The sequence below is a fragment of the Carettochelys insculpta genome, chromosome 3 (genome assembly GCF_033958435.1).
Source record: "Carettochelys insculpta isolate YL-2023 chromosome 3, ASM3395843v1, whole genome shotgun sequence".
In the NCBI taxonomy this organism is placed as follows: Eukaryota; Metazoa; Chordata; order Testudines; family Carettochelyidae; genus Carettochelys; species Carettochelys insculpta.
This window is the reverse complement of record NC_134139.1, coordinates 100,630,442-100,747,574: the sequence shown is the minus strand read 5'-3', so window position 1 is coordinate 100,747,574 and position 117,133 is coordinate 100,630,442. Positions and strand designations below refer to the sequence as shown.

The 117,133-nt window shown below is 43.4% G+C and overlaps 2 protein-coding genes across 3 annotated transcripts; both read left to right on the top strand.

Annotated features, from left to right (window-relative positions):
• The first annotated feature begins 9,889 nt into the window (after positions 1-9,889).
• On the top strand, positions 9,890-13,133 carry GJE1 (gap junction protein epsilon 1). Its single transcript, XM_074988728.1, has 3 exons — positions 9,890-9,928; positions 11,543-11,725; positions 12,738-13,133. The coding sequence occupies exons 1-3, from the start codon at positions 9,890-9,892 to the stop codon at positions 13,131-13,133; spliced, it is 618 nt and encodes a 205-aa protein (XP_074844829.1).
• Positions 13,134-29,267: 16,134 nt separating this feature from the next.
• VTA1 (vesicle trafficking 1) lies at positions 29,268-114,221 on the top strand. 2 transcript variants are annotated; one of them, XM_074990459.1, is made up of 8 exons: positions 29,268-29,446; positions 60,767-60,861; positions 74,239-74,366; positions 75,569-75,644; positions 80,220-80,331; positions 98,711-98,878; positions 105,602-105,682; positions 112,901-114,221. In XM_074990459.1, exons 1-8 carry the CDS (start codon positions 29,338-29,340, stop codon positions 113,044-113,046), a joined length of 915 nt encoding a protein of 304 aa, XP_074846560.1. In that variant the 5' UTR covers positions 29,268-29,337; the 3' UTR covers positions 113,047-114,221. The 2 variants fall into 2 exon arrangements, with proteins under 2 accessions (XP_074846560.1, XP_074846561.1); XM_074990460.1 differs by lacking the exon at positions 98,711-98,878.
• Positions 114,222-117,133: the final 2,912 nt, after the last annotated feature.

The following is a 117,133-nucleotide window of genomic DNA, read 5'->3' as shown; positions in this document are numbered from 1 at the left end:
CTTGTGAGTCGCCCAAAAATTGCTAGACTACAGGGAGGTAATGGACTCGCGTTTGGCTGGTTTTGCCCTAAAAGAACGCACCTTTGGTTTCCCCATTGTTACTGTACATTTTCAGCAGGCTCCGAGAGTTTGAGGCTATACACCTATATAAACATCGTGCAATGGAGAAACTGCTCCGGCTCTTATGTTTCCAATGTAAAGAGCCGGGTTATGGCAGCGAAATAGCGCTCGTTACCCTGAGTACCGTCTGCGAATTGTCCTCTCGCTTTATTTACTCTGAACTACAAAAAGACATTGAACAAGCTTGCACTGTTCATGTTATTAACGCAGAAGTCAGCGTATATTTGGCTTAGAGCCTTAAAAGATTATGGGATATAAAAAGAACGAAGGTAATAAACCCAAGAAGAAATTGGAGAAGTGACAATAGGAAACTAATATGGTAACAAAGTCTATCTCTTGTATGAAATGAAACGTATGCTGTCAATTGTGCGTTATCCAGCGAAGGAACTGGAATTATAAAGCAAACTGGTTTATCTTTAGTAATCTTTATAGATACAAAAATAGCAATGCGTGTCTTTAGTACACTATCTCTGGGCAAAATTAACACCATCAACAGACTAATTCCGGGGTTGTATTCCTGTCTTTGTTGTTGATTGGCCTGTTGGGTGACCTTAGGCATATCATTTCACCTCTATGTGTCTCAGCTTCCCCATCTTTATGAATGGGGAAATGACACCTGTCCCCTTGTAAAATGCTTTGATGTTTACTGATGAAAAGTTCTGCAAGAACTGGATTGTTTTAGTTGTTTAGTTGTTTTGTTACTTTACACAAAATTTTCTAATCTCCTGGAATCTGTAATGTATTACAGTGCTGTAGGTTACCTCTTCGTGGACTGCAGACTGCTGTATTACAGACCTGAGTAAATCCTACAGAAAAAAATTGCACTACTATTCAGAAAGAAGTTTACCAGTGTTGGCTAGATAATCTGATAGACATCAACTTGTTTACTGATTGTATTTATAATCACACTTAAGTAATTCAAATTGAAGTTCCTTTGAGGTAGCCTTGAACATATATTTTTGCTTTGAGTAGTTCTCTAAATTGTGCCTTAATACTGATGGAATACACTTAAATTAATATATTTTAACACCCTAAAAGGTCATTATTCAGAATCCTGGTATTAAATTGCTTTGAACACTTTAAACTACTGTTCACTCTTCCTTCTGTTGCAAAGGGTCCACTGATTGAGAAAGATAGAATGCATTAGTAAATGCTAATCCTAGCCCCCAAAACCGAAATGAGGTCCCTAGTGGCTTTTTTGAGAATGCATTTTTCTTGTGAACAATAAAGACGCTCGATTTGGGAGACTTTACGCATTTCACAACCAATTTATATGGGTAATCACGTATGACAATGAGAGAAGAGTTGGTCTTGGTTAGTAATCCCCTCATCGTAGCAGGGAAAGGGGAAACTGGAAAATCTCAGTCGTCTTGAGCCATTCAAATCTGAAATGCCTGCTGATCATCCTAAGAGACACGTTGGAAACAGCTTTTGCTTGGTATTTTATCCTGCAGTCGTGGTTTGGGTGTTGATTCCTGACTCTAGCTAGCTCAGATAGAGCGAGTCCACGGGAAACTGCGATTCTTACCTTGAGATATTAAAGAATTCTTATCCTGCATTGTAACATGTTCTTCGAAGTGAAGGGCGAATTGTCAAAAGCGCTAATGTGATTTAAAAGCACGGGTCATTGCTCCTCAATCTCACAGGTGCTTTTGAATCACACGAGTGCCTCTGCAAATCCCACTCCAAAAGTCCTGCTTCAAGTCCTTTAAGTTCTACCTGCATCACTTTTCCAAAACTCGGCACATAAATGAATATGGGCTGACGTGTGAGATAGCTTTGCACTGGAAACAGGATAATAGCTTCTGCCTCCAGTGCCTTTCAACGGATAAACACATCGACCACAACTAGCAAGAATCTGGTCTCCCTGCGGGGGAAGCAATCAAGGAACTCGGATCTTGATGTTCAAATTACCTAACGTTACTGCCGAAATAAAGGAGTTAATCGCTCTCTTCTCTCTCAGTTGTGTATTTCAAATTACATCTTAGGGGTACCCAAAGACAAATGGTATGTTAGCTTCAGAGCAACGAGAGCAAAGGAGAGGAGAGGGAGATTGAATGGCAGCAAGTTAGTAACTGCGGTCGGACAGACAGACAGACAAAGAAAGAAAGAGAAGACGGAAGGGGGAGAGGAAGGAAGGGAGGAGATGGCAGCCTGAAATCACTTTCCATGCACAGCTGTGCATATTGGGGTTTTTAAATCTCGGTCCAGCTGAGTGGTTTGATGTTACTGTGCTGCACCGCTGCCCAAAGAGGTGGGCAGGCAAATCCCGGCCCATTCATTAAGGCAAAAAAGCCCGCTAATAGGCTGTCTCCATACGTGTCTCAAGCGCCACCTACTGAGCGCCAGTCAAAACAGAGAATAAATTCAGCTCCTCGCTGTTTTACTGGGTATTCCTGCAGCAGGTACTCGGGCATATCAGCGGGTACTCAGAGGGGCAGGGAGGGGGCATGTGCACCGCATTTAGCAATTCATTTTGGGGCGGCGTAAGCGGACGGTGCCCCTTCCCGGTGCTGCAGGAGCCACCTATGGAGCTGTGGTATCTTCTGCTCAGTCCCTCACCCACCCTCTCCCCATCCACCCAGGAACACAACCAGCAAGCCCGCCCTTGCAATGTACGTGTGATGTGTTTGACTCGAAGTTGGACCAGGCTTCTGCAGCAACGTTCGGGTCTTTGTTCCAGAGCTCTGGAGAGAGCAGGTAAAGACCTCAGGGGAAATATTAATGACGGGAAACTGCAAAATAAATACACAATCCTTGGCTGGTTTTAGAAAATGTGCATGTCTCTGTACCCGGGAAGCCTGAATTAATGGTCAAACGTGATGGAAATCGGTTAATATAAGAACCTTAGAAAGCTTTAGCTGCGCGGCTTTACGTTGTTTACATCTGTGATACCCAAGATTTCTCATCATCGAGCCCAAAGTCACCAGGGCAGGAGTATCTGCTCAGAGGACTCCTGCTTTCCCTAGTTCAAATGTTATCATCTTCGAAAGAATCCTTCTTCCCTTTATTTAATGGGGAGGATTCTTTCGAAGATGGGGTTTACTTTGGAAAAAGCAGCGTGGACACTGGCTTTCTTGTTTCAAAAGAAGCTCTTTCGAAATAAGAACATGCAAATAAGATGCCAAATATGCAAATGTATGTCTCATTTGCATTTTATTTACCTCATTTGCGTGTCTCTTTTGAAAGAGGAATGCAAATTAGGTCAATCAAAATGCAACAGAAGTGTAGATTTGCATATCTGACACCTCATTTGCATATTCTTATTTTGAAAGAGCTCTGCCAAGTGGTGGCCTCTTCATTCCCTGGTGCCCTCTTGCTGGGAGGTTGTGGCACCCCATCTCCACTCCCCCTCATCAGGTGACTGCGGAGCCTCCATCTCAGGTGCCTAACTGTGGGGCAGCTTTCCCATCAGTGAGGAGCCCTGACATGGAACAGCAGCCCCCATCCTTGGAGGCCAGTATCCCATATTCGCCATAAGGCAATGTGACCGCTCTAAAACATGGTCCCATGACCATGCTTCTCCACTGACAGCTAGCTAAAGCACACTGCCATGAGCTAGCCCAGTGTCTGAGCAGTCTGAGGTGCTGTAGTCAGACCACTGTCTCCCCCAGTGTGGTGGGTTTGCATCCCCTGCCCCAGCCCTCTCTTTCTACCCTATGAGGGAGAGACCACTAGTGTCCTTTTTTAAACCCTGCTGCTGCACTCTTTTCTTTGACTCCCCTTTACAGGCCTTACTGCTGCTTTGGTTGGGATGGCTGAGTGGCCTAAGATACTGTGCTTAGGCTACAGTTTGCTGGAGAAGTGTGTGTTCAAATCACACTCCTGATAGCAAGAAAGGGATCTTTTGGTGGTCAAGGTGCTTCCTGCTGGCTTGTATCAGTTCTTTTGGGAGGTTGCTGTTGATTTCATCAGCAGAGGAGTTGCCCTGTCCTCACCAGAGCCTCAGTCAAAAAAGCAGGTCTGCAGTGGCCTGAGCTCCGTTCCCCCGGAGTTAGGGAAAAAAGGGGAAGTTTTAAGGGCAATTTAAGCAATGTTTGTGTTGTTTGTTGACAGCATTGGAGAGCTCTAAAGAGAGATTTTTAGCACTGCTGCTCTTGGAGTGAAGCACTGAAACATCCAAAGTTGGACCCATCCCACCTAAGCTAGGGGGAGGTAGATACGCTGGAGGGCAGGGATAGGGTCCAGAGTGACTTAGACAAATTGGAAGACTAGGCTGCAAGAAATCTGATGAGGTTCAATAAGGACAAGTGCAGAGTCCTGCACTTGGGCCAGAAGAATCCCAAGCATTGTTACAGGCTGGGGTCCAACTGGCTCAGTAGTAGTTCTGCAGAAAAGGACCTGGGAGTTGTAGTGGACGAGAAGCTGGACATGAGTCAACAGTGTGGCATTGTAGCCAAGAAGGCTAATGGCATATTAGGTTCCATCAAGAGGAGCATTGCCAGTAGATCCAGAGAAGCGATTGTTCCCCTTTATTTGGCTTTGCTGAGGTCGCATCTGGAGTACTGTGTCCAGTTCTGGGCTCCCAATTATAGGAAGGATGTGGATACACTGGAGAGGGTCCAGCGGAGGGTAACCAAAATAATTAGGGGGCTGAAGCATATGACTTATGAAGAAAGGTTGAGGGAACTGGGACTGTTTAGTCTGCAGAAGAGAAGACTGAGGGGGGACTTGATCACAGCCTTCTACTTACTGAAGGGAGGTTGCAAAGAGGCAGGATAGAGGCTGCTCACAGTGGTCACGGATGGCAAAACATGGAACAAAGGTCTCAAGCTGTGGTTGGGAAGGTCCAGATTGAACATTAGGAAAAACTTTTTCAGTAGGAGGGTGGTGAAGCACTGGAATGGTCTCCCCAGGAAAGTAGTGGAGTCTCTATCCCTGGAGGTGTTCAAGTCTCGCCTCGAGAAAGCCCTGGCTGGGCTGATCTGATGGGTTTGGTCCTGCTTAGGGCAGGGGGCTGGACTCGATGGCTTTTTTAGGTCTCTTCCAGCTCTATTGTTCTATGATTCTATGAATGTGCATAGCGCTCATTACTCTTAAATCTTTAAGTGGAATTTCTGATAGAGAAACTAGATACCTAGTGTCGCTAATACTAAAGCAGAGTGTATTCAGAGATGCAAACATACAGAGAAAAAGCAAAACTTATGACCTTGAATTGGAACAAAGTCAAGAGCTGATTTTGCGAGGTTGTCAGATAGACCTGATCTGAAGTTAATGGAAGAAGTCCATTCATTACAATGGGTATTGGATTAGGTGCTTAATAAGAACTTCCAATTTCTTAGTGGTTTCTGAAAACCTGTGGTTTAGAGGCTAATGTGCTTAGTAATCCATGAGCAGTTCTTTGCATTATGCAGAATTTCAATTTTTCTCTTTTCTGGATTAATGTAGTCATTAATTAAAAATGAATTAGGGGGCTGCACCCCCTGCTCGCTACACTCACCAACCCCCCTGTCTTCCTGGGGGTCAAGGAACCACACAGCCAGCCTTGGCCTTCTTCAGCTGTCAGAGAGCTATGTAGCCAGCCCCAGCCTTCCTGTGGCCTCCCCTGCTCCTGCCCTGGCCCCTCTCCCCACTCCACCCCCTGGGTGGCAGACAGACAAATTTGCATTACAACATTATTCTGTCACCTGGGAGATAAAAAAAGAATTTTATCTGTAGAGAGAGGGAAAATGAGGAAATAATGGCCCTGGTTTGAGCCAGACATCAAGTCAGATATTGTGGATAGTGTCTGCTAAGGCAACTCCAGCTTCACTGCCAGTTCTTCAGGTCTTTCTTGAATGTATGATGAACAGGCTTAAACCGCTCTGCAAAAATGGGACCTACTGTGATACCACCACATTCATTTTCACTTAAGTCCTATGCTAGGATTTGAATGTAGGGCTCCAGTTCAGTAACACACCTAAGCCTGAGTACCTCAGAGATGGACAACCAAAAATAGTGTGTGAGCCACATGAGCGGCCCTCTTTCACCTCAGTGGGCTGCAGCAGCCCACAACCTGCAGGCCTATGGCTCCCAACCCTGCCCCATCTCCTCACTGGTTCTTCTTGCTCACTGCGGCACCAGAGTCCTGCACTTATCTGCTCCTGTGGTATGTTTCTGCATGCATCATTGTAACAGCTAGGGAATCACATTATACCCAGAATAATATGACTTGCTACTTCCACCTCTTGAGCTAAGGGTGGGATTCCCTGCTCCTGCAGGCATACTCTGGCTTGCTCTGAGTTATCATGCTAAACATTGTGGTGTAGCCCATGACACTGGGAGTTGGGGCAAGGGCTTGCTGGATCACTTGGGATGTACTGGATATAACTTATCTTGGCTACCACAGCTACACTACTATAGAGCTATCAGGGTGAGAGCTGGCACTAGTATTTCTATGCCAGCTAGGAATCACTCCCTGAGCTCCTGTATAAATATAGCTAATACCATCCCATGGCATTGGCGTTAATAACCCACAATGGAAAAAATGTGTTATTTGTGGTGAAACTAGTCTTCTGAGAATAAAAGCAAGGACAACATCCAAGTCTCTAGGACTTGTCCTGATGGCCTTTGAGGAGCCTTAAACATATTTTTTTTCAATTTTAATTTCTCTAGTAGACATTAGACATGGTGTTTTCATAAAAGGAAATGCCTTAAGCTGGGGTGTACAAAGCAGAGGGAGCATCCCTTTGGGTGGGCATGAAATTTCTTAAGTGGGGCTCAATATGATTGGCCTCCTCCCCACCTGCAGCTTCCACACCTTCCCACATGTCTTCTACTCCCTCCCATCCGTAACCCCAGGGCTTCCGCATTGTTTTACTGCCCTCTGAAAACACAGGGCCTCCACCACTGCTGATGCCAAGGGAATGTCAGTTTGGATGACATTGGACAGGTTGGGGAGGAGGTGACTGCTAATTGAAGGGATGAAAAGTGGGGCCTGTTGTAAAATGTTAGCTCACTCCCATCTTAGACCAAACTGGGACATGAAAATGGTGTTTTGTAAAAGGAAACTCTAAGGCCTGTCATGCTTGCATTTGTTTGGGAACTGAGACAACAAAAAATCTTCCCCAGAGCTCTTTCCATGTTTACCAAAACTAAAGTGTAAATCAAGGTCAATCAAATAATACATGATCCAGTCACTAACTCTTAGTGAGCAGATGAATATATTTCATGGAAGGAGGTGGACCTAAAAGGAAAAAGCTGAAGAAGGATAAACTAAAGGATTTGCCAGAGAGGGAGGAGAAAGTAAAGGGACTGAGAGATATGAAGAAAAACAGGAGGCTTGGTTCTCCCCTCCCCTGCACTTTGCATCATTTGCACCAATCCAGAGTGAGTAACATATGCATGATAACAGGTTTACAACAGCTCAGCACACAAGTGTTCATTGTTCTGGATGTCGAAAATGGAAGACAATAAACATCCCATGGTCATTTAAGTGACACAATTTCTAGTTAAAAACTAGAAGTCTGTGATCACCTTCTTCCAACTTTCATTGTGCTAATTATCTCCTTCCTTCCTCCAGCTTCTGATTTCTCTTTTCATCTCTAAAATGCCAACTCCCTAATTTCCTGCTCTTCAAACTTCACTTATTAGGCTATGTAAAAATGTCTGATCAGGCTTTATAGCTTACACTTATATCTGTGAACTGTCAGGTCCACGTCCTTCTGATGTGTTTTCAACTATGTAGAACACTATAAGCGTTATGCAAATAATAAATAATGCTAATTATTCAAGGGCTCATAGTTTGCGTGTAATTGAACTTTGAGCTGAATTTTTTGACATCTATCATTTTGATTACGGTTTTGTTTACTAGTTCCTGCTATACTTCACTAGCCTAATTAAAATAACTATTAAGCTATAAATGTTGTAGTTTAAATCAAATTACTAAGCCATCACACCTGCTCAATGTGACTTGAAGTAATGCAGAAATATATTTAATATATGAAAATAGTCAAAGCAGTGTAATGTTTCTTTTTTATATTAAAACTCTTCTCTGCAACCTCCTAGTATTATCTGAATACCATCCAAACATAATTTCTGTTCAGCACAGGACTTCATTCAATTTCCTGCCTGACAAGAAAATTATGACCTGATCTCGTGAATAGTTTTCTGAAAATATCCACTCAATGTGTGGCAGCAGTCAATAAAAGCAAATAGAATGTTAGGAATCATTTAAAAAGGGATAGCAAACAAGACAGAGAATATCATATTGCCTCTATTTAAGTCCATGATACACCCACATCTTGAATACTATGTACAGATGTGGTCACCTCATCTCATAAAAGATATTTTGGCATAGGAAAAAGTTCAGAAAAGGGCACCAAAAATGATTAGGGGGTTGGAACAGCTGCCATATGAGAAGAGATTAAAAAGACTGATGTTTTTCAGTTTAGAAAAGAGGACACTAAGGAGAAATATGATAGAGATCTATAAAATCATACCTGGTGTGGAGAAAGTAAACAAATAACTACAGGTTCACCCAATGAAATTAATAGGTTGCAGATTTAAAACAAACATTCTTCTGGAAATGAACAGTCAACCTGTGGAACTCCTTGCCAGAGGATATTGTGAAGACTGGGACTTTAAGAGGGTTCAAAAAAGATAGAGATGAATTTGTGGGGATGGTTCCATCAATACCTGTTAGCCAGGATGGGTAGGAATGATGTCCCTAGCCTCTGTCCAAAGGTGAAAATGGATGATGGGACAGTTCTGTTCATTCCCCTGGGATACTTGACATGGGTCACTGTCAAAAGACAGGATGCTGGGCTAGATGGATTTTTGGTCTGACCCAGTATGGTTGCTCTTATCTTGAATCACAAAAAGGAGCTGCACATTTTACAGGTATCTGAAAGTGCTAAGCAGACCAGTGAAACAGCAACAATGTCACCACATTTACATCAGGGTGCACAAAGTTGGGGCTTGGTGAGCAGAGCCTGCTGTGCAAGGGGGCTCAGCACAATGGGCTGCTGGGTCTCAGGCTCATCCAATCCCATTAAAAATGTTGAACTATGCTACCCTTTTTACGGATGTGTATGCACGTTTATACACCCATTAATGAAGTATTTACGTTCTACCGGCTTATTTTCTTACCCCTGCAGAAAAGGGGTTTGTTTCTCATGTGAACATAACAAAAATCCCCATCGGTTTGGATTACACGCGGGGGAGGGCTCTGCTGACAGCAAGGACGAAAAGTCACCCCCTACATAAAAACTTTGTTCAGCCCTGGTCCACGTGGCACTAGCAAAGGGCTAGCAAGTATCAGAGAGGTAGCCCTGTTAGTCTGTATCTGCGAGAACAAGAAGTCCTGCGGCACCTTATAGACTAACATATTTTGAAGCATCAACTTTCGTGGGCAAACACCCGTTTGCTCAGTTATTGGATCCCAGCTGTTTCATAAAGGGCCGGCCCGGCAAGAGGCAGAGGCTGCATCCGGTTGGACAAGGACTTGCCCGGTTGCAAGACCTTTGCTGCGGCGCGGTCTCTAGCGCAGCCCTGGGGACTGGAGGCAGAAATCCAGAGCGTCCGGGGAGACGCAGCGTTCCCCCTAGGAGAGGGATTTGCGCTGGGGGGCGCAATAGCCCCAGAGGACTCAGGTGGGAGCGAGGCAGGGAGGAGCGACGCGGCGGGCTGCGGGCGCTGACAACAGAGGTCTCCCTCTCCCTGCCTCGGCGAGCGTGGGGGCGAGGCACTGAGGGCAGGACAGCGGCTCGCCCCGGGGATGCTCCCGGGCCGCATCCAGCTGGCTGCAGCGGAGAAGCAGGACCGTACCGCAGACTCGAACGCCGAGAGAATGGGGCTCCCCAACAACGCGGCGCCGGGGCTGCGGCTGGTGGGTACCAACCACCCAGTCCCATCGCCTCGGCCTCCGCGGAGGCTCGGGTGTGCGGGGAAGGCGATGGGACAGCTGCTCCTGCTGGAGAAGGAGGGGGAAGCCCCCTTGGGTGGGGGGTCTCCTTTATCTCTTGACAGCTCCCGGAGACTTCATCTCAGGCAGATCTCTCCTGCCCCAGCTGGGCATCTCCGGCCGCGGCAGGCTGCAGGGGGCTAACGAGAGGGGAAGACTAAAGATGAGCTGTGGGGAATGGGGGTGCAAGGAGGAGGCTGGTGGTAGCCGATGGGGGCGATCTTGCCCTCAGGAGGAGCAGGGGAACCGGCCGTGAAAGCAGCAAGGTGCAGGGAGAGCAGAGATGTGCAAGGACGCCTCGCCAGCCGCAGGCTTTCGCTGCTTCCATTGGGGAGACTGAGGCGAAGGCGTGGGGAGCCCCGTTCCCCTGGACTGAAACCGCAGGGATGCTTTTCTTGACTTCAGGTCTCCAGTAGCACAGCGGTGCTGGGGGTTCGCTGCCACTCGCACGCCCCCCTTGCTATTGTGTGTGGCTGTGGCGTGGTGGTGGATGTTTCTGCTGCTGACTGCGTTGGTTTGGGATTAGGCGGCTGGCCACGTGTACCCCGCTTTTGTCCGGGCTCTTTTTTTTCCCCAGTCCTGAAAGAGTAAGGTTGATTGGGGCCCCAGAGATAAAAAGTGAAATGTGCAGCGACAAGTGTTTTGTGCAGCAAGGGTCATGAGAGAGCAATAGCATCCGACTGAGTCTGGTGACAGCAAATTGGCAATGAAGGTCAGGAATTACTCCACAATTGTACTAGAATAACACCTTCCAAGATATGTCTTTAAATTACATCAAGAACTTCTATGAAGGATGTGTGAGTATGAAGTGAATAATGAAAGGAGAGGTACTGGGGAAATAACGAATATGCTTTCTTTATGGTGACAAATACCCCTGGGTGGAGATGAAAGTTTTGCAAGGCAAATATGGAGGAACGGAGAAGTATTCTCTGCAAAGACAGGACTTTTAAAACTACATGCTCCATGCCCTCTAAACAGAAAATAAATATGTAGCACTATGACTCAAAGTAATGATGCAAAGAGGTAACATCTCCTAGCTTAGTTCCTAGCAAGGCCACTTTTAAGAAGTCGAACTGATTAATTCCCATAGCAAAACGTGAAATGATCTTAGCATAATGGGATAATAATTGATTGTCTCTTCATTGAAAAATTCCCTTTCAGTCTGCCTTGCATGTCAGTATTTGCAGAATACTGAGTTTTAGCTGCGTATGTAGCTGATATGTAAAACCATTACTGAAATCAGAAAAGTGTAGCTGTTAAGCAGAGTAATTGACAGGCACAATATAAATAAGAATGTACTAGAAACAGAAAGTACAATAAATTCCTAACAATTATAGGAACTTTGATTATATTTCAAAGCACAATTTGGTTTAATGTAAACAACACCCTCCATATAATAGTTATTTTAAAAGGAAGAAAAAAGAGTGAGAAGGGTGTTTTTGAACCTGAAATAAATATTCTATGTAACCTGAAACAGGAAGAATAACTGTTCGTCTTTGCCTTTGTCTTTCTTGCTGCAAAATCCTGCAACTGTTACAGCTCAGGCCTCCAACAGTGATTGGTCAGTTCCATACCCTCTTCTTTGGCTCAGTTCGAATGTTTTTCCTTGGCGTTTTGGGCTTTGCAGTTTATGGAAATGAGGCCTTGCACTTCAGCTGTGACCCAGACAAGAGGGAAGTTAATCTCTTCTGTTACAACCAGTTCAGGCCCATAACTCCTCAGGTAAATTTTCTTTTAATTGAGACAACCAATTACTTAGAAAACACATCAAAGATTCAGAAAGCAAATTCATTTGCCCATTTCCCTTAAGGAGTGCTGATGAAACAGAATGTGGTGGCAGTTTAAACCAGTGTTTCTCAACAACCAGCCTGGTTCCCTGAGATCTCCTTGACACAGTTTAGGGAAGCAGCAAGCTGATCTCTGGTATCAAAAGGTTGAGTAACAGTGGTTTAGACATCAGTGCAAGACAGCCCTTGGTAATAAATTTCCATTTGGGACAAAGTACGGGGCTGATCTATGTTTATTCACATGATCCATCCTTACCCTTGCAAATAGTCAGACTGATTTCAGTCATGTGAACGAAGGTTGCTGGCTCAGCACACAGATGTATTATAATTAATGTCCCTAACCTGGAAATATTTGTAGACAATAAAGGCTGGATTTGGAAACCCTTTACTCATGCAAGTCATCCTTATTCACCTAGATCATTCCACTGACTGTATAATAAACAGGAAGGTTGGTCTAATAAATAAGGGCATTGGTTTGACACTTTGAAGACCTCTGTTTGACTCCTGGTTCAGCTACAGACTTTTAGTGACCTTTAGCAAGTCCCCTAATCCACCTTATTGTCCCCACCTGTAAAAGAAAACAGAGATAACATTTAACTTACTCACAAAATACTGTGGGCCCCATACTTTGGTGCTAAGGGCCATGTAAGCATCTATACCTAGACAAATAAGGACTGCTCATGTGAATAAGGGTAATAGAGGACCAGGACTTACTGACAGCAATCTACTGTATTCATACCGTTCTTCAGTTGAAAGAATGTTTACATGTAAATGAGCTGTAAAACTGGAATAATATGTAATGATGATTGTTCTTATGTTAACTTTTGATTGTTTTAGTGAATAGCATACACATAAAATCCTCTCTCAAGAAATTTGGAAGTGTGCCTCTTTTGGTTGGCACAATGCAGTTTTATGTGATCTGAACCAAAGTTTCTGCTACACTTTAGGTATTCTGGGCATTACAGCTAGTGACGGTTTTGGTACCTGGAGCAATGTTTCACCTTTATGCTGCATGTAGAAACATCAATCAGGAAGATATCCTCCAAAAGCCCACCTATACTGTTTTTTATATTCTCTCTGTTCTGTTAAGGATTGTCCTTGAAGTCGTGGCTTTTTGGCTTCAGAGTCAGCTCTTTGGCTTCCAAGTGAACCAACTCTACAGGTGTGATGCAGGAGCTCTTGACAAAAAGTTTAATATTACCAGATGCATGGTGCCGGAACATTTTGAAAAGACAATTTTCCTCATTGCTATGTACACTTTCACTGTGATTACTGTGGTTTTGTGTGTTGCTGAGATTTTTGAGATCTTATGTAGGAGGCTGGGTTTTTTAAATAATCAGTGACCCTGTTGCCATATTGAACCACTCCTACTAATGGGTCATTTGTTCTCACTGGGGTGTATGGTGGCTTTTTTATGTATGGAGATCTCAAGCATAGGTGATGTGTGGAGTGCAGGGGCAACCACAGGTACCACCAACTCTCCCCACCACACCCACGTTCATTGAGAGCACTGTGCTGCTTCCAGTGAGTATGGGGGCAGTCCTGCCCCTCCATACAAAAATGCTATTCCTAGGCCATGCCACTCGAGGTGGGGGAATTGCCCCCACGCCCACCGGAAGCAACCATGTGAAGAGGTGGGACAGGGGTGAGGAGCGGGTGAGGCATGGGCAGAACAGGGGTGGAGGGCAGGATCAGTTGGCTGGTGCACGCCCTGGAATTCCCACACCAGTCGCTTCTGATCTCAAATCTGAAACTAAGGCCACTTCTTGTTCACCTCTGTAATTTTGTTCCGTGAGATTTTTGAATATTACTGTTGTCAAATACATAACTACAGGCCAGATCCAAAGACACTTACTCATGTGTATAATCCTTATTTACATGTATAGACTGAAGCCAGTGAGATCACACATGTGAGTGGATGCTTTTTCAGTGCCATTTAAAACAGTTTGGTGGCTGGGGCGGAGGGAGAATGAAGTTTTTTCTTTTTTGTTTTTTAACTTTTTCCTTGTTGGAACTTCCTACTTAACTGCACACATGCATTTGGAACAAGTGTATTTGTAAACTGAGTGATTATTAATCTGCAGGGTACAGCCATTCCAAATTACTTAAATGCTCTCATAATTAACCTTGGTTCAATGAATTTTAATGCTCACAAAGTGAGCTTTAATGCTTTCATACCTGACATGATACAAGAAAGTACTCTAAAATATTCCCAGAAAGTTCCCTGTTGCAATTTGATTCCTGAACAACCAAATGCCTGGCCTTAACCAAGACTCCCCTGTGTGCCGTGCTTTTATTATGAACCAATGTCTAAACCTAGTTTGCAACAGCCAACCTTATTTTAATTTTTTAACGTACATTGCATCTGACAAAGTGGCTCTTTGCCCATGAAAACTTATGCTCCAAAATATCTGTTAGTCTATAAGGTGCCACAAGACTCCTTGTTGGTTTTACAGATACAGACTAACACATCTATTCTTCTCATACTATTTTATCTGCTTCCAATTCCCTTTTTAAAACAAATTCTAGCTTGTGATTCCTTGAATCTCCAGCCTGCTCATCTTTATAGGTAAAATATAACTTAATCCCTCTTCCTTTTCTTCGTACTGTATCAGAGCTTATATTTTGGCTCATAATTACTTATGAAGTAAAAGTGTACAGATCCCAAACTTGCGTAAGATATGTAACATCTAACATTCATTACATAGTGAGGCAAAAAACAGGCCCTGGGAGTTAACTTTCAAATAAGAAAATCAAAAGAGCTGTCAAGATGATACTGCTGCTTTTGGACCCCATCATGCGCTGATTTCCATCAGAGTTTTGACACGAAAATAAAATAATTGAGTTAAACTAAAAGTTAACAAACAGTAGCAGACAAAAAGTTGCTGTAAAACATACAGGTTTAAGGACCTTTCAAAATGAATTTATCTTTGAAAACTGTGGAGAATCATAATACAATTTTTACAGAAAGATGAGGCCAAATCCTGTTCACTTTATCCATGTTAGTTGTCCCAACAGTCCTGTTCTGCAAATCTTGTAATTGTGACCCATACAGGCAGTCCCATTAACTTCAGGTAAGTAAGGTATATAGGATTTGATTGCTGTTGGCTCATATCAATCCAAACTGTGTACAGGTTACTTAGTTCTATAATTGTTATAAACTGGATAATAATGAGATCCTAAACTCTGTTTTTTTATATCATAGGTAAATCTTTTGACTCTTCTCATGGAAACAAATGATGTATTCCTTGTCTTAATATTATAAATGAACATGATACATTTGGTCAAACATATTTAACTTATTATTTGTTTGATATTTTGAAACATTGTAAGGGTGGAGGGAGGGGACTGTCTTCGTATTTTGCTTGCCTACTATAATATGTACTTTGGTTGGTATATAAACACTTATTTTTTGTGTATATTAAATATCCACACAGATGTTTTTAACATATATACACAGAATATATTATTTTCAAATTTAATTTGTCATCCCAGGTACAATAAATCTTTTTATGAATAAAAATACCAAATGTGTGTGACTGTACTGACAACCCAGTTCATCTCTATACACAAGATATAAATCGCTCATTACAATTGTGTCAGTGTTTTTCTCGACTGTTTCATATTTCTGTCAAAATCCATGACATGTTAATTACAAATAATAATAATTCCTAGATTTTATATAACACTTTTCATCAATGTCTCAAATTCTTTCCAAAGGAGAGCTGGTCAGTATGAGTATCCCCCTTTGACCATGGTGAAACTGAGGCAAAGAAAAGCACTCAGCTTCAAGCAAAGAAGGTACTTAAATACTCCGTAGACCAGGGTGGCCAAAATCATGTCAGGGGCTGGATTCGGCCTGCCAAGCCTTTCACTCTGGCCCACCCAGCTGATTAGCAGAGCATACATCCTTACAACTAGCAGCATGTGTTCAACCGCCTCTCCCACTACCTTGTTCTTTCCACAGCCAAGCTGCTCCTGGGATTCTCCTGCTAGTTGTGCAGAGGGGATTGGGCTGGAGGGAGAGGATAGTGCTGAAGTCAGGGTGTTCCCCTGCTCCTGTACCCCATCTCTGCAGAGCAGGGATCAGGAAGAGGGAGACACACAGCGGAGCTGCTCCAGACTGAAGCGTGTGACATTCAGGAGCGCATAGAAGAGGAATGGAAAGGCAACAGAGCAGGACAAATTTCCCTTAAAGAGACAGAAGGTGGCTTCTTTCAGAAGCTTACTGAGCAGCAGCCAGCACACTCATTCTGTGTCACTGTCACACATACCCAGTCTGTGCCACACACACAGTCACTGTCACATATACACTGCAGCACACACTCAATTTGTGTCACAAAGTCTGAGTCTCACACACAGAGGCTGCAGCTATTCCTCTTTCAGAAGTGTAAGGCAAATGAGCAAGACCGCAAGTGCAAATGAAATGTGGATTTACATATCTCATGCCTCATTTGCATATTCTTGCATGATCACGGTTTCAGAAGAGGCTTTTTCAGAAGCAAATACGGCTATGTAGCTGGAGTGCCTTCAAAAACAACCCGTTTTCCTGAAACAAAATAGGAAGAAGGGTTCTTTCAAAAAAGGGATTTGTTTTTGAAGGAACCCTGTCTACACGGCTATTTTTGCTTCCAAAAATACCTCTTCTGGAAGTACAATTGTGCAGTAATATACAAATGAGGCACAAGATATGTAAATCTGTACTTTATTTGCATTTTCAATCTCGCTCATTTGCAATCTGCTTCCAAAGGCAGAATGCAGTGCAGATATATGTGGGGACCCAACCACAGTCCCCAAACAGTCAATGGATACCTTCCAAGAGATTACTCAGGCAACCTCAGGCAACAGCAGCAAAGACATGGTGGATGAGAAAAGGGAGGAGGAGAACAATGTTCACCAGGCGAATGCAGACTCCGATCTCACCAACAGCCAGGAACTTTTTTAAATTTTGGACCTCGTCCTCTCTTCCCACAATGTTTTGCAGCCAGACCCTGGTGGCGGGGAGGTCACCTCTGGTGAGTTCTCATTTTTAATCATGCTACAAGTGAGTTAAGGCAATTGGGTGTGATTTGTGATGGTCACTGTATCTACACAGCCTGTGGCCCCAGAACAACATGTTACTTGCACATCTCAATAAAGCTCTGAGCCCAGTGCTTTCATGAGGTTACTAAGGAAGCCTGCCTTATTCTGACCTCCATGATAGGACACCTTTCCATGCCAAGCCAGCAGTTAGTAACCTGGCATCATTGCACCACAAAGCAGTGCATGCATCATATTGACCAGACTTCTTCCCACATTCAGTCAGCATTTGTTCCTTATCAATGTGTGTTACTCTAAGCAGGCTAGTATCTCACATTGCAACCTAAAGGAAGCATGGGAAAGAGCATTAAGCTATGATAGCATAAGTTGCTCCACTTTGCCTGGACCTTCCTGGAGAAAGGGAAACTTTCACAGTCCCAGCAAAGTGGGGAGGGCCAATATGCAGCAACTGTGAGAGCCACACAGCACTGATAGCACAAGCCACATCACCATGCCTGCTACAACCCCCTTCCCTGCCTGGGACTGCTGGGGCAAGGGAAACTCTCAATGCCACAGCAAAGAGGGGAGGGGAAGCATGTAGTGACAGTGACTAACACCGCCCCCAAAGCCACCATGTCCTCCCTTTGTATGCAGTGGGCACAGCTGCAAAATCAAGGCTTTTGGACTCAAAGCCTTGAAAGCATGCCACAGTCTATGCCTTACCATAACTGGAAGTAAACCAAGTCAAGCAGGTCCCTTAAGATCTCTGCATAGTATCTACTGCACAGAGGACACTTAAGAGCCAAAATTTGTCCTTGTACATAACACATCTCTATTGTTTATCACAGAGGCTCTCCCATGTGTGTGGTAAAACATAGCCCATCTACAGTAAATGTAGCTCCCTAATGTTTGTCCTTCACTTATCTTTTGTTGCAGTGCCATCAACAGTGGACTCTTTGACCACCTCTCCCCGCTTCCCTCCAGCGCTTAGACTGGCACAGACCCGAAGGAGAAAATGAACACAGAAAGAAATGTTCCTGAAGCACATGTAAGCCACCCACCAGACAGGGCACAATTCAATGCATGGAGGAGAACCACACTGACAGAGGGGAGGGTGAATCAGGAGGACAGGAGTGCACTCAGAGAGCACGAAGTCTAAGCCCAGGAGGAGAGGTTGAAGCTGATGCTTCAGCAAACAGAGCTCCTGTAGTGCCTGGTAGAGAAGCACAAAGCCCCACTGCAGCCCATGATGGACCACGTGCCCTCCTTACCATATTCCCTACCCCGCCTCCATCAGCACCGCAGAATGTGGGGAGTGGGGGAGGAATCAAGGGCAGCCTTGCATTCCACTACCAGGGACACATCTCAGAGCAGAAGCCTGACACTCCCTCACCTATAATGGCAAAACACCACTTGATTTTGCCTTCTCACCTCCAAAGCCCCAGCCAAGACCTCTTCCTGTGTGCTACATTTTGTCCCATAAATAAAAATGATTAAGCTCTCAAAAGCAGTGTCTTTATTGCTTGTGTTGCATGGGAGGGAGGGGGTTGTTACAGGGTTTACAGGCCAGCACATATCATTCAGGAGGCAACTTCTTAAGGGAAATGTCGTTATCTAGTCACTCATAAAGCTGTTTGTCAAAGCCTTCCTGTTTGGCAGTGCTTCTCCCTGTGCTCTGCTTATTGTTCTGGTGGCTGGCTGCTCATAATTAGTGGCCAGGTGATCTGTCTTGGCACTACAGCCTGGAGTGCAATTTTCCCCCTTATTTGCATGTAAGATAACATAAGATAACATAAGAACGGCCATACTGGGTCAGACCAAAGGTCCAGCTAGCCCAGTATCCTGTCTGCCGACAGTAGCCAATGCCTGGTCTCCCAGAGGAGGTGAACTGAAGACAATGATCAAGCGATTTGTCTCCTGCCATCCATCTCCCGCCTTCGACAAAAGGCTAGACACCATACCTTACCCCTTGCTAATAGCCATCTATGGACCTAACCTCCAAATATTTATCGAGCTCTTTTTTAAACTCTGTTAGAGTCCTGGCCTTCACAGCGTCCGCTGGTAAGGAGTTCCACAGGTGCACGTAAGTTATGGAGCACGTACCATGAGGGGAATGTTGCTTTCATTGAGGTATAACTGAGACGGGAGGCTTCAGAACCTGGCTTTTAAATGGACAAATGCACATTCCTCTACCATTCGGCACTTGCTCAGCCTGTAGTTGAACTGCTCCTTATTGCGATGCAGGCTGCCTGTATATTGGTTCATAAGCCAAGGGCACAAGGGGTAGGCAGGATCTCCCAAGATGTCTACTGGCATCTCCGCATGTCCAATGGTGATTTTTTGCTTTGGGAAGAAGGTTCCATTCTGCTGCTTTTGGAACAGACCAGAGGTCCTAAAGATGTGGTGTCATGCACCTTCCCCATCATCCCACACTGATGTTGGTGAAATGGCCCTTGTGATCCACCAACACCTGCAACGCCATGGAGAAGTGTCCCTTGTGGTTTATGTACTCTGTGGCAAGTGCCAAGTGGCTTATGTACTCTGTGATTTGGTGCCAAGATAGGAATGTGCATACCATCTGTCACACCACTGCTGTTAGAATACCCCATCATGGCAAAACTATCCACTATGTCCTGCATATTTACCAGTGTCACTATCTTTTGTACTAAAAGTGCGTTGATTTCCTGGGCTGCTAGTTTACAGCATCCTCCAATGTAGATTGGTTGATTCCAAATTGATGGTCCACTGACTGGAAGCTCTTACTGCAAGCTTCCACAGAACTATTGCCACTCACTTCTGAACTGTCAGAGCAGGTTTCATTTTGGTATTGCTATGCTTCAAGGTGGAGGAAAACAAGTCACAAATTTCCATGAAAGTGGCTTTACCCTTGAGCATGTTTTGTAGCCGCAGCTGATCATCCCATACCTGCAGAACAATTCGGTCCCACCAGTCTCAGCTTGTTTCATGGCACCAGAACAATTGTGTACAAAGCATTTGAACAAATCCACTGTGTACAAAGCATTGAGTGAGCCAGCATCTCCCTGTTCCTCTTCTCCAGTGTTTCACATTCATATATGTCCATGTCCTCTTCAGAGTCTTCATCACTCTGAAGGCTGATGTGCAGGACCACTACGAGCAAGCACCTGAGACAGAGCAGTGCTGGACAGCCTAAGAGGAACTAGGGAGAGGCTCCAGCCTGATAGCTGCCAGGCTGCTGGCCCCAACAGGTGCAAGGGGTCACAGGGGAAGCAGCCCAAGGACTGATACAGTAAAGGGAGAGAGGAGGATGGTAGGACAAGACTGCCACCAGAGCATCCCTGGGCCAGGACTCAGAGAAATGTGTGGCCCTGAGTCTCTCCCCTGCTGCCTTGTACCACACCTTGACACACAAGGGAGTGGCCATAATGGACCGTGGCTTACCCCTGAGGTGAGGAGCTAGACAGAGGTTGCAACTGGCTACAGTGATCAGTGCCCTATGACAGGATTGCTGCGTCCCCTGGAAGGGGGCGAGGGAGTGTAGTGGAGACACTTTGATGGAGAAAATAAGATTTTCTGCCAGCTCTCATTCTAAATATTTTGTATACTTTGTTCAACTGGATAATTAAGTTGTATATAGTGCCCTCAGTGTTAATAATCCTCCTTTTATAGGATGCAAACCTGCACTTCATAATCTATAAAACCTCTCATTGATCTAAATCGTAGTTTGGGGCCCATAATGCATTCTCAAACCACTTTCAAACGGTTTTACATAGGCTCACTTTTCTGTGAAGGAGATGTATGTGACCTCAGTGTTAAACATAATTATGATTAATATTGTATCAGAGGCAACAAGCATCTCCTCAGTGTAAATGGAAAGTGCAAATGGTTATCTGGAGTGCTCTCTTCCCATGCATCAAAATGTAAATACATTTCCATGTATGAAATGTATTACAGCACAAAAATGAAAAATATGAACTTCGATCAAAAATCCAGTCCCTATGAAAGTCATGCTGTACGCCAGATTCATTTGCACTGGGATAGGAAAGGTGTAAACTGCAAAAGGCTGCTGCAGCCATGGGAGCATTCATCCAGAGGAACCATACATGGTGTACACACTGCTTTCCATCTGCAGGCGTTCTACTGAAGGAAGACAAGCTTCATAGGAGATCGGATTTTGGATAGTCTTGGCTAGGCTTGAGTCTTTTAATGGGATGCAGTCTGTGGGCAACCCCTTCCAAGTGAACCTTACATTGCTAAGTGCTCTCATTTATGTACTTATAGCTGCGTCTACACGTGCACGCTACTTCGAAGTAGCGGCACCAACTTCGAAATAGCGCCCGTTGCGTCTACACACGTCGGGCGCTATTTCGAAGTTAACTTCGACGTTAGGCGGCGAGACGTCGAAGTCGCTAACCTCATGAGGAGATAGGAATAGCGCCCTACTTCGACGTTCAACGTCGAAGTAGAGACCGTGTAGACGATCCGCGTCCCGCAACATCAAAATTGCTGGGTCCTCCATGGCGGCCATCAGCTGGGGGCGTTGAGAGATGCTCTCTCTCCAGCCCCTGCGGGGCTCTATGGTCACCGTGGGCAGCAGACCTTAGCCCAGGGCTTCTGGCTGCTTCTGCGGCAGCTGGGGATCTATGCTGCAGGCACAGGGTCTGCAACCAGTTGTCAGCTCTATGTATCTTGTGTTGTTTAGTGCAACTGTGTCTGGGAGGGGCCCTTTAAGGGAGCGGCTTGCTGTTGAGTCCGCCCTGTGACCCTGTCTGCAGCTGTGCCTGGCATCCCTATTTCGATGTGTGCTACTTTGACGTGTAGACGTTCCCTCGCTGCGCCTATTTCGATGTTGGGCTGAGCAACGTCGAAGTTGAACATCGACGTTGCCGGCCCTGGAGGACGTGTAGACGTTATTCATCGAAATAGACTATTTCGATGTTGGCTGCACGTGTAGACGTAGCCTATAAGACCTCCTTTGCCCGCCTTCTTCTGGAATTAGGAAATGTTCTCAGGAGCTAACAAAGCAACACTGAGAACAAAAGTGAGATTTGTTGGCACTGCAGTGAAATAAACCTGAAATATGGCGCTGAACTGCACTTCCTATCAAGATAACTGCAAACCATTAAGGAAATCATTAGTGAAGATAACATTAACATCCACACCAAACACAGCTCATGTGCAACCTAATTACTATGTCAAACTGAACTCTGGACAATCTCTACCACAATTGTTTTCTATTCTAATGTAAACCACCTGCAACATACACATCCTATTACCCCAAAATCCTATTCACCAGTACAACCTTTGTTCTGGCCTCAAAATACTTCAGATAGAAACAGAATAGTAGAGGCTCTTGCTGAGGTTAGAGTTACGGTTATGAGCTTGATGGCAATTTTGGATATGTGCTCTTGAAAAACCCACTCCAGTTTCTATTCAGACTGTATAAATGTTTACTGAAAAAACTTAATTTCAAATTAACAAAATTTGGGAATTTGGTGGGCATGGGGGAAGGCAGATAAGGGAATTTCCTTGTTTTCTAAAATGAGCGGGAAAAGTGTATGTGGAATTAGTGTGCAGGATTGCAAGAGGCTGGCCTATTCTAACAGATGTTATGAGGTTTAACAAGTGCAGTTATCCTTCTGCAGTTCTTTGCACAGAGATAGAGAGAGAAAGAGAGTAATTACAGCTGTAGCCAAACCAGTAGACCTTCCCTTCTCTGATACCTTTTATATTTCCTTTATATACATGCCCTTACCTGTCCTTCATACCCATCTACAGCTTTATTCCAGACCTCCATTTTCTGCACTAGGTCTTTGACCCCTTTTTACTTCTTTCAAGCCTTACTCATTAGTCAATTTTCAGGGTCTTGCAGGTTGTTTCCACTAGAAGGAGAAACTGATGATGCTTGGAGTCATGTATTTTGTTGATGAAGTCTTGCTTATCTCCAAAGCAGATACACAAAGCTGTGCTTCTGGAACACAGTAGGAATCATGCAAGTGGAAGTTTCCTTGTTCACCATTCCACGCCTCTTTCCAGACAAATGCAGCCCAAAAAGCCCTCTTGGCTTTCTCTCATGATCATGCTACAAATTCTTCTCTTGCTGTGCCTTTCTAGGTCTCTAGGTGTTTCTGACACACAGGCTACGTCTACACGTGAACGCTACATCGAAATAGGCTATTTCGATGAATAACGTCTACACGTCCTCCAGGGCTGGTGCCGTCAACGTTCAACGTCGATGTTGGGCAGCACCACATCAAAATAGGCACTGCGAAGGAACGTCTACACGCCAAAGTAGCACACATAGAAATAAGGGCGCCAGGAACAGCTGCAGACAGGGTCACAGGGCGGACTAGCGCTTCCGGGGCAACAGCTAGCCGCTCCTTTAAAGGGCCCCTCCCAGACACACTCAGCCTGCACAGCACGCAGTCTGCAGAGCCATAGGCACACACACCTCGAGCGACGCAGTCATGGACCCCCAGCAGCAGCAGCAGCAGCAGCAGCAGCAGCAGCAGCAGCCAGAGTTCCACACAGCCGCCCCTGTAGGAGCAATGCTCGCCCTGCTCCATGCCATGCAGGAAGCAGCTGAGCACATCCTTGCCACAGAGGAGGAGCTGCCCGCAGGAGAGGAAGATGCAACCCCTAACCCTGCAGCAACCCGCCCCCCCCCCGCCTCATACGCCGCCGGCTGTGGAGCTACCCCACGAGCACCGACTGGTGGGAGTGGCTGGTGCTCAGAGAGTGGGACGACGACCACTGGCTCCAGAACTTTCGGATGAGCCAGCAGACATTTCTGGAGCTATGCCAGTGGCTCACCCCCACACTGAGGCACCAGGACACCTTCATGCGGCGTGCCCTCACTGTGGAGAAACGGGTTGGCATCGCTGTCTGGAAGCTGGCCACTCCAGACAGCTACCGATCCGTGGGCCAGCAGTTTGGCGTCGGCAAGGCCACCGTCGGGGCTGTCCTCATGGAGGTAAGAGGATGCACAGGGGGAGGGGGAGGCAGCCCTGGCAGGGAAGGGCCACACACACCCTGCACACCCCTCATTGGTGCTCTCCCATGTGCTTCCCCTGCAGGTCGTCCGCACCATCAACACCCTGCTCCTCCACAGGCTCGTGAGGCTTGGGGACCCAGATGCCACCATCACGGGCTATGCCACCCTGGGCTTCCCCAGTTGCTTCGGGGCTCTGGATGGGACCCACATCCCCATCCGCGCCCCGGAGCACAGTGGAGGACGCTACCTAAACAGGAAGGGCTACCATTCTGTGGTCCTCCAGGCCTTGGTGGACAGCCGGGGCCGTTTCCTGGACATTTATGTGGGCTGGCCTGGCAGCACCCATGACGCCCAGGTATTCCGGAACTCGGGCCTGTGCCGCCTGCTGGAGGCGGGGACCTACATCCCCCAGCGGGAGATCCCTGTGGGGGACACCACTATGCCCCTCTGCGTGATCGCAGATGCGGCATACCCCCTCCGGCCCTGGCTCATGCACCCTTTCATGGGCCATCTGTCAGCCAGCCAGGAGCGCTTCAACATGCACCTGAACCACGCGCGCCAGGTGGTGGAGCGCACATTTGGGCGCCTCAAAGGGTGCTGGAGGTGTCTCCTCACCCACCTTGATGCGGGCCCTACCAACATCCCCCAGATTGTGGGTGCGTGCAGTGCCATCCACAACCTCCTCGAGAGCAAGGGGGAGGCCTTCTTTCAGGGCTGGGCTGTGAAGACTGGCAGGGCCGATGTGCAGCCACCCGCTGCCCCCAGTCGCCAGGTGGACCCTGAAGGTACCCGGGTCTGGGAGGCCCTGCGAGCCCATTTCGATGAGGCCGCGGGGTGAATGCTGGCAGGCCCCCCACTGCACCCCCCATCCTCCACAACACTCCCGGCCCCTACGCCCACACCACAGAGCACCCAAGAGCACACCCCCCGCCACTTTTCTTGTAAATAAAAGCAGACATTTGTTCATCAAACCAGATATATGTTGAACTCTCATTACTATTATCCTAACTAACAATATACAGGCCAAATAAATATTACATATATATACATACATATATATATATATATATATATATATATATATATGTTATAAGTTAGATAAGATGAAAGAAAAAAGGGGAAGACAAGGAAGGGGAGAACTGTGTACATGGGGGGGCAGGTATCAGCATAACAACATCATAACAACAGGGATCTAATAGAAACTATTTACAAAAGAAGATAAAACTGAAGGAGATATATACAAAGGGGGGGGCACGTCCTGGGCCCCACACCCCCTAATGTCCAGTGCTGGGGGTGGGCGGCCGCGACCCATGCCTCGGCCTCAGCCCTGGCCGAGGCTGGCTGGGGGCCGGGTGGACCGGGAGATAAGGCCGGCGGGTGTCAGCTGGCCCCAGGTTCCCCTCGGCGGAAGGGCCCTCAGTGGCGGGTGGTGGTGTGACGGCAGATGGAGCAGTAGGTGGAGCAGCGGGTGGAGCGGCGGGTGGAGCAGGCAGGGCGGGCGCAGCGGCGGCCGGCGTGGCATGGGGGGCCAGGTAGTCCGCGACACACTCGAACGTGCGCATAAAGGCCCCCCATGCCTCCTGGCGCCAGGCCAGCGCCCGCTCCTGGAGTTGGAGGTGCTGCTCCTCCACCCGCAGGCACTGCTCGGTGACCTCCAGCTGCCGACGGTGGATCGCCAGCAGCTGGGGGTCCGTCGCCGTCCAGGAGTGGGGCTGGCTCCGCCGTCGTCCCCGCCGTGGGCCTGGTCAGTGTTCCGCCAAGGGGCTGGCCTGGAGTGATGGCCCTGGTGTGCTCTCCGGGACCACTGACACCTCGGCTGCGCTCTCCGGTCCTTCCGATGGTGCAGCTGTGGAACACGGGGGGGGAAGAAGAGTGGAGACAGCTGTTAGTGTGGGCCCCGAGCCGTGGCCCTTCTGGCCCCACCCCTCTGCTGCAGGTTCCCCATCCCCGTCCCCGGGAGATGCTGCTGCTGATGATGAAGGGTGTCCCACCCCCTCCCCCCGGGGGACCCCTAGGTTCGGCTCCCCCCATCCCCAGGGATGGGGCATGGCACTGTCCTGCTGCGGGGGCAGGGGCTGATGCACTCCTGTGAGGGACATGCCACTGCTGTCCTTGGGGCCATGGTCATCGGGGCACGTGGACGGCCCTGGTCATGTCTGTTACCCCCTCCCCTCAACCCCGTGGGTGCACACTGGGGGGGTACATACCTGATGGTCCGCTCCCATGGTCGGGGGACACCTGGTGGGTGGACGCCCTGCTGGAGCTCCCTGATGGCAGGATTATTTGGAGCCCCCCGTCGCTGGAGGAGGACTCCCCCTCCTCCTCCTCCTCCTCCGGCGTCCCAGGGGTGGGCTCCTGGGGGGGCCTCCGGGGTGCGGGGCTTACCTCCGGGGTGGACTCCACCTCCGGGGCCTGCTGGGGCTCCTCGGCCGAGGTATCAAGAGTGGCCGGAGGGGAGGAGGTGTGCCGGGGGCCCAGGATGGCCCTGAACTCCCTGTGAAAGGGGCAAGTGATGGGAGTGGCCCCAGATCGGCCAGCCGTATCCCGTGCCCAGGCGTAACCCTGCCGCAGCTCCTTCACTTTACTGCGGACATGATCCGGAGTGCGGGCAGGGTGACCCAGGGTGGCCAGGCCCTCGGCCAGCCGAGCGAATGCATCCGCGTTTTGCCTCTTGCTCCCCATTACCTGGAGCACCTCCTCCTCGCTCCAGAGCCCCAGCAGGTCCCGAAGCTCAGCCTCCGTCCAGGAGGGGCCCCGCTGCCGCTTCCCTGCCTGGCTGCCGGTCTGGGAGCCCTGGCTCCCCTTGGTGGGGGTGCCCTGGGGGCGCTTAGGGGGCTGGCGGGCGGCCATCACAGCGCTGGGGGGTTGATGTGGCTGCTCAGAGACATGCAGGCTGGCCGCGTGGCTGGGCTGCCGCCTACACACTCTCTCAGCTTCCTGCACAGGAAGGCAGGGGGCGGGGAGCTTTAAGGGGCCGCTGCATGCGGCAACCATCGAGCTCAGGGGCTGGAAAGAGCATCTCTCAACCCCTCAGCTGATGGCCGCCATGGCGGACCCCGCTATTTCGATGTTGCGAGACACGCAACGACTACACGTTCCCTACTTCGACGTTGAACATCGAAGTAGGGTGCTATTCCCATCTCCTGATGGGGATAGCGACTTCGACATCTCGCCGCCTTACGTTGATGTCAACTTCGAAATAGCACCTGCCACGTGTAGCCGTGACGGGCGCTATTTCGAAGTTGGCGCCACTACTTTGAAGTACCCAGCACGTGTAGACGCGGCCACACAGAGCACACAAAATTAATCCCCAGCCCTTGCTTCCGCATTCAGTCTAGGTTTTGAGCAATGACTTCCATTGTTCAATTATTACTGAACAAATGGACATTTAACAGTTCCTTCATTTATCCTGAATGTAGGACAGCAGAGTGAGGCATGGAGAACAGGCAAAGGGGATGTGTGTTTAATACACCCAGCAGCTACAATGAGGTGGTGATAGTATGTAACTGTGCATATTTCAAATACATGCTTGCTGGGGTCCATCCAACCTCCAACATAAAAACACAGTGTCCCACTCTACTCTGACAAGTTGCTGGATATTCAAATATTTTGAACAATAGAGAGGTATACCTATAATGTGTAAGACTAAAGAAAAACAAGATTAGATATTAATACACAAACAAAAATGTGTGCAGAGTACTTTATTTACCAACAACAGTAATATTGTACACTGTAAACTTACACTCTATTAGTATTTACTTTCACTACACTGTATTTATAGAAAACATAACTAAAATTTACTTCTGGTTAAAATACTGGTTACTTGAGAGTTCTGGGTGATAGAATGCTGGGTATGAAATAGTTTACTGTACACCTTTGTAACCCATCCAGTCCCCTTCCACTCTACCATATGCCGTCCCTGCCACCTCTCTATGTTCAAGCTCAAGACACTGAAACACATATTTTGTTACATTTTACCCATGTAAAAATAAATGAAAAAATATATTTACTTTTGAAATAGAGATGACTGAAGTGAGCAGTAGAGTTCAGAGGCCTTCCCGAAAAAGTGACTACTGTACTGTAAAATGGATTACAAATTCTATTTCTTATGGAGTTTTACAGCCAAGTTTTCCTTTGCCCTGTTCTCTCTGATCATACTCAAATAAGAGAGGGTGCATAGGAGATAAGAAAGCTTGAAAGTAAATCTTCCTAAGAAGTGTGTCTTGCAGATCCACTAGGAATGCACGCTGTCCCTGGCTGGTCAGTCTGCTATGCTTTGCCAAGGAACAGCCACACCTAGGCTATGTCTGCACTTAGGAAAAACTTTGAGACGGCCATGCTAACGGCCACATCGAAGAATACTAATGAGGCACTGAAATGAATATTCAGCACCTCATTAGCATGCTGCCCGCCACAGCACTTCAAAAGTTATTATTAGAGCTGTGCCCAAAGATGGGTGTGTGCTCTCTTCAGGGAGTGTGAAATTTCCTAAAGGGGGAGCAGCATGATCAGCTGCTGGGTCTCAGGTTCATCCATCTCATTAAAAATGTTGACATATGTTACTATTTTTATGTATGCATATTCACATTTATATACTGACCAATAAAATTTTTACATTTTACAGGTTGAACCCCTCTAATCTGGAGCTCTCTCCTCCAGCAAACTCCATAATCCAGCATGATTTTAGTTAGCCAGACGACCACTTATCATGGGTGTGGCCAAGTTTCCTGTGCTCCCATAAAGTTTAGTTACAGCCTCCAGTCCTGGCTCTCAGTCTCCTGTGCTGTTATTTAACTGTATTTTATCCCTAATCATCTGCTAAGAGCCCAGTAAGCAGTGAAAGTGTTGGTAACGTACTGCACAATGTTGACCGCCTGTTGTCAGGCGAATTCTCTAGCCCAGCACCGGTCAGGTTCCGAGGGTACTGGATGAGAGGGGTTCAACCTGCACATACTTCTTTCCCTGCACATCCTGAAAGGCTTTTTGCTTGTTTGTTTTTGCATATGCACATAACCGGCATTGGATTGCATTACACAGGTGTAGGGGGGAGCGGCTGCCAACTGCAAGGACGAAAACTGCCTGACATAAGAAGTTTACTCACCCCTGGACTAAGCAGTCCTAGTCCCACATCTAATGGGGAATTAACCCAGGGGAGAAGGCAGCCCCATTTTTACCCGCTCCTAGGGCTGAGGACCTACAGAGACTGCTCAGCCAGCTGCCCCCTAGGGCTGAGCCAAGAGCAACAGGCAGCGCTCCGAGCCACGCCAACTTCTAACCCAAGAAACGTTCACGTCTCGGACCCGAACTCGGCTCTCCCAGGCGCCCCTTCGTAGCCACAGGGCCTGCCCCGCCGCTGCCTTTCCCTCGGTCGCTCACTAGGGGTCGCTGCTGCGGACGCGAACCACCGCGCCGTTTACCCCCCGCCCCTCTTGTCAGCACGCGCGCCTCGGTCGGCCGGCTGCCGTCAGTACACCGGAAGCGGAAGTGCGCCGTGAGGGTCGGGCAGGGTAGTTGTTGCTATTAGTACAGCCGCCGCGGGTCCGTTGTTGGGTGTCATGGCGGCGGCGGCCCTTCCTCCGCTGCCTGCGCAGTTCAAGAGTCTCCAGCATCACCTGCGGACCGCGCAGGAGCTGGACAAGCGCGAACCGGTGGTGGCCTATTACTGTGAGTGAAGCGGCAACTGCCACGTGAGCCCCTCCCCTCCACCCCACCGAGCGTTCCCCATCAGTCCCGCCGCCAGTGGTACTTGTCACTACGGCCGGTCGCGGCTTCTGCGCCCTCCTCCCTCCACACAGCTGCAGTCCGGGCCGGCCGCTCCCGCAGACACTGACCACTTACCTATGGGCGGGGGAGTGGCCTGTAATAGTGTCAGAGCTGTCTCGTGATGCACCGTTTTGTGCCTGGCTCACATTCGCCCCCGACATCTCTCCAAAACTTGCTATTAAGTTTAACAAGTGCAACGTCTGTTCTGAGTTCCGCCCAAACCCTCTGTTGTTTGCGGCAGAACTTTGCCCGGGGGCACTACGGTCACCTAAATGTAATACCTGGGGCACCTTGCACGTTGAAATAATCAGGGTTAGCATATTTGAACTATTAAAAAGGACGATAGCCCGAGAGGGAGTGTGTCTGTATCAGTCTCTACCGATTCACTTCGTATGAAGGTGCTTTTGTATACGTTGTGCATTACCAACTCATGTTGTCCAAGAAACTGATACAGGTGACATACCTGAGAGAGAGGGTTTCTTTTTTGAAACTTCAGATATGGTGACCTTAGAATAATTTTTTAAAGAGATTTAATAAAATGAGTGTTGGAGGCTTTCAGATGACTTTTTCTGACATAGAGGTATGTGAAAGTTGATTCATAAAATAAAGAAACAAACTAGGATTCAGCAGATGTTGGTTTTGTTCCCAGCCCTGCTGCTGATTTGTCTGGCCTTCAGCAGTTCAGTTTCCCATCTTTTGAGACTGTATGCTTCTAGATGCTAAAAATCTTCATTTGTTTTTGTGTGAAATATTTTCTTTCTTAAGACAGGTGTGCACTATAGTTCAAGTTGATCTAATTTGCATCTCTCCAATTTCATCTATGCAAATTTTGTATGATGCACAACACTGCTGTGTTGGTGGAAGATAATCTGATTTAAAAAAAGAGTTGAAATGACTTATGTTTCTCACTGAGGAGTATACAGATGAGAGTGCTCTTCTTCCAGCATAGTGTCCTCACCAGATGCACAACAGCAGTACAACCACATTGGTGTAGATGTGCTGATGAAGTGCTGCAGTGTAGAATGGCCCTCAGGTATTTACAGCATGGTGAGGATTATTTTTTCTTAAAGGGCTTGTCTACACTGCAGCAGCATAGCTACAGCAATGCATCTTGTGCTGCTGTAGTGCAGACTGTTGCTACAATGATGGAAGGGTGTTTTCCATAGCTGTAGTTAATTTACCCCTTTAAAAGACAGTAGCAGGATGACCAGAATTTTTCCATTGATTTAGTAGTGTCTGTATTGGGGCTTAGGCTGGCCTAACTATGAGCTTGTCTACAAAAGCCTCCTCCTTCAAAGGGGGCAAGTAAACAAGCCCATGTGGAGAACAGCAATGAGGTGCTGCGCTGCATATGCAGCACCTCATCAGCCTAATTCTCACCACGGGAACTTCAAATTGCAAACTTTAAAGCACTGGCAAGCTGTGTAGCTGTGGGCACTTCAAAGTACCCATGCAACTTCGAAGTGTCCTTACTCCCAAGGGCACTTCAAAGTTGCCCTGGTACTTTGAAGTGCCCGCAGCTACATGGCTTGCTGACTCTTCGAAGTTTGCAACTTTGAAGTTCGCGTGGCAAGAATTAGGCTGATGAGGCACTGTATATGTTATTCTCCGCTCATGCTTGTTTACATGCCCCTTTCATGTTTTGTGTGTGTATGTGATTTAGAGACATAGTTGAGCAACATAGCTAGGTCAACCTAAATTTTAGGTGTAGGCACTGTAGAGCGTGCCTTGTTCTGGCCCTTGATTGATTTATTCTTCCCCTTTGAGATAATTTTGAGGTGATAAAGTCTTGGAGGCTAACTTGCAAAAGTACATTTTCAGAAAGGAGTAAATGGAAAAAGGAGCTTTAAAACCAATTTAATACTTTTTTACATACAGAGTTGAACTGAAAATCCAGGCTCACAATGTTTTGAAAAACATAGGCACCTCAGAGGCACAAAAATGATTCTAGTCTTAATATCCTACACATTAATAATATGCTGATACTAGATTATTAACAATTTGAATAAGGCATTTGTAAAATAAAAGGAAAACTGGGTTTTTTAATAGTAATTGCTGGATGGTTCTCGTAAAACACAACACAAAGGCATCTTGTGTGACAGGAAGCACTAGCTACCTCCTAAAGTGCTTTCTTTGTTACCAGATATAACAAAATATCTAATTACTTAATACATATAATAGATTTTCATGTAAGTGCAAATAAGTGCAATTTTTTTCTAACAACACTAAATGAAGAAATGTTCAATAACTACACAATGCTAATTTCTCATGTTTTCTTGAATTTCGTATTTGTTTTCAGATTTAAGTCCTCACGTATGTGTTGGAAAAAAAACCAAACTTTTAATCACACCTTAATATGGTATGTTGTGATAGTTGAGTGTATTTTGAGGATATTTGAACTTCAGTAAATAAATACTTAAGGGAGAGGATATAAAGTGCCAATTAATTTTATATCATTTATGGTACGTTTCTGCTTATGCTTTAAATTAGTATAGGTCCTTGACTTTCCCATTTATCCACTTGTTTGCTTACTGTGTTATTGAACATAGTTGAAAAATATATTCCTGTGATGTAACACTTCTCACTGCATTACATTTTAAAATAAAAAAGTGATGACATCTTGTTTTCAAAGCCAAATGCTGTTTAGGTTCTGAATTATTTTAAACATCACACCACAAAAGAATCAGATATTACTTAAATAATTGTGAAACTTTAAGTAGTGTTTCAGATAAATAGACATACTCTAGCAATACAGCTGTTCCTATTATATAGTAAGGCCCCAGTCTTGCAACTTCAGGTGTGTTGGTGTGCTGGAGAGACCCTTTGAACCCCTTATCAGTGGGATTCCATGCAGCAACAAGGATTTGCAAGATTGAGATAGGTGTGTGTGTAATTTTACTATGATGAATACTCCTGAAGACTTCTTGTGACTTTAAGGTAGTAAAATTAAGCATGTTCATGGGTGTTGGCAGTACCATGGCTTAAGGCATTTCTACACATTGTTCTGCAGTAGCATTGTCAGCAGTGACCACTCTATTATATTACTGCTATATGTAACTACCTGCATGCTTCCCCCACACGCACCCCGCTCCCACCATTTCAGCAATGGGTATTAAATCTGCTTGGTGAACAGAGCTTTGTACTTGAATTTGTGGTCATATTTTCTGCCACTAAATGCTAGTTATTCATATCTTCTAGATTTTCAATTATTTCTTGATGTCCTAACCATGGAATTCTCCCTACATAAAATGTTTGATGGTCATGTGGATACTATTATGCAACACATCCCATCCCATCCACATTTTCATTATATATTTTGAAAATAATGCAAGAATACCAATCTGACAGTCATTCTGGCAATTCTGGGTTATACCTGGCAATGTATGGAAGTTCTTGACTCTAACTGACATATAGCTTTGCCTTTAATTGTATTTAAATCAGCATATCATCAAAAGCCCCATATACCAATCGAAAACATTACTATTTTATGGACTAAAGAAAAAATGTGTCCTGTAGGTATAACTGATAAAAAAATAAGAACAATGTGTTTAATTCTTGGTGTTCTACAGTTGAGATTTATGTAGCCCTAGAGCAGGGGTGGGCAAACATTTGGCCCAGGGACCACACAGGTACAGAAATTGTATGGTGGGTGGGTAGTGAAAGCTTGGGGAGCCGGTGCCTCTTCAAACAGCCAAGTATATTACAGCCCCTGCTCTCTCTCCAGTCCCTCAGCTTCACTAGACCCCCACCTCCTATCCAATCCCTCTGCTCCCCAGCCTCTGATAACATTGCCTGGCCAGAGCTGCAGTTGGGCCATGCAGGCTCCATGGGCACAGGGACAAAGATGGAAGGGGGGCAAAAGGCTGGGGGCTAGCCATCTCTCCTCAACGCGCTGCTTGAGATTTGGGCTGGCACCTCCCATCAATGCTATTCCAACCCCACTCCGCAGGGGGACCTCAGAGGCTAGACTGAACGGCCCGACAGATGTGTCCCCCTCTGTGTTAGAGACTTCGCTGGCTTTCATTTTATAAAGAAATCAAAGCAGTAACTAAAAATCAAGAAGCAAAGTTTATTGGTGAAGTAGCACCAAATGTAATATATTTGTTTCACTATAATGGCAAACAGAGCATTTTGAAGAGAGAGTTATGTGTTTAGAAGTGTTTATTGTTAGATAATTATTTTAAAGATTACACATTGATTTAAACTACTTTTACTTTAACCTGTGTATTGAAATGTAATTTTTGATCATTTCCTTTTGTTTGCTATGTTAAATACTTTGTGTTAATCATATCAGAAGATTTCCACACCCAATTGATGATCAGATTTAGTAACTAGTAATGAGTGCAAGAAGAGTTACACAGCTCCACTGTCGAGAAGGGCACAGATGATTAATGGCGAACAAGGTGAAATCCTTCCTAGATTAAGTAATATGGGTGGAGGTTAGATTGTTTAATAGAGTTGCGTGACTTGTTTAAGGGATGTCCTTTTCTAAACACAAGGAGGCAGACTCTGATAATAAATCTCTGTCCTGTTTATTACCTAAAGAAAAATTTGTCTTGAAGTAATACCAATGGAAGTCTGGCTCAAAGCTAAACTTGTAAAATAATGTTTGAGAGATTAATTACTTGTTTCTGTAAGTGTTTACTTTTGTTGTAGAGGTTTGGAGGTGGAAATGTCAACACAGATTTTTTTTCAGCCTTTCACTGTTTGCTCTCTTCAATTTAGCCTGTAAAGCTTCAAGAGTATATTTAATAACTAAATGATGTTCTTGTTACTTACTGCCACTATAAAGGTATTGAGGGCTGTGCAAGTGTACCAAAAGCAATACTATTGTCCCTGAACCCTTTCAACACTCCATTGTACATACATAAATGGTATTTCCATAGCTAGCAGATGCAGTATAACTACAAAATAAAACAGGTTGAACCTCTCTAGTCTGTCACTCTCTCGTCCAGCAACATCCATAATCCAGCATGATAAATTAGCCCACCCATGATAAATCAGACACCCGCTTATCCTGGGTGTGGCCGAGTTTCCTGTGGTCCCATATAGTTTGCTTATACCCACGAGTCCTGGCTATCAGTATTCTGTGCTGCTGTTTAGCTGTGATTTACCCCAGTGATCTTCTTAGAACCCAGTAAGCAGTGAAAGTATTGGTAATGCTGCTAGACAATATGATATTGTGTGGCCCAGCAAATTCATCTGGCACTGGTTAAGTCCTGAGGGTACCAGACTAGAGAGGTTCAGCCTGTATAAGTGATATAATCAGTGTGTCCTAGCAACTTCTAAGAAGCAGGGGTATATGTACAGGTTGAACAGCAGCCTCAGGACCTGACTGTGACATGCGGTCACACCCATGGTAATTGGCTGTCTGGCTAACTAAAATCATGCTGGATTATGGATGTTGCTGGACGAGAGAGTTCTGAATTAGACAGGTTCCACCTGTACCACAGTGATATAAATCTGAAATACCAATGTTGAATCAGGGCACTTAAAGTGGCATAAAACAGGCGTGCAAAGAATTAGATCCCAAGATTTTTTTTTGGTACATCTCTTTTGTCCCTCTCCCACTGTCTTCAAATTAATGTTTGGAGTAGAAACAGTCAAAAAAGCCCTTGCACAGCATGTGCTTTAGTGATTTTGCTCAAATGCAGTTGAAGAAATACATATAAGATTTCAAGTTGCCTACTTCTACCAGGGTGCTTGCTGACCATGTTTTGATTGACAGGCTGAATGAAGCAGAGTGAAAAGCTCCTGACCCACATTTTTCAGCAGTTAAATGGAGTTATTCCACTTTGGAGAATAGTGAAATGTTGGCAGAAGTGATCTTTTCAGTTGTAAACAGAATTAATTTGTAGCTCTGTATGTTGTAAGTGGCCAAATAGTAAATAAGTGTTTGCAGCACTTCTGAGTTTCCAAAGGCAACATTACTGTATAATCACATAATTGGGTATTCAGAATAATTAACTATTCTGGACAATGCAGCTTTGTAATATGCAGTTTTAAAATGCAGTAGATCCAATCTCATTTTTTATTGTAAGAGACGAAAAACAAGGAAGCGTTATTTGGCCTTGGTTTTATTGAGGCTGAGGTCTACGTAGTATATAGACTTATACACTCACCCCTCATTAAACAAGTACTTTACTTACGAGTACTCACTTAAGCGAGGAACACATATACCTCCCTTAGCTCACTCAATGAGTAGACTGCCCCTGTTATTACAAGCTTTACCCCACGCCTCCAACCTGCTGTACTCTGATGCCCCCTCGCCCACCCTGCGGCCCCAATCCATGGCAGCCTGACCCCCTGCAAGCCCCACAGACCGGCCCCAGCAGCCTTAACCGGCCTCGTCGCCCCAGTCTGCAGCAGCCTGACCCACCGCTGGCCCACAGACCAGCCCCATGGCAGCCTTAACCTCCCCCAGCCCCACAAACAGGCCCTGGCAGCCTGACCCCCCACAGCCCCAGCAGCCTTAACCCCCTACAGGCCCCACAGTCCGGTCCCACGGCCCCAGCAGCCTTAACCACCCACCGGCCCTGCAGACCTGTCCCAGCAGCCTGACCTTCCCCCTCCGCAGCTTGCAGACTGGCCAGCAGCAGCCTGACACCACCCCCTGCCCCCCCCCCCCCCCCCCCGCAGACCTAACCCATCGCAACCTGACCACTACCACCCCCCCAGCCGCACACCCAACCTTTAGCAGCCTTAACCGCCTCACGGACCCTACCTACCACCAAGTTTTAACCCTCCCTCCCACTCATGGCCCCAAACTGCTCCCAACCTTTAAACTCCCTCCCCAAACCCAAGGTTCTCTTACCTTTCAAAAGCAGCACCACATGCTGCCACTCCTTCACCAGTCAGAGACTTTTACGTGTATTTTAATGGGAATTTAGTGTCCCTGTTAAGTTTTCCCCTATGAGTAGAAAGGTGGGAACCGGTTTTGCTCGTAGAGAGAAGGAGGGATGAGTGTATTGTTCATGCTGTGCAGCATTTCCAAACTATTTTTGTCTGTTTTATACAGCATAGATTCTCTCCCCTTCGCCTGTATTTGATGTAATATTTTGCATAATGGAAACATAGCTATATTTTTCAACATTAGCATTAGCTAAAGTCTGAAGTTACTCACTGAAGTGTTAGCATAAGTGGAAAATTTTAAAATCTTGGATACTGTTTTGGTGCAGAACTAATTATAGACAGCAATAAATATTTTGTCCATTTCACTTGGTTATATTTATAGAAATAACTTGCTACTTTAACCTGATAGATTTTGAGAAATCATTTAATCTTATTTGAAACACTCTATAACTTTCTTACTTTTCCTTATCTAATACCATATAAAGATACTACTTCCTTTGCATTTTTTCCATTGAAATAAATCCTTGTCAACTATGTAGTTTATACATTTAAGTAGGATTTATTAGAATTCAAAAGTTTTAATGTATTATGCTGAAAGACAACATATATTTATTATATGTCTGCAGCAATGTTTCTTCACAGGCTGGTGGGTACTAAGACTTCTGTGTTCAAAGTGATTCACATGTTCAGTGGTTGAATAATGTTTTCTGTAACATTAACCCTGATGGGGGAGAAAACAGTTTTTTATGGGATTTTTAAAAGTATTCTATAAACATCCTATATTTGAAGTTACACATTAAGGAATGAATTTTAATCTTTTTCTGTTTTCTGGACTATTTAAGGAACAAGACGTCTATTTTATGTAGTTCTGTGACCCATGTTATGAATATGTGGAATAAATTATAAGTTGCCCTGAATTTCCATTTCTTTAAGATGGGTTTCCTTCATCTCAAGTATTTTCCGTCCTCTGTTTTATTTTGTGGATACTTATTCCTTTAAGGAGATTGGAGGGGAGAAACTGTTTTCTCATGCTTTTATCATTATTATTATAGCAGAAGAACAAGTAGATGTGTGTTTAGGAGCAAACAATTATGAGAAAAGACAATAATTGCCGAGTACTTTGATGGGAATGATTAGAACAATGAAATAAAGTGGATAATGTTGTTTATAGAATAATGCAAAATACTATAAGATAGACAGAAATGGAAATATAGAATAGATACGAATCAGAAATTAAAACTTGTTTTCTGAATCAAGCCTCCATTTTAACCTCTGAATGTTCCTTACACCAAATCATTTTCCTTTGGTTACTTTGTAAATATCATCTTTTAAAAATAGCAACACCAAAACATTTTATTTAAATAAAATATTTTACGTAACTGGAAATGAATTTCAATCTGTTTGGAATTTTTCAAGTTAGATTTGGGCGGTACTTTTTTTAATGGCCAGCAAAGTGAAAAAAGCAGTGAGCTGCCCAGCTCTAACTGTAATCCACATTGGTATCTTCCTGAAACTTGTCATTTTGAGCAAAATTCCCTGAAGAGAATCTCAGGTTAATATTGGCATCGCCACAATTTGTTTCTAGCAGCTTGTCGACACGGGCATGCAGAGTAAGCATCAATGTGAATTTAAAGCACACTAGTGCTTTCTTGCTGATTTCCCCATGCAGATACTCTTAGGTCGGGACTACTCAAAAGTCAGTTTAAGATATGCAGTTCTAGTTACCACAGTTGCGTAGCTGGAATCAACCTCAAGATATGCGCATTCAAAATATGCGTATTTTGCATTTATGCAAGAGGGGGTGGGGAGACCCTGTAGCCCTGAAGCTGGATGGCCAATGCCTGGCCAGCAGAGGTAGCCGTGGGGCCTCCGGCCAGGGGGCAGGGGAACCCCCCACCCCATGGCTGGGAAACACCTGGAATCTGAGCCCAAGCCCCCAGCGGCAGCCCCAGGTGAGTCTGCTGCTTGTGGGACTCAGGAAACTGACCAGCCATGACCTGGTCAGTTTCCTGGGTCCTGCAAGCAGCGGGGAGATGGGAACCAAACAGCAGCCTGGTTCCTTTCTCCCTGGGCTTCCGGGACCTGGGAAACTGACCAGCTTGTGGCTGGTCAGCTTCCCAGTTCCTGCAAGGGGCGGGGAACTGGGAATCAAGCCACATCCTGGTTTCCTGGCTCCCCAGCACTGGCAGGATATGGGAAACTGACCAGTCGTGAACTGATCAGTTTCCCAGTCCCTCAAGCATCAGGGAGACTGGAACCAGGCCACTCCTTGCCACTCTGGGAGCCAAGAAACTGGCCAACCTTGGTGGAGTGGTTAGTTCCTGGCTTCTTCAAGCCCAGGGGATCCAGGAACCAGGCCCATCTCCCCTTGATTTGTGTGAAAACTTGAGTTACGCGGTGGTTACTGGAACACATTCCCCACATAATTCAAGGGTTTGCTGTATCATAGATAGATTTTTTTTCTGGCCATTCCCACAGTGGGAGGTTGGTGGGAGAATTTCTCCCATCGACCTTCCTTACTCCTCATGACAGGGAAGAGTACCGGGGTTGATGGTAGAGCCACAGTTGTTTGATTTGGTGTATCCCCATTAGATGTGCTAAATTAAACCCTGGAGGATCGACTGCAATTGAGTTGATCTTCTGGTAAGTATATATGTACTTTTAGAAATGCCTTTGCACTTTGCACCCTAAATGACTCTGCATTGAGTTTCCTGTATAGACTAGCACTTAGTGTTCTAATTAAAAGTGATTGAAGAACAGCAGTCCTATAGGTAAAATGAGAGGTAACCCCAGCAAAAAGCAATCTAAATCTCTGGATCTCCAGTAAACTCTTTGGCCCTATCTCATATATCCCTGTTTCCTTTGGATAAAAAGGATACAAATATAAGGTGAAGGCTTAAAATCACAGTAAAAGTTATTTTTAAAAAAAATGTGTTGAATGTGTTTTTAAGTCATAAAATGTTCACATACCTTTACCAAACATATTTCAAATTGTAAAACACAAATTTCATTTTTAAGTAATGAAATTACAAAATAAACAACGATTAAAAATGCGGTGATTTCACACTTCCCCTCTCTTCCCCTTCCCAACACACTGACAGCTCAAAAGAATTCTACAGGATTAGTCTTTGATGGATGTTTTATAGTAATATGGATTGTTGTATCATGCTAGTGCAATATATACTTCTAAAATAGGCCTGTTATAAATCCGAAGACCTACTGTGGAATTCATGAACACTTTTTGAAGTTAACATTGATTTAAATAAATTTAATTTTGGTCATTAATATGCAAGGTTTAATTAGAAAGCGTATACTACTTTCTCTCTTCTGCCTCCCTTCCTGTCACCCTAGTCTTCAAATAAAAAAGGTTTTTTTTTCCACAGCCACCCTTTTTTCCACATTGCAGAGCTTTTTCTTGGCTTGAGGAGAGCTGCATGACTTTGTTTTTAAAGTTAACAGTGCTGCTTCTACAGTAGCTCAACTACTGGGATTGCTATAGAATGACATACTTTTCCTTCCCACTAGAGGCCAGTAGGTGTTGGGATGATAAATATTAGGTAATGCATGTGGCTCAGATGTCGCAATGTAGATTGCTTTAGGGTCAAAATAACACACCCTCTTCTGTAGCTTTCACAGATTGTAGTTGCTCAAAAGTTTGTGTGTGTGTGTATCTTAGCTGTGGTAACATATGACTGAGGTTAATTTAGCTTGTCTACTACTTTTAAAGCAATTTCTCAAGTATATAACAAATATCTCATGCCTCTTTATTAAACTCCTACTAATATCTAATACCAAGTTTAACATCTTTTCACATTAATACATTGGACCATAGTAATGCTCTCACATTAATAAACAGCAATATTGTGATTGCTACGAAGTTGGATTTAATCAGGCATGTGGTAAATTGTCTTGACACCACCACAAATTAGAATTATAATATTTACATTGCATACAGAATACCATTGTTCTTGTTTTTCATGTGACTTAGGTGCTCATAATAAATTACAGTCTTGGAGACTCATCAGTTGAACAAATACAGCATAGACAGTTACAAAACAGAGTTATCAAGTGGCCCTGAAAATGGCTATTTCGAAGATTTGTGCCCATGTAGACAGAGCCACTAGTAAATAGAAGAAGGATGGTCTGGTGTTAGTGCAGTAGTTGAAGATTTGGGATCAAGTCCCTGCTCTACCACAACGTTTTTTCTGTAACCTCAAACAAATCCCATAGCCTTTTTGTGCCTCAGTTCAGCATCAGAAAAGTGGGGTTACAGTATTCCCTTGCCTCAGAGGAGAGATGTGACAATAAACACATTTAAAGTTGTGAAGCAAATAGATATTATGGTAATGCTGGCATTATGTTTTCAATCCTCCTCCCACAAAACCTGGGCAACGTCCTCGTTTAGTCTTTCAGCTAATATTTTAAAAACACGTGGATTTTCATTTCCCTTGGTTATGTCATGAAGAGAAACTGAGCAAATAGAAAATCTATCTTTGTAAACAATTTTCTTAAGTTTTGTGGTGTTTCCTTAATAGTATATATGTATCACATGTTACGTACAGGTTAAAACTTTCTAATCTGGCACCCTTGCGACCTGACTGGTGCCAAGCAAGAAAATTTGCCAGACCATGGGAGGTCATTGTTGGCTAGCATTGTTGTCAACACTTCAACTGTTTACTGTTTTTTTAGAAGACATTTAGGTATGAGACACTTCCGAACTAGAGCAGTTCAATGTGTACTAAACAAACAGATAGTAATGATATAAAGAAGACTTTTAAAAATGTTTTTGCCTGACAAACATAACCTTTTTATGAATAATGTATTTTATTATGAGGCTAAGTTCAGAATCTGTTAGATTATTATGATGTTATCTTATTAAAATATGACCTCCTAGATCAGAGGTGTCCAAAAGAAATTTAACTGATCGCCATATGACAGCCCCAACCAGGCACCACCCTCCCCAAGTCAGACACAGTGCGCACACATACCCCAAGTCAGGAAAACTTATTCCCAGCCCTCCCCCCGCTGGGGCCGGAGGAGCTGCCTCCGCCGCTGCCACCATGCGCTATTTCCACCATGTGGTGGACCACATGTGCAGAGGGGTGCCCCATATGTGTGGCTCTCCTGAACCCCCTTTCATAACACTCCATTGCTGCGTATTGAATACCATGGTTATAGATCATCATTGCAACCACTGTTATATAGTTGCAATAAATCTTGTATAAAATGTTGCATTTGGGGGTTTATGAAAAAGTTCTCATTTGCTGGTTATGATAATGCTGTTTGTATTCATGTATTATTTTTGCACTTGAAGTTATGAGTATTGGTTTTATACCTGATTTCAAGTGTTTTCTCCTGGAGTAATGCCCATAAAGTCTTTAGCCAGCACAAGGAACTGGTGAAGTTGAATAGTCCATCAAGGAGTGCTTGACTCACAATCCATGTCTGATGAGCCTTCTTGGGAACGTTCAAACTAGGACATGGGAAGCAGCTTCTACCTGCAGAGAGCTGAGTTATGTGCAGGCGGAGGCTACAACTGTGACACTATCATGTTACTGTACTTTTTCACAGTAAGAGCAATGAGATTCCTTCTACGTGACAGAAGCTATAAAAAGACCTGGAGAAATCTCCATCTTTTCTCTTTCTTGCTTCAGTCTTTGGACTACTGATTTATACCAGTGGGAGCATTCTCTGAAGAGACCAAGGTCCTTCCACTGATTGGAAAGTAACCAGGGATTTGACTTAAGCTATCAGTTTAATTCATTGCTGCTACAGACCTGAACCAAGAATTTTGTAATTGTACGTATTTGATTCCTTTAACCAGTTTCAGTTCTTATCCTGTCTTTCCTTTTTGTAAATGAACCTTTAGAGTTTGGATATTAAAGCATTGGCAGTAGTGTGATTTGGGGCGAGATCTAAGTTGTGTATTGACGTGGGTATGTAGCTGGTCCTTTGGGATTGGAAGAATCTTTTATTTGATGAGCCTGATTTCAATAACAGTTCATCCCTATAAGCAGTTCCTCAAATGTGCTTTTGTGGAATGTAAATAAACATCTCTTAGAGCTGGAAGGGACCTTGGGAGGTCATCTAGTCCAGTCCTCTAGGCAGGACCAAGCACCATCCCTTTATTTATTTTTAATTTAAATCTATTTTACCCCAGATCCCTAAATGGTTCCCTCAAGGACTGAGCTCACAACCGTGGATTAAGCAGCCCAACGTTCAAACCACTGAGCTATCCCTCCCCCTTTAAGGCTACTGAGAGAATCCAGTTTGTCCAAAGGGACAGGCACAGGCCAAAACTGCTGGTACTCCACTTCTAAACCAGCCAAAAAGAGAACTTCTGTCTCACCATGCTTGCTAATAAGAAGTCAGAAAAAGAGTTCCCTCTGATAACTCCAGTTGCTGTGTATCACCAAGGGCTCATCTACGCTAGCTCCCTCCTTTGAAGGGGGCATGTAAACAAGCCCAATCAGAGAATAGCAATGAGGTGCCACGCTGCATATGCAGCCCAAAGGGAGTAAGGGAACTACGAAGTAGTGCAGCTACACTTCTTGCTGCTGCATCCAAGTTAGCAACTTTGAAGTACGTGTGGCGAGAATTATGCTAATGAGGTTGTGCATATGCAGAGCGGCACCTCATTGCTATTCTCCAATCACTCCTTTTTCTGACTTCTTGTTAACCAGCATGGTGAAACAGAAGTTCTGTTTTTGGCCGGTTCAGAAGTGGAGTACCAGCAGTCTTGGCCTGTGCCTGTCCCTTTGGACAAATTGGATTTTCTCAGTAGCATTCCAGAAAAGCAGATTTTTTACAATAGTATGAAGCTTTTTAACTTGAAAAGCCAGTGATTTACTATCTATTAGCTCTGTTTAAAGTATTCAGGATGTTTAGAATATGTGATTGTTGAAGCGGAAGTAAGAATTTAGGAAATGAATGGATTGACACTCTTTCTGGGAGATAATGTGTTTTAGTTGTTTTGTGAAGTGCAATAATCTGACTGTTAAATATCAACCATATAAAGATTAAAAACTGATATTTTTAGGTGGTGTTTGCAGGTCTACAGGTCAAATAATTGCTTATTGTTTTCTTGCTCATAATATTTTAAGGTTTCCTTGTGTTTACTCCTGTTCATAGCCAGCATCATTAAAATACTTTTTGGGGCAATCCCCTGATTTCTTTCCTTTGAGGGCCGAGATCTGTCCTATTTCTGTCTCTTCAGAGTAAAGTAACAGGTCATTCATCATGATAACCAGGAGTGTTCTCTAGTGAAAGTCCGCAATTTTAAATTAACTTATTTTTTAAAAAATCCTGTTTTTAGACAGTAATAAAATTTTAATCAGTCTTAGTATATTGATAGGCATATTGGTGCACAGTATTTATTCTACCTAGATCAGACTTTTAGTTTTATTCAAACTTTAAGTAGGAGGCTCTGAATTTGGTCTGTTAAGATCGTAGCTTAGAGGCATGAATTTTGCTAGGGCTCTTAATGGAGACTAGAGGATCCATTGCAGCTCTGCTTGCAAGTGGAAGTTGGGCTCGAAGAAGGTTGGAGACAGAAACTTGTTGTAATACACATTGAAAGTTTATTTATCATAATGATACAAGAAACCGATGCTTGGAGTAGTTAGAAAACAGTGCTCACAAAATTTAATGATAGACAATGTTCTGAGTCTTGTTGTCTACGCTGTGAGGCAGCGCAAAGTGGACGTTGTCTGGGTTGCAGCATGGGAGGCAGCAACATTCAGTTGTCCACACATGGAGACAGCTTCCTGTAGGTAGACACCGACTCTTTGTAGTGTCTGCCCTTGAGCTTTGTTGATGGTTGTGGCAAATGTGGGCTGGACTGGGAGCTGATATCTTTGCCACCCAAGTGGAAATGTATTGTCTGTAGGTTGAGTATGATGCATGGAATGAGACCAGTACTGTTTGTTCCTGCCATAGTTGCCTCCCTGAGCTGTCCAGTCACCATCCAGTTCACCAAGAGAGGGGTGCCATTGCAAAGACCATCATATGGTGCTAAATTCCGTAACAGCATGATCATCATCCCTGGTTTGACACACAGGATGTTCTACAACACTGAAGAATTTGGTGGAATCCTGTGGTGTTTTGTAGAGTATCACAGAATTTTTCAGAATCTGGTGGGGGAGAACATGGTAGAACCTTGCCCAGACAGACAGATGGCCAAACATAGCAAAAATAATATATAATGATGACTTGTATGCCTATTTACATTATCATCTGAACTTAAGATTTTTAACATGTTTATAATTGCAAACATAACTGATTTTTCCAGTTAATTCATTTGATTTAACAAGCTGCTATTCTTTAGAGGACAGCATGTTTTGAAACGGATTATAATTTTCAAGAAGGTGCCCATGTAAATTGTTTTGCACACATGTTTTTGAAACAATACCAAGTATGTAGTATTAATAGTACAGTATGTATCACTTACATGGTGTTTTGAAAAATGAGACCACACAGCGCACATATTGTATTGTGGTAAGTTTGAAATATGGTGCTGTAACAATCCCCCTCAATTCCAGGATTTGGAATTCTATTAAACATTAACTGAAAATAGATTTATTTCTCTTTGATGGGCTCTTTTTTTACTTTTAAAAATGTAATCTGGCTATTTGTTTTTCCAAAAGGGAAAAAGATTTTCTTCTATTTATATTTAAGGAAAAATACACAGAATTTCAAGTTTAATCATCTTTGTGGTGGTCTTATTGTTTGACTCAAAAATATGATTAAAACACTTTTTCAGTCAAAATCTTACTGAGGTCGTCTCCCCAACCCCCTGTGTGCATACCAGTGTTAGGTAATGAAGGGAGAAGCACATGGCTCTCCAAAGTCTTTTATAGATCTGTAAGTACATCCTGCAAAATGGGTAGCATGTTCTGAATTACTTAATGCAAGTGACAGAGAGGTGGCCACGTTAGTTTGTACTCCAACAAAACAAAGCAGCAGAAGTGTCTATCCCACGAAAGCTCATCACCGAATAAATCGTTTTTTAGTATTTTAAGTGCTACATTTCTGCTGCTTTGTTTTGTTAATACGAGTCAGCTGGACTTGGCCCTACTGAAAAAGAACAGCATGAATGTTACTTCCATAGTGAAATAAGCATTGTTTCTTTCTATGGGTGACCATTCTTTTTATATTGATGCATTTGCAAAAGCTTGAGTTCACATACATAGAATACTAGAACTGGAAGGGACCTCAAGAGTTCATAAATTCCAGTCCCCTAAAGTCACAGCAGGACCAATAGATCAGGCATGTCCAATATGTTCACCACTCACCACATGTGGCAAATAGGACACCATGTTGTGGCGAATCCGGCTCTTAACTGCATTTGGCTCATAGAACCTTTAAATGTGCCTTCTCCAGAGAGCTGCATGTGGTGAGTGCTGTCCACCCACTCCATGCACGCGGATTGGTGGGAGAAGTGTGTGGTAGCAGTGGCCCTGGTGGCTCTAGTGAGTCACTGGCATTTAATTAGAATGGAGGTTGGGGGCTGGGGGTGCCTGGCTCTGGGGGAGGGCATTCAGTTAGAAGTTGGGTGGGGGGGACTCAGAGTGCCTGCTCAGGGGTTGGGGAGGGCATTTATTCATAGGAGGATTTGTGGCAAATATGGGAAAATGACAAGCACAAGTGTGGTGATGTTTGAATTCCTATTGGACACCACTGCAGTAGATCATCCCTCACAGATGTTTGTCTAACCTGCTTCTAAAAATCACCAGTGATGGAGATGCTGCAACCTCCCTGCACAATTTATTTCCGTGCTTATGCCCCCTGACACTTAGCAAGTTTTTCTTGCTGTCCAACCTGACCCTCCCATACTGAAATGTAAGCCCATTGCTTCTTGCCTTGTCATCAGAAGTTAGGGAGAATTTTTTTTTCTCCTTCCTTGTAACAGCTTTTAGGTACATGGAAGCTGTTATCACATCCTTTCAGTCTTGTCTTTTCCAGTCTAAACTAACCCATGTCTTTCTAGCTTACCTCATAGGTCATGTTTTCTAGATCTTTAATCGCTTTTGTTGCTTTTCTCTGGATCTTTTCCAGTTTCTCCACGTTTCCTGAAATGTGGTGCCCGGAACTCAACACAATACTGTAGTTGACGCCTAATCAGCAAAGAGTGGAGTGGAAGTATTACTCCTTGTGTCTTGTTTGCAACATTCCTGTTAATACCTCCCAGAATGATGTTTACTTTTTTTGCAACACTCATATTTAGCTTGTGGTCTACTATGACCCCGAATCTCTTTCTGCAGTACTCCGTCCTGGACAGTTACTTCCTCTTGTGTGTGTGAAACTGTTTGTTCTTTCTTATGTGGAGTACTTCGCATTTGTTCTTATTCAGTTTCATACTATTTAACTCAGACCATTTTCCCAGTTTTTGTAGATGATTTTGAATTACAATCCTATCCTTCAAAGCACTTGCAACCTCTCCCACCTTGGAATCATCCACAGACTTTATTAGCATATTCTCTATGCCAGGGGTTTTCAATCAGTGTGCCATGAGAACTGTCCAAGGATACCATGAAACTTTTTCAGTTTCCCCTTGCTGTGGTTGTTTACAGGGCCATTAAGAGGGGAAATGCTGATCCCACAGGAGCCTCTTCCTATGGGGAGGCAGTTGAAATGTGGCTTCCCAGCCCAAATGAGCTGTCAGGAGCCTGCTCCCACTGCTGTGGCAAAGGGGAGGGAGAGCATGACCCTTTTGGAGCCGCGACATGGTTTAAATGCTGCGTTCTGGTGCCAACAGGCTGACAGAGAGGGGATCCTGCTTTCAGTGCTTTCTCATTTACTCAACAGCCTTAGCATGATATTGAGCAGATTTTGAAAATGTCACCGTACTCACTAAGACAGTGTATTCTGTGATGGATTTGAAACTTTAATGCATTTGATTCTTATTTAGCTTGTTGTAAGCACTACTGTGTTGCAAGCCTCTCTAGTAAGACTGTGTCCATAGTAAATGTAAATACAGTAAGCTCTCAATTTAGTGGACTAATGGGGTGGGGGGGTCTGTTATTCCCAAAACTCCTTTAAATGCGAGGGTTTACCATATGGTTGTGCACTGATCTTCCTGGCTCCTCCCTGCATTCAGGGCATAGCATGGTGGCTCTTCCAGGATCCAAGTCACCTGCACAGTGTCCTGAGCACGGTGGCTCCTCTGGGATCTGATCAACTTTTCCACTTGTAGTTTAGTTATTTTCTGAATGAGATTGCATTCTCATGTTCACTTACAATGAAATAAAACCTTTGCTCTAGATTTGGTACATCTTTTTGCTATCCAAGAAACTATATTCTAACTGTATACATTAAAGTAACTATACAGCTTAACATTTTCAGATTCTTCTTAACTGTATATTTTAATATATTAAGAGTGAACAGTATTGCTTACTTATAATAAACAATTAACTTTTTGCTGATAATTTGTGTCAAGATGGATTAGAATGGTAACTGTAATTGAATTAAATGCACAAGACAGCATCTACAATTTATTTTTCTTAAAACAATCTTAAATGTTTTGGAGACACAAACTTCTCTGATTGCAGTGATTCTCAAACAGCAATCCTTGGACCTCTAGTAATACATGACCTCCTTGCAGGTGGGACATGGATATGGGGCTCACCCCCTACCCCCAATTATGCCTCCCTGTGAGGTTGGAGTGCTAGTGCTAACTTACTGCTGCAGAGGTGAGGAGCCTCACACCTCACAAGCTGGATACATCTCATAAGGGGAAGAAGCAGCTCTACATGCTGCCAAAACCCCTCCTCCCCTGGCTGGGTGGAACAACAGCATAGGAAACTGCTCATGGGAGGCTTTCCCTGCTGCTCCATTGTCTGGAATCATGACCAATGGGAGCAGTGGGAATTGATGCCTGGGAGTGGCAAGGAAAATGGAGCTGGGGAAGTGCCCCATTGTCCATGCACAGACCCCATAGCCCCATCCCCTTCACAACCCTTGTCACCCAGACCCTGCACCCCCATCCCCCTCCTGGACCCCCTCCCAGCCAGACATCCCCACCCTCAGCTTGGTCCTGCACCCTCCCTCCCTCCCACACAGGTTCCCACCCCGAACCCACTCTTGCACCCTCTTCTCTTACCTAGATCCCTACCCCCAGCCTGCTCCTACACCCCACCTCCTGCCCCACCTACTGCATACTGAACCCTCTCATTTTTGCCCTCGCACTAGAGCCTGGGGGGGCCCACAAAATCTACTAGCCCTAGGAGCAGTGTTCCCAAAAGCTGAGCTCCTGGCCAACCACCCAAAAGAGATTGAGGTGTTGCCAGATGATTATAAGAGTGCCCACAGCACCCCCAGCTTGTACTGTATGCCTTGGTGCATGGAACACAACTTATTCCATGCGTGGATGGAAAAAAAAAAAAGAGGGAACGCTGCCTGAGACCCCCCAGAAGAGTTAATATGGCCTGTAGGAGAAAGCTCTGAACCTTGGGGCTGCAGCACAAAGGAAGTGAGGTGTTTCAGTAACAGACCACATCAATAACAGGTTTTATTTGTTTGCTTGTTTTTTGCTTCTCACTTTTGTGTGCCCCATATCTGATTTTTCTGTGGGTCAGTGATCCAAAAAATGGTTCCTCACTCCTGCCATAAATGTTGAAATAAATGTTGAAACCTTTATTTTGAACATAAATTAATATTTTACTTTAAAATGAAGTTTGATAAACTAACATGATACATGCAGTAAGATCTGAATATGTAACACCCTTATGTTCTATCTGCATATTTACATATGTATGCACCAGTAGCCTAATGTGAATAATATAAGGTATTAAAGGGTGACAAATGCGTTTTGTTGTCATGGGTGGTTGGATGTGGAAAAGTCAGAGTTGAGTGGGGTCTTACTGGAAAATGTTTCATATTTACAACTAAATGATTTAATAAAGAAGTAAAGGTATTAACTGTCGTCAGTGAATAAAATTGTTTATTTCAGGTGAGTATGGGAAAATTTTCTAATGGGCCTAAATGAAAGTGACTGCAGTTTAAGTTCCTACTTGCCTAAGTCTCTTGAAAGTGAGACATTCTCCTAAGTTACTTAAGCTATTTTGCAGAATTTTAAAATTAGTAAATATTTCTCCTTGGTTTTATGCATAGACTGAAAAAGAGGGAGACATTTGCCTGTCTTTTCAACTCCCAAGTGATTTCTCAATTCTGAATGAATTAGTTCACATGAAGAGAATTTGTTTTCTGTGCCTACAAAAGAGATTACAGCTTTCAGAAACCAGTTTAACACTTCGTCATGATATGCTTGGTTAGTGACTTCCACCAGTTCAATGGTGAGACTTTTTTTAAAATGTTATCGGGAAACATATGTTGTTTGACTCGCTTGCAACTGTGAAACTTAGTATGGTTGATATGACTTGAATGATGTCCATTCCCATAGCCTTGGACATTAGTAGCAGATGGATAAAGCACTTATTCCACTGCATTTCTTGCAAATAAACTACCAGAGTAGATGCCTGACTGCCAAAGATGATGTGCCTGCATCTACTCTGGTAGTTTGTTTATTTGCAAGAAAATGCGGTGGAATAAGTACTTTACCCATCTGCTACCTTATTGCCTCCAGTTTGACTCTGAGTACTTCTTTCTTCAGTGTTCTTTCCAAATCTCCACAGTAGCAGCAGTGCAGCAGCAATGTTCAAGGCTGTGGGAATAGGTTTCAGTATATTCAGCTTGTCTTCATATTTTGTCTTTAGTTCAATGTTGACTGCTTTGTCTATGATAGTTCCATCTATCTTATCTTGATTTTATTCATGAAGTGTCATCAGAATAGGCCAGTTCATAATAATATCGCAAAACATTCGGCCAATGAATTCATTGTACATCTTGGGGGAGAAATGGTTTGGACCCTAGTGTTCTCCATTGAAGCTGAAATAAAGTAGACATTTCAGAAATAGTTTTCAGATTCAACAGTATTTTCCTTTATTCTTGGACTTTTGCTTAAGTCTTTGGCTAAAATATGCACCAGTTGAGCTCGGCACCAATGTGTTGTACATTTCGGATTCTCTTCCTTATTTTCTAGATTTCTTCTCATCCTGCTACATTTGCAGCATAGTCCCTGACAAAGCTACACACTTGATACTTCAATTTTTTTATATTTTTTTACTGCTGCTACTTTGTAGTATTCTGCTGTATGTTAATTTCCTGATGAATTAGTTGTTTCTGTAAGATAAAACTTATGTAAGATAGAATGTCTTCTGTTGTCAGACAAGTCCCAAAGGATCATTGTGTACATTGCTTCACCCATCAAGATTCAGATTAATAAATTTCCCATCAATGCTGTTCAATTTCTTTCTCATACACTGTATCCAGCAAACTTCCAGCAGTGTCTGCTCTGCTGGGCGGAGTGTAGCTTGGTCATAATGACTGAACCATGTCAATGAAATGTTTGTTCTGAACAAGATGAAAGGGGGGAATTCGTTGCTAAATGAACCAAGCAATCTTTTCATCTATACAGTCGTGCTGGAATTTGCTGATCATGGTTACAACTCATCCATGGTTTTATTGAATGATGAAAACAGTTCTTTTGTTGTTGGATCCAGGTAATTTACTGTCTGGTGTGTGTTTAGTTGCTGCACTGCTGGTGGTAGACATTGCAGATGGTGGATGTTCATAACCTCTTGTGTTTAAAGTGGACCCTGAAATAAAAAAAAAAAAAACTCACTGAACGTTATTTAGTTCAGTGCGTAAAGAATGCAATTGTAAATGCAAGATTCCTCCTAGTGCACCTTAAGTTATATAGTTTATTCTAAACCTGGTTTTATAGGGAAGATGATAATACATGGATTATCTAAATATATTTAAAATTTTATCTTTAACAACATACCAATCAAGTACATAAATTATTTTAAAAGTAAAATACATAAAAATTTATTTTTAAACAGGAAATCTTCACCTAGGACATTTGATTATATCAAGCGATAAAAAATAATTTCCTTAGTCCAGCAGTAACAGTACTAATATATTTGATAAATATGCCTGCAACAAGTGAATATGCAAATTATATTTACATGCAAACATTTTGAAATTTGTTGTTAATCCACCCAAAATACAATTTTACTACAATAATCTATGACAAGTTAACATTTAATAGCATACTAGGACATGGTAGGCAGTCCATAAGAATAATACAAAAAAGTTTATTTAACCATAAATACCACACCACACCATTAACCATGTCCACACCATCATCTTTAGGTCATTTATTTCTCTGGATCTTTTTTCATGATGATGTTTCAGTCTGTCAGCTAGGACTTGCATCTGTGTTGCACTGTTTACATTTGGAATGTGTTCCTGTTTTACCCAATGATACAGGGATTTTTTTTAAAAATATTCCCAAGTATGGTCTTTCATGACCTGCGGCAAAGGCAGCATTTTTTCGCCAGTTCCCAGGTGTTGAAATCAGCACTAGAGGATGCACTATGAAGAATACTGTTCCTTTGGATCATGCTTGAACACTAATAATGTTCTTTTCTTTTTCCACACTTTGTTCCTTCTCCTGTATTGGACAGACTGGAACTATTCTTCTCCAATTCTTCCGTCACCCCTTGGGTGGAAGAAAACAATCAACAAAGACTTGTGTTTGTGTAACCTGCATGCTTTTTGCACTGCAGTATTTTATTTATTTGAAGACCAGAGAGACAAAGATGAGAAATTAACAGATTTCAGTTTGTATCTCGTTCTTTGTACACATGTAAGGATACAGGGCAAAACCATTTACTTGCGGTGCCTAGAACAGGAGTTGGCAACCTGTCGCTCTTTAAGGAGTCATTTGTGGCTCCCGATGCTGACTCCTCTGCAGCTCCAGGCACTGTAATGACCCTGCAATGCCGCTGCTGAAACAATAGCAGCTATCTCCAGACTGGCCAGCACTCTACTCTCCTTCCTCCCCCTCTCCCTTCTGGCCAAGTCAGGAGTCAGCAGGAGGTGGGGCTCGCTAACATTGGTCTGAGCAGGTTGAGAGGGGAAGGGGCAGTGTGGGGATCTGGCCCTGTTGCTGTGCTGTCATTGCTCAAGTGGAGTGTGGTGCAGCAGGGTGCAGTGAGCCTGCTCCAGACAGATAAGGAGCCATTTGGGTGTTCTCCCCACTGCCTGCCCCCAGTTTCTATTCCTGACCCCGAAGCTGGTCTCCCCCCTAAATACCCATACCTTTGGCTGTGCTGCTCTGTGTGCAGTGGCTGTGTGCTGATCCCTCATGCCTCCGTGTGAGCCAGGCTAGCAGTGTCTCTGTTGCTCTGTTTTAGCCCCAAGCTCTCTGGGCATTGAGAAGCACAGTGAGTGCTGGAACCTCCCACTCTGGGCATATAGTGTGCTGGTTCAACAAAGCAATGATTGCCCGCTGGGAATGCTGCTGCTATTTAGCCAGGGAAGGGTGTGGAGCGGAGACCTTGGAGTACCTACAGGATAGGCACGCAGAGCATCACTGTCAGTACATATGGCAATGCACTCTCAGTTTTCTTGTTTTATAGGACACTGTATTTCAATGACCAGTCAGTGAACTAGTATTAATCACTGAAATCTCCCTGACACAATTTCAGAAGGCAGCAAGCCTGTCCTTGCTATCAAAAAGGCTTAGATAGGAGAACTGTGTGTATGGTTATGCAGCCATAAGCTTGCCACCGAACGGCTCTTAATGTTAAACTAGCTCCAAAAATATAAGTTCTGTTAGCTAAATGAATCTTGTACTGTTTGGGAAACACTGTTTGCTACCACTTATTACATGAATAGTAAGTGTGGGTTTAGACACAATTATGTTTAGCGCCCTAATTCTACAAATGTCTTTAAAAGCATGTACAGTAGATGGGGCCTAGATCCTCTAGGCAAAATATCTTATTCTGACATCGTGGGGACAGACTTCATCCTAAAATGAGTTTAAAACATTTACGTTATTTATTAAGGACTGTCTCATATTCACATGCATTGCTGCTCTTGAAGGATTGATTTTTGTAACCGAATTTGAAAAAACAAGTCTCTTCTCACTGTTTGGGTTGCAGATCCCCTGGCCTATACCGATCCAAAGCAAGAGTTTGTAGTTACTGGGCCGTGTAGGTTTCTTCAAAGAGCTGGAGAGTAAGCTTCCAGAGGGAGCAGACTCACAACTATTCATAATTTGAGAACTGAGCCAACTAGAGGTGGGTAGGGATAAGTTATGAAATAGGAAAAGAAGATTGTCCAGGTGAACCCAGTGGATGAGATGCATGATGGGGTCTCCTGGAGTCGGAGGCCATGTCCCAATGTCTGTGATGTCTTTGCCAGTCTTTTGCACCCAGTAGTACAGTTCCTGGGTTCCTCAGGCTCAAGCCATTACTACATTTTGGCTGTGTCTACACTACCCCCTTTCTTTAAAGGGGGCATAGTAGTCACCCGAGCAGGGAATAACAATGATGTGCTGTGATGCACATGCAGCACCTCATGAGGATGATTCTCCCCGCAGCAACTTTGAAGTTAGCAACTTTGATACGCTGGCAAGCTGTGTAGCTGTGGGCACTTTGAAGTACCCACACAACTTCGAAGTGCTCTTAATCCCAAAAAGTTTGGGGAATAAGGACACTTCAAAGTTGTGTGGGTACTTCGAAGTGCCTGCGCTACATGGCTTGCCAGCGCTTCGAAATGATCAACTTCAAAGTTCATGTGGCGAAAATTAGCCTAATGAGGTGCTGCATATGCATCACAGCACCACATTGGTATTCCCCACTTGGGCTGATTACCATGCCCCCTTCAAAGAAAGGGGCTAGTGTAGACAAGCCCATGGTGAAATTGTGCTGTGCGTTAGTAAAAGAGGAATCAACAAGCATTGCATGACAGAAATAAAAGCAGAATAGTTTGTGTCAAACTCATTGTATAATTGCTTCCAGCACACTCACACTTCGTATTTACTGAGCAAAAATTAAGGGCAACAAACTGAAACATAAATGTTCCATTGCTTGGAAAAAACATTTTTCTGTGAATAATTACTTGCCAAATCTTTATGACTTTGATAATAAATTTAAATAAAAAAAAACCCAGGAAACAGAAAAACTGTTAATGATTATTAAAACATATTTGTTTTTGTGTATGAAAAGATTTAAAGCCTTTTTAATAATATATTTCTAGCAAGTACTCCAGCTGGCATTGGTAAATAATGGTGGTAGTGGCTTACTTCAAAAAAAATCGTTTCTTTACCTCTCCATAACACCATTCGTTGCATGTTTGTTTAGTTTTGTTTGAGTAGACAGAATTTGAAATGCTAAATATTTTGCTAATTTTAAGTACAATGGGGGAAGAGGTAATATATTTGTGTATTTATATAATAAACTAATTGCTCGAAACGGAAGTGAGATCAAAATTAATAATCAGCATTCTTTCGTTCATCTTCATATGTCCCCATATCTCTGTCACAAGTAGAGGTGAAGATTTATAGGTCTTTTTTTCCTAACAAAGAGAACCTAAACTCTTCTGATAGGTTCAGATATGATTTTAGAAACTTTTGCATTCTTGCAACTAGAATATGTGACTTTAACTAGGCTTTTATTTCAGAAGTTACAGCTGCTTGGCTTTCTACTGAGGATATTTTTCATGAGAAGGCTAATATTATCACGTGGCTGCCTTTTATTATAAGCCTAGCTGTTCAGTTATGGAGTATTATTGTTTGCCTTTAGGGACAAGCACTAAATACATTACTTTAATTTCAGAGGAAGAGAAGTATTTGGAAAATGAGCTTCATAATTCTCTTGATGTGAAATAACATCTTGAGTCATAAGCACTTGTGTAAAATGCTCTCGTTGTTTTAAAAGACGACACCTTTTAAAACAACCTATTACAGATCATAAAGAAGATCTCATTCTGGGCTGTGTGTGGTATTAAGCAACTTAGCCTCCCTGTGAGGCTATTGGGAATCAGGCATTGTCCGACAAAAGAGAATTTGTGTGACCTTAACAGATATATCATAGCTGTATGTTTTATTGTTTTTGTAATATCTTGGAAACTAAAATTTCTGGATTTAAGAGAATGTAAACAATTCATCTTCTATCAGCAAACTGGTAGGAAGAGGTAGGGATTTAGTTTCTCACTTCAGAGTTGCTCCTGAATATTGAGAACTCCCAGTTTACTTAGCTTTGCTTATAACCGAGTAAATATTGTCTTCTATTAGATGCCAGCTAACGGTTTCAGTAGAGGAGCAATATGGAATCAAAAAAAAAAAAAAGTGGGGGCAGTTCTGCGGGGGGATTTAGGGAAGGGTCACAAAAATGATTAGGGCACTTTCATGTGAAAGGAAATTGAAAAGATCAGGTTTGTTTACCATAGAAAGGAGGCATCAAAAATGTATCAAATGTTTAAGGGAATAGCGACGTTTGCTGGACATTTCTGTTTTCTCCATCTTGAGAGAGAGGACAGTCAAATAAAATGAAAGGCAACAAAATCAGAAGTGAAAAACAAAAAAAAATTTTTGCATAAAACTTAATTAGGCCATCACTAATGTTGAATGAAAAATTGAAAATGAAAAAATTAATAATTCAATTTTAGATGTTTTATAATGTGTTCTATATTTAACATATTTTGGAAGAGATATTTAACCTAATGCTTACTGATTCTGTGCCAAACTCTTTCCTGTTAGAAATGAGGAGGTATCTCCTGTGGAAGATAGGTTATTCTGCATCTGCCTAATGCAGTGTTTCTTGAAAGCGCCTCTGGTGCTGGCCATTGCAGATTTGTAATGAATAATTGCAGCACCCTGGAAGATAAATTTAAGAGTATGAATGAATAATTTTTATTAACTGTATCTTAATGCTTGGTGGGTTTTTTTTTCTTGGCCTTTGTGGGGAGAGGGCTAGGGTATGCATATGATGAATTCCATCTGCTTTCAAACAACTGAGTTTGTTTTGGTTTCCAAACCCTTATTTTTCAGGTCCTCAGAGCTTTTACTTAAAATACATCTTCTGACTGACGGTCCTATTTAATCTCAAAATTAGAACTTCTGTTTGTTTTATTGTTATTGCATTGTTGGTTATACATCTGTTAAGCTATTTTTCAAATTATCCAAATGCGTACAAGGAGGAGTCAGAAGGCAAAAGTATTTTATTTTTCATGTGCTAAGAAGTGCTTTTCTTTTTTGTGGTTAAATAACTCAAATTTATTTTAACATTTTGAAGTTTTAACATTTGCCAGTGCATGATCCTGTGTAAGGAGCGCATACTTCATTTGGTTTCAAGAAATTTGGTTTTGAAATAATCAAGTATTTGGCTCATGTGAATTACATTTCCTAAACTCTATAAGGATTTAACAAATTGTGAGACTCACTGCTTAAGCCTAATCTCTGGTGGCAAAGGTGATTCCTGTCTACTTCAGAATCATTGGAGGATGTGTGTAGCTCTTTTTTCGTTTCTGATTTACCTGTACAGTAAACCCTCAGTATAACATTCTGGGCTTCTATTTGGCTCAATTAGAGTCCTTTTGGTAGCAATATCAGCATATTATTTGCGATTCAGTTATTCTCTCTCACTCGCTTGCTCGCTCTCTTTCCATTTTATAGCATCTAAATTCTCAAGCACCTAATTCAGGCTTACCCACCAGTCAGAGAATTTACTGCAGAAGAAGACCTTAGCATCATCTTTCACAGGCTAGTGGACTCTCCTTTAGAGTCTGCTTTGGTGTGTACTATCCTTCATCCTGTTCTCAGAATAATCTTTTTGGTGGCCAAGCACATCAGCCAGAATAGTGAGTTTCAGATACTTACGTTAGAACCCCTGTACACCTCATTCCATACAGACAAAAGAGGTTCTGAGTCCCCAGGAAAAATTAATTCCAGAGTTGGTTTATAAGTTCAACTTAAATCAATCAGCCTAAAGGAACCTATACCCTTTCACTCAATCAGAGCTCAAACATCATCCTTGGCCGCCTTCATCAATGTGATATTATCTGATCTCTGCAAGAAACCTACTGGGAATGAGCTGCTTACATTTGCCAAACATTATGTTTCTATATAACATGCCAGATTTGGGAGGGGAATACTGAAGACTTGATTTGATTGGTACAGTTATTATTTGTCATTCCCTCCATTCCAATAGAATACCTACAGTGGTCTCTTAACTTATGCATATTTGAAGGATGAACAATTATTTGCTACAAAGTAAACATGTTTCTTCAAGATGTTGAAGTCTGAGTATCCCACAAACCACCTACTACAATAAACTCTTTTCTATCCAGCATTCTGTCATCCAGATCTCTGAAATTACCAGCATTTTAACCAGAAGTAAATTTGTTACATTTTCCATAAGTACAGTATAGTGAAGTAAATACAAATGAACATCGTAAATACAGTAAAAGTATACAGTGTACAATACTACTGTTGTTGGTATAGTAAGTACTCTGCATATATTTTTGTTTGTTTCTTAATATCTAATCTTGTTTTCTTTAGTTTATGCATTGTTAGATATACCTTATCCAGAATATTTAATATCTGGCAACCTCCTGGTCCCGGGGCTGCCAGATATGAAAAAGTTTACTGTAGATCTGTTTTTGGCATTCTGCAGTCCTGTGTCCTTCAGACTGAAAAGGAACTGAGGGAGAATTGTGACTGCTTTATCCTTTAAATCAGGGATGAGGAACCCCTGGCCCATGGTTCAGGTCCAGACTGGCTGGTCTGGATCCAGACCCCAAGGCCAGGGACTCTCCTCCCTGGCATCTGGACTGCGGCAAGGTGGAAAGTATGGAACCCCAGGCCTCATGGGCTGAATCAGGCAAGCCGTGGTCCAGATGCAGACAGTGGACAGCGTTCAGGGTGCTGTGGGGCAGGAAGTGGCTCCAGGCTCCATTGCTGGTTGCTGCTGTTTCTCCAGCTGGGTGAAGGGAGTGGGCAGTAGCAGTGGCTTCAGCAGCCTTTCTGGAGGCTTCCTACCACTGCTCTGTTTGGCTGGAATTCTGGCCAATCAGAGCAGCAGAGGGCAGTGCTTGGGAGCAGGGGGAGGGAGCACAGAGCCATGTGCATCTGGATGTGCTGCAAAAGTAAGCTGCACCTTATCGCATCTCCTTCCTGCACCCTGCTCCTGCCCCCTCCCTTCCAGACCCCCCACCCCCACCCTGAATCCTCCATCCCTGGTCCCATGCACAAACCCCTCACCCTCTCCTGCCAGACCCCCACTGCTCTCCTACATCCCTCTCCAACCCAGATCTCCCACCCACAGCCCGTTCCTTCACCCCACTTTGGCCAAGATCACCCAGCCAATCCTGCACCCTCCCTTCTGTCCAGACCCCATAGTTGGGGACTGCATCAGTGAGTAGGGTGGGTGGTGGGTTTTTTGTTTGTTTTTTTTTTGCTTCTCACCCCAACTCATTTGTTTATAGATCAGTGGTCCCCAGCCTAAAAATGGTTCCCCACCCTAGCCCCTCATAGTGGCAAAATAATTCCCTGCTTTTTTATACTAGAATTAATAACCATTTATATAGTACCATAAATTTACAGTCTCCTTAAAACATAGTACAACATGATTAGCTGTTGTAGTTTAAAACATTAGACAAACTGAAAAGACACAAGACACCAATTCAAGAAAGTGAAAGAGTTGTAATGGGTATTGGGGAAGGAAAATAGATAGCTCTGGTGGAAAAAGTTTGACATGCAGGAAACTAGGTGAGTTAAAACATCAGGAGAGAAGTATTTGGACAGATGGGAGGTGTTAGAAAGAATGGCATATTTGGGACTTAAAGTTTCTTGTTGTGTCTTTTAGTTCTCTTCTGTGTCTTAGGCTACATCCACACTATCATGGTAAATCAGCTTAAGCTATGCAGCTGCAGCTATGTGAATAATGTAGTTGAAGTCAACATATCTTAGGTTGCTTTACCGTCAAGTCAACACTGTAGAGGGTTGACTGGAGAAACTCAAGTTGAATTCCTTTACTCCTCTTTTCCGGGGTAAAGTAGAGGGTTCGACCACAGACCACCCAATTCGGCCAGTCTTAACTCGACCCACTAAATAGACTGCCAGTGGGTCAGTCTGCTGCTGGATCCATTCAGAACATAGATCTTGGCTGTAGTGAAGACATAACTTTAAGATCTCCCTGTAGTTCACTTGACTGTAGTCCGGACTTTCTCTGGATGGGGATTCTTCATTATGAGGATGGAAAAGTCTTATGCTTACCTTCCAAAAATATTAAAATTAGAGAGGCTGGTTACACTCGTTAAACTTTAAATTTAATCTTGTTAAATTAGGATTTTAAAACCCCACTTTTATTAGAACAGAAATTTAAACTAACTAGTTTATAGTCAGCTCCTGACATATGCTATTCTTAATGAGGGCAGTGAGTCTGTAATTCCTAATTTTCACTGTAATTCAAATAAATGCTTATAACTAAGAGAGGTGAAATAAGACTGGGGTTCATTTACAAATGCTTCATTACAGAAATAGTGTAGACCTCAATCCTGCAGAAAACTTACTGGTAGAAATCAAGTGATTACTTGATGCAAAAAAGGGTAAAGCACGTGCATAAATACATCCAGCACCCTTTGGACCTGACTGGTCCTGAGTGAAGGAATTTACCTGATGAAGGGAGGTTCCCTATTCTGACCACCCAGTCTGCTGCCCCACTCCCTGCAGCCAGCACTGATTTTGCCCTTCCCCTGCCTCCAGTGCAAGGCCCCCTTACCTTGTGCCAGGACCTCAGCCCCTGCTGTGGCTCCAGCCCCACAGGCACCATCAGTGCAGCCTCAGCCCCGCAGAGGCCAGCTCCAGCCTTGACTGGGATGCTGGGTGCTTCCCCAGCCCCATGTATGCTAGCTCCAGCTCCTGGGTTGGTGGCATGCACCATCTCTGGCACCAGCTGGGCTGACAGCTTGGCCCCAGCCACTGATCACCTCCAGCTAGGGGTACAAGACCTGCTGGGCTACCCAGCCCCAGGTGACTAGGCTCCCCCTACTAGCATGGGGTCTTGAGTCCAGTAACATCCATGGTTCTGCTGGCCCATGACTGTTGCTGGACCAGACAATGCCGGTTTTGGGAGGTTCAATCCATATTTGTGGGATCCAGTTTGCCCTAAGTCTTCAGTAATTAATGTATTTGAACACTCAATGAAATTAGAATTATGATTTGATTAAATTGTTCTTCAGAATATCTTTTACTGTGGTGACATCCATATAGAGACAGATACACCAGTGTTTTCTGTAAACTGAGTTCTTGGCTGGCCAACCAGGAGAGAGTCAGATACTACCTAGCTGATTAGCAGAGTGCCCACAGCTAGCAGCTTTATGTTTCCACTGGTGTTGCACATTTCCATATGCCTTAGTGCTCATAATAAAATTTATTCCACCAAGAATGGAAAAAAATAGAGAGAACCCTGATATACGTGCCTTGAGTTCATATAATTTAATATTTTCTCTCCTTTAAAGGCCGCCTCTATGCTATGCAGACTGGGATGAAGCTCGACAGTAAAACTCCAGAGTGCCGTAAATTTTTATCCAAGCTGATGGATCACTTGGAAGCTGTAAGTAGGTTTTGGTTTTGATTTTTTTTTCCTATACTATTAGAGGTACTACCTTGTGTTTTTTTTTTAAAGTCATCTTTAAACAATTGGAATTCCTTTAAATTTTCATTAATTAATTAAACAAATCTTTATGTGTGAGCATACTATTTAATTGTTTTAATGTACTGGTTTTTAAATTAGCCAGCAGGATTAAAAGGGGCGAAGGGTCTACATATATTTATGCAAGCCTAAGTGAAATCTAATACAACAAAATGTTTACTGTAAAATTCCATGTGAACTACACTGGTGACCTCTCGAGGTCTCTTCTAGTTGTAGGAGATATGTGTATCTCCATGAATGTATGTATGCGATGTTACTTTATTTAAAATCTACTGAGAAATTAGATGTGCTAAGGACAGGATTTTCAAACATCCTCATTGATGACCTATCTTTTCTCCCATTGAAATCAATAAGAATGTTACCATTAACGTTGATGTGGTTAATCCAATGCTGAGTGCTTTGAAAAATCTTAGGCCTGGTCTGCACTAGGAGGAAATATCAATATTTATATCAGTTATGGGAATTACATAGCTGGAGTTAAGTTACCAGAAATTTATTTTTTTTTACCACTGTCCATGCAATTGGCGGTCAACAGAAGAAACTCTCCCATTGACTTCCCTTATTCCTTGCAACTGCCAGGAGTACCGTGGGTCAATGGCAGTTCCATGACAGTTTGATTTAGCATGCCCCACTAGACACACTAAATTGAACCTGAGAAGATAGACCGCCAGCGCTCCAGTCTTCTCGTAAGTGTAGAAGTACTCTTACCCTAAATGTCTTGCTGGGAGAAGTAAATCTCTTCCCATACTGGTCAAAGTAACTAACAAAACCAACGTTCATGCTAAATGTTAAAATCTATCATAATTTCTCAACTCGGTCGGTCAAAAATTCATAATGTGTCAATCTTAATCTTACTTGTTTATTATGTAAATAATCATCGGAACCTGTGAGAAGCAAGGATCAGTACTATGTAAAAGAAAAAAGCATTTTAAAGTGAAGAGGAGTACTTTAAAAAAGGAAATGTATGGCTGAATACCTTAGTGAAATTATAGAAACTGAATGCTACCTACTGAATTCTAATGTAAAATTCCTTTTGCTTTTCATGGAGTTGTCTGTTTTTCTCTCCAAGGAAGGCTGTGCTTGGAAAATAATTTATCATTATCATGCCAGTTATGAAGGATCTTGTGGTGTGTCCTCAAAATGGTCGTCATCTTAGTTAGTCTGATCTCTCATGCTGAAGCTTTGAACAGGAAATGAAAATGGACTAGTATGCCATAGAGGGAACACAGAAGTGAAGTGTTGATGGGATCTGTCACACTGAGCAAAGAGGCAGCCCAAGATGGAGTATCTGCACTGTGTTAATGTTCTATCCTAGAATAGAGTGAATTGTAATAATCCAGGCTTGAAATGATTCATGCATAGATGAGTATAGTCAGACCCTCATCTGAGGCTTGTGTACATTGGCAATTGAGTAACAAAGCTTCACGGGTGCTTAAAAACAAGTCCCTTGAAAGACAAAAGTTTTGCTGTGGCAAGTCATAGTATAAACTCAGCTTTGTCTGGAGGAGTGCTCTCCCAAAACTGATGGTTATTATAATTCTTAAATTTGCCAAGCCAGCACAAAACATTTTCTGTAATACCTTACTGATTACCCAGAAGCCAAGAACAAAGTTCCCTTAAAGCAACCCAGCCTTACTCTTCCTCCCAGACATCTAACTCAATTATAATGATGATCACTGACGATCTTATTCATCATATAATAAAGTTCTACCAATCATGAAGAATCTCATACACATTACCTTCCAGGTTAATAAATATTTCAAGTATAACCCCAATACATGCTTATAGCCAATTCTTATTAACTATACTAAAAATTATTTTAAAAAAGAGAGTATTGGTTAAAATGTCAGTGTATATATAGAAATGGGTACAGTTCTGTGATCCAGTTCATAGAAGAGATGTTGTTCTTTGTAGCTGCAAAGAATTCTTTCATATCTAGGCCATAGGATATAGTCCAATGTCTGTATTCATATTCAGGGTGATCCAGCTTAGGACTGGAATCTCGTTATGGCTTAGAACAAGGGTGAGCAAACTTTTTACATCAGGCCCCACTTTTCATCCCTGCAATTAGGAACACCCGCCCCACCTGTCTAATGTAATCCAAACCAATGGAAATTTTGGTTATGTTCATTTAATAAAAATAAAAAAAATTTTAAAAATTAAACTCTCAGCATGTGTAAGAAAATAAGTATGTGGAAAGTTAAAACTGTATTAATCAGTATATAAATGTTAAAACAGTAACAAAGAGGGAGCCGTGTTAGTCTATATACTATCAAAACAAAAAGCAGTCAAGTAGCACTTTAAAGACTAGCAAAATTCACCTAATAAATGCTTTAAAGTGCTACTTGACTGCTTTTTGTTTTGATACATAAAACAGTAACTTCTACCAGCATCCTTGTGGGTGCTCCACCTTCAGGGCATCAGAGCCACTGTGCCTACCAGTCAGTGATTTCTTGGTAAGAAGAGGTTGCATACCTCATCCAGGTCGGTTTCCCCAACAATCAAGGCAACCAGTTCAAAGCACCATACTGCCACCCTTTCCACTTTAAAGGACACAGCCAACAGCGCTCCATCTAAAAACCATGCTGTCAGGGAGAATAAGGAGAGGGTGCGCCCCTCCTTGACTGATACAGCAGTGAAGGCTTTTTGCTACAGCTGCTGCTCCGGAAACAACGCATAGCAGCTTATGTACGCAGCATGCTGGCACTGTTAATGCTCCCCTGTCCACTGACAAGCCAGCACCGGGGAAGCGCACCAAAGGGCTAAATGCCACTTCAGCTTTTTCTGTGCTGCCAGTACCAGGCACCCCTCTATTTGGCACTGATGGCCCCCTGCCTAACTCTAAATTGACACGTTCAGCAACCCCAGCCTCCACTTCAGCCAGATTTTCTGACTCGGACAAAGGTGTTTTACTTCAGAGAACAGCAAACAAATCCTTTACACCAAACCCCTACAGCTACAGCAGTGGCAACAACAGTGAGTGCCACTGGCCATGCCACCCATTTGGGCTTACTGGGATCCATGGACAGTCTTCTGTCAGCAGCCACTTACCCGGCCGTTCTCAGCATCTGCTGCCGAATAGACCTTAACCTCCCAGCATACAATTGATGAAGAGGTCTGAGATTTCAGAAGCCGACTGCTTCCGTGAGTATACAAGGGGAGATAAACAGTCACAATCTCCAATACCACCACAGTTCTCTTCCTCGTCCCCCTCCATGGGCTCTTATCATTCCATCACCCACCTCCCTCGTGGGTGATGTCCCCAGGTGATTCCAAGGTCTTTTTAGGAGGTCTCAGACAAGCTGGAGATACCACTCTATGCTCCTCTGGATACATAACACAAATTGACAAACATTCTACATTCCTCCACACAAAATAGGGTAGCAGTGCTCATTAATGAAGCCTGCCTAGACCCAGCCAGGCTGCTTTGGAACATCCCAGCTTTAATTTCACCTACATCAAAGAGGCTAGACTGAAAATATTATGTGGCCTATTCTCCCACCCATGCTCAAGCTAACTTTTAGTGGAAGCCAAAAACCAAAGGGGTAGACATTAAAGTTTGAGATTCGCCGCAGAGATAAAGAATGGAAATGGCTTGATGCCAGGTGGAAGAAATTCTGCTCATCAACTAGCCTGCAATTCCACTCACTGCGTGACACTACTTGCAAAATATGCCCACCATGTTTTTGACCAACTTCATGCTTCCACTGAAATGATACCACACGAAAAACAAGATCTTCTCATAGCAGAAGGTGGTTTTATTTCAAGAACAGCACTTCAGTCGGCCCTGGACACAGCAAACAATGCAGCTAGATCCCTGGCATCAGCAGTGGCCGTGAGGCAGGTGTCTTGGCAGCAGCTGTCCAGCTTTTCCAGAGATGTCCAAACCACGAATGAGGACCTCCCTTTTTAGATGTCCTGACACTTGGTGGATAAAGTGGCCAGGGAGACAGACCTCTAGCGAGAGTAGAAACCTCTTTCCCTGTGCTTGAACACAATGCTCCACTCCCTCACGGTCTCAAAAGTCAGTTTGCATACCCTGGGAATCCAAATAGTTACTAGTATCAGAGAGGTAGCCGTGTTAGTCTGTAGCTTCGAGAACAACAAGAAGTCTTGTGACACCTTATAGACTAACAGATATTTTGGAGCATACAGGTCTTTGCCCATGAAAGCTTATGCTCCAAAATATGTTAGTCTACAAGGTGCTACAAGAGTTCTTGTTGTTCTCAGATAGTTACTGTGAAACAAAACAAACAGTTCACTTATAAGTACAAACCAACACCTTTCAATAACAGACAGTACGATAGCAAATGATGTTAGAAGCAGCCAAGGAGAAGACACACCACGGAAACTTCTCTGACCTAGCACGCTTCAGCCCACCAGTCATTTTGAAGTTTTGATCTAGAGTCGGACAGCCCCCACAATTGTCAGGCCCCAGTCTGAGCCGCACACCATCCTCAGTTCAAGGCTAGCAGCATTGCACCCTGCATGGCAAGCCGTTACCACTGGCAAGTGGATTTTAGAGGTTATACACACCAGATGTATTATCCCATTCATCTCCGAACCCCAGCCACTACCCCTCTTAAAGTCTGTGCTCTTGAAAGAAGTGCAACATCTTCTACAGCTGGGAGCCATAGAAGAGGTATCCACTGAGCACAGGGTAGGAGGCTTCTACTCTCACTACATGTCTGTGTCTCCTTGGCCACATGGCAGCAGTGAACTCCATCATACCTCATTCATGTCTCCAGATAAGACCAGTGCAGGCCTGGTTCAGATCAGTGTTCAGGCCTCATGTCCATCTGCTGAACAAAACACTGAGCATCCAAGCCACAGTAAGAGACTCCCTCAATTGGTGGCCGCAGCCACACAATGTATGCAAAGGCATTCCCTTCCAAAGAATTCCCCAACCATCACAATCACTAAACCTCGTACTGATGATAAGGATAGAGTCATGCATACACTTGACATCCACCAGGTCTTGCAGAGAATGCAGCCGTTCCATAAGATAACCTACCTCTTTGTCTGCTTGGCCAAAAGATCTCGTGGCATGCCTATCTCCAAGCAAAGGCCATCCAAGTGGATCTCGGGCTGTATAAGTCTCACTTACAACAAGTTTAACGAAGAACCCCTGGCAGGCATTCGTGCCCATTCCACACAGGCAATGGCTGCCTTCACAGCCTTTTTCAGGGTGTGTCCACTGAAGACATTTGCAGAGCCTTGACATGGGCATCTGTTCACATGTTCACAAAGCTTTATGCTGTACAAACCTTTGCTAACACGCACACTGCATTCAGCTGATTTGTACTATCAGCCAATTTTACACCACCCTCCAAGCATTGACATTCCTTTGTAGTCATCTAATGGTTGAGCACCCATGGGGAACCTTGAAGAAGAAGGGGAGGTTACTCACCCTCTGCAGTAACTGGAGTTCTTTGAGATGTTGCCCCATGGCTGCTCCACCACACACCCTCCTCCCCTCTGCTTCAGATTCCTTTTTTGGCTTCCAGATCAGAGAAGAACTGAGGAGACAGCTGGCCACATGTGCTCAGCAGATGCACAGCCAGCCAGGGCATTGCTACCAACAAATCTCCTACCAGTAGGTGCAGCAGCGCTAGTACACGTAAAGTTGGAGCACCCACAAGGATCATCTCAGAGAATTCCACTTACTGTACAGGGTGAGTAACCATCCCATATTTCAACGTATTTAATTAGATAGGTGAGCCTGAGACCCAGCAACTAACCATGCTGTGCCCCCACTTACGAAATTTCACACTCCCCCTTCCCCAAGGGGGTCCATCCTCCACTTTGCACGCCCTTGGCTTAGACTTACCTTGCATGAAACCTTACACAGATCTGAGCTGACAAGTCTTAGGACCCAGTGGTCTGTTATACAGTATTCTAGCTTCTACTTGACCATACATTCCTGGGAAAACAATAAGCTTTTCATGTAAAATCTTCTGTTTACTTAACACCACCAGTAATCAGTTACACAAATTAAGAGCAGGCAGTTTATCCCTTTGGCCAGGCATGAGCAAACTTTTTACATCGGGCCCCACCTTTCATCCCTGCAATCATCACTGCCCACACTTGTGTAATATAATCCAAACCAATGGAAATTTCAGTATGTGTAAGGAAATAAGTATGTAGAATATAAAAACTTTATTAATTGGTATATAAATTTGAATACACATTGATAAAAATAATAACGTATGTCAACGTGTCCTGGTATCGGTCAGGAATTGTTTGGTTACATCAGAGTGGGGAACATTTTTTGTAGGGGTGCACTAAACCACAGGAAAAAAATCTATTGTGGGTTACACACAGCCTTTTTTTTTTTAAGGTGGGGATGTTTTCCTAGGCTTTCCCTAGGGTCTGGTAGTGGGCAAGAAATCAGGAGTTCAGGATGCAGGTGGGAGCTCCAAATTGGGGCCAAGGGGTTTGGAGTGCAGAAGTGGGTTCACGACTTAACGTGCGCTGGAACAAATTAAACAGGGGGCTAGGGGTTTACATGGTTATCATCTGTAAGTAAACACACACAATTAGTATGACTTCTGACAAGAAGGGTTTACATTTCAAAGTCTAGCCTATCCAGCACTGAATATCCCCAATTACCATTTACAGACTTCTCTTACATGTGTCTACAGGTCGACTCTGGGTCATTTAGCTTGCAGGATGCTTAACTCTTCCTGGACATGAGTCATACTTGATATAAGATTTATTGCAATTGTGTAACAGTGGCAGTAACAATGGTTTTTATAGTGCTATTTTAATTCAATAACATCACACCAGCAGTGTCTTAGGGTATGTCTACACAGCAGTGTTATTCTGAAATAAACTATTCTGTAAGAAAGATTCCGGGATAGCCTTATTTTGAAATAACTCTGGTACCCACAAAATGTATCTTGAAATCATGCTTAGCTATGTCAAAATACAGTGTCTACACACAATAGAGCCTTTTTCGAAAGAGTCATTGGACCACTATTGCTTCTTCTACGAGTGTCCCCGTGTGTGCTTCACAATAGTTCCACAATAGGTGTCGGGCTCGCCCAGCACTGCAGATCAGAATTCTTCCAGCAGTTTCTCCTGGATCACACATGCGCTGGCGCGCGCCGCTCACTTGCACATCCCCAGCCACGTGCACGATCCGGTCCCCGCCAGCTCCTTCTCAACAGCCATCGGCTGCAGGCGGAATCCGCTCAGGCTACGGCCAGAGTCAGATTAGCTAGAGTTTTACATGTAAATTGTTGGTTTTTTCTTTCTAAAAAAAAAAAAGAGAGAGAGAGAAAGCAAGAGAGTAAAAAAAAATAAAAATAAAAATATATAATAAAAAGAGAGAGAGGAGCGGAGAAGACGCGTGGACGTGAAGGCCAGTAGGCCTCCCGCCGCTGCAGGCCGGTGTCCGCGACGGGTAAACAGGCACGAATTAAGTGCTAAGTGCCCTATTAACAACAAAAAGACTCACCACAATGTCCTCTTCAGGCTTTAAAAAGTGTGAGTCCTGCCGCGAAGCTATGCCGGCCTCCGATGGGCATAGCGCATGCATTCGGTGCCTGGGGGAATCACACGTTACCCAGAAGTGTTCCCACTGTGCTAAGCTCTCAGCCAGGGCCAGGAAAGACAGAGAAATGCGGCTGAAAATGCTCCTGTTCGATAAGGCTCTCCAGCCCGACTTGCCAGAGAGGCCTCAACCAGAAGGGCCCTCTGGGCTCCACAAAAGGAAGGCGGCTTCCCTCACACTCTCGGTGCAGAAACGGAGGAAGCTCTCTCCAGCCCGATCCCTGCCGGCGGTCTCAGTGAGCGGGACGGGCGGAGCACACAGCCCCCAGCCGCATACTCAAACAAGCGGCAGCTCAGCAGCGCACGTGACAGAGGCTGAGCCTCCGATTACCAAACAGCTGGCACGCGCGGCACCTAGAGCGGCGGCCAGGCAAGCGGCGGCACCGACCCCTGCGGCGCCAGCGGTGAGGGGCCAACAGGCACGGAGCCTGCAGGCACCGGAGGACATTATCCGCGCGGCACCGACAGCGGGGCCGAGATCCCCCGCAGGGGAGGGGAAAGGCAAGAGCAAAAACCCGGCACCGCAGCCCTTTTCCGGACAGGGCTGCAATGCTGCTATCAACAAGCCCTCCCCTTATGCTGCACACGCCACCCAGAAGATCTGGGTCTCCACTGGCCTATCCAGAGCCGCCTCCTCTGTTCCTCCAATCTACGTCACCATGGCTTGGGCCACCTTTGCCCTTTCTGGGATCGGATCCCTTGGAGTACAATCACAAACCAGCTTCACCGTTATCTGTATCGTCACAGAGATCTCGCTCTCCCAGACATCGGGGGTACTCACCCCGAGAGTGGTCCAGGTCTCCATCCCCGGACCCGTGCCCATGCTGCCATGGTCATTCTTATCATGCTGGACACAGACACCCTATACTGGAGCTCAGAGCAGTGTTCAACGCCTGCAAACATTTTCGAGACCACATACAGGGCAAAGTAGTCGGGATCAATACAGACAATACCTCCACTATGTTTTATATAAATCGACAAGGGGGAGCCCGATCCCATGCCCTATGTGTGGAAGCAGTCGGGCTGTGGAACTGGTGCATCGCCAACAATATAACATTGAAAGCCTCGTATTTGCCAGGCGCTCACAACGTGAAAGCAGACCAGCTGAGCAGGCGCTTCGCACTCACACACAAATGGCAGATCCGCTCTGATCTGCTACGACCGATCTTTCACACATGGGGGTTTCCCCAGATCAACCTGTTTGCCACTCAGCACAGCAAAAAGTGCCCCCAGTACTGCTCCAGGGCAGGATTGGGGCAGGGGTCCCTGGGGGACGCATTCGCGATTTCATTGAAGGGCCCCCTACTTTACGCATTTCCCCCCACAGTGCTCATCCACAAGGTCTTGCAGAAAGCCAGAAGGGAGAGAGCCCGCATGATTCTAGTCGTCCCAACGTGGGATCGACAGCAATGGTTCCCCTTGCTTCTGCGCATGTCGGACCGCCCACCGCTCCCCCTTCCGGTGGCGCCGGACCTACTCACGCAGGCCCAGGGGTCCATAGTGCACCCACACCCTCAAGGTCTGCGCCTACAAGCATGGCTAATCCATGGCTCAGCTCCCTAGAAAGCACATGTACGGAGGGAGTACAACAAGTCCTGGAAAGTAGCCGAAGGACCTCCACCAGGAAGACCTACAAGCAGAAATGGACTCGATTCACTGCCTGGTGTTCTGCCAAGCAGTTAGCTCCCCTTGATGTTCCTATACCTGTGATACTAGAATACTTATTGGACCTCAAGAGGGGTGGGCTTTCCCTATCCTCGCTAAAAGTCCACCTCGCCGCTATATCTGCTTTTCGGCATGCAGAGGAGGGGCTCACGGTATTTGCCCATCCTATTGTTACCAGGTTCCTGAAGGGGCTGGTAAACCTGTACCCCCCGTCGGAAACCGCTTCCACCATCGTGGAACTTGGACCTGGTGCTCAGCACGCTAACGGGCCCACCATTTGAACCCTTAGCCACAGTTCCCCTACGTCTCCTTACGATAAGAACAACCTTCCTCCTTGCAATTACGTCAGCTCGCAGGGTGAGTGAGCTTGCAGCAGTTATGGCAACGCCGCCCTGCACAGTATTCTCAAAGGAGGCGGTAACCTTAAGGCACCCAGCCTTTGTTCCGAAAGTTTCTTCAGCGTTCCACCTTAATGAACCAATAGTTTTACCCTCGTTTTACCCGAAGCCTCACAGCTCCAGCAAGGAGGCATGCTTACATCTCCTGGACGTGAGGAGGGTGTTGGCCTTCTACATAGACAGAACTAAGTCCTTCCACAAAACGGACAGACTTCTAGTCTCTCTTGCTCCCAGGACAAAAGGAGAAGGTCTCTCTTCACAGAGAATCTCAAAGCACATTGTGTCCTGTATAAAAATGTGCTACTACCTTTGAAAGACTCCTTTGCTGGCCCTGCCTAGGGCTCACTCCACCAGGGCGGTGGCAACGTCAACAGCCTTCTTCAAGGGCATCGCGTTAAAGGACATCTGTAGAGCGGCGACCTGGTCATCCTATGACATCTTCGCCAAACATTATGCACTGCATCGGGTATACCAAGAGGACACCCGTCTGTCGACAGTAGTCCTTTTGGGGGCAAGCTGCACATAAACCTATTACCGACCTCCTTACTTGAGTTACTGCTGTGTAGTCACCTATTGTGGAGCACCCACAGGGACACTCGTAAAAGAAAGAGAAGTTACCCACCGTAGTAACGGTGGTTCTTCGAGATGTGTCCCCGTGGGTGCTCCACCACCCGCCCATCCTCCCCGCTTCGGATCTCTGTTTAGTGTTTTTCAGGAGCATCCGAGGTGGTTGGTCAAGGAACTGGCGGGGACCGGATCGCACATGTGGCCGGGGACACACAAGGGAACGGCGCGCGCCGGCACATGCGCGATCCAGGAGAAACTGCTGGAAGAATTCCGATCTGCAGCGCCAGGCGAGCCCGACACCTATTGTGGAACTATTGTGGAGCACCCATGGGGACACATCTCGAAGAACCACCATTACTACGGTGATTAACTTCTCTTTACTTTGAAATAGGCTCTATTCTCTGTCTGCACAGGCCCTCTTTAGAAATAGCTATTTTGAAATACTCTCTATTCCTCATGCAGTGAAGTTTACCTCTTTCAAAATAAGCTAGCTGATCTTTCAGAATTATTTTGAAATAATGGCTTTGTTGTATAGACGCTAGCAAAGTTATTTTGAAATAACTTTTCTGTGTAGACATACCCTTAGTGTTGTCTAGGTTGAGTATGAGCTACTTAACTATTCAGTAGCTCTTGTCATGTTAACATTATGACAGTCTTAAATGGCTTTTGTCTTTGGAAAAATGTTATACGCAGGAAAGTATGGTTGACATGTAGGTTTTGGAGCCTGTTGTATCATGCTGTAGCTTCAAATGGTCTTATGTAGATGCTGAAAAGAAAAGAAAATGGAATAATGTCGGTGTCTTGGAGAGGACCAGTTTCCCATCACCACTCTGAGTCCTCTTGGTAATGAATGTTTGGATCAATAGCACCATCTACTTCAGCTGTGTTAGCTAGGTAGTCAAATAGCACCTTTTGGTTCATAGTTGGGAAAGGTCAAATAATTTGAACAATGAGATGTGGTCTCTACCTTTTACCATAAGAAAAGTAGTGTGTTAGTTGCTGCTGTGATTGTCTCCATGGGGTAGCCATCTGAAGTTCATTTGGGGAAAATCAAGCATGTTGGGAGATGGGCTTTTGTTTGTGTTTTGTCAGTTAATTGTTGCCCTTTTCTCTCTTTTGACTAGGGATGGGAGTCTGGAGACAGAGTTATAGCTGAAAGGTTTTTGTTTTTGTTTTTGTTTTGTTTTGTTTTTTTTTAAAAGCTTACATAGACTAGTATTTTTAGATAATTTGGCATTTCAGCTTCTTTGAAGGATGTGTTCATCATTTGTTAATAGGCACAGTTGTTTTGCACTAGACAGCAGAGGCTCAGAAATGTCTTTCTGGTCTTGGCTTAAATATTTCTCTGCTCTTTTTGAGCTTCAGTGGATGTGATAGATTAGACATTGTCATTGATGGTGAAGTGCACACAGTTATTATGCTTAATCAAATGCAGATGTATTAGCTGTGAAAAGAACAGCACTGAAAAAAAATTAAGCTGTCTGGAAGTTACCAGGAACAAAATTTGTTGTGAAAAATAATTATTTTATCATCGATTAGTTATTATTTTAGCACTGAGAATTTGTCACTGTATTATAAAAATATTTTACATACTTTGTGTGCATATGCCTTTTCATTAGTTGATTTTATGATATTGAATTAGACTGATTATGACCATTGATAAAACACAAACATCGGTGTTTGGAGATAAGGAAATAGGAAGGAAGATCAGTGTTGACGCGGTTGAAATAGAGGATGTAGAGAAGTTCACGTATCTGCGGAGCAACATAACATTATCTAGACTAAGAAGGAAATAGCAACTAGAACAGTGAAAGCAAGAGCGAGTTTGAAGGCGGTGGATAATATCTGGAAAGCAAAATAATTAGCTTAGGAACATCATCTTGAAAACTTGTGTATTCAGCAGCATGTTGTACGGATGTGGAAAATGGCTAATAATGAAAGATTCGAAGAGATTCCCACAAACTTGCAGTGAGAGGCATCTGTGTGCCACTTGAGTCTTGGAATATCTGTTCCTTTATGTTGGAGTACCTCTATTAAAACTGCCCTATTACATATAAAATATTGGCTAAGGAAATATGTGTGAAGTGAAGAGTTTGTCTTCAGTAAATAAAAACAGTCTCTACAATCTTGCATCTTTTAGGGTCAAATATAAGTCTGGCAGAATTACTTACAAATAATAATTCCCTGGGAAGGAAATAAAGCTTTCTCAAATATCATTTGTTTTGGGGCTCTTTGTGTACTTTCATCACTGTAAATGTTCCTAATCTAGTTGTCTGGCCTGTGAAATTTAACTTTGTTCATGTGCACACTTTAGAAAAACAGACTGCCATGCAAAATTAGCTTTACAGTTTTTGGCAATATAGAAGTTGTATATTTGTGTTATGTGTAGTATTCCTATTTTTTGTTCTGTAAGGATAAACTGAGATTTCTTTTAAATGCAAACAGTAAGTCTATTCAAGAGCCCTGCATCCACCTGTTGTAACTGTACCAGCGCTATTTACTTTACAGATTTTATTAGGAAACCTGAGGCTCCTTGTACTCTGTAACATCTTTGAAAATGGGTCTTTGAATTGCACTCCACTGTTTAAACTGAGCATTCCAGTAAATCTTTAGGTCATTATAACAGTCAGGTTAGAGCTAGGACTCCCTTTTCATTAAATCTGTTTTTGTTTTTTTTTATTAAATACTATAATGTGCACACAAAAATGTTTTGTAAGACACAAAAATGAATTGGATAGTGTTCATTCCTTAATCAGAGTTCAGAGCATATGGTCTTTCATTTGGGGTAAAATTATGTACTTTGGATATTCCTTCACGGTACCATATATGTGCATGTTTCTTTTGGTATTTCTAAGGACCGTTGTGAAGAGTGTTTGTTTCTATCTTAATACACATAGTTCAGAACTATTAGTTCATAATATTTTCTCCCCGAAAGACCCTGTTCTGTCATAAGAAACTGAAGTAAAGTTGCTAATCATGTGCATTTAATTGCATCTGTATTGTTTTGAATTAGTAAATTGATCCTATGTCCTTACTATTCAATTGCTGGGAGCTAGTCAGTAACCAGATACCTATTTTTAACTTGCTTCAGATGAAAAAGCATCTGGGTGATAATGAAGCTATTACTCAGGAAATAGTTGGCTGTGCCCATGTGGAGAATTATGCTTTGAAAATGTTTCTGTATGCAGACAATGAAGATAGAGCTGGGCGATTTCACAAGTAAGTGAAGAATGAAAGTAAATGGCTGAACATATCATTTGCCTTCTTTAACAAGTAATGAATCTAGAATCCAGAAACTCAGATATGGAAACTGTGGTCCTTTTCTATTTTATGGAAAAACAGTGGATTGTTAATTACCTGCACATCAGCAACTTTTTAAAACTCATTTGTCACTACCCATGTAGGTACCATTTTTAAATGACCAGCTAGCTGAAAGAGTTTTCAATATATAATGCCTTATTTTATTGCCAAATTACACACCTCATTTTGAAAACAGTCTTATGCTCACCTAAGAGGACACTCCCTGAGGCCATTATTGAATGGTCATCATCAAACATGGTAAACTATTTCTATTGCTGTACTACTGACATATCTATATGACACATCACTAATTTCAGAGTAATACAGGTACATTTAGGGTATTTATAGATAATTATAAAAATGGCTAATTATTTTTATGAAAATATATTAGAATGTCTTCCGAATTGACATCTACAGAAAACAGATGAAAACAATTTGAAAAATCATTTTTTGCCATTGAGTTAGAGATATTAACCATTAAAATTGTTCCTAAATCCAAATATTGTGAAGTATTAATATTCATTTATTTTAAATTTCAGTGGCAGTTGTTGTTTTTTTTTTTTTTTACAAATAAACATTTCACTGTGATGTGTCATAATGTAATGTTATGAAAAAATTAAGGTTGGTGATTGACAAAAATGAAACTGATGTAATTATTTTTCATTGCTCAATCTGAAAGAAACATCAAAACTCAAACAGTCGGTAAGTAAATGAAATTTTAAAATTCTTTTCCTTTCAATAATGTGGTGTTAGTAGCAAAGGTAAAAAATTTTGAGTAGAGAAGTTACATCATATAATTTTTAAGTTTTATAAGACCATCAGTAATAAGCAAAATTCTTAGTATTGCTGTGTTAATGTGAAATAGTTCCTTATTCACCTTGTCTGTATTATTCTTTTAAACTATCTAATTAAAACAATACTTATGTAGGACAATCCAGATTAAATTCCTTGGAAAAAAATGAATGTGCTCCTGACTTCAGTGAAAAGTTGTAAAAGCTAAGATGTGAATTGACTGACTATTTTTCGAGACGTTTAGGCCCAGAATTGCTTACCTTAAACACAGGATTCTAATGATATTCAGCATAAGAAACTAAAGTTAGGGTGATGTTTGTTTCTTGTAGAAACATGATAAAGTCCTTCTATACTGCAAGTCTCCTGATAGATGTTTTGTCCGTGTTTGGGGAACTCACTGAAGAGGTAAGTTACACAAGCATCGATTGGTTCTTTCCAGCCATGATACAAAGACAGGGTTTTAGTCTATTTAAATCTTTGTTGTACCATTAGGCTATGAGAATATTAGCTTTTAATTGTGAATGCCAATGTAGATGGGTTTAATCACCATCTACAGCTTCATTCTTTTGACCACAGGTTCTAGAAGGACTTACATCCAGCATTTGTGGCATAGGTATAATATACAGCTTCTTTATGCACAAAAAATTTACACCTATACAAGTGTTTGTCAGTTGGTAAGAAACATAATGTGTATTTATATGGGGATGAAATATTGTAGCAGCTGGGAGGGTTGCCATGGGAACTGGGGAGGGAAAAATAGGAAAGCCCAAGTCCTCTTCCTCCTCTCCCATTTAAAGAAAAGCATTTCTCACTACTACTAATTTAGGTTGCACTATATACATTTTAAGTTACAATGTACATTTTGGTCCAACAAATAATATTCTTAAGAAAAAGTTTGATGTTAGCAAGGACCAAAGTTTATCACAAATCTACCGCTAACGTATCGAATTGTCACTTTTTAAACGTGTTGACCACCACCAGGACTAGCTTCTGGAAAGTGAATTCTAGACTAAAAAATTGAAAGTAACTAACCTTAACTTGGCTACAGCAGCCTTTAACAGCAGATTCTTATTCAGTAAGGGCTTCAGAACTAACTGAACGTGGAGAGTTAATATAGCTGCTAAAAATGAGAACAGCCACCAGGACTACTTTTAAAGTAAGGGTGTCTGCCAGCTAAGTACCATCTAAGCCTCATGGCCTATTGAGCCCCATGCAGAGGCACAGGGTTGTAGCAGGAAGAAATGCCTCTCCCCTACCACAGATCCACAATGTTGGGAAGAAGTTCCTCCTACCACCAGCCCCAGCCTGGAGCTGTCCTGGACTTATTGTGGACCAGCGAGAGGAACTTAGCTCAGACCTGCGGTGGTCATGGAGTGGTGGTTATGAAATGGCACCCCTTCCTCAGCCTGGCTCAGTGTAGTCCTACTGGAGCTTCTGCAATTATGGAGAGGTACCTCTCATCTGGCTCCCAAACTGCTGCGTTGAGAGAGGGCTGGGTGGTAATCTTCTCTCCCCTCATCCCAAAACCCTCATCCCCAACCCCACTCCAGTGCCTGCACCTGCAGCCAGAGTGTGCCTTCACCAACCCTCAGCCCCAGCTGTGAGCCCCTTTCCACACTCCAAATCTGTTGCAACCCCCTTACATATTTTCAGTGTACAAGATGAACTATTATGTGTACCAGTATGGAGGTGATAAGGGTGATATAGAGGCAACACTGCCTGCCAATGAAACAGTACCTGCTCTTGCTTACTTTTGCAGCAGGACATTTAGATTGGGACCTACAGGAGCAGATTAAGCCTAACTGATGATTCATGTTCTATTTCTGTACTAGAAAATAAAACTGAAGGGACTTCTGCAACTAAATTAGAATCCTGATGGAAAAGTTTAATAGAAACTTCCCAAAATTTTCAACCTAAGTTAAAAAGGCAGCCCACTGCAGACAGATTTCAAATCTAGTCAAAGACAATTTAGAATACCAACAAGATCAAAATAAGATGCTGAAATGTAATAGCACTTGGTGCCCCAGCAGCAGAAGGATATGTGATCTTAGTAGCACTTGTGGGAGAAATCTAATGGCAAAAGTTAAGAATGTGGGGGTGGGATAGAACTATCCAAATGAAAATTGTCAAAAGTATCAGATAGGAAATACCATAGCATACTCTGATTAGACGGTTCAAAGTAAAATTACTGCTTGCTGTGATCTTTCTTAAAGTTAGTTCGTTGTGGTCAATTGTTCCCCCCGCCTCCTGATTTTAGCCCAGCTGTGCTAGTTAGGAGAAGGGATTTAGCTTTGCTTAGGCCATAATCCTTTGGAAGAAGGACCATTGACTGAAATGAAAGCTGAATGGGTCCCTTAAAGAGCTTAGTAGATAAAGATGCTTTCACACAAGAAGCTTGATTCTAAGTCCTACATTACCATCTGACCTGCATCTAATCAGAACCAATCAACACTATTCAAATTGCAATTTTTAATTATCTGCAATCCTGCACTTAGGATATTATTCCTCCCAGCTAGCAGAAGGAAATCAATAGTTACATCCTTTTATATCACATCCCAAGATGTAAAGTCTAAACTGTCTTCAGACTCCAACGGGTTGTATCAAGTAGAAAGTCGTCGTTGTTAGAAGCTTGTTGCCTCAAGAAGAGCTTTGTGTAAATTCAAGTTTGTTTCTCTCACTGACAGCAGTTGGTTCATTAAGAGAGAGACCTCACTTATCTTGTTTCTGTAATACACTGGGTCCAGCACAGCTGCAACACTACACATAGAATACTAAATAATGTAGGCATAAGAAAGATCAGAGGGAAACTTTCTGAAGACTCATGTGGAGGACTGACAGTCTTTGGAGCTCTTGAGCCAATGTAAACTATACCTCCTTAGCTTGCAGCCAACATGACTGACTTAAACAAGTATTTCAGGTACTAAGTGCTCACATAATCAGTCTCCTATGCAGCCAGACATTGGGGGTGGGGGGCGGCTCAGGGGGCTCTTAGCCTAGATTCTATGTGTGTGCACTCAGCACTGGAAAGAAGAAATTGAATAGAGATACAGTAATCCCCTCAGGTACACACATTGAGCGTGTGCATGTCTCACATTTATGTGGGGTGGGGTGAGTACTGTGGGGAGGGAGGCCCCGCAGCCCCATGCTGGATGCTGGCTGGGCAGTGCCCAGCTGGCAGAGCCAGCCACAGGGCCCCCAGCTGGTGGGGCAGGGGCGGAGACCCGCAGCCCTGTGGCTGGAGCCTTCTCCCTCCATCCCCAAACTGTGTGGCTGAGGGAAGGGAAGGAGAAGGCTCTTATCCTGGTTCCTGGCTCCCTGCTGCTTGCAAGAACCGGAAACCTGACCAACCATGAGCTGGTCAGTTTCCCAGGTCCCACAAGCAGCGGGGAGCCAAGAACCAAGTCGCAGCCTGGTTCCTTGGTTCCTGGCTCCCCTGCGCTGGCAGGACCCAGGAAACTGACCAACCATGAGCTGGTCAGCTTCCCAGTTCCCACAAGCAGTGGGGAGCCAGGAACCACACAGCAGCCTGGTCCTGGCTCCCCTGTACTGGTGGGACCCAGGAGACTGACTATCCATGAGCTGGTCAGCTTCCCAGTTCCTTCAAGCGGCAGGGAGCTTGGAACCAAACGGCAGCCTGGTTCCTAGCTCCCCTGTTCTGGCAGGACCGGGAAACTGACCAGCCACAACCTGGTTAGTTTCCTGGGTCCCGCAAGCTGCACAGAGACTGAAAGCAGGCTGCCCCTGGTTCCCGGATCCCCGCCACTCGGAGCCAGGAAACTGACCAACTGACAAGATGAATGTTTTGGGTTTTTTTTCCCCTAAATCAAATGTTAGGGCCCAGCTAAATTATGACCATTTCTCATTATTTCTGTCTAGCGATCTGTTTGGTTTATATGGCTTCTACTGTTAATTTTGAAGATACTTCATATGGATAACTCCAAAAGAAGCCTTTAATCATGGTTCGGTGGCAAAGTGAAGGTAGCAGTTAGAAATAAAGTGGCAGTATATAAAAAATGGAAAATGGGGGAAATAAATAGCAATCAATATATAACATCTCATTTATAGTACAGAAAACTGATGAAGGAAGCCAAAGAGGGAGAAGAATCTGTTTAGAAGGATTAAGGACAATAAGAAGAGATTAAATAGTAAGAGCAAAGGAAATACTTGCAATGGCATAGGCATATTAGATGGCTAGCTAGAGACGCTCTTCCGGAGAGTTATTTTAAACTGTTTTTGAAGATATTAATACTTGGTAAACACCATGATACTCATTTATCCTCTGGTGATGGAAGATATTTTGCTATTGACCTTGTAACACACAATTCACTAAAAGATGATATTGTCATACGTTATACTCAGTTTATAAATGATAATCAACTATATATTATAAAGCGGCTGTTCCAACTGTTATTTTAGCTCCATTATAAGATGCTAAAGTAAACCTCAATAAATTTTGATGTCATCAGAACTTTTAGATGAAACTATATCATCTTTTATGGGATATGATTTTAAAGGTCTATGTGGAATTTTCTGTCTTAAAAAATTCCATTATTAGCTAGAGATTAGTTATTTGAATTAAGTAGTGATGTGAAATTTTAGTCAAATGGTCTTCTGAAGTTATCAAAGTATAAAATTTACTTTCTTTGTTGTGTGGACCATTTAAAAACATCCACCAATTTTTATTGTCTAACGTCCAGCACAGGGATTGACATGGGTGTCTGTTTTATCCCTTATCTTGGAATATTGTGTTAATTGAAGACTTCTGGCATTTTCATCTCTTGCTAAGATCCCTTTTAAGTGCTTGTCTTTATTAGTTCCCTGATTTAGTTACACAACTAATCGTTTATGGTGGTATTAGGTATTTGGAGAATCTAATCCTGCTTGAAATAAGTCGGCTGAAGAGCAATGTATTTTCTTAATCTATGAACACAAAAAAATTACCTTTTTGAGTACATTTTGATTTTTTTTTATTTCCACTAGAATGTTCAGCACAGAAAGTATGCCAGATGGAAGGCTGCATATATTCATAACTGTCTAAAGAATGGAGAGACTCCTCAACCTGGACCTATTGGAATGGAAGAGGAAGATGATGGTATATACATTTGCTATTTCAAAAAGTCATATTAATATTAAGTCATATTAATAGGTTAGATGGACTAGTGAATTAAAGTAAATATTGTTATATATTTTTATCATCATCACTTTCCTGATTGGATAACTATTTAGTAGTAATTTTCTATGTTTCATAGTATTTTTTTTTCTTTTCTGTGCCTGACATCTTTATGATTTTTGTTGCACTTTTCTATTAACAAGTAACACTAAAAATAATCTTGCTTATATATAGGCTGTTATGATCTTGCATAAGTGTCAGCTAGAAACTAAATAAGGGTAATGAAACTCATTTCAAAGATGGGTCAAGCTAGATATTAATACAGGTTTTCAGAATCAAAAAGCCTGGTAAATATAATACATTTTACCACATATGCACTTCACAGATCTGCACCGGGAAGGTAATCAAGTAGCAATGTAAAGTTCTGAATCTGTTCATACAGGATAAATATTAAGCTTGGGGCTCTGTATTTGGCTCAGCGATTGACAGTATAGTTTTTTTTATAAAAAGTATTTCTAAAAATATTATCTCCAAACCTCTGTGCTTCAATTTAAATCTGTTAAACATTAGGAGATGGACATACACTTTTATCATTTTGGTTCTCAGCCTTTCTGAACCATGATCCCCTTCCCATCTAATCAGGGAAAAGAGAAGATGAGCACAACTTCCAATCTGAGAAGAGATCAGAGACTATTGGATGTTCAACATGAGAACATAAGAATTGCCATACTGGATGAGTTCTGTGGTTTGTTTAGTAGAGTTTCCTATCGTGGGCAGTTCTTGATGCTTCAGAAGAAGATGCAAGAAATGGTGTAATAGTGCTCATAGAATAATCTACTGCCAGGGAACATTTCTCCCAAGGTTTCTTGAGTAACAGATTGGCTTATGCCCTGAAACAGGAGAATTTGTATTTCTGGAAGAGATACAGATGTACCAGAGTGGTATGTGGAAAATTGGGTGAGTGATACATATAGGAATCAGCAGATATCCTATCACATTTTTTTTTTTAAGACTGATACCCCTGGCTATCCGTTTTTTAAATAATCCATAGCAGTTTACACCTTATTTGGCACTGTTTATGGTGTCTGCAGCCTTCCTAGTTTAAAAAAAAAATTATTACTGCTAATACAATAGACCCCAAGTTACACGAAGATGGCATTTCTAAGCAACCTCACATAACTCAAATTTCGCACAAGTGAAGGAGCTGGGAGACCGGCCAGCGCTGGTCAGTTTTCTGACGCCCAGAGTGGTGGGGAGCCAGGAACCAGGTGGCAGCCTGGCTGCTGACTCCCCTCCGCTGAAAGGAGCCAGGAAACTGATCAGTACATCACTGTTCAATTTCCTGGCTCCCACCAGCAGAGGGGAGCTGGGAGCCAGGCTGCCTCCTTGTTCCCAGCTCCCCACCAGTCCCAGGGACCAGGAAACTGCTCCTATCAGGGGCAGCCTAGAATTAGGTTTCCCTGCTCCTGTTAAGGGCAGTAGCCAGACTCTTGGCTGCTGCCCCTGACAGAAGTAGTTTCCCTGCTTCTGTCAGGGGCAGCAGCCAAGAGTCAGATTCTTGGCTGCTGCCTCGACAGGAGCTGGGAAACTGACCAGCTCTCAGTGGCAGGGAGCTAGCACATGGCAGCCCAGAGCGAAGTGCCATCTCCCCACCACTCAAAGTTACGTTAACCCGAGATACACGCAAGTCAAATGCGTGTCTCTTGGGGTTCTACTGTATGTCTTTTCTCTGTTTATCTATATTTTACTCTTCTCATTTTTCTTATATACGAACAATATATCTCAGTTTGTATTAGTTATTTTTAAACTACCCTCCAAAGTGATTTTAATTTAGTTTTACTTTCCTATGCCATCTACTTATTAACCTTTACGCTTTTAAATTAGACATGAACAGGAACAAGGGCTGTAGTTGCAAGTTATACGTTTTCTACCATACCAAAGAAATATACTCCTTAGAATGCATATAAGTGAAATTTGTAAGTATTTATGTGAAATGATGTTTAATCATATTTTGGTGCATTTTCCAGATCGTTTGTTTGTCTTAAGTATTATAAATATTTTTGCAGCAGTATATGTTTTCCTGCCAAAAGGACCCAAAGTGCTTTACAAACACTGGAATCACTGCACTCACCACTGAGATGCAGCCACTTCTGAGCTGGTGCACAGCACCCAGTAGCTACAGTGCACCAAATAAAATAATGAAGAATAATGTGTCAAACTGAAACTGGATTCTTATATAGCTCTGTAGCATTAAGCCTTGTCTAAAACTGAGCTTTGGAGCCACTGGTGCAGCTATGCTCCTGTAGTTGTACCAATGCAGACTCCTTCAGGTTGCACATTCATACCTCCCAAAAGTGGGACACTCTGGTCTGGCAACAGACCTGTTCCTGAACCAGAGAGCCCCGTGGTTGGGAGCCTAGTGGTCAGAGGGCTGGTGGCTGGGAGTTCTGCCAGGCCAGGAGCCCAGTGGCAAGGAGGCCAGCAGCTCTGCCAAGCCAGGAACCCAGTGGAGTTGGCATCTACGGGGTTGGCTTCTGGCAGCCCAGGCACAGCAGCAGGGCCTGGCAGATCCAACTTGCAGTGCTGAAGTGGTGTTCCTGGGTAAACTGACTTAGATCAATTCAACTTACTTCAGTTTGACATGCACTTAAACAACTGTTGTGAAATAAGTGATTCTTCTTCGAGTGGTCCCCGTGGGTGCTCCACAATCCAGTTTCTCCTGGATTGCGCATGTGCCGGCACGCACCTCTCCCTGCGCGCCCCCGGCCACGTGCGCAATCCGGTCCCCACCAGTTCCTTCTCAACCGCCATCAGCTGCAGACAGAATCCGCTCAGGCTAAGGCCAGAGTCAGATAAGAGAGCTGTTTTTCGTGTAATTTGTTGTTTTTTGTCACTTAAAAAAAAAAAAGGAAAAGAAAACAAGGACAAAGAGAATATCAGCAAAAAAAAAAAAGAGAGAGAGAGAGGAGCGAAGGAGAGAGGAGCGGACGAGAAGGCCACTTAGGCTACCCACTGCCCCGCAGGCCGGTGATCGCTATTTGGGGCAAAAAGGCACTGATTACGTGCTAAGTACCCTATTAACAGTAAAGGACTCACCGCGATGGCCTCCTCAGGTTTTAAAAAGTGTGAGTCATGCCGCGAAGCTATGCCGGCCTCCAATGGGCATAGTGAATGCATCCACTGCTTGGAGGAACCACACGGTACCCAGAAGTGTTCTCACTGTGCTAAGCTCACAGCCAGGGCCAGGAAAGACCGAGAGATGAGACTTAAAATGCTCTTGTTTGATAAGGCTCTCCAGCTGGAGTTACCGGAGAAGCCTCACCCAGAAGGGCCCTCTGGGTTGCATAAGAGGAAGGCAGCCTCTCTGACCCCCTCGGTGCAGAAAAGGAGGAAACTCTCCCTGGCTCAATCCTTGCCGGCGAGTTCAGCGAGCAGAACGAGCAGCGCGCAGAGCCCCCAGCCACGAGCTCAGGGAACCGGCGGCGCGGCAGCGCACGTGGCAGAGGCTGAGCCTCCGATTACACAACAGCCGGCACGCAGGGCGCCGAGAGCGCTAGCGAGGCAAGCGCTGGAATTGGCGGCACCGGCCCCCGCGGCACCAACAGCACAGGGACACCAGGCACGGAGCCTGCAGGCGCCGGAGGAAACTACCCGCCCGGCACCGCAGATGAGTGTGCCGACCGCGGTACCGACAGCGGGGCCGAGATCCCCAGCACGGGAGGGGACGGTGCCGGCCCTGCAGGGGAGGGGCAAGGCTAAAGCAAAGACCCGGCACCTCAGCCCATCTCCGGACAGGGCTGCGCTGCCTTTAGCACCAAGCCCTCCCCCCATGATACACACGCCACACCGAAGGCCTGTGACTCCACCGGCTTATCCAGAACCTCCCTCTCCGTTCCTCTGACCAATGTCACCATGGCTTGGGCCACCTTCACCATTTCTGGGAATGGATCCCCTGGAGTACTATCACAAGCCAGTTTCGCCTCTATCTGTGTTGTTGCGGAGGTCTCGCTCTCCCAGACATCGGGGGTACACTCTCCATGCGTGGTCCAGGTCTCCATCCCCAGGCCCTTGCCCATGCTGCTATGGTCGTCCTCATCATGCTGAACACAGACACCGCAGGCCTACATCCAGGGGCAGGTCCCTCCCTGCTGCTCAATACCCCTGTGTACACTCTCGATCTGGGACGGAAACACAGTTGTCTCAAGGGGAGTTAGTTTTAGAGCCCCGGGACTTTCCTTCACAATCCTCCAGGGAGCAAGTGTATCGTCGACCACAGGAGCCTGAGAGTTTGAGGGAGGTTTACCCCCCTGGTTCCTCCTCATCCTCCCCAGATGGGACCATGGTCCCCAGGGATGTCTCCCCCTCAGATGACCTTAAACAATTTCAAGAACTATTCAAAAGAGTGGCTTTCATGAAAGATATTCAAACGGCAGAGGTGCAGGAGGAACATCACAAACTCCTGAAAAATTTGAGACCCCCGGCTTCATCCAAAATTGCTATTCCGCTGGACGAAGCCATTATGGAGTCAGCCACGACCATATGGCAGACTCCGGCCTCTATCCCGCCTACGAACAAGAGAACGGATAAGAAGTATTTTGTCCCGGCAAAGAGCATGGAGTTCCTTTTTAGTCACCCACAACCGAATTCTTTGGTGGTCAAATCGTCCCAGCAGAGGTCGAAGGCCTCTCAGTACAAATCGGGGGAATCGGACAAAGATGCTAAGAAGCTAGAGCTGTTTGGTAGGAAGGTATATTCCTCCTCTACCCTGCTATTGAGAGTGGCAAATTACGCGGCACACCTAGTAAACCACAACTTTGATAATTACTCCAGGCTTACTCCCCTCATGGATTCACTCCCGGAAGACAAGAAGCCAGTGTTAAAGGCGATTGTTCAAGAGGGCTACTTAGCATCACGGACGGGAGTACAGATTGCCCTGGACGTGGCGGACACGGCGGCACATTCAGCAGCTACAGCAGTGGTCATGCGTAGAGGATCCTGGCTCCAGACGTCTGGTATCCCCAGAGACCTGCAGGCGAAGATCGTGGATCTTCCCTTTGATACACAAAAGCAGTTTGCAGACTCCACCGACTCGGTCCTCCATTCCAGTAAGGACTCGAGAGCCACATTTAGAACCTTGGGCATTTATGCTCCCCCATACAGGAAGAAAAAATTTTACCCTCAGCAAAGACACTACGCTTATCAACCACAGCATGCTCAATATCAACGAGGCTACGACCAGGGGCACCATCAACAGCAGCAGCAGTACAGAACTCCCAGGCGACGTTCTCAACAACGCCATACGCCTTTGGGGCAGGCCCAAAGCAACAAGTTTGACGGGTATGTCGGGGGCTGCACTATCAATACCATCGCTCAATGCCACTCTCATCTCATGTTCCATCATCGCCTCAGACCATTCCACTCCCAATGGCAAAAGATCACCACAGACAAATGGGTGCTGGAGATCATAGCCATGGGTTACACGATCCCCTTCCAGTCACTCCCACCGATGAAGCCTCCTGCCGGGCCTCACCTCAGAGACGCTGCCCACGAGGTGAGGCTCAAGCAGGAGGTGGATCACCTTATGTTCATAGGGGCGGTGGAAAGAGTGCCGGAAAAATTCCAGGGGAAGGGTTTTTTATTCACGCTACTTCCTAACAGAGAAGAAAACAGGAGGCTGGAGGCCCATCTTAGATCTTCAGGGCCTCAACCGTTACTTGCGTAAGCAACGTTTTCGGATGATCACAGTTGCCTCTATACTCACGGCACTGGACGATGGAGACTGGTTTGCAGCCCTTGACTTACAAGATGCTTACTTTCATATAACAATCCACCCGGCACACAGACGCTTCCTCCGTTTTATGGTCAGCAAGGAGCACTTCCAGTACAGGGTTCTTCCGTTCGGCCTTTCTTTGGCTCCCAGAGTCTTTACCAACACCCTGGCAATGGTGTCAGCCTACCTGCACAGACGGGTTGTTTATTTTCCCATATCTGGACGACTGCCTGCTGAAGGGGGCCTCGAAGGCAGAGGTCTTACGCATGATACGCGTCACAGCGGACACGTTTTCTTCGCTGGGCCTAGTTATCAACCTCGCAAAGTCAAAGACCTAACCCACACAAGATATAGAGTTCATAGGGGCACGCATAAACTCTTTCACAGCAAGAGTATACCTGCCCGATGCCTGCTTCCGCGCCATCAGTGCATTGGTGCAGGTCATCACATACAGCCCCACGGTGCCGGTCTTAACGTGCCTACAGCTGTTGGGCCACATGGCAGCAGCGACGTTTGTGGTACAGAATGCCAGGTTACACATGCGAAGCCTGCAGCATTGGCTGGCGAGCGTTTACAAACTGGCATCCCATACTGTCCACAGGGTGGTGTCGCCCATGACAGAGGTGCGCAGATCCCTGGCATGGTGGGAAAATCCCAAGAATCTGCTAGTGGGGGTGCCCTTTCACCAACCACAAATTTCTATTTTTCTTACTACCGACGCCTCCCGCATAGGATGGGGAGTGCACATCGGCGACAAGGTGACGCAAGGGCTATGGTCCCCTGCGGAACAGACACTGCACATAAACATACTGGAGCTCAGAGCAGTATTCAGTGCCTGCAAACATTTTCGAGATTACCTGCACGGCAAAGTAGTCGGGATCAGTACCGACAATACCTCCACTATGATTTACATCAATTGACAAGGAGGAGCACGATCCCGTGCTCTATGTGCAGAAGCAGTCCGATTGTAGAACTGGTGCATCTCCAACAACATAACGTTGAAAGCCTCGTACTTGCCGGGCGCTCACAACGCGAAAGCAGATCAGCTGAGCAGGCGCTTCGCACTCACGCACAAATGGCAGATCCGCTCCGATCTGCTATGGTGCATTTTTCGTACATGGGGGTTTCCCCAGATCGATCTGTTTGCCACCCAGTACAACAAGAAGTATCCCCAATACTGCTCCAGGTCAGGAGTGGGACGGGGGTCCCTGGGGGACACATTCATGATTTCATGGAGGGGCCCTCTACTTTACGCGTTTCCCCCCACAGGGCTTGTCCACAAGGTTCTGCAGAAAGCCAGAAGGGACAGAGTTCGCATGATACTCATAGTCCCAACTTGGGATCAGCAGCAATGGTTTCCCTTGCTTCTGCGCATGTCAAACCGCCCACCGCTTCCTCTACCGGTGGCGCCGGACTTACTTACGCAGGCTGAGGGGTCCATAGTGCACCTGCACCCTCAGGCTCTGCGTCTGCAAGCATGGTTAATCCATGGCTCAGCTCCTTAGAGAGCATGTGTACAGAGGGAGTACAACAAGTCCTGGAATGTAGCCGAAGGACCTCCACCAGGAGGACTTACAAGCAGAAATGGACTCGATTTACAGCCTGGTGTTCCGCCAAGCAGTTAGCTCTCCTTGACGTGCCTATACCTGTAATACTAGAATACTTATTGGACCTCAAGAGGGGCGGGCTTTCCCTCTCCTCGCTAAAGGTCCACCTCGCTGCTATATCAGCCTTTCGGCATACAGAGGAAGGGCCCACTGTATTCGCCCATCCTATCGTCACAAGGTTCTTGAAGGGGCTGGTAAACCTGTACCCCCTCGGAAACCGCTTCCACCATCGTGGAGTCTGGACTTGGTGCTCAGCACGCTATCGGGTCCACCTTTCAAACCATTAGCCACAGTTCCCCTCCGTCTCCTTACAATGAAAACAACCTTCCTCCTTGCGATTACGTCAGCCTGCAGGGTGAGCGAGCTCGCAGCAGTGATGGCAACGCCGCCCTGCACAGTATTCTCAAAGGAGGCGGTAACCTTAAGGTTGCACCCAGCCTTTGTTCCAAAAGTTTCTTCGGAGTTCCATCTTAACGAACCAATAGTTTTGCTCTCGTTTTACCCGAAGCCTCACAGCTCCGGCAAGGAGGCACGCCTGCATCTCCTGGATGTGAGGATGGCATTGGCCTGCTACATAGACAGAACTAAGTCCTTCCGGAAAACGGACAGGCTTCTAGTCTCTCTTGCTCCCAGGTCAAAAGGAGAAGGTCTCTCTTCACAGAGAATCTCAAAGCACATTGTGTCCTGTATAAAAATGTGCTACGAGCTTCGAAAGACTCCTTTGCTGGCCCTGCCTAGGGCTCACTCCACCAGGGCGGTGGCACCGTCAACAGCCTTCTTCAAGGGCATCGCGTTAAAAGACATCTGTAGAGCGGCAACCTGGTCATCCTACAACACCTTCGCCAAGCATTATGCCCTGCATCGGGTATTCGAAGAGGATACCCGTCTGTCGACAGCAGTCCTTTCGGGGGCAAGCTGCACATGAACCGATTACCCCCCTCCTTACTTGGGTTACTGCTGGGTGGTCACCTATTGTGGAGCACCCACGGGGACGACTCGAAGAAGAAAGAGAAGTTACTCACCATAGTAACGATGGTTCTTCGAGATGTGTCCCTGGGGTGCTCCACCACCCGCCCATCCTCCCCGCTTCGGATCTCTGTCTGGTGTTTTTCAGGAGCATTCGAGGCGGTTGGTCAAGGAACTGGCGGGGACCAGATCGCGCATGTGGCCGGGGGCGCGCGGGGAGTGGCGTGCGCCGGTACGCGCGATCCAGGAGAAACTGCTGGAAGAATTCTGATCTGCGGCGCCGGGCGAGCCCGACACCTATTGTGGAGCACCCACAGGGACACATCTCGAAGAACTGTCGTTACTACAGGTGAGTAACTTCTCTTTATATTTGCACATTCATAATATATTAATAACATATGTCTATAAATTAAAGCATTTGTCTTTATCAGATTCATAGCTGTAGTGATCACCCACAGAACTTGTTTGATTCTTGTACAGTTATGTGAAGTCTAAGCAAAGTGTAGTACTGCTAATACTAAAACGTACATATCACTTCCGATCGTCAAAACGTTGTATAAATATTAGCTGCTCCTTAAAGTGAGGAATGTAAATAGTAATTATACCTTCTCATTTTATGGATGAAGAAACAAGCAAAGAAAAAAATAAGTGATTTGCCCAATGCCACACACACTGTCAGAGGGATGATTATAATGCAGTCATTTTTTGTTCTTACTACTGTGCTAAAACTACTACTTTTCACTCCATATCACTACCAGAACTTTAGGGAAAAATGAAAATTCCAACTCCCATAGCCAGGATTATAAATAAAAGTAAACTAGTGGGGTTGCCATCTTCGGTGGTGATATAAAATTGAAAGCATTGCTATTCATAGTGAGCCTCAACATTGTGCTTTTATATATGGGCAATAAAAATGATAAAATACTTCTTTTTAGGAGACTATTAACATTGTACCAAATGTGGCACACATGCCATAACATTTTGAGCATTGTGGAGCCAAAGATCTTGTGCAAATAGATTTTCAGTGGAAAATTGTAGAAAAAGAATTTGTCATAATTCTTGCTTTGTTCATCCTAGAAAGAAAAGCAGCATTGTTTAAACATACTGCCGGACTTTTCCCATTCCTTTTGGCTTGCTCACTTTCTTCCTCCTTTTGCAAATGAAAAAATACGTTTAAATGGAATGAAATTAGCCATCTATAGCTTGACAGATTACCATGTTTTCCGTAAGTGTTGTGCTCCCTGTGATTCTTGAAAACCATACTGTAAGTCTTGGAGATGTTTATACAGTAGCATAGGCGTTCTCTATGTAATTCTGTTCTTGAACTTAATGGAGGCTTTTGTCAGTAGCCACAAGACCATGGAAACTTAAAATGAGACACTTGATTTATTAATGTGGTTAAAATGCGAATCATAGAGTACAAATATGAAGGTCATTCAGGAGTACCCTTAGGTCATGTACTAAACTTTTATACCAGTCCAAAAAAACTCAGTTATAAGCTGCATATTTATACATTTAAAAAAAAATCCTAAATGAACTGAGTATAAAGACCTGTAAAATGTATGAGCTCCTGACATTGATATTGGTGTGTTCCAAGGAGACTTTGCAGTCCTTGTAAGAATAAGGTGGAATTTGTAGAAGCAGTGAACTTTAACTCTCCAGGATGAAAGATTCTTTGAGTTCCTTTTTTCCGTGACTCTAGACATTGAAGTCGACCACAGATAGATTTTTAGCTATGCCAATTGTGTAGCTAAAATCAACGTGTCTGCACTCAGCTAACTTGCCTATCTTAACAGGGGAAGGTTGATGGGAGTCTTTCTCCCTTCAAACTTCCTTACTTCTCACCTCTCACAAGGAGCATAGGGGTTGAGTTTGACCCGCAACAGCTCAATTTTGCACAGAAAATCAACCCTCTGGGCAGGTCAATCTTCCATTGTAGTGTAGATTAGCCCTTACAAGAAAATATGGGTATTAAATTTTTTTTTGAATCGTAGTGGGTGGTGTATTGGAGTGAAAGGGTGCTAAAGAAAATGAAATTGGAAACTGAAATTATTACATGATGAATTGGGAAAAGGAGACGTGTTAATGTGTGGTTTGAACCGGGATGCAAATTTTTTGGGACACTATAGGGGCTCTTTTGCATACTTGGCTTAATCTAATTCTTGACTCCTCCCCTGCTCTTCTGCTCTCTGGTTTGCTCACCTTGATAATTTTTTCTGATTTGTCAGCCTTGATTACTGTTTTTGGTTCTCTATGCCTTAAATATTGAGTCTGTTCTGGTATGGCTATGGTCTGAAGAAGTGGGTCTGTCCCACAAAAGCTCACCTAAAATTATTTTGTTAGTCTTTAAGCGCTGCTTTACTGCTTTTTTCCCCTTTTAATGTATAAGGTAATTGAGATCTCTGATTAAATGTGTCATATTTGCAAATGAATTGCATTTCCGGTGTCTCCCCCTGTAATCCTGTGGTAAAATCCTTTTGTAGAAGAATGTCTACTTTCAAATCCCTTACTGAATGTCTTATTCCCTATCGCTTTTTTAATTATTCCTTTCTGTTTGTTTTTTGGACTGCTGCTGCACATTGAGTGGATGTTTTCAGAGAACTATCCCCAATCGCTACAAGATCTCTTTCTTGATTGTTTATATCTAAATTAGTCCCCATCATTTTGTATGTGTAGTTGGGATTATTTTTTCCAGTGTGCATTATTTTACATTTATCAACATTTTGTAGCCCAATCACTTTTTGTGAGATCTTTTTGAAGCTTTTCATAGTCTGCTTTGTTCTTACCTGTCTTGAGCAGTTTAGTATTATCTGCAAATTTTGCCACATCACTCTTTACCCATTTCTCCAGATCACTTTTAAAGAAGTTGATTAGGATTGGTCCCAGTACGTTATCACTCTCCACTATGAATACTTATCCTTTATTCCTGCCCTTTGTTTCCTGTCTTTTAACCAGTTATCAGTCCATGAGAGGACCTTCCCTCTTATCTCATGACAACTTACTTTACTTAAGAGCCTTTGGTGAGCGATTTTGTCAAAGGCTATCTGGAAATCTAAGTACACTAGATCCACTGGATCCTGCTTGTCCACATGCTTATTGACCCCTTCCAAGATGAGTAAGGCATGATTTCACTTTACAGAATCCATGTTGACTTTTCCCCTACAATTTTCTTCTTTACTATAGCTTCAACTACTTTGCCCGGTACTGATGTTATACTTACTGGTCTTTAATTGCCGAGATCACCTCTAGAGTCCTTTTCAAAAATTGGTGTAATATAAGCCACGTCTACACGTGCCAGCTACTTCGAAGTAGCCGCGCCAACTTCGAAATAGCGCCTGCCACGTCTACACGTGGCGAGCGCTATTTCGAAGTTGAAATTGATGTAAGGCGGCGAGACGTCAAAGTCGCTATCCCCATCAGGAGATGGGAATAGCGCCCTACTTCGACGTTGAACGTCGAAGTAGGGCACGTGTAGACAATCCAAGTCCCACAACATCGAAAGAGTGGGGTCCGCCATGGCGGCCATCAGCTGAGGGGTTGAGAGATGCTCTCCCCAGCCCCTGCGGGGCTCTAAGGTCACCGTGTGCAGCAGCCCTTAGCCCAGGGCTTCTGGCTGCTGCTGCTGCAGCTGGGGATCCATACTGCATGCACAGGGTCTGCAACCAGTTGTCAGCTCTGTGGCTCTTGTGCTGTTTAGTGCAAGTGTGTCTGGGAGGGGCCCTTTAAGGGAGCAGCTAGCTGTTGCCTGGGAAGAGCTAGTCCGCCCTGTGACCCTGTCTGCAGCTGTTCCTGGCACCCTTATTTCGATGTGGGCTGCTTTGGTGTGTTGATGCTCCCCTGCAGCGCCTACTTCGATGTGGTGCTGCCCAACGTCGAAGTTGAACGTTGACGGCACCAGCCCTGGAGGACATGTAGACGCTATTCATCGACATAGCTTATTTCGATTTCGCTACATCGAAATAAAGTATTTCGATGTAGCATACACGTATAGACGTAGATATAAGGTACCTTCCAGTCGTTAGATACAAAAGCTGATTTCAAAGCTAAGTTACAAACTACAGTCAACAGTTCTGCAATTTCACATATGAGTTTTTTTAGAACTCTTGGATGAATGCTGTCTGGTCCCGGGGACTTGTTACTATTATGTTTATCAGTTTGTTCCTAAACTTCCTCTAATGACACCTTAATCTGGGACAGTTCCTCAGATTTGTCACCTAAAAAGAATGGCTCAGGTTGGGGAATCACCCTAACTTCCTCAGGCATGAAGACCAAAGCAAAGAATTAATTTAGTTTTTCTACAATGGCTTTTTTTGTTTTTGAGTACTCCCTTGGCATCTCTATTGTCCACTGGAACCACTGGTTGTTTAGCAGACTTTCTGCTTCTGAAGTACTTTAAAAAAATTGCTATTACTTTTTGAGTTTTTGGCTAGCTTCTTCAGACTCTGTTTTGGCTTTTCTTATTATGTTTTACATTTAACTTAACTATGCTCCTTTCTATTTTCCTCACTGGGATTTAGCTTCCACTTTTTTAATGATGCCTTTGTATCTCTCAGTGCTTCTTTAACCTGGTTGTCAAGCCATGGTGGCACTTTTTTGTACTGGTTTTTTTATTTTTTTTATTGGGGTACATATTTAAGTTTGGCCTGTATTAATTATGGTGTCTATGAGAAGCTTCCATGCAGCTTGCATGTCTGTGCTTTTGGTACTGTACTTCTAAATTTCTATTTAACTAACATCCTCATTTTGTGTATTTCCCCTTCCTGAAATTAAATGCATCTATATTGGGCTGCTGAGGTGTTTTCTTCACCACAGGGATGCTAATTTAGTGCATTACAGTCTCTATTTCCAAGCATTCTGGTTATATTTCACTCTTGGACCAGATCCTGTGCACCACTTACAACTAAATCAAGAATTTCCACTCCCCTTGTGGGTCCCAGAACCAGCTGCTTCAAGAAGCTATCATTTAAGGTATCAGACATTTTATCTGTGCATCCCATCCTGAGGTGACGTGTATCCTGTCAATATGGGGATAGTTGAAATCCACTATTATTACTGAGTTTATTTCGGTGGCCTCACTATTCTCCCTTAGCATTTCATAGGCACTATCGCTATCCTGATCAGGTGGTCAGTAGTATATCCCTACTGCCATATTCTGATTATTAGAACACAGAATTACTATCCATAGAGATACTGTGGAATATTTTGGGTCATTTAAGATTTTTACTTCATTTGATTCTACATTTTCTTTCATGTATATTGCCAGTCCTCCTCCAACATGACCTGTTCTGTCCATCTGATATATTTTGTACCCTGGTATGACTGTGTCCCATTGATTGTCCTCATACCACCAAGGTTCTTTGATGCCCATTATATCGATACTCTCCTTTAATACAAGGCACTCTAGTTCACCCATCTCCTTATTTAGACTTCTAGCGTTTATGTATAAGCATATTAAAATTTGTCAGTATTCTTGTGACTATTTCTTTTAATTTCCATTTAACTAGCTTCCTCATTTTTGCTATGTCTACACTGAAACAAAACTTCAAAATGGCCATGCAAAGAGCCATTTCAAAGATTACTAATGAGGCTCTGAAATACATATTCAGTGCCTCATGAGCATGCCACAAGCAGCGGCTCTATGAAATTGCCACATGGCTCATCCAGACAGGTCCTTTTCGAAAGGACCCCGCCAACTTCAAAATCCCCCATCTGCTGATAGGAATAAGGGGATTTTGAAGTTGGCAGGGTCCTTTCGAAAAGGACCCCTGTCTGGACGAGCCGTGTGGCAGTGAAACGCAGCAATTTCGAAGAGCCGCAGCTGGCTGCATGCTAATGAAGCTCTGAATGTGCATGTCAGCGTCTCATTACTAATCTTCAAAATGGCCATTTGCATAGTCATTTCAAAGTTTTGTTTCAGTGTAGACACGGCCTTTGTGTAGTTGTCCCTTTTGAAGTTAATTGTTCTATGGCAGACTTCTTTTGTATTTCCTCCTTTCTTCCCCACCCCCCCATCCCCCGATGTTATTTTTAATTCTATTGTGATTGCTATGATTGAATTGTTCGGCTATATTCACCTCTTGGACCAGATTCTGTGCTCCACTTAGGAGTAAATCCAGAATTGTCTTTCTGCTTGTGGGTGCCAGGACAAACTGCTCCAAAAAGCAGTCACTAATTGTGTCTAGAAATTTTATCACTGCATTCCATATAGGTGACATACCAAAACAATATGGAGTTAATCGAAATCCCCCATTATTACTGAGGATTTTTTTTTGATAACCCTTCTGATCTTCCTTAGCATTTCATAGTCACCATCAGGAGGGTTGGCAGTACGTTCCTAATGCTATACCCTTATTATGTAACATCGAATTTCTGTTTATAGAGATTAAACTGGTTCAGTTTAATTCATTTGATATTTTTGCTATATGTGAGTCTTTCTTTCACATATGGTGCCACTCACCCACCAGTGTATCCCATTTATTTTCTTTGTTTTCTCAATCTTCTGTTGTGCTTATTATATCAATATCTTCATTTAGTACCAGGCAATAAGGTTCACCCATCACTGTATTTGGACTTCTAGCATTTGTATACAAACTCTTGTAAAACTGTGCTGTGCCACACCTGTTGGCTTCCTTCCCCACCCCATCCTGCCCCATCTGCTTAGTTTAAAAACTCCTCTACCACTTTTATATTTCAGCAGTATAGTTCTGTTTTGGTTTAGGCAGTATACTTCCTATATAGGCTTCTGTTTTCCTCAAAAGTTCCCCCAACACCTCAGCACCATTGTCTTGTCCATACAGTGAGATTCTTCAGTTCTATCTGTCTGGCTCTGTTCATGAAACTGGAAACATTTGAAAGAATACTACCATGGAAATTCTGGACCATAATTCATTGCCTCAATTTTGCCTCCGGGGCCTCTCTCCTACCTTTCCCTGTCCTATTACTGCCTATACCTACCACAACAACTGGCTCCTTGCCAGCACTACACATACGTCTATCTAGAGATCTCAGGAGGTCCATAATACTCATGTATGCAAGAAATTCACCATCCAGTTCTGTCAATCGTCACAGAATCAACTATGCTGTAATATTTTGCTTCCTTCATGTTGTACAGGTAAAATTTAAATATATGAGATTGCAGAAAGAGTATTTTTTCATGTTCTGGTGATTAACTTGATTGAGCTTGTGCATCTAATAGAAAGTTAATTTAAGCAAAGCTACTTTTTTATAGAGCATATGCGTATTGGGCAGAGGCTGAGCAGACAGCTGGAATTACTCCACTTACTGTAGGTAGGCAGTGTGTGTATGGAGGCAAATTTTTAGCAGTGAATATGCATGAAACTGCTTAATTTTTCATCTACATATGGAATATTTGCACATTCCCAAATAAATGAATATCCCCTTTCAATGGTGCTATGTACATCTCTGCCCAATTTTTCCTGTTAAGACCCTACTTTCAGTTACTTGTAATTTGGGTGTGTCTAAACTTCCCACTTAGGTTGACCTATGGTAAGTTAATATACATTCACCACAGTTAATTATTGCAACAATTCATGTCCACCATCCTGCAGCAATTCATCCCACCATTACTGCAGCGATTCATGTCGTGCTGTCCTTCTACTGTTGTTGCACATCCTCTCCAGGAGCTCTTCCAATGACTTAAAAGAGGAAGTGTGGGGAACTGATAGCCAAGCCCACTCAGCTCACAGCCTGAAACCTGGCAGTCTCTCAGGCTCTCAGCTGTCCTTCAGGAGCAGGGCAGCTACCTGGGATCCTGACAGGGCGTGCTGTGCTTAGAGCATCAGTGGCTTCAAGGCTTCGAGTGGTAGTAGTAATGGTGGTTCCTTGATGTAGAAGCCCGAAGTTGGGAGCCAGATAGGAAAAGCCTGGCTCTGAGTGGGGACCCTGGGCAGCATGCAGCAGTCCAGGGCTACGTCTACACGTGCACCCAACTTCGAAATAGCTTATTTCGATGTTGCGACATCGAAATAGGCTATTTCGATGAATAACGTCTACACGTCCTCCAGGGCTGGCAACGTCGATGTTCAACTTCGACGTTGCTCAGCCCAACATCGAAATAGGCACAGCGAGGGAACGTCTACACGGCAAAGTAGCACACATCGAAATAAGGGAGCCAGGCACAGCTGCAGACAGGGTCACAGGGCGGACTCAACAGCAAGTCGCTCCCTTAAAGGGCCCCTCCCAGACACACTTTCATTAAACAGTGCAAGATACACAGAGCCAACAACTAGTTGCAGACCCTGTATATGCAGCACGGACCCCCAGCTGCAGCAGCAGCAGCCAGAAGCCCTGGGCTAAGGGCTGCTGCCCACGGTGACCACAGAGCCCCGCAAGGGCTGGAGAGAGAGTATCTCTCAACCCCCCAGCTGATGGCCGCCATGGAGGACCCCGCTATTTCGATGTTGCGGGACGCGGATCGTCTACACGTCCCTACTTCGATGTTGAACGTCGAAGTAGGGCGCTATTCCCATCCGCTCATGGGGTTAGCGACTTCGACGTCTCGCCGCCTAACGTCGATTTCAACTTCGAAATAGCGCCCAACACGTGTAGACGTGACGGGCGCTATTTCGAAGTTACTGCCGCTACTTCGAAGTAGCGTGCACGTGTAGACGCAGCCCAGGTGGGAAGGGGCTGGGAGCACAGCAGGCAGCCCAGGTGGAAGCAGGTAGCTTGGACAACAGTTTGGAGAGTACAGGGTTCAGAGTGGAAAGTCCTGGAAGCAACTGGGTGAGACCACTGTCCAATGGGAGGAAGGTGGGCTCTGGTGGGAGCACCCATCTATCCCCGCATGACAGCCTAAGCTGTGTGCTGTTTCCTATCAGTTTCATGGCTCCAGCTTGGGCTCATGAACTTGACAAGTAAGATAGTCAACAACTGATGTGGGTAACTCAGTGTCTGCACAGGTGCTGTGTTGCCCTAACTCCACTGATGTGAGCCCTACACATCTTGTGGAGGTAGAGTTGTTATGCTGGAATAAGAGGGCACTTACATCAGTAGAAACCAGTTTGCAATGTGTGCACTGAAGTAATTAAGTTGGTATATATGCTAATTTATATTAAGCTACATCCATAGAGGAAAACTTCCTGAAACTTTAAGTACATGGCTTGGAATTTTCTACGCTAGATGTCTTTCTCATGTTAAATTGTTCTGGATAATTTCATCCAAAATACTCCGCTATTTCTGAGAATAAAGTTAGGGGCATTTTGTTGTTGTTGTTGTTTTGCTGATGTTTTAAAAATATCTGGTGTTTTTTTTTTTTTCTTCAGAAAGCTTCAGTGCCCCCATCTTTTGGATTGGGTTGAAATTTGGCAGTGTGGGATGGCCCGTGTGTTAGATATGTGCCTTTTGCCCGCCACCTAAAAAACTACCCAGATTTGGCTAAGTTACAAGTCATGGGGGGGAAAATCACATGTGCTTAGAGAGTTGGTAGACCTTTGCACCTAAAGTCCTTGAAGATTCTGTGCACCATGAACATGCTCTGATTGAAGTGGGACAAAATAAAGTATCGGTCTGGGTTCTCCTACTGCCGTCATGCTGCTGTTCTCCATCCCCCTCAAAAACAAAAAAACAAAAACAAAAAAAACCCTCCTGAGCCACTGGAGGAAGTATCGTGGACAGTGAGGCACTTCAGAGAGCCAAACTGAACTACAATGACGCAGCTGAAGAACCTGAGCCAGAAAGGCCTTTTGAGCGTGAAGACTTCGTCCCCAGGCTGGAGTAGGGAGCAGTGCTGCAGAGCTCCTTCCCTGGTAGCAGAGAGAGACGTTGCATTTTGTGCTTGGTCTTGCCATGACGGCTGGGGACTGGACTTTATGATCTCTTGAGGCTCCTCTCAGTTCTGGTACCTTGTGAGCTTCCAGAATATATCCCATTCATTTCATAACTTCATAAAATATTATCCAGATAGAGCAGTCCAGGCAACTTATTGTTGCAGGAATAAAATACATTTTATATGCTTACACAAAATATGAATTCATGGTCCTTTTCTGTATTTTAACAGAAGCTCAAAGTGAAAAAGCTAGCTCATCCGGTCTACCTACCCAAGTATCTCAGCCATCAACTTCTAGATATGAACCAAACATGCCAACTAGTAATTACACTGGCATACATATCCCACCTGGTGCACATGCTCCAGCCAACACGCCAGCTGAAGTACCTCATAGCACAGGTATGTTGCATTTACATCCAAGAACTCCGATTAATTTTACTGAGAGGTAATTTGTCATTCTAGTAAATTCTTTCCTATCCTGCAGCCATGGGATCATGAGGTTTCTGGATATTCAAATATTCTGGATAATAGAGAGCTAGCAGTGCATAGCACTAGAGAAAAAACAATATTAAATATTAAGAAATAAAAATGTATGCAGAGTACTTTATATACCAACAATAGTAGTATTGCACACTGTAAACTCATAGGTTGGGTCTACACTATAGAGGTGTGTTGACAGAAGTTACTGTCATGGCATACTTCCTGACAGAACCTCTGTTGGCAGAATGCGTCCACACCTAATAGAGGCTCCCTGTTGATGCCCTCTGTCGACAGAGCGGCCAGAGTGGCCAGCCCTCTGTCGACAGAGCGGCCAGAGTGGCCAGCCCTCTGTCGACAGAACAACGAACCAGAAGCTCTGCAGACAGGGCTGCCCAGTAAACCAGAAGCCCCCTCTGTCGACAGAGGGCCCCCTGAAGTGTCTACACTACTTTTTTGTGGACAGAATCTGTAAACAGCAGCATTGTGCCTCATATAGGAGCGGTTGAACTCTCCCAAGAAAACTGCTGCGTACTGTTGACAGTTTCTTGACAGAACACATTTGTCATGTGTACGCCCCATATGAACTCTGTAGTGTAGATGCAGCCAAACTGTATCTACTGTATTTATATGTATTTACTCTCACTGTACTGTACTTACGGAAAATGTAACTAAAATTTACTTACGATTAAAATGCTGGTTATTTGAGAGTTCTGGATAATAGAATGCCAGATATGAAAGACTTTACAGTAATCTCCTTTCTGGTTATATGTAAAGTATAAAAAGGCTGCAGTGTTATATATGTGTTAAAATAGAAGCAACTTTTATAGTGAGTTCTTCATAAATTACCACTATAATCCCCATGTGTTTTGGACATTGCAGTCTTTCTGGAGCTTTTCACTTGTTGGGCTGAAATTTTCTGTGATTGGTCTCTATCTGAAAGTTCTGGCACTTTTTCACTGTTGAAAACTTGGCAAAATCTTTCTGGTCTTTGACTGCAGGGGATATGTCAAGAATTTACTTTTCCTACTATTAACCAATATCTGTGGAGAAGTTGATGAAAAGTATGCATGCTATGGGCAAGTGGCAGTCAAAAATCTGACTAAAAGGCTAAGTGTAAAGAAAAGTCTAGGAAATATATGGCTCATATATTAGAATGATTTAAATCACTGTACATCCTAAGCTGAAATACCAAGCTTAATTTTCGTGACCTGATATAGAAGAAATAGGAGGGGGTCAGAAGTATACAACAGAAATCATTAGAAACATAGGAAGACTTCCATGTGACAATAAATTTAAGACTGAAAAGATATTTAGTTTAGAGGAGAAAGAAATTGGGACATGATAAAGGTACATACCAACTAATGAATATGGTACAGAAGGTGAACTGGGCACTCCCACTTGCGATTTCTTATGATGCAAGATTAAGACGACCTTTGATAGAATTAAAAAGCAATACATGTATAACTGATTAAAGGAAATACTGTTAACATTATGCATAATTAAACTGTGGCAGCACATTGCCACAAGATGTCAAAAAGATATTTATTTGCAGACTAACACAGCTACTTCTCTGAGACTAGTTACCATAGAATAAACATTAGAATATTCTAATGTTTCTTTGGAGCTTTGCAATTCTATATGAATACCTCCGCTGATGCCCTGGTTTATTTACTAGCTCTCATCTTCAAATCCCTCCCTTCAGATACATTTTTTCCTACATTTTGTGACTGTATCCTGTGGAGTCCCTCAGCCCTTCTGCTCTTCCAATAATGTTATGCTTACTGCTCTATTCACTGAATAACAGCTTTCAAACTGGCAAGAGTGTCAACTTCCCTTAGCTGCCCCATAGGCAAGGAGCCTGCCAGCCCTGGGAGGCCCTGCTGGAGACAGGATTTTCAGGTTTGCTGCGCTCCCTGCGGCAGATGGGGCTCTACTGGCCAGCAGGGTACCTTCTGCGGAGAGGGGAGCTTATAAGGCCTCTGGGGTTGGAAGACTCCCTGCCACACAACCTAGCAGCACCAAGAGTCCTGTCTCCAGCTGTAGTACCCAGGACTGCTGCTGCAGAGTGGAGAGCCTGCCAGCTCCAAGATCCTGCACACAAGTTACGGGTCTGTTTGTTGGTAGGCTCCCTTCCATGGTGTGATGAGCCTGCCAGTCCCTATAACTCTAGCTCTGCAGCCTGGCTCCTGCCAGAGCTTTGAACCCTTAAATATTTCCAAGGTCTATTTTTTTGGTGCAAAAGTTTTGCAAAATCTATAAAAGATTTAGTGACACATCTCAGTACACTGAATTGTCATTTTTAAATGAAAGTGTGTTTCATTTAAATGGGATGGAATTTTTCTAATATATCCTAAACAGATACTGTATATACCGGAGGTTGTCAACCAGAACTTCTCTTTATAGATAGGCCACTACCCTTTCCTCATTCATATTATTCTTTAAAGACCAACCTGTGCTTTGATGCCTATAACTAATTTTAATAGGATGATTATATTAGATGGTCTCGTACGTTGTGACACAAGGCAACCTAATGTTTACCTCTCTGTCTAGTGCCACGTTTCTTGCTCAGTTGTAATCTGTTTCCATAATAGTGACATCTTTCTCAATAGTTTCCTTATGTCATCTAGTCCTCTTTTTTCCATCTTAGACTAAGCAGTATCCAGTCAAGTGCCTGCCAGATGCCCAAATGACTTAACTTCCTTTCTCATTGTCTACATCGTCTGTAACAAGTCAGTGGTTGATTACTTTATCCCATCGGTGCACATGAAGTATTCCCTACAAGTATTCTGATAGAAAAAGCAAAGTTCCCTGTTGGGCCCTGTTTAGCGTTTGATTAGTTTCGGAAGCATATAACTATGTGAGTAACACAATGACATGGTATAACATTATCTTAATTCTTCTGTGAAGCTCTTTATTTTTCCATGTATTTATTAAAAAGCTCCTCTTGCCTTCCTAGGTCTTGCTTCCACCACTAATTTTCTTTGGTAAGCAAACCCTTACTCAATTAATTATGTCAGGCTAAAGAAGTAATCTACACAATATCTTTTTGGTCTAAAGTCTGCCTGCATGTCACACAAATGTTTTATCTGTGACTATTTGGATTCTGTTCGGAAGCATACTGCAGACCATTTTTCTGGACAATGAAGTAACGTTATTCTTTTGCTAAAATTATATTAGAACAATTACTGTCTCATCCTCACTAGCGTTAAGCATTTCAGCAGTAGTCTTACCTTAATCAGGTCTTTTGTCATTTTTTATCTGTTTAATTTCTTTCTCTGCTTTTACTTGTCAATTTTCTACCAGTGAAATGTTTAGTTGCTCTTTGAGGGTCCCAGTGGGTGCTCCACCTTTAGGTGTGTCAGCACCACTGTGCCCACTGGCCAAAGATTTGTGTGTAGCAGTGTCCTGACCCCCACCTCCTTGGCTGCCCACATGCTCAGGGCAGAGGTACAAGACACATGTGGCACTTACTGTGCATGTGCGGGCAGCCAATTCCTCAGTTCTTCTCCGATCATTGCCAGCTTTGATCGCAAGAGCAGTCCCTCCCTCAGTCACCTGAAAAAAAAATCAGAACAAGTTATCTTTAAATAACTAAATACAACAAGACAAGAAGACAACAAGGGAGAGCCATGAGTGTGGCCTCTCCTAAGTGGCTCCAGCCATCTTCAGCAGCTCCCCTTCATAGTGCAGCCAGTCTCATCAGTTTCACCCATGCCCAGCTCTCCAGGTTTTTAAAAGTGCTCCACTTGTGACCTGTCTATTTCAGTTTCTGAGGGCCCCTCTCTGCATCCTATGTCTGGGTCAGCACCACAATACAGAAGGCTGCCCCCACTGTAGGAAATTGACAAAACAGTTCAGGAGAGCGAGGCAACAGCAGCTCCATATCTGGAAGATGAAGCAGGCTCTCACACCTACGCACCACAATGACTCCCTACTCAGGCATAGCCCACAGGGGGCTGAGATTGTTGATGGGGCTTTGACTGTGACAAGCCCTGAAGACAAGGGGGAAGTCCCCTGGAGCGAAGAAGCAGTCTCACACTTCCTTGAGGTCTGTCTCCTTGGTGGTAAGATTGACCAGCTACAAGCACTGCACTCCTGCCCTCCCTGCTTTTAAGGGGGCAGCCTCAAGTGTTTTGCTGAAAAGGTGACAAAAAGAGAGAGCTGACCCCTCCTCAAACAAGATGGTGTGGCTCTTTCATACAGCCACCGTCCCGGCACCACAGAACAAGCTCATGCTCCATCACTTACCCTCCTCCCCTCTACTTCAGATTCCTTCTTTGGCTTCCAAATCAGAGAAGAACTGAGGAACCAGCTGCCTGCACACGTGCAGTAAGTACCACAGGTGTCTCATGACTGTGCCCTGTGCATGTGGGCAGCCCCTGCTGGGTGAGGGGGAAGGGAATGCGAACGTCACTGCTACACACAAATGTTTGGCCAGTGGGCACAGTGGCGCTGATGCACCTAAAGGTGGCACACCCACAGGGACAGCATCTCAAAGAACTCCAGTTACCACACAGGGTGAGTAGCGTCTCCTTCACCTTCTTCACCTCCATTAATAAAAACTGTCTCTTGTTGGTTGGGTAGTTCATTAAAATGTTTTTCCTTTCGTTCCTTTTGTTCTACTTTCATTGTTCGCTGTCTTTCATATTTTATATTACTGTAGCTCTGGAGCCATGATGACAATTGCTTACACATTTGACCCAGTTTCTTAGCATCATCTCTCACAAAGTCTTCTTTGTCTTCTCCTCCTTTTTTTTGTTAAGCCATTCTCTTACTTTTCTGATGTAACTTCTTTATCTCTTTATCTGTTTCTACAGCAGGTCTTTGAAGCATGAATTGTTCTTCTGGTTGGGACACCCTGTGCTTGCCTCTTTTTTAAAATTTGTCTTTCCTTGTTTGGTTTCCCTGTTGATCCTCTTAGTTCAAGTGAAGTTGCATCTTACTAGTAATCATCTTTACAACTAGTCCGTTGTTCCTCCATAGCCTCATTCATTACCTGCAGTTGTTCAGATTAATTGGAAAGGTGGATTTTAAACTGCTTCCTAATTCCCAGGTCAGACACTTTCTTCACATCAAATACTATCTCACTTTTTTGGAAGCTTGTCTTTTCATCTTTTTTTTTCCCCCCTGACTGTCCCAGTGATGCGGAAGTTGATGCTTCCTTTCTCAGGATTTAAAAAAAAAAAAAATCTTGTATTCTACAGTAATCTTGTCTGCCATCTGTTCGGGCAACACAATCCATTTGTTTCTTAGCAATTCCATCATTTGACTTCCATGTTAGTTTGTGTTTCCTGAGATCATAGAAGAGTGCCCCATGAATAGCACAAGTTATACATGCTGTACATCTCTGTGAATCTTTCACCATTTTCTATTTGCCCCTTAGTTCCATGTTTATGGAATGTTCATATCCAACATTGTCATTACCAACTAGGGCACTTATGTCACCCATAACCAATACAGGGGGTCCTCGCTATAAGCCCAGGTTACATTCCTAAATGGTGAACTTACAGTGAAACAACTTATAAAGGAGAATTAATATCCATAAGGAATAATGTAATTAGCTTGAGATACATTCCCCACACATACAGTCCCCACACATGTAGTACATATAATGTAACCATAACCCACAAAAAGCAATAGTGTAAATAGAAATAGAAACAAATAAATCAGATAGAAAAAGATAAGCCGGCTCCCTGCAGCTCCTTCCGGGGCCCCTGTACTATAGCACCTGCCGCCCCATCGCTCCAAAGCTCCACTGTGTCCCTGGCTTTTGGTCCTTCAGCCCTAAACGACGTAAGTGCGGAGTAGTGGAACTTAAAATGGATCTGTTTTCCTCAATTACTTAATGACGTATATGCTAAACAACTGAAAGTGAAGTGACTTGTAACAAGGACCCCCTCTACTACATCATAAGCATAAGGCTTGCTTACTACGTCTCACAACTTATTATAGAGTAATAAGAGGTTATCTGCATGTGTGGGGAGCAAGTTGGATTCACTGAGAACTATATCTCAGGGGGCTGAGAAATGTTTGTGGTAGAGAAGTTCTGTCTCTTACTGAGAGGACAAAATTCTGGAGTGAAAAGTGTATTTTCAAAGGAGCACAATCCCAGATTTTAAAAAAAAATCCCTTTCATGGTGTCACCATTGTGTGGAACAACTTTCTCTGATTCTCATCATGTCTCAATATTTAACTCTTCTTCTTGTCATGAAATTCTTAACTGTCTCCAAGAATAAATAAATATTTCTCTTCTCTCTTGCCTTTTCCTAATTCCTTGTACTAATGTTCTCTAAAACTCTGAATCTGGTGACATCTGTTCTCATTGGACCTTTTTTTTTTTACACCAACTTTTCCTTACCTGTGGATATTACTTGTATGAAATATTGTACTGAAATAGCAGTTCGTTAATGTCTTCATGCAGAGTGCTATATAGAAATATTTAAACATTCATAGTCTCTAATTAGTTTTAAAATTGCATTATAAGTGTTTCTGGAATTTTCCTACATTTTCTTTGTCTCAGTTATTTACAAGAAAGGCCTCATTTTGGATTGTTAGCACGGTAAGTAATGTAATTAAATTTCCCGTTAGCTTGTTTTTAGAGTCTATAATTAAAAGTAACACTGTTATTTCCCTGATTTGCAGGTGTAACAAGTGATCCCATTCAGCCCACTCCACAGAATATCCCAGCTGTAGATTCTTCTCTTTACAATGCTCCATCTGCAGGTAAGGCAGTGGCTTTATGACTTGCTTTGCACAAAAAAGAAGAAAAAGCAATAAATTTTCAATATTTACTAATAAAGAGTATTGCTTTTTGGGGCAGGGACTTTCTTTCTTTATTTGTATGTATCACCTAGCACATCATGAGTGCTATTGATATGAAAACAGTTTTAAAACTGTTATTAATAGACTGAAATATAAACCTTGGCTATAACCTCATTTAACCCCTAGCTAACCATAGTATGATCTGTATGTAGAATAATGTTTTCTGATAAGCACAGGTGCTGCAGAAAGTAGAGTTGGTGATTAGATAGGAAATATCATAAAAACATAAAACTGGATGGGACCTCAAGAGGTCATGAAATCCAGTCCCTGCGTTCATGACAAGAACAAGCACCATCTATGCCATCCCTGACAAGTGTTTTTCTAACTTGCTCTTAAATATCCCCAGTGATGGAGATTCCAAAACCTCTATAGGCAATTTATTCCAGTGCTTAACCACCCAAACCTAAACTTTCCTGGCTGCAATTAGAACCCATTGCTACTTGTCCTGTCATCAGAAGATAGGAATATTTTTTCTCCCTCCTCCTTCTAGTAGTCTTTTAGGTTCTGGAAAGTTATCATGCCCCCTTTCAGTCTTCTCTTTTCCAGTGTAAACAAACCCAGTTCTTTTAATCTTCCCTCATAAGTCATGTTTTCCTTTAATCATTTTTATTGCTTTTTTCTGAACCTTCTCCAAATTGTTCATCTTTTTCCTGAAATGCAGTGCCCGGATCTAGACACAATACTCCAATTGAGGCCTAATCAGTCCAAAGTGAGCAGAATTACTTCTAGTGTGTTCCTTACAACACTTCTGTTAATGGATCTCAGAATGTTTGCTTTTTTTCCCCCCAACAGTGTCACGCTGCAGACTCGTTTAGCTTGTGGTCCACTATGATGCCTAAATCCCTCTCTGCAGTACTCTCTCCTAGACAATCATTTTCCATGCGTGAAACTGATTGTTCCCTCCTAAGTGGAATATTTTGCATTTGTCCATATTAAATTTCATCCTCTTTACCTCAGAGCAAATCTCCAGTTTGTCCACATCATTTTGAATTATAATCGTATCCTCCAAAGCACTTGAACCCTTCCCAGCTTGGTATCATCGGCAAAGGTGTTGAACAAATGAGCTATTATTGTGGTAGAGACTCTGCTTCAGATGAGATTTTAGAACCATCAAGTTCAGTTAACATAAAGATTCTGGTGATATGAATGACTGGTGATAAATTCCATGCTGGCTAATCACTGAATATTCCACCTATCTAAGAGGGCCCCTACAAATCAATTCAAGTTGTTATTCACCTCCTTCCTAGAATAGTAATATTAAAATACATTTCTATAGTGGATATGCTGCAGAATACCTATCTGTAATTACTGATCACTTAGTTAAAGTTTGCTTCAAATGCACAATATGTTTATATATATTGCTGTTGTCTGGTGGTGGTGTTAGTATTTCTCTGTTCATAAGCTAATTGTTCTTTCATATATATGAATTAACCTTAGCAAGAAACTATAGTCTGAAAAAGGAATGGTCTGACTAGAAGCCAGAATCCTCCTTAATTCTAATCCTAGCACTAACAGTCCACTGAATGAGTCCATTAACTTTTCTGCCAGTTTTCTTCCATCTTCAGAAATAAGGTATAATATTGTATTGCTGTGTAAAAGTTAACTAGTGTTTCTGTGTGGCTAGCATAATTATGTTAAATGTGGGGAAAATGGATTTTTGATATTATAACTCAGTAAACGGAAAGACCTAATTAGAGATTGTATGGTACATTATTAAATGAAATACATTTTTATGGCATATTAAAAGAATACTCTCTGAGTCTGCTCTTTGAGTATAATTAGACTTTGGTTTTTGTCAGTAAATGTCAGAAATATCAGTATACAAACTGACAAATACTTTCATCAGTAATAAAAATTTACAGGTAAGCAAAGTTTTAAAAAATGCTGTTTGGGAACTTATTAGATTTGCTTTAAGAATACTTTGTGTATTTTGTTGTAATGTTGACAATTTTTGTTTTAACCATATTAAAGCTTTAATAGGATATTGGTGTCTACTAACATTAAAATGTATTATTTGATTCCCACATTAATTTCCCAGATGAGGGAAAACTTAAATTGGCAAAAGTAAAAAAGTCTTTAAAATAAGCATTTTTGATCTTATGCATCAAAACTACTTTAAAAATCAAATTGTGCCAAGCCTAAGTGTTACGAATTAAAATTCATTTGCTGGAATTTCGTATTTCAGACTAATGTGAGCACATTATTGCACGAGGATATGACATAAACAATGCCATTTTGATGTGTTTTAAAAACAAATTTCAGTCATAGGAAATGTCGCCAAATATTGCAGATGAGTAGGAGTTACTTAATAAATTCATCTTCCATGTTTTCACAGAGCATAAAAGGCATACCTCTTAATTCTGAGTAACATATAATGTAGTCTTTCTAGTGACAGTTGCTCCTATTGTTGAATACATAAACATGGCACTCTGGTTAAAACATGTCTGTCTGTCCCCTATTATCTCTGAGAACCTGAGGTCAAATGCTGAATTAGGATGAACGTAAAACAGGAATTTGAGTCTCTGTGAAATCCCATACATGTGATGCTGTTCAGAATGATAGAAAACATCTGTTAAAGAAATGTTTAATGCTAAGTTAATAGTAGGCATTGCAGATCAAATCGATCCATCCTCATTTGGGTATTCTCATGCCCCCTTTTCAAATCATCTCAATATGGTATTCATCCTCCCATGGAATAAGGAGTAACCCTACCACATGGATGGGATCTGCAACAGTGCTCTGGGCCTTCTGGCTCTATTTTCTTCAGTAGCAGCATGCCCTGTATGTAGACCAGGAAATCTGTTGAGTGATTATGACTTTCACAGGTAGCTTGTTAAGCTTATGTTGTTACAGCTGATGAGCTTTCAGTGTTACCAGGTATCTTCAGAATCTGTGGTCAGACATTCCAGCACCATGAGCGCATAGACTGAGGCTCCTGCCCTAGCTTACTCTCCAGAATTGCCTAAGAAGAGCACATGCTACACACACAGTCCATAGGGAACTGCATTCCAGCCTTCAAGGAACAAGAGTTAGCTTAGCCTTCATTTTGCCTCTGCTTCCCTTGGCTTCCTGTTGAAATTCATGCTCTGACAAAGTGATCTGTCACACAAGCAGATCTTAATGAATACTATGATGGCAGCAAATGCAGATATCACGTTAGTTCAGCTTTCTGGGGTGGGGTGAGAAGGGCTAGGTCTGTTTTAGTGGGGATAAGCTAAATAGAAACAAAAAGGGAAGGAAAATTAGGAGGGTTAGGTGGGGAGTGAGACTGAGGTGAAAGGACTGTAAGGCAGAGGGAGAGGGTTGCTACAAACAGCTAGTCAGCACAGAGTGGAGTTGCTTTGGTTGCTTCTGTGCCACCTAGCCAGAGTGTTTTGTCTGGCTCCTCCCTGTAGTTTGGAGGAAGTGAGTTTCAACGTTTTCAGTAATGGCAACAGTGGAAATCTTACAGCAGCACAGCTGAACCAATGCAGCTGCACCACTATGAACAGTCTTATGCAGTTGCTTTAAGCTGACAGACCAGAGCACTTTCATCAGTTTAATTACACCAGCCCCAACAAGGAGCTGCAGCTGGTGGGAGAAGTTTTCTTGCCAAAGATAGCATCATCCACACCACCATTTAAATCATTGTAGCTTATGTTTCTTGGTGTGGCTTTTTCACACTCAGAGCAACATAAGTTTTACTGACATAAGTGCTAGTGTAGACATAGCTAAGGTTTGCAGTCTGAAAGTTCTGTCTCCTGTAGTCAAGCATCCTCAAGCTAGTTGACAGTTTCATGGTACAAATATACTAATAGTTTTAATTACTATTACTGTTTTGATTTTCTGTAGGCTTCATCTAAGGCCTTCCTATTCACACTGTGCAGTTTTCATTAAAATTACAGTAGCCATTGAAATTAAATGGTAAATTGGATATTGTGTAAAATATCGAATTTCTTTTTAAACTGCTTTTCTTTCTCACCGTGATTTTTTTACTGCTCCTCAGAATGGCCTGTAATTTCTGCATCATGTTCCTAATTGCTAAGCTGAAAGAAAGAAGCTAGCTCGTGAAAGTTAGCTTTGGATTGCAAATGACTATCACATTTCAGTAATGAATATAGCTACATACTAATATTATTTTTGGATTAACACAGAGACTGGTTTGTTTCAGGAGTGGAATGTCATAACTTTTCCCATGTCTCAATATTTTTCTTCCCTTTAAATTATATATGTTGAAATTAATTAGCTACTAATGACCAGGCTAGCTAAATGGCAGCTTTGAAATAACTATAAATATTGTAGTTCTCCACAGCATTTCAAGTAAATTATTAAAGTATCTCATGAAAATTACAGTTGGCTATTTTCTATACTCTTTTGCATTGTGAGATGCTGACTTTAATAGCAGCTGGTGAGTTAACACGGCTACCCCTCTGAGATTATCTGTAGCTTCACCAAAAAAACAAGCGGTCATGTTTCTTTCTTCCCCGCTCCCTGCTACATATATTTCCTATAATCTCATTTTAACTACAAAATCTGAAGAAGTGGATCTTACCCATAAAAGTTCATTACCTGATAAATAAAATTGTGAGACTTTAAGGTGCTACAAGACTGCTTGTTTTTAAATAGGAGCTGAAGCTGCTTGGCATCTAATCGGATGAGGCCCTTACTGGGTAAACTTTGGTATATAAATTAAAATTGCTAGAGACTGTTCCTAAAATGTTGATATGGTATCTGAACAAGGCACCTTAAAAAATAAGGCTTCCTGCCAACAAAATATTAATAGAGCTGGTGCTGCAAAAATAAGATTAGATTGGTTAATTTAGGCTTCGTTCCAGTAAATTTGTTGAATACTGAAATGATTCCGTGTCTATTTCCAAAGAATGATTTTCTAGTTTCCTTTGACTTTATGAAGCATAAAAGTGTCTAGGGGAACTTGTTCTTTAATTTTCAGACGTGGTGGTATTGAGCTCAACAGGTTTGACTCAGTGAAAAGTCACGTAAGCAAGGAAATATGGACACATGTATACCTAACGTTTGTATGAGCACATTTTTTTAAAAGATGTAAACTGGCTCACATGATTCTCCAGTAAGCCATAAAATACACTGTCATCATATAGTAATCTTACCGGTTTGACAGGTGCTGCTGCCAGAATAGTCAACAGGTATTCTATCACAGGCTTTATATTGTTAAGATGACAGTAAGGGCAGGTGTGGAGCATGTTTTCATTTTGGATAAAATTAAACTTCAAGAGCTTCTTTCCTGGTCACATATTTATTTTGGAATGTTGCTTGTTTCACTAACATGCTTTTGCTCGTGAATGTTAATAAAAATAAATGTTTATGCATTGTACAACGGTAGTCATTATCGTCTGCATTTGTTTATTTTGCATATGCTAACTTCCCAAAAGAATCTCATTTCTAATTTGCTTGGATTGGCTGATATATATTTAGTCCATCTACAGTTATATAGATAAATAATTATTTAAGTTAATCATCTGACCAATCATTGGTAATTATTCTTCCAGGACATATGAATCAGATTCAAATAAAGTTTAAACTGAAGTAAAAATATTAAAACAAGCAGTGTCCTTTAAAAATTGTGTGTGGATTAACAATTAACACAAAAATATTTACAGTACATTTCTTTAAACAGAATATAGCATCCATAAAATGTATTTTCCTGGAGAAATGGAGTAATAACTAATAATACCTAGTTCCTATTAAAAAAATTAGCAAAGGCATTTAGTTTTTAATATTTCCCATCTTTCCATATTTTATGTGCCCAAAGTCAGCTGCCAGAAAGTGGGGAAAACATTTGAGGAAATGTAATGGGTACTAGAAACATTTCTTGATGAATGAAGAACTGAGATTATAAAGTAAATGTCCACATAATATCCATTACACAGTTCATGAGTTTCGGAAAAAGAGATCTTGCTGAACAGAACTGTACAGGATAAAAGTAATAAAAATATGTTTATATCCAATTTAGACTCTCAAAGAATTAAGTATATAATGTCTAAGTTTAAACAGATTTTCTGTTACTAATACCCTCATTATATAAAAAATGAATGCTAAATAAATATTCATTTTAAATAGTAAAATATTATGATCTGTGACTATTGGGGGTTATGGGAGACCCAACCTAATTAAATTCATGTTATAACCTCGAGTATAAACAAATGGTTTATAAACAAGTTTTCTGTCAAATATGCCAGACTAGGTCTTTAAGGGCCACCATTTTTCACCTGAGTCGCAGCAGGATTTTTTACAAGGTGAAATACACTAAGTCTGTATACAGGTTTCAGAATCTGGTCCTAAATTATTAGGGTTACATGGGCTATAACTTCCATTTATTTGGTTAAGTCCTCATCGCAGTGCATTTAAGCACAGTACTGAGCTATTGACATGCTCAAGTGTTCTGCTGAATCAGGGATTGTGCCTCCAACATTTCTATGAAATGCACGAGTGTGTGTGTGTGTGTTTGCAAAGTCTGTGCAGCTCAATGTTTGGGTTTGTTACAAAACAACTTTTGGCTGGTTTGTCAGAATTACAAAAATAGGCGAATTAAGAGCAGTCTAGTTTCCTCTAATTACATGAAATTGAAAAAATTGTAGATGTGTTGATAGCCTGTTCCTCTAGGGGTGAAAGTAGAAATGTAGTATGTGTGCAACTATCTCAATAGTCAATGTTTCTGTGTCGGGAAGTATTACACAGATAGTGAGAGAATGGCTTCAGCCCTGAGTGCTCAGAGTAAAGCAATTACACAATAAACACAAAAAGCACTGCCCTTGTTTCATGAAGGTTGTAACACGATTACAGTTAACATATTAGAGTTTGAAAGCTCTTCTGAGCTACGTCAAATAAAGGGCAGATCTTTCTCAGAGGTAATGATTTACTGATAAAAAGCACTGGATCTCATACATGTGTTTTGTAGGTCCACATATGGTGTGAGGATGACACTAAGGAAAATGAAGTTGTACATAAAGTGAACTTTAAAATAATGGAATAGGACTAGCACTTCCTCTGTGCTCATTGTTGATATAAACAGGTTGCTTCAAACATTTTAAATATTATACTTGATCACAGATGAAACACTGAATATTCTCTTATTTTTACTTTTAAATTATCCTGTTTTTGCAGGGGAAATCCGTTTGACCCCAGAGGACTTTGCCAGAGCTCAGAAATATTGCAAATATGCTGGCAGTGCTTTGCAGTATGAAGATGTGAGCACTGCTGTGCAGAATCTACAGAAGGCCTTGAAGTTACTGACTACAGGCAGAGAATGACATCTTTGTCAAACAGATTTTCTGTTGCCTAAGGAACTAACAGTCCATTGCTTTACCTTCAGCCTATCGGGGAACACATTTAAATGAAAGCTCTCAGTTCCATTGACCATGACAATGAAATCTGTGTCTCAGTGACCGATCCCTGATATAGCACTAATCAGCAACCTCAGACAGTTTTTATTTTCCACACAGTGGAACTGGAAACATATGGGTGCAGTGATGTGATCAAGATGTTGGCAATGTACTCCGAACACTGTTAAGTAGTTACGGTTAATGCTACAATATTTAGAATATTTAAGGAAAAGCATGGAATCTCTGCTATTATGGGAAAAAACAAAGTCACGTGCTCTACTTCCGTTGGGTCTGAATTTATCACTGTTAATACAATTTAAAAATTAAAAATGGCTTTAGTACTGGAAATAAAGATTTGGGTTTTTCTGCTGAAATTTAGATAGGTCATGAAATGACCTGAATGTGTATTCAGAAAGTACTTTAAAAAAAAAAAAAAAGGTTCTTAATTCAAATAGTGTTAGGGTATTATCAGAGACCAAGTTGAAGGTATAGGAGGTTTGAAAAGAGTACTGAGATTGAATTGGTAGATTATTGCATAGGAACATCCGTCTCTTGAAGCTTTGGGTAGAAATATTTAGATGCCACACACACATGTGCATGTGTGTGTGAATGAGCTGCTAATTGGTTTTGGTAAAAGTTTCTTACTCATTTTGCATGGACAATATTAATTTTATATTAAGGATGGTTAAAAAAAGATACTAATGTTAAGCAGAGATTAATCCAAAGCATACATCCTACCGCTGTGAATTTTAAGGATGTTTGCATTTAGATTTGTTTTTGCAGCTGTCCCATTTCTTTCACCAACCAAATGTCCCCTCAACCAAATGCCTGGACTTTGACACCTTCATAGACTCTCTTTAGATCCAGACTTTACAGGTCAGGTTCATCTGTAGTATTAGTGTGAAAGAGCTGGTATACTCCCTCACCTGCTTGCTTTTTGTGGAGACCTTGGAGATTTTAGAATTGGTTACAATATTGTGGAATTTAAACTCTGAATTCTTTATAAGCATTGTCCTGGGAATTGTGGGTCTATTGATTGTTAAAGCTGCATCCATGCTGTATAAAAACAAATGAATAAAAGATTCTTAAATTACTAAGACAACCTTAAATGAGTATATTATAGTCTGTTGATTTGTATAATACAGCTCTGAATACCAGTGAAACTTAGGTTGTGTCCACACTATGAGATACATTCAAATTGAAGGCAGTTAGCTCGACATTATCCCATAATTAATTGTAAATACCATTAGCTCAATTTAGGGAGCACTAATATCAATATAACATCATTGAAACCAGCTGAGTGTAGCATCAAGTTTGAATTTAAAAGTTCGAATAAAGGCCAATGTGGAAGCATCACGTCTTAAAATGAAATTAATTAACCTGCAGAGGTGTCCCGTATGTATCCCACAATGCCCCACAGTGCTCTGCTCTGACTGCTTCCATCTGTGCTGCTCTCCAGAGCCGTGTCTACACGAGCACGCTACTTCGAAGTAGCGGCACTAACTTCGAAATAGCGCCCGTCACGGCTACACGTGTTGGGCGCTATTTCGATGTTAACATCGCCGTTAGGCGGCGAGACATGGAAGCCACTAACCCCATGAGGAGATGGGAATAGCGCCCTACTTCGAAGTTGAACATCAAAGTAGGGCACGTGTAGACGATCCACGTCCTGCAGCATCGAAATAGCGGGGTCCGCCATGGCGGCCATCAGCTGAGGGGTTGAGAGACGCTTTCTCTCCAGCCCCTGCGGGGCGCTATGGTCACCGTGTGCAGCAGCCCTTAGCCCAGAGCTTCTGGCTGCTGCTGCTGCAGCGGGGGATTCATGCTGCATGCACAGGGTCTGCAACCAGTTGTCGGCTCTGTGGATCGTGTGTTGTTTAGTGCAACTGTATCTGGGAGGGGCCCTTTAAGGGAGCGGCTTGCTGTTGAGTCCGCCCTGTGACTCTGTCTGCAGCTGTGCTTGGCACCCTTATTTCGATGTGTGCTACTTTGGCATGTAGACGTTCCCTCGCAGCACCTATTTCGATGTGGTTCTGCGCAACGTCGATGTTGAACGTCGACGTTGCCAGCCCTGGAGGACGTGTAGACGTTATTCATCGAAATAGCCTATTTCGATGTCACTACATCGAAATAAGCTACTTCGATGTAGGCTCCACATGTAGACGTAGCTCAGGTGTGCAGGAATTAGGTAACAGGAAGACCACAAATTTCAATTCAGGACAAGGAAGCCAGTGCCTGTCAGGTCATGTTGGTATGAGAGGCTGAGAAAAGTCTGTTTTTCTTTGCTATTAGTGCTGTGAGTGCATCTACCCATTACAAATAGCCCCAACATGGAGTTTGGGTTTCTTTCGCTACCAGTTGAGCACTTGGTATTTTTTTCTGCTCCGACTGGCACCAGCCACTGCACCACAGGGCAGCAAGGCTGTTGTGAGGGTCATGCTTGTATGAGTGGCCGAGAAACTACTTCTCAGCAGTTTACATTTGTGCAGACTCCCTCCCTCCCCCACAGGTGCCACACAGTTGGGGTCTTTCCTGCACTCAACCACATCATGTGGGTAACGCCCAACCCAGTAAAAGGACATGCCTGCCATTTGGTGCTGACCATGCTGCCAGGCAGCAACATGTCCTGTCTTGTATGTGGTGAGGACTCCAAGGTTGGGAATGATTTTCATGGCTAGCAGCTGCCCAGGGGAAGTCTCCCGTGGCAGCTAAGATTTTCAGGGCCTTGCAACCACCGGGGGTACTGCTTCAACTGGCCCCCCACCAAAAATATTTTTAGGGCCTTGCTCCCACTGCGGCTGAGATTTTCAGGGTCTTCCTGCTGCCGGGGGGAACTTCCCCCAGTTGCTAAGAATTTCGGGGTCTTGCTGCTGCCATGGGGGACTGCTTCAACTGTCCCCGCCCCCCCACACCCACAAAACAAGGACACCAGAGGATAGCTGTCACTGGGGGAAGTCTCCCTCGGTGGCTATGAATTGCAGGGCCTGGCTGCTGCCTGGGAGGAACAGTTCAAATGGCCCTCGAGCCATGGACCCCAACCACCAAAAGATTTTTGGGGACCATGTCAACTGGCCATTCAACCAAATACCAAACTCCCCAACAATAGCAATGAAATGTGGCAAGCCCCACCCCCCATGCTGGTACTGTTTGTGTAGTGAAGAGGGAAGCCGAACATCTTTTTTGTTAGACTTTTGTATCGTCTGTCTTCTAACTTTGGACCCCTTGACGCAGGGAAAAGTGGGTGGAGGGCCGGTTGAGAATACAGACTGCACAGAAGCTGCATAATGAACTGGGAACCCAAAAAACTCCCCCACCAAAGCATTTTTCAAAAGCTTTGCTATCTACTCTTCATGCTGTGCATTGTCCCTGTATTATCTTCAGGGATCAGATGTAATGAAGGGAGGGAGGGAGGACAGTCAGTGGAGAGCTGGCTGAGAAGACAGACTGTGCACAGAAGCTGTATAATGGACTGGGAAGACAAAAACCCTCCCTCAGCTACAGTTTTTAAAAGCAAGTCAGTTATAGAAGAAAGATTTCTGTTAATTTGGTGATCTTTGTTGAGGCACTAGTTTTTCCTTCCTTCTACCTGGAAAAATGGACTTTGCTTACCACGGGAGGGGAATGAGGGCAATGCAATGTGGGGAGATGATGTCAAATGCCAACAACCACTTGCAGGGCATTTTTTCCTATGCTGCACCAGCAAAAATACCCAGAATGCTACAGAGATGAGGTAACTGGGATAGGTTCCCACAGTGCACTGCTGCAACAATCAATGTTTGCCTATTGAGTGTGGCAGCAGTTAAGTCAACTTTGTGAGGTGCATGTGGGGAGGTGAAGATAGTCAAATTTACATTTATAAAATCCAGCATTACAAAATTGGTATTAATAAATTTGAATTATCTTGTACTGTAGATGTAGCCTTAGTCATAGAAGATGAGGGTTGGAAGAGCTCTCAGGAGGTCATCTAGTCCAATCTACTGCTCCAAACTTCATCCTCTTTGGAACCTCTTTTCAG

Excerpts from the sequence above, each read along its gene's own strand:
- GJE1 (XM_074988728.1), top strand. The coding sequence starts at position 9,890 with ATGGGGCTCCCCAACAACGCGGCGCCGGGGCTGCGGCTG. Across the intron at positions 9,929-11,542 it reads CGGCGCCGGGGCTGCGGCTG|CTCAGGCCTCCAACAGTGAT; the intron begins GTGGGTACCAAC and ends CAACTGTTACAG. Across the intron at positions 11,726-12,737 it reads TCAGGCCCATAACTCCTCAG|GTATTCTGGGCATTACAGCT; the intron begins GTAAATTTTCTT and ends GCTACACTTTAG.
- VTA1 (XM_074990459.1), top strand. The coding sequence starts at position 29,338 with ATGGCGGCGGCGGCCCTTCCTCCGCTGCCTGCGCAGTTCAAGAGTCTC. Across the intron at positions 80,332-98,710 it reads AATGGAAGAGGAAGATGATG|AAGCTCAAAGTGAAAAAGCT; the intron begins GTATATACATTT and ends GTATTTTAACAG. Across the intron at positions 98,879-105,601 it reads TGAAGTACCTCATAGCACAG|GTGTAACAAGTGATCCCATT; the intron begins GTATGTTGCATT and ends CCTGATTTGCAG.